The sequence below is a fragment of the Mustela putorius genome, unplaced genomic scaffold (assembly GCF_011764305.1).
Source record: "Mustela putorius furo isolate JIRA1106 unplaced genomic scaffold, ASM1176430v1.1 tig00000450_pilon_pilon_pilon, whole genome shotgun sequence".
Taxonomy (NCBI): domain Eukaryota; kingdom Metazoa; phylum Chordata; class Mammalia; order Carnivora; family Mustelidae; genus Mustela; species Mustela putorius.
In genome coordinates this window covers 16,847,422-16,991,600 of record NW_025421385.1, presented here as the reverse complement: position 1 = coordinate 16,991,600, position 144,179 = coordinate 16,847,422, and the positions used below count along the sequence as shown (strand labels likewise).

At 39.6% G+C, this 144,179-nt stretch overlaps 1 protein-coding gene across 1 annotated transcript; it reads right to left on the bottom strand.

The window, feature by feature from the left end:
- Positions 1–32,649: 32,649 nt before the first annotated feature.
- Positions 32,650–138,490, bottom strand: FRK (fyn related Src family tyrosine kinase). The gene is made up of 8 exons (XM_004753545.3): positions 137,528–138,490; positions 82,780–82,901; positions 55,025–55,188; positions 52,944–53,112; positions 48,333–48,491; positions 39,050–39,231; positions 37,763–37,928; positions 32,650–37,374 (listed from the first exon to the last, which is right to left on the bottom strand). Exons 1-8 carry the CDS (start codon positions 137,899–137,901, stop codon positions 37,163–37,165), a joined length of 1,548 nt encoding a protein of 515 aa, XP_004753602.1. The 5' UTR covers positions 137,902–138,490; the 3' UTR covers positions 32,650–37,162.
- Positions 138,491–144,179: the final 5,689 nt, after the last annotated feature.

Sequence of the window (144,179 nt, the reverse complement as noted above, 5' to 3'; positions counted from 1 at the left end):
TGTAATGACAGTATTTGAGAAAGGGAAGCAACCTAAGTGCTCGTCAGTATATGAATGGATAAAGGTGTGGGAGTGGGTGTGTGTGTGTACGTATCTGTGTGTAATGAAATATTACTCAGCCATAAAAAAGAATGAAATCTTGTCATTCCCAGTGACATGGATAGACCTAGAGAATATTATGCTAAGTGAAATAAGTCAGGCAGAAAAAAACACATACTATATGATTCCATTTACGTGTGGATTCTAAAACACAAATAAAAAACAGACTCATAGAACAAATTGGTGGTTGCCAGAAGGGAGGGGGTTGAGGGATGGGCCAAACAGGTGAAGGGGAGTGAGAGATACAAACTTCCAGTTATAAAATACAGTAAGTCATAGTAATGAAAAGCACAGCATAGGGAGTATAGTCAATAATATTTAATAACTTTGTTTAGTGACAAAGTATACTTATTGTTGTGAGCATTTCATAACATATATTCTTGTAGAATCACTATGTTGTACATCTGAAACTAATATGTCCATTATACTTCAATTAGGGCATTATACAAATTTTATTGAATAAATACCAAATTTTGTGTAAAATTATTATAATAAAAAATTGAAAAAGCATTGTAACTTGAGCTAAGTGCCTTAGAATACTGTTTAATATAACTAGTCATATTTGTAACTAATAAAATAATGCTGGTCACACTTCATGAGAACATGAGGAAAAATGGAAAATCCCCATTCCCTTAAAATGTTGACTTCAAGTGCATAAGTTTTTCATACTCACTCTTGCTTTTGAGTCACAATTCTCTAGGTCAGAGAGAGAATTTCAAAAATTGAAATTACAGTTATTAACCACACTTCTAATTTCAGGCATTTGTTTCAATTTCCTCATTAGCAAAAGTTTTTACAGAAGCTGTACTATGGGAAAAGACTGATAAATTTTATATTCTGCCTTCTTTTATTTTCCTTGGAGCTGGTAACCAGCAAAAAGCTGCGAGGATGTCAAAGGTATGAGAATCTCAAACTCTAGATAATCAAGCATAGTAAAAATCCAAGTAAAATTGAGTAATTGGAATGGGGGAAGGGGGGTCCAGTCAGAGAGCTGAGTGCAAATCCCTGCTCATTCTTCCATTAACTACACAACCTTAGGCAAGTGATTCAATTCATTTTAATCCCTACATCAGGGGAGATTGTGGAGAGATTAAACAGCAAGCAAATAAATACAAAGCAGTGGATACAAGCTAAGTGCTTGGTTGGTGCCTTCTACTGATTTTCAAGTGTTAATTATTTCTAGCCTGTTTGTACTTGCCTCAGTTAATGAGAATCTTCATGTCTATCAGTGCAGACCTTTAAAAATATTGCCCATACAACCAATATGACCGATGTTGCAATTTTACTTCCAAAAAGCACTTAGTTTGATCTAACCAGCATAGTTTAAAAAATGAAGTTTATTGCAAAAAAAATGAAAATATTATATTCACTTTGTGCAAAAATGGGGAACAAAGTGATAAAACTTGGCATGCCCAGGGTAGTAGGAATCACAGAATCAGTCCTTGAACTCCATGTAACAAAAGGAACAAGACTTTCGTAGAAGAAGGTGTTGCCTAACAAGGATGTCCTCTCAGATTGGTTCCCTCCTTGCTTGCGTTAAAACCAAGGTCGCAGATGCATCATCTGTGTTCTCACAACTTGACCGTCTCCCTTCAGACCTCTTCGCAGACACAATCTCAAGCAACTCAACGCAGCTAACTGCACCTTCAACTCTCACTTTGGTCTCAACACAGCAAGAATTTCTTCTCTGGAATGACAAGTAATGCTCACAAAGTTTATTGCACCAGATAAACTGCCCCAATTCTAACCCAACTCAGCATCTTGCCTAAGGGGTCACTCTTCTTGAAAGTCATACATTTTTCATCTCTGGGATGTCCCCTACCCAGTGCTCTGTACCTATCCCTGTGGAGAAGGAGATGGATTCCATTATGAAAAGTGGAGGCGATATAATAAAACCATGCAAAACTAGAATGCCAGAGCGAGATACATACCCGTCCAGAGTAAACCTCCCCCTCAAACAAGCAAAATAGAAAATCACATCGCTTGCCCCTTTCAAGCTTTGGTTACAACCCTCCTCCACGGAGGTTTTTTAAACACTCTCCTGCAGGCTTCTTTCCCAGATGTGTGCCCCCCCAACCCTGCCCTGACACCCCCCCATCCCCACCCCAGACCTCCCACCGTCCCACCCCCTCGCCACAGCAGCCTCTCGCTCCTGCAACAGTTAGCACTCACTCCGGCTACATCTGTGGTTGCTGGACTGTGTGTTTGCATATGGCAAGCTCTTGCAGGTGCTTTTGGGGACTGTCATTTCAAGAGTGTCTTTTCTATAGTGTTCTTACAGACCTTTCTGGACGATCCCCCATAATACAGGGGGAAAAATATTTTAAATTCTAGGGCTATAGATACCTCCTTTGTCTGTATCTAATACATTATAATTGCAGACTCCTAGAAAACCTGTACCTCTTATACCGGTTGTCAATGTGCCCAGATAAATGCTGGATGCCTGCCCTAAACTGATCATCGAAGGTGGTCAGATATATTATAAACAATAGGTAGCTGTCAACGAAGTCATTACATTTCAGTCATAAGTAGCATGTTCCCTTGATCGGAAATAAATCTCTAGAAAGCAACCTCCAAGGGACAGAACAAAGGAACATAATATTTCCCCATCTCGTAGTTTTGAAAGCCGGGCGCCGTCTTTCCTTTGGAATTGCCACCCCATCGTATTTGAGAAGAGTTGGCTGTTTGGCGCTTAGCTCCATTCATTTCCCTGACATCCTTTGATGCTGGGCCGGTTCCCCAGCCACCATCCTTCCTTGTCACGGAGGTTCTGCCAGTGCAGCTCATTCAGTAGCCATCATCACAGTGAACTATGTCCCAGCAGCTCCAGATGGAAGATGGGGGCAAACAGCTCCCCTAAGAGTGTTCCCCGACGCGGTGCCATCAATCAGCTCACAGCTGGGACCAAACCGCCGGTGACTGAGCCAGCGACTTCCTGCCAAACACATAGCACATTTCTTAGTGCCCAGCTTCCTTCAAGAGGGAGATGTCACAACTATGTTTTAGCACTCGAGAAGCCCTCCGTACCTAGTATTTATACCCCGTTGTATTTTTCTCTGAGTGCAGCCATTAATATTCTTCCTCTAGGTCTTATATTCTAAAGTGATAACAAGCTACCCAAATTGGTAACCGTATCCCTTCTGCTTCCCTCTGGGAAGGCCAAGCCTCTTGCTTGCCTGCCTTTAGTAAATTACAACATAGAATATGAAACAATGGGTTATTTTCCATTAGTTGAAAATGGAAATTACTTTTATGGCTGATGCCCAGTTCAAGACAGTGGCAACGTCTGTGGGCTGGTGACCTGTAGCCCTGGTAAGCGGTTCGCTGTTGTCTGCAAGTGGCAGACGGGGGGGTGGTCCTTTCTAGAGCCAAGATCAAAATTGAGAGAGAACAGTTGGAACACTGCAGCACAAGAGATTTGGCGTCCACATCCTGCAAGATAAACACCCCCGCGATGACTGCCAGGGCCGCTTCCCTCTCCACCGAAACGTGAGCGGGAGGGGGGTGCGGTGAGACACCAGCGTGGACTCGGGGGTGAACATTAACCATCAGTAAGATGTAAGAAATGCCGCTCGTAATCACGTATTTCCTTATTTAAAATGTTAAACACAAGCTATGGCACTTGCATCTACTTAGTAACGTTATTAAGGTAGAGCTGATAAAAGTCATTTCCTTAGAGTAAAGAATGATACTTACATCACTTACTTCTTAGAAGGACATCCTCCCCTGCCCCCCAACTCTAAACTGTTTCCCTATTCTCGGTACCTACCTCTCCAAGATACTGACTGTGGGTCTCCCAGGTCTCAGCTTCCTCATTTGCAGATGATAAGGGAGTTCTCCAGAGCTCCTCAAATCACCCTTTGCTGGTTCAATAAAGCCATTTCCTTTTCTTTGGTTAGATAAGAAAACTCTGTCCACTTGCACATAATGTCTGTTTTTACAAACATCTTTCCATTTCTGTACACGTACACATGCACGTGCGTGTGCGCACGCACACACACACACCCACACTCCTGCGTCTGCCTGATTTCTACTTCAAAGGTGCAAGGAAATTCTAGGGAATTTCCTTGCCTTTGAGATGTAATAGAATGAGAATGGCATAATTTCCCTATGATGGTGTGTGGGGTAGTGCACGTGAGAGAGTCAAGGTAGGAGTGATGGCATACAAATCAGGGACTGCCATTGGGCTGAGTGATGAGAAAGACAAAGGGATTCACTTTCGGTACTTTGAAAACTGTCCGTGTCAGCCTCTTCACTTTGCAGGTAGGAAATGGACACCTGCAGACGTGAAATCCCTCCCCTCATGAATGCACGATGAACAGGCTCAAGCATTTAGATTGCTTTAAGTCATGCCATCATAGCAGCTGAAAGGAAAATATTATGAAAATCTTTTAGGAAAAAAAAAATCATCCCGTCAAGACAGTACGCAGTACAGGTCCTTGTACATCTGTCTATGGAGCAACTCCTGTTCAAGCAGTTATGTGGCTTGTGAAAACATGATTGAGTCTCTTGCATCAATGGAGAGATAAGCCCAGAAAGAACCGTAACATCAGGCAGACTATAAACGTGAGATGTATGTAAGTTAAACCTCAGTACTTACCATCCCCACATCAAGGCAATAACCCATTAAGTAAGGGAGATAATAACCTGATAAGAAATAATACTGGGAATCTCAGACTCTGCTGTATACAAACCATTGAGGTTCGGGTCAATTAAACACGCCACAAGATTCGAGTTTTCGTGTTCAAGTTTATAGACGTGTTTCCATTATAGATACTTAGTGCCATATATAAAAATAATCTATATGCAAAGCAAAACTCCAAGGATGCATCTTCAAAGTGGAAAATACTCCCCTCTTCGTGGAGGCTAGATTTGTGTTTTATAAACTCCAAGCTTTAAATTCTGCACAGAAGGGAACCTGCCCTGGAAACCGATCCCTAAAGAAAAGCGTATACTCCTGTTTTAAAAATCTTTACCAAAGAGCTATAAGTTTAAGATTCTTCAAAAAAAGTGATGTGCCTTTTAATATCTCAGAGTGAGAGTTTAGAAAAAGGCGGCCAGGCTTTGGTGTCGGGCATTCTTTTATGGGAAGGAAACCAGCAGAAACGTTTTCTCTTACAGAATCCCCTTCATGCTCTCTGACAAAAAGTTGCAACAAACTGTGTCCGCCCTTGTTTGGGAGGTATTTTAACACTTCCGGGAGCCATGAAGTTGTGCTGCTTCCAATAGGCCCTGCCACTTGGACTTCTGCTCACTCAGAGCACAAAGGCCCAGAAAGGTGGTTGAGAGAGGCCCCGGATGTGTGATTCAAGAGTCCTTTATAAACTTGAGAGGATCTTCTGTTTATGAAACATTTACATACAGCATCTCGTTTTATCTTCACAGCTCCTGGAAGATGTCAGGCAAGTATTAGAGTTCTTGCCTCCCAGACGAGGAAACAGAGATCCTTGACTCTGATTCCAAAAAGGGTCAGGGACACAGCTAGAACTTGAGTTGGAGCCCCTGACCGCCAAGTTTCTCCTTCTATCACATTATATTTGAACCAAAGGCAAATTTTGCTTTATAATTTTTTTGTTAATTTATTTTTTATTATGTTCAATTAGTGATAACTTTTTTACAAGATTTTATTTATTTATTTGAGAAAGAGAGAGAGAGCATATGCACACACACAAACGGGGTGGGGGCCGGGGGGAGGCAGAGGCAGCAGACTCCCCGCCGAGCAGGGAGCGGGACGTGGGGCTCAATCCCGTGAACCTGAGCTCAACACCTGAGCCGAAGGCAGTTGCTTCACCCACAAGCCACCCAGGTGCCCCTCGTGGTAATATTTTTAAATCTTAAAAAATACATGAGGCTTTAATGTGTCAGATTTTATATGAAACTGTCAAACTGGCAGAGAAGAAGTATGCATTCTCTCTGGGCCAAGACATTTTCATCAACGTAAGAAACCAAGATACTTATGAATGGAATCCTTAATGGGCAAGTTAATATAAAATATGTTGCTTATTATGAAGTGCAGTGAATAAATCCAATAGGTGAAAACAAGTATGAAAGTTGAACCACAGAATCCACTTGAAGCATCGCCTCCAGTATGCAGACAGATTGATGGTTCCCACCAGCACTGGAAAACAGAAAAGGCTTGACTTTTTCATTTAAGAGGGGAAAAATAGGATTAGAAGTGGACAAAGCTCTAGAGACAGATACACTGCCTAGAAGCCCTATTGCCGTCTGGTTTTTCACCACTGAATCTTTACGGACACCGGGAAAAGTAGAGCAGAAAAGCAATGTAAATTATTGACATGGTCCTGCCATTTTCTGAAGCGGCTGGGGTCGTCTGTCCATAAAACATTAACATGACACTTCTGAGCTTTGGCAGGTCGTTTGGAAGGAAAGGGTAAAGAATACACAACTCCTTTGGTGAGAATGGAGACATTTGTTGAGACAAAAAACCAAACGGGCGCTGCGGCGGGTCTGCAGGCCAGCATCCGTGGGGAAACAAGAAGCAAACATGAAAATGTAGAGTCCAACGCTGACGTGGATTAAACTTGATTGGTTCACTGTCATACGAACAGGCAGGATCAGGAGCATCGAAGGCTTTTCTTTCCCCGCTTTACTTTTTTCAAGAAAGAAAGTTGTCCGGCCGCCTGAACTATGCTCAAGATTTAATTTATGCCTCTAGTAAATAACTGAACTGCGTGTCCTTTGTACACAGTGAATTAATGCATTTATCCATCGTGACCAGAGGGAGATAAAGAATAAAAAGTATTCGTTTCCTCCGCTGGCAAAAGGATCATTCTTTTTCTAGTACTGATTTTTCCACAGTACTGGCTTACACATAGGGCTTAACCTTATTCGCATGAAGGCTATGGGGAAAGATATTAGCAGGACCACCTCCCAGAGAAACGGCTGTCCTCAAACCAAAAAATCACCCCTAGAAACCAGAATGTGGGCACCCAGGTGCCACAAAATCCCCCCCTTTTTTTTTTAGATTTTAATTATTTATTTGACAGAGATCACAAGTAGGCAGAGAGGCAGGCAGAGGGTGAAGGGGAGACAGGCTTCTCACTGAGCAGAGAGCCCGATGTGGGACTCGATCCCAGAACCCTGGAATCATGACCCGAGCTGAAGGCAGAGGCTTTAACCCACCTAGCCACCCAGGCGCCCCCCAAAAAATCCCCATTTTTAATGATAACATATTTATTGTTGAAAACATACCAGTGCTCTGAGTATGAATTCATTGGTCCCTAGGCCTCTATACATAATCTATGCACATAAATACAAACCAATCATGTTACGGTTTCTCAAAGGAATGTTTTATTGATGCCAAAATAACTTCGTTTGGAGTGTGGCCTATAAGAAATGCCAAGTCAGGGCATTTATAGAAACAAACTTGAGGACATGCGGTGAGATAATTTTGCAGATAAGCGTTTTGCCACATTGGCCTTAAAATGGGCAATAAATAGGGCAATGTGATTCTTCAAATTCTTCTTATACAAATGTAAAAAGTAAGCCAAAGGAGAAGTCCAATTACAAACAAGTGCGCTAGTAATGGCTCTGATACGAAATAACACTCTATAGGGAAAAGTTTTTGTTGTTTTTTTTTTGTGTGTGTGGGTTTTTGTTTTTTTTTTTTATAAGCTCACTTAAAAACGCAAATTGATAAACTCAATTAGATTCTTGGTTTCTCCACTTGGGTATACTTTTCCAAGTGGGACACCAAAATAGGTTCGTGAGAGATGCGATTTTTCCACAGAGATTGGCTCCAATATGTCGCTGATACATTCCAGATCGTCCCCGCTCCCTTAAATTACTTATTAGGAATCCCAAATGAGTCGACTTATTTAGATTTTCTCTTGTCTTTGAAATGGTAAAGAACCAGAAGTGTTCACGAATTACAGACTCAGATGTAGGCCATGCCTTTCACTGAAGCTTGTTTTCTGCCATTTCATGCATTCTGTTCCCTGCTCCAATGGCACTTCAAGAACTCGACTTGGGGCCATCCACAGCACACCTATATGCTCAGCCTTGCTCAAGCCCTGGGAATAGTTAAAGCCCAAAGCAGGGATGATGACGTGGTCCGTGCTCTAACCCGCCCTGTTCTTGGAGAGCACATCCGAGGGGCAGTAGGAACTGGCCTCGTACCTCAGTTCCAGGGTCGGGTCTCCCTGCCTTCCTTCCCTATCTAGTTCTCCATTCTCTTGCATCACCCCTTCCCAGTTCTGTCCTGGCACTGGAGCCTTGTTTCTGATCTCTAGTTCTCTGCGCGTTCTCTGTCTCTCGTTTGCCAGTGGCCCCTGGGAGGTGAGCCCCCCCAACTACAGTCTCACCCAGTACATCCCGTTGGACTTTACCTTCACTTCTGTCCTAGCTGAGAGGAACCCTCTGTGTCCAAGCTCCAACCTTCTTTCCAGATTCAGTGCTGACCTACATATGCTAGTCAGGGCAATGAGTTCTGTGTGGACAGCACTGATATCTTTACGTTGTAACCTAACATTTATATGAAACGTCTCTCTATCACCTTAAAATGGACAACCCCTCATACTTGGAATTGGAATCTGAAGAATGATCCCTCTTCACGTCCTTTAAGTTTGGCTGACCAAACTAAACCATCCTAAGTCTTTCTAAGCCGACCCTTACACCTAGCCCTCTCTAGCCACCATTTTGTAGCCCCTATCCCATCCTCTTAGGCTTCCATGAGTTTTAATAACCAACATTGTCCATAAAATCCAAGGACAGATAGCCCACGTATACATGGAAGAGTAGGTTCTCTATTGCTTGCAATTTTATCAATAGGTGTTGCCAAGCACTTCACTGACCTTTTTGTAGGTAACAACAGCTCCATTCATCCAATGAATATTTCCTAACTAACTACTATGTGCCAGACCTTGTTCTAAGCACTCAGAATACCTCAGTGAAACAGGGGATCCCTGCCCTAGCGGAGCTGATATTTTGGCAAAGAGAGACAGACAATAAACATAATAGAAAAGAAATTTTAGAGCAGTGAAGAAGGGTTAAGTATACAGAAAACAAAGAAAAGACAGAGTAGTATAATATGACTGAGAATACTAAAGGATGGGGAAGAACTATTGAGGGAATTGATTGGATTGATTACATATAAATGATGTACGGGATAACATTTTATATATACACACAGATGCATACATGGGATAATGTTTCTGTTTCTGCGGTCACGGCAGATGAGGGCATCGGTATAGGGTTGGTGTGGAAGTTCGAGTGTGGAATCAATACGCGAGGCTCTTCTCTCTTTCTGCTCGCCATGTTCGTGGCCCCAAGTCTCAAAACCACCACAGATAGTCACTGTTCTCCACTTATCATGTCTACATTCCAAGTCAAAGTCAAAAGAAAGAAGCACAAGAAAGGCACCTACAGCTGAGTCAGCCCCGTGGGTAAAGACTTGGGCTTTTATCTCACTAATACCTATATCTAAAGGGAGACTGGGGAATATTTTTTAGCTGGGTTGATAGTGACTCATCGATAGTGAGGTTCTTCTAGTGAAAAAAAAAAAAAACAGAGAGCAAGTGGATATTGAGCAGGCAAGTAATAATTTCTGCCACAATAGTTTTAATATAAAGTCATAATTCATCTTAGCCTCCCCTAAGAGACTCTTAAACTAATAGTATAAATTTTAGTGTTAAGTACTTGGGTTTTTTTTTTCCCCCTTCTAATTATTGCCTTAAACATACACTCAAAGAACCTAACTAGTCATTTTCTCACTCACATAGCAGGTTGACTTCTTGTTGAAGTTTATTCTACTCATCTGGCATTTTGTTCCTGGTTTTTCATACTTGCTTAACTATCACAAATTTTTTATATTTTCCTTTAGTAAAACACATGGGAGGACCTGTCATATTACTACCTCTTGAATTTATAACAGATACTTAACCACAAATATCACTATGTATTGTGAACATTTTCCATACATTTTGACATAAAGTTTATTAAAACGGGGGCAATGTCCCAAGTTTAGTGACTACCAGATACCCAGATTTTTATAATTAAGGATCTCCTCAGATGGATTTTGTCTAATGGGAGCTAGACATCTTTCAGCCTCCCCAACCCAGAGGTTATACTTTCTGATTTTCTTATTAAATGTTAAGTTTTTTATGTCGATCTCCTATTTATAAGTGCCACGACATGACTCTCGTTTTACAGGAAAAATAAGAAAAAATTTATTTATTTAAAATTTAAAACCAAAAGAGAACTCATAGTTTTCTTTTTTCCATTTTTGGAGGAAGGAGAGAGAAAGTGTAAACAAATGAGCCAGAGAAGGAGAGAGAGAGAGATGGGATACACAGATCCACAGATGGAGACAGAGAAATAACAAGGAAGATGAAGGAGACACAGGTGCGAGTGGACAGAAGGACGGAGATACAGAGCTCTGTCTGCCTGCCCTCACTCTCGAAACAAGCCGTTGGTAAAAAGAGGAGGTCCTACTATTTGCGATCACTTGACAGGGACAAGCACGGCAGAACATTGCGGGGCCACTAATCTCTTGACTTCTTAAGTGTTTGTTAAACAAAGCCCAGGAGCCTTTGTTCCACCTGAGGCCAAGCACATCCTCTCTCCCAGCGCGCCTCGGGGACATTGACAAGAAATTGGAAAGGGCAGGAAATTCACAGACCCGGTGTGGGGAGAGAGACGGACACTGAGGAAAAGGCAAAAGAGAATGAGGCGTGGGGAAGAGAGCTAGTGGAAGGGAAGGTGGGAGGAGAGACCCAGGGGATTCTGGGGGATTCCAAAACGTTTTCTTGTCACACCCCCGCTTCATTTAGGAGGTGGGTTGCTTGAGGGGCTCCTGGGTGGCTCAGTGGGTTAAAGCCCCTGCCTTCAGCTCAGATCATGATCTCAGGGTCCTCCTCTCTCTCCGCCTGCCTCTCTGCCTCCTTGTGATCTCTGTCTGTTAAATAAATAAATAAAATCTTAAAAAAAAAAAAAATTATGGAGGTAGGTTGCTTGATCTTTCAGCTTCTCCTGATCCTTATATCTTCTAGAGCAACCAAAAAAGCCAACCCTCCGAGAAATGGTGCTTCCAACCTGAACAACAGTGAGCAGAAAATATTCCCGGGAGGTAGAAGAAATCAGTCCAGGCCCACCCCTGCCACATACTCCTCTATGCCCGTCCTCCTCTGGATGCTTCATTCCTCTTCTCCCCCTTGTTTTAAAGAGCTGTACAAGAGCCAGCTGGAAATAGGGAGGGAAATGGCCGGTGCCCGTGTTCCTAGTAACTGAGACAAATGTCTCCCCTCAGAAAAGGGAGATAGCGCCGTGAGTGAAGCTACAGACCAAAAAAAAAAAAAAATCAGAGACCAGTTTTCATCTACCACCTGCTAACCTGCAAGGCACTCAGCTTCCTGAGCAAAGACAAGAGCTATAAAATGAGACTAATTATTTTAATGAACAAATAACTTCTGTGTCAAAGCTCTTTTAAAAGTATATAATGTTATAGTCATTTGATGATTTAGAAAGAATGAAACATTGAGTCAAAGAGTGGTTTCCAAATGGGTGACATTTAATCCCTTAGCAGTTGTGACAAGGTCTTTAAGGTAGCAACACGAGACGAGATAAAACTGAACGTTATCATAATTACAATCTCAGAAAAACTAAAATAAGATTTCTTGAAAAGTCATTATTTTTAGACTTTATTTGTAGATGTAAGATATAGTGCAGCCACTTATAGTTATGTGGAGTGAAACCAACTTTGTGGGTTTTATATTTGCTTTTTCTGCTTATTTTTTTTGAGTTCAAGAAATTCAAGAAGTTCCAAAAATGACGGCTACAGTGTGACGTCGCTGCAGAATTTGCAAGCACTGTCACTCAGGTGAGTGGAGAGGAAAGGAACATACATCAGGGGAAAACACCAAAATTGCTTAAATTATATTCTTGGACCCTCATTAATACAGTCCTACGCATGCAGGGTATTGCCGATTCTCTTAGGAGGTAAAAAAAGCATTCACCTCAAGTGTTCAATTATAATGACACACATTCAAAAATGCTAGTAATTAGTATAATCACTTTTGCCAAAGAAGGAAACACATGCGAGATGGTTTCTAGTGTATTTGTGACTATTCACATCAAAGCAAGTGCTGGGCGAGTCCGCTGAGCGGTGTGAGAGACAGCTACCCGCTGAGAGGCGACAGGAGTTTGGATCCTTCCTTTTCAAGGATAGCTGTGCCCCAGTTGGTATCAGAAGGGTTCCTCATTGTTAGTGCTTGTCCCTGCCTCCAGGACAGCTCCTTCCACAGCCCCCCACTGTGGGGCCCTCCGTCCTGCAATGAGCCATCTGGAGAGGAAAGGCTGGCCCCAGCTCCCTCTGGAAGTTGTTAGCTCAGTCCCACAGTTGGCGCCCAGGGGCTCCAGGGAGTTGACCTCTTCCCAGGCTTTCTTCCCATGTCAGGAAGCTGATTGTCCCCTTTTCACTACACTGTCAGCTTCTACCGGTCCTCCAAATTACAGGACAAATCTCTAAAGCAGACATGGGCTGCCCATGGGAAATGCTCCTGCTACCCTGAGCGTCCTTCTTAACAAGCATGAGGACCTTGAGGTTTAATTTGAGGGGAGAGCATCCCACCTTGTTTCCTTTGTGTAGCTTTCGAAAATAATTAAAATCTGGGGGAAAAAAAAAAGGCATAGAAAGGGAATGAATCACAGAACAAGCCAAATAAATCTCTCATTACTGTAGTCTATGACCATGAGCTTGAGAGTTAGAAAGGCTTGTGTGTTTCACTCCTGACTGAGACTAGCTGTGTGATCTCAGCCAAGTTACCTCATCTCACAGCTCCTCAGCTTTTGCTTCGATAAAAGGTGCGTGTGTGTTAAAAGATTCATGGAACTGTGAGACATTAGTATAAACATAGTAGACATCGATCCTCGTCTACCACATGTATTTATTAAAAGAACTTTATAATGTCTCTGCTAGGTTGCAAGATCCTATGCTAAGTTCCGGGGAGCAAAGGCAAAGAAAAACCTTCCTTCCTCTCCAAGAGATTCTTTCTATAGGAGAGATATGAGGCTGTATCGTCCTAAGGCAGACTTTAACAGCAATCCTTCACGTGACTGAACTCAGGACTATAAAGGATCATAAATGGCCATCTGGCCCAACCCCTTAGAGCATACTTAGATTGTCTCTTTACTATCCTTACTGAACAACAAAAATCAGCCGCTTTGTAATAAGACAGAACTATATGACAGTCCTTAGGGAAAATTCGAGCTTCCACAAAATAATAACTATTCAGTGCTTCGCTGGCTACAAAGCCCTTTTCAAATGTGTGTTATTACCACTCTTTGCAAACAGCCATTTTCAGGTTTACTCACTTCAAGCCCCACCTTCTCCCCACTACTTGGTATCATGGCGACTCCTCCCTATCCCCTGGGTGTCATGGCGCCTCTCTTCCCCGGATAACCAGCAGGCAATGGGGGTGGTGATCTGAAGTTGCACTCGTAGAAAAGAAAATCTCCTATTTTGCTGTGTCAGGGAATTCAGGTGTAATGGTCCGACCCTCCTGTTTTCCTGCAATCCAGTTCTTTTAAAGTCAAGGTTCTATTTTAAATTTTGAGCCCCTGCTCTTTCATTTTCTCTAGCAGTAATAAGTAGTCCTGTCACTTTGCCTGGGGCAAACCTTCATCTAGGCGCATTCCCTCTTGGGCTGAGGCAGCCTGTTAGATGCATCTTTCTTCTACTGAATTCAGGGTGGGTGGCGTACCTTTCTCGTCACATATCCTGCCATTGCTGCCTGACATCCATGCTCCTACCAGGATGAAATGCTTGATGTTCCTCACAACACATTCCACTCTTCTCTGCCCCGAGGCCCTGCTCCGGCCATTCCTCTCCTTCTCATTATCCCTCCTTTCTCCCCTTCCTCCCCCCCTTCATTTTAAGATTGAGCTCAGGCCCACCCTTCTCCAGGAAGCTAACTCTGGCTTCCCTGGACCCACACATACACCTCCTGGTGGGTTCAGCCCTGTCCAAACTTCCCGTCTGTCCCCAGCGTTGTGACCATTTGCTTATCACTGTCATGATTTTTGTACCTAACACCTTGATTCTCAATGGTGAATCTCATGAAAACTTAAGCCATTTCTTATTCCATTTGATAATCCCAGTCCCTGCTACGGAACGGCCTCTCCAAAATGCATCTTGAAAGAACAAACTGGTTTGTTTGCCTTCCTGTGACATCATTCATTCTTTTTACTTTGATCATGTAGAACTGAAACCAGAGCTAATTCCTCTTTGAAACAAGAGTCACTCATACATTTGAGGAAAGATATGATCTTGTGTCATATCTATTCACATCTTCATTCATTTCTTTGTTTGACCAGTAAATCTTTGATAGCCTTCTGCACGGCAAGTATTACTGAAGATACTTGTGGAAAAGAACAGAGAGAGTAAATGTGAACCTTATCGTTCGGAAGAAGATGATTTTGGATAGTGTCCTTGAACTTCTCCATGATAAATTTCAACCGTCCTCCCATGTAATTTTTAAAAATAATTTTAATTTGGCAATTTGTTCATGTGGTCCAAATAAAATGAAATGTAAAAGGTTACATGGAGCAACCTTTTTCCTCTCCTGCCCCTGCCTACTCCATTCCCACTCTGCCTACCAGGGGTAACCACGTTCTTTAATTTCTTTTTTATTATTTTGGAATTTTGTTTTGCAACCAAAAACAAACACGATTATATATTCTTATTTCCTCTATTTCATACATAAAGGATAGTATGCAATATATACAATTATACACCTTTTTTTTTCTTTGCTTAACAATACATCCTAACAATCTTTCCCAATTAACACACAGATAGCTTCTTTATTCTTTTTCATAACTGCAAAGTATTCCATTATGAGAATGTATCATCATTTATTTAATTAGTGCCCTAGTTATGGGCTGTTCTCTCTGTCTCAGTTTAACACATTGCACATACCAAATTACAGATTCTCCTGAGTTGGACCCTATACTCTTCCAATTCATTAAACTAGGTTGGTATTAGCATTAAAGCAATCATGTTACCCTTCTGGCATCATTAGTATGTAAGCTTTTCATCAAGCAAAATGCTAATCCTTTCCACATGAAGTGGTATTAAGTCCTTCTCCTCCCTTCTGTACTTTAAATGATTTACTTTAGTATAAAGGGAAAATTTTGCATTTATCACCACTAAACTTCATTTTGTTTGTTTCAATTCATCACTCCCACATTCCAATATGACTTCTTGAATCTTAACTCTATTATCAATCATGTTAGTGACTCCTCGCAGATTAGTAGCATGCACGAATTTGATAAGTGTGTTTTCTATTTTTATCCAAATAATTTGTCTTCTCACTCTACCACGATAAATCTCTTCCCCAAGGGATGAGATCTTCTTCCTTATTCCCACAACCACAATTTTCTCTTCTTCCTGGGCCCTTGGCTTCATTCTTTCCAAGTTCTCTGATTCCATTTTGCTTAGTTAGTCCTGCTTTCTACATCTTCACTGTTTCTTTTCTACTCACACTATTCATACTCTACCCTCGAAATCCTTCCTTTCCCCCCTTAAATCCACCTTAAAGAAAATCCACTGGACCTTGCAAACATCCTAATTTATTTTCTTCCTTTCCCAGGTAAATTTCTCAAATGCACAATCTGCACTCAGGGTCTTTAATTCCTCCCCTGTTCGGGCCACCACATGTCTAAAACTTGACTATCAATGGTATCAGTCACCTCTGAGCCATCAGACTCCCTTGCTTTCTCCACAAATTTTGAAATAGTAGTGATTTGACAGCATGGGGCTCAGAAGTGTCCCTGACAACATCTAGCTGTTGCTGAGTAGCAGCTGTCCGCTCTTGACGGGCTCGTCCTTAAACCCACCGCACTTCCTGTCGTCTTCTTCCTGCTTTGTGGAAACAAGACTGACTTCCGAACAGATACATCAAAACCACTCCCCAGGACCCCTTCAGAGCAGCCAGCTTGTCATACCACCCATTTATTTAACCAGTGATGTAGCTATTGCTTAAACTATTTTAGCAATCTGTCTATGGTGCATTCTTCCATGTATTATTAATGCTAATACATCTTTTTTTTTCCCCTTGGAGGGTATATTTAAATTCACCTTTTAACCAAAATTTATTTGAAAAGGAAATATTTTAATTTGGCTAATCATGCTTTTGGTCAAAAACAAAAAGCAAATAATTAACATTGGACCACATCAGGCTCCCTGCTCAGCGGGGAGCCTGCTTCTCCGGCTCCCAACTCCCGCTGCTTGTGTTCCCTCTCTCCCTGTGTCTGTCTCTGTCAAATAAATAAATAAAATCTCTTAAAAATAAATAAATAAATAAATAAATATTTTAAGACTCACAGAAAGGAAAAGAAAAACAGCATCATTCTTACTAAAATACACGTCGTTTTATATGGAGACTAGCTTGAAGATCAACAACGTTTTTAATGCATGTGGTTTGGTTTAAAATAAAATCTCTTAACTTACCTAACTGGAATAATGAAACTACCATCCTCAGCTTCTCTAACACCATATCTAATGGGGACTTATGGATTTAACACAACCCATGAAATGATGGCACTGGGCTTCACGCATTGTCACAAAGGACCTCATGCCATTGCTTTGCTTTATTTTGTTTTAAAACAGAACTGAGAGGGGAGGAGAGACAGAGACAGAGAGACAAAAGAGAGATTGAGAGGGAGAAAGAGGAATTGGCTTCTCCTACAATTGTGGAGACAAGCTGGAGACCAGAGGAACCAAGGGTGTAGTCTCAGTTCAAGTTTAAAGGCCTGAGAACCAGGAAGAGCTAATTTCTCAGCTTGAATTCTAAAGGCTTGGAAAGATTAATGTCCCAGCTCCATCGGGCGGGAAGAATTCCCTCTAACTCCGTATTCTTGTTCTGTTCATATTAGGGAGGGAAACCTGCTTTACTCAGTCTACTGATTCCAGTGTTCATCTCGTCCCTCTTAGTCACGCCCAGAACAATGTTTGACCAGAGATCTGGGCAGCCCTTAGCCCAGTCAGGCTGACACACAGTTAACCATCACAATACTTAAGATTCATTTATTTTCATTTTAAAAATATGGATTTCTGGCTCCTCAGACATAATTCCAGTGGTCTGACAACATTGGAGACTCATTCCCAGGTAGTAACAAAGATTGTGGTGTTTAGAGGTCGTCACAATCCTTATCTCTCCCTGTGACACTGTGCCCCCACACTCACTTGATTTTCCTGGCTGGCCTCAGGAATTTGAGACCCCCCTCGCTTAAACTGTATTATCTATGAGAACTGAGGCTGGTATTTGGGAGGGGTTGTGTGTTTTCCTATAGTTATTATTTTAGTCAATGAGAAAAACCTAAGATGCATATACACAACTCACATTAATGGAGAGACCACAAAAGAGAACAAAACTGGGGTGCCTCTGTCCATACCTATGACTTCTAAAAGATTTGAAATTCGAAGATCCCTTCTTCCCCTGACTATCCCGAGATACAGACACTGACAAAAGAAAACACAGACTGTCTTACTAGAATTCCGGGGGCATTCTTTTAGACTAAATTATGCAGACACAAGAACACGTCCTGTTGGGGCAAAGAGACTCTATCTTGAGGCAGGACTATCCATCCTAGAACTTTTGCATTGACTGAAATAGGAGTGATACTGAATGTGAGTGAATGCCCAGGAAACTGGCTACTAGGCACTTTTTTTAAAACATTGATTTCTCCATCCTTAATTTCAGACAAATATTGGCTGTTTCTTAATGCTAAGAGGCGTAAGTGAAGATTAAGCACTGAGCCAGAGAGCGGCTCTGAACTAACAAGAAAGAAACTTAAACTCCATTGCAAAGTGGTGAGTCTGAGTAAGTGAGGCAATAAGTGAGTGGTTTCTACCTACCCAGGTGCCTGGCTGGGTTCCTCTAACACTTCCTTCCACTCTTCCCCAGGAACCCTCCCGCTAACCTGGGATAAGCTTAATTTTGAACGCTGGTGGAGTCTAAGTTCCTTTAGGGGGAAAAGCATATCACATTTTTATATCACCTGTGACTCTGAAAATGGGATTTTCACATAATAGTGGTTCAATAAATATATATTAAATGAATGGAATGAATGTCCTTAAATATATTCTTTATAGTTGAATAAGACAATTCAACTGAGTGAAAGAGCTGCTGTAAAGAAAATGAAATTGTGACAGATAATCATGCATATGCACATGCACACGCACACGCACACACATGCACACACACGAGATCAGTTAAAATACTCTACCTAGTTATTTAATCAGCATGGTGGATGTGAGAAGAGGAAGTCAGTTCTCACATTTATAAACATGTTTCAGTCATGTGTGCACAATCCCTTTATAACATAAAGTAATTGAATCTTCTAAATAGAGATTCCTGAATTAACACATTTTACCCCATATCTAACATGTTCACCTAATGGAGATTTGAAGGCTGTGGTACACATGGAATTTCTGACTCCTCAATGTACAGAAAATAGTAGGGAAATCAGAATATCGGTTACAGAATATCCACGTGGAAAAAACAAACAAACAAACAAACAAACAAAAAACCCAGGAGATTAGGGATACAGAGCTCAGAGCTAGATTGTAAAGCACTCTAATGATTTGTCCCTTTGGTCAGAATTATAAGGATTGCAGTGGTTCTTTAAAAGGGGAAAAACATGGAGAATTGGTTTTTTAGGAAGAAGTAATCTAGCAGCTCCTTCAGACGCTCCCCTTTTAAGGCGGGGGGCAGTGGGAGGGTGCTGCCGCAGGTACTGATCTAAGCAGGAGGAAAGGGCTTGCAAGAGGACATCGCTGAGAATGGAAAGACAGTGACACACAGAAGAGATGTGTTGAAGGGATAATTGACACGGATTCCTGCCTGATAAAGGGAATGAGAGACACCGCGGCGGGTGGGGTGGGGGAGAATCAGTGCAAAATCAAAGTTTCTACCCCATAGGACTGACGTAATGAAAATTCCACTGATATAAATAAGACTGATAGAATTCGACATCATGGAATTGGTCCTGAATCCCAAGTCTGAGATGACCATAGGACGTATCTTTTCTGTGCCACAGCTTCCTCCTCTATAAAGTGGAGAAACTGCCATCTGTTTTTAAGATCTTCATGAAGATCAAATAAGATCACATAAAGCACGTACTACAGTGCCTGGTACAGGGCTACGATCCCAGTCTTAGTTCAATACATGAAAATATGTATCTGTTTCAGATGTAAGAGGAGAATTTAAATAGGAGGCCTTCTACTTAGATGGAGATTTAAGTATCACCAACATCTTTGCCAGCCTCAGGCCCTTTGTATGTGCTGTTTTCTCCTGTCCTTCAATTGGCTATTTTATTTGTCCTTCATTGGCTACCTCCACAGGAACAGATTTTCATACCTAAATTAGCACAGTCTCCAAAGCCCCACACCTGTCTGTCCTTGGAGTCACTCTCTTGCTATCATATATTTTACCACAAACAGTAATTTTCTTTTTACAAGTTAACCAGCTTACTGGCTAGGCCCACACGCTAGGATGTAAGCTCGGCAAAGACAAAAACATTACCTGTTTTGTTCGCCACTGCGCCTCTAACACTTACCATGATTCCTGGTACCCAGTGAGAAGCTGTCTCTGTTGGGGTTCCAAGTGTGCGCAAGATGAAGGGACTCGAAAGACCGAGTGCATCACACAAACCGGCAACAGAAGGAAGCCGCATTCATTCCAGATACGAAGGAGCAAGAGGAGGAAGTGATGGGCTACCTGAGCCCAGTGGGAACTGCCATGGCAGAGAAGGGGCCCGCCAGGCAGCGCGGAAGCCAGAATCACCATTGAGCAGTGAGAAGGGAAGAGGAGTAATTACCCAAATTCACTTTCCTCCAAGCCTCCCATTGTCTAATTCCAACCAGAGACCGGAGCGAGGAGTCGGGACGATGCGGTCCATGGCAACTGGCCTCCTGTGGCACAAAGCAGGGCACTGGAAAGCCTGCGGGCAAGCGGAGACTAACCGGACCCAGTACTCTAGCAGAAGTGCCTTTAGAGATGAGTAGAAAATCTAGGAGCATTTAGGGAGTAAGCAAAGAAAGGGAAGTTTAAAAGAAGGAATGTGACATTTGCTGACGGCCACCCTATTCTTTCACTGCTCTTTTGAATGTGCTGATTCCATCATGTTACTAATGAATATTTTCAATAGCCAACGCTCCTCTCCCACATTTCAGTTGAGACCAATTTCTCACCCATTTTGAGGCTTATGGTGTTCACTTGCCTGTATTAGAATGAAGAGCAGCTCCTGGGTGGCTCAGTCTGTCATTAAGCATCTGACTCTCGGTTTTGGCTCAGGTGTGGGATCGACCCCTGCATTAGGCTCCATGCTTAGCGGGGAGTCTGCTTGAGATTCTCCCTCTCTGCCTCCCCCTGCTTATGCATATGCACGCATACTATCTCTCTCTCTAAAATAAATAAATAAAATTTTTAAAATAATATAGAGAGTTCTGCTTTTGAGACCACTGGTAAGAAAACAAATGATAAATAGGAAAAAAGAGGGGAAAAGTCCACTGGCTGCAATCACCATCACGCTAAGCAAATCACTGTATTACTAAAGGCAAACTTGGAAAGGTGAAGTAAATTGATATCAACATATTCTGCTTTACTGCAGAAGTCAGAAAAGCAAGGGAGTGAAAAATCATGAAAGACATAATGGACAAAAGATGGATACCAATTTTAAGTCTGAAAATTTTAATGTGTTAATCTTAAAAAGAAAACTGTCCGTTATTTTACCAGGAAAAATGGGTGTATTCAGGATTAGCAGAGACTTGTAATCAGTCCAGGGACCAAAAGAGAGGACCCCTCTTTTATGGAGGAAAGGAGGGAGTTAGGAGGGGCTATTAGTAACTAAAAGTCTAATTATCAAATTATCTCTCTGATATGAGGCATTTGAGAGGCGGGGGGGGGGGTTGTGGTGGGTAGGGAAAGGAAAAATGAAACAAGATGGTATTGGGAGGGAGACAAACCATAAGAGACTCTTAATCTCACAAAACAAACTGAGGGTTGCTGGGGGGGAGGGGGGAATAGGGAGAGGGAGGTTGGGTTATGGACACTGAGGAGGGAATGTGTTACAGTGAGTGCTGTGAAGAGTGTAAGCCTGATGATTCACAGACCTGTACCCCTGGAGCAAATAATACATTTTATGTGAATAAAAATAATTTTTATAAAAAGAAGAAAAAAGAAAAGAAACTGAAAGTCCAATGGAGTAAACTAGAGCTGAAATAGAGTGGCTTTTCATTGGCTGAATGTGACTGTCTCTCACAGGCTGGACTGTGGCCCAGCCAACTTCCTTCCTCCTACTGAGATAAAAAGAAGTTAGTTCCTTTCATATAAAAACTTCTGATATAATTAAATGAAATGTATCCTAAGCTGACAGAAGGATTTCCTTCATGATGGGACAATTAGGAAGAGAGAGAGAGAGTGTGTGTGTGTGTGTGTGTGTGTTTGTGATCTTTAAAATTTTGCCTTCTTTTCCCTCACTGTGGGCATCCTTGGTCTATAACCATTAACAGTTGTAATCAGAAATGATATATGGCCATAGAATGATTGTATTACCCAATATGAAGTAAACTTCACATTAAAGAAAGAAAGAAAGAAAGAAAGAAAGAAAGAAAGAAAGAAAGAAAGAAAGAAAGAAAGAAAGAAAAAGTTAGTTTCCAGAGCAAGGTCCCTCTCTTCCCATTGCGCTGTAAACTGACGGGAGGTAGGGGATGAGAGCTCCCCCTACTGGCCTCCCGACTCCATTCTAAATGACGTTTCTTTTTCTTAATTTTCGCAAAGGAGATGCTTCTCAACTTGGAGATGGAGTAAGCTATACACGGAGTCATTGTAAGGGAATCATACCTCTGCAGTACAATTGCTATCTAGAGTACAATACTTACACAGAGTTAATTAGAATGTTTGCAAAGGTTTGAAGATCCACAACCCAAGGTAGGTTTGAAATTTCTTGGCAACAAGGAGTCTCATAAGGCTCTTCAAAGCTTTGCTCTACTGATCAGATGTTTAAAAGAACACAAGGATTTCGGGGCTGTTGCCGTTGTTTTTATAGCTACAGAAACGCTGCAACTGACAAAACTCAGATGGCTCTTCACAGCAGAACTGAGGGAAATGTTTGTCCAGACATCAACAGGATTTATATTTTCAATTTCTCTTTAAAACGATCTACCATTGCCAACAGTATCCTGTTGTCATTCCCCAAAGGTAAACCAAGATAACCTAAGCTTGAAACATTCCATATTTTTGCAAAAATATTTAAACATAAGCACTGAGATCATTTCATAGAAATTCTACCTAAAAAGGTTTCTAGAATTAAAAAAAAACAACAACAACAACAACCAAAAAAAACCCCTAGAAATTATTTAACTAAGAGATGGGACTGTTAATTCTGCTTTCCAGACATGGGACAGTTGAGATTGGTTTCAAAGAATCATCAAGCTTTCGGAATTTACTTTGAAAAAAAACCTTAACCATATGTAAGTGGACAACTGGAGTCTTCTGGAACTTTGGAGATTAACTACATGATTAGAAATATTTTAGCTCCACTTTGTCCTTATATTCCCATAATATTGCCTTTCTGGTTATGGAAACTGCAGGATTCAGGCAGGAATTCTGGGTCAGAATAAGGTTAAGGGTGAGGGGCGCCTGGGTGGCTCAGTGGGTTAAGCCTCTGCCTTCGGCCCAGGTCATGATCCCAGGGTCCTGGGATCGAATCTCGCATCGGGCTCTCTGCTCAGCAGGGAACCTGCTTCCCCTTTTTCTCTCTGCTTGCCTCTCTGCCTACTTGTGATCTCTGTCTGTCAAATAAATAAATAAAAATCTGTAAAAAAAAAAAAAAAAAAAGGTTAAGGGTGAAATCATACTTAGAATATGGGACAGAGACCTGTTCTGTTTTGTTCGCTCCATTAACCCCAGAGCCTGGGAAAATACCTGCCACATAAGTACTCAATAAATAGTTGCTGCATGAAAATGAGTAAGTGAACAGTCACTCTAACCTGATCTAAAACACCTGTCTCCAGGATGGAGAAAAGAACTCATAGTAAATCATTCAGGACCTTAAATGAGGACTTAGCCTGAGGGTAGCTCAATTAGACTATAATATTAGAATCTGTGTGACCTGAAAATTTCCTTTATGGTTCAGGAAGCTCTTCTTCTAGAACCAGCCCTTAGTGTGGAAACTTCTCAGTTCAAGATTTGCCAAAGCATTTTCTATGCTGACATTCAAGTTTCCTCAAATTATTAAGTCACAAGCCTGACAAACTGATACCAACCACAGCAGGCTTCCTGTGGACTTAACTTTTGTCTTAGCACAGATAAAATTGAGACAATAAAATTTCGTCTTTTATCTGGTTTATATCCACCTTCATACTAAATTTGGTCTTATTGATCCCAACCACAGGTGACGTCTTTGATTCTACACTGAGAGTAGAGAATGGAGATAAAGCATTCCTAAAAACTCAGTCCTGAAGGAAAATGAAAGTAATCCATTTGGTTTTGCTTATTCTGGAAGCAGGTATCCTAGTGAATCAATCGGGAACCCTATCCTGTGCTTCTCCTCAGAAAGCTTTCATGGAAAGTTTCAGCATCATGTCCGTTTTTGTAGAAACAGAATTGTGAGGAGATGACTTGTGGAGAATATCTTTGGACTTGGTTTCAGGCTCCTTCTTCCCATTTATTGTACGGCTCCCGCTGCATGATGGAACCAGGCGGTTGGACATCTTCATGTCTGCCTCCTAACCTGCCCCCTTGAACACTGGGCACCAGCCGATCTGGGTATAAGCAAAGCAGGCTGTCTTCAGTGCGCTCTTAGGAGAATATTTAACTTGCCACCTGCTGAGAAGCCAGAAGCTGTGATTTTAGTTGTGGAGGTTCTGGTTATCCCATTCTTTTATCTATTCATGCACATGATATATTTTAATTGCCAACTATGTACAAGTGCTATGCTAACATTAAGTATTTGTGATGTAGAAGCCCTCTCCCCCAGGACAAACAAATCCTTGTAAACCCCAGGGTGGGTTCTGTTCATGACCATGAACTAGATTTAGCTTAGATTGTTCAGAATACTCTGTACGCTATTTCCATATTCATTATTCCATGGGATACCCATATTTTAGAAAGTTTTTTAAATGAGTTTGAGTAATTAATTAGGCAGTTCAAGGTCACAGAGTGAAGGAACAGGACTCCTCCTCCACATACAGAGTTCGCTCTACCAAACCCCATTATGCATTGCCGTTACTACCCTGGAACCAGCTCTCCTAAAACCAGTGCTTTCTCTTCTGTAATACCTGCCAGACCTGAAGAAAAATGTGAGGCAAATAAACATATTTTATAAGGGCCAAGAATTCCAAAATTCTCTAAAGAAAGAGATTAAATTTTTAAAATAGGAATAAAATGCAAAGAGTAAGTAGTAATTTGAGGAATATGGTTAATGAATAAAAAATAGGTTAAACGTAAAGCTAATTTTTTTAAAAGATTTTGTTTATTTATTTGACAGACAGAGATCACAAGTAGGCAGAGAAGCTGGCAGAGAGAGAGGAGAAAGCAGGCTCCCCGCTGAGCAGAGAGCCCAATGTGGGGTTCGATCCCAGGACCCTGGGATCATGACCTGAGCTGAAGGCAGAGGCTTTAACCCACTGAGCCACCCAGGTGACCCAACAAAAAGCTAATTTTTAAAATTTTGACAACATAAAGAGATCCCTTAGAACAAAGCCTAATCTCTGATGGACACTTTTAAGAGTCAAAAGCTAAAGATATAAAACTAAGTTCACCCATGTCTTAAGAGAAGTGTCAATCCCAGGTTGAAAACCTTAATTAGAGTTTCCTGGACAAAGATCTCCTGAGTTTGAAGCTCAGATTAGAAGTCTATACACTGTTTACCCGTATTTCTTTTCAGACTACAGTACAGGGCCTTGGCTTAGCACGCAATTGTCTTCAAAACCTGGTGTTGAACTCCTTTTCCAACCTGGACCAACCCTCCAGACTGATTTCTGTGTGTCTCCTGCGCCCTCATAAAGGCCCATGCAGGTCTGGGTTACCATACTATGTTGTAGTGATTCATTCCTTACCCACAATGCCCCTTGATGACTGTCTTGGAGGACAGAGACCGGATCTTCACAGGTAACCTGCACTGAGTACACAGTCATGTGCTAGTATCTGGCTCTACTTGCTCTACTCACCTAATTTTTAAAACAAGTCTCTCACCTAGGTGACATCCCCATTTTGCATATAAGAAAACAGATGAAAGGGATTAAATAAATGCTCAAGGCTAGCCGCTAGTAACCCAAATCTAGAATTCAAATCCAGAAAGCCTAGCTTCAAAGCCTTATCACACGATGACACAAGCTTTCCTCTATTACTTGTATTTTTATTTGCAAACCCTAATTTGGTCTCGAGCGTGGAGCAGATGCCCAATGCTTGTTGAAATGATGATTGAATGAAAGCCCAAAGCAGTTCCTCGTCACCCCCCACCCCACCTCCTTCCATGTCAACCTTCACGGCAGAAGATTTAGTGTCCAGACTGAAATTAAATTAGATTGCTTTCCTTAACTACACACTGACAAACTTGTAAAAGGAGACAGCTCAGAAATATATTATGTGGCAAGAGGATTTCAGTCCAGAACTAAAGTTCTCCACATGTAACCCACTAAGTGGGATTTGAGAGTTGGCTGTCTTTGGTAACCATACTTAGATCCAAGTATCTCAAGAGCTTCATGAAATATTCATGGCTTTATGTTTCTGAAACCCCGGTTGCAATTCATAAACACTAACAATAATATCTTTAAAAGAGCAAAAAAGGAGGGGGGAGGGCTTCTGGAATTAAGTGATTTGATTTGGCAAAGATCTGTCAGTAAATCTCGGGCTAAGGCTAAGATAGAGACTATAAATCTGACTATGTAGTCTCAGGAGGGAAGAGCTCGTTTTCGCCCCCTGGCTCACCATCTTGATGCTTCACTACATTATTTCTTCTTTCAGTTCCCTTTCTTTTTCTCCTTTCCCTTAACTCATTTGTACCCTCCACCAAACATAGGAAGTATGAAGTAGAGAAAAAGAGGACAACCCCCGTGAAATGCATAAAGAAGAAAATCCCTTAATTTCTCAGAGAACATTCCCCCTTTTCACTTCCGCTCTCCCTGTCTTTTCCTGAAACCAGTTAGTATTTTATAAAGGTGTTACTGAAAACTTGCTCTGTAGGTAAATCAAGTGTTCTCTTAAATGGTCCCAGAGGCAAATTTTCTCTGAGCACAGCAGTCTCCCAGAACCATACTGGGATTCTAATATTCTCTGTTTTTCTCATCCATTTTACTGCAGAAACAATGAGACCAACCAGACATGAAGTCAACCTTCCAAATGGCATTCTTCCAGCAGTAATCAAGTAATGCCTTCCTTTCTTAAAACCTTCTCTTTGTGTAAGAGACCCAGAATTTAACCAAGTAATGTCAAAATGAAAAAGAAAATATAATTGTATCATCCACACAGAAAAAGTGCATGAATCTTTCTAAGTCTTCTTCACAGTATTAGAAATCTGATTATCATAATAGAATGAACCTGAAGGACATAATTCTTTTTTAGTCAACAAATGAACTTAAGATCATAATATCGAGCAGATAATAAAGTACGCATCAACTGGTTTTCAGATCCACCAAAAAGTATTGGTGTGATTTAGATAGCCTTAAAATGTTAACATAAAATCAATACTTGACATATTAATATATTCAAATTTTATGCTGAAAGTGCATTAAAGATTTAGTGGAAGAAAATAAAATTATTCTAAGGTTCCAAATTAAGTGGAGTTAATGCCACGAACAACATATCATTTTCACTGTTTCCTAAACTAAAAGTTCTAAAGCACAGTAGGGGGAAAAAATGTACAATTTTTCACCGGTATAAAAATAATTTAATTCTCCTATGATTGAAAAAAATGAACTATGATTAGTTGTCAGTTTTGCAAGGTCGTATTGAAAATGTTTTACTTTTTGTATTAATAACAATCAAAATGCCTATAATTTTTTTAAATTAATTTCACAGAAGTTTATTCATACCTCTTTTTTATAAGAGTGAATAAGCAAAGAAAGCAAGCAACACTATATAAAGGGTATGTCAGTGCATTTGGAATATAATTGGGCATGTGGGAAGATATTGAGGGCATATCATAAAAATACATATAAAAATGAAAGCTAAAATGTTAAAATCTATACATCAAAAAGGGAACATTCATGAAGGCTATGTGCCATTCACTCTACTTTGGTGAGGACTCAAAGTTACTTTGGTAATTAGAGTTTGGGGAGGAGTGAGCTACGTGTAATGTGCATTTCTCGAAACTGTGGGGCCCTGTGCTGTCATCCACAATCAATGTCTTCATGCAGGTCTGAGCATAGGGACTTAGGATCACGTGAGCTTACCTCTGCTATTTTTTATTACACAAACTAAATATGAGATGAGAATTTTAGCTTATTTTCAAGGTTCTTTTCTTCTCTTCCTCCCAGTCCTCAACTGGAGCTCTTCAGCTGCAATCTTGGCTCCCATCTGCTGGTGAGCTGGAGAACTTGTGGACTTCATTTATCCCGGGGGCTTGATTTCTGCTATTACTTGATGTTGGTACCCACTCCCATTTGCACAACGTTGCACGTCTTGCGCGCTTTCAAATACCTTTAATGTGCAGCCACAAAATCAAATCTCGAATTTTATCTTTGGTTTTCTCTAAATTAAGTACCATAAGTTTCTCTAACACACAAGAGAAAGATAATTAACTTGAGGCAATCTTATTTATGCTGAGTCTTTTCTTGAAGATTTGCAAATAATTCTACAAGGATTTAAAGAGTCTAGGAAGCATTTTCCTTTGAAGAAAACTCTCTCTCAAATAACTAAATACCCCTTGCTTTTTATTATTTTTGCTTCTGAGTTTTCATTTCAAAAGAAGAAAAGAACTCCTGCGAGACCAACTGTATGATCTCGAATGTGCCTACCAGCTCTCTAATTCTGCGGTTTTATGAAAATAGGTTGATGAAGATAATGCCCAAGAAAGATTTTATTGTGAAATCACATCTGTCTGACTCAAGTCCAAAAACCTAGGGTTTGAACTAAGGCTATTTTAAAGCGAAATAAGTACATTTCTGCATTATTCATAAGCCGATTAACACGATAAATGAAGAAATATTTCTCCTAAGATTTTGATGATATGTTTTCGTAAAATAGCCTTGCCTTTCTTTGTTGAATTTTCCTTTTGTTTTCCCTTTTATTCTTTATGATTATCTTCTTTGGGTGTGGTTCAAATGCCTTCCCCCTGAAATATTAACCCTCCAGCTTTGTATCACCTCCCTGACATCATTGTAACGTGCTCTTAAATGGATTTCATAATTCATCCGCAATGAGCCATAGTGTTTCATTTTGAACAATTAGACCAGACATTCAAGGAAAAAGACATTCAAGGAAAATGAATAGATATTTTACTTGGGATTACTTGAAAAAATTTTTTTCCTGTTTCTCTAATCCTGTTAAAAGTTATATTTCTAAAGAAAAGTCCATCTTGGAGAAACAATCAGTCTTGGAGAAACAGGTAAGAAAATTTCACCATGAAATTTTCACTCAAACAAAGTAAATGGTTCTGGAATAGGAGATACAGTCATTCAAAGATGTTTCTACTACATTCCAGACTTTATTTCCCTTAAGGCAAGGATATTTAGCTTAACTAAATTAAATATCCATATAAATATCCGTATTATAGAATCCATACAAATTTAGTGAGCAAGGCAGCAGTTATTCTTTAAGATTTATTTTAGTTGCAAAATGTTTCCAGACTACCTTCTCACTCTTGCTACAATAACCTCTAGAAGCCATCCTAACAGCACTCAAACAAGATCTAGTCTCTGATTTTTAGAACCCCCTCTGAGTCCCACATTCACTGTTCGATGCTACCTGTCATCTCCTGCGTGCACACTGCCCTATGGAGAAAGGCTGTCCAGGCCCTAAGTGTCCTCACCCATCTCGTGCTTGTGCCTCAGCTCCCTAAAATCTCACTTTTGATCCCACTTCTCTGGTGAACTTGCACTTTCAAAGGACTGCTGTGTTTCTAAGAGCTCAAGGAACCTTCCACTTCCCAGGTCTTTGACTCTCATTAAGGCTCAGTACAACTGGCACCCCTTAATTCTTGGCTTCCTGTAATAACACACTCTTGATTTCCCACCCATTTCTCTGGCTTTTTCTCTACCCACATTGAAAGGCCCATCTCCTCAGAATGAATCCTCTTTGTTTCTCCTTCTCTGCTCTTTCTCTGAGGGGTTTTCCGTTCCTGACATGGTTCCCTTATACCATAGTCCTCCTAAGTTTACATTTGGCTTCATACTTCACTTCTGGGCTCCAGGTCCAAATACTCAACTCTAATTAACATCTCAAGTTGGATGATTCTTCTCTCTCTCTCTCTCTCTCTCTCTCTTTTTTTTTTTAAGATCTTATTTATTTGAGGGAGAGAAATTTAGAGAGCAATGAGAGGGGAGAAGGTCAGAAGGAGAAGCAGACTCCCCGCTGGGCAGGAGCCCCATGCGGGACTTGATTGTGGGACTCCAGATTGCTGAAGGCGATCACTCAACCAGCTGCACCACACAGGCTCCCTCAAGTTAGATGTTTCACGACAGCTGATCAGCTAACCAACTCCTCTGGTTGTTGTTCTCCTGATCTGCTTCCTTTCCACTGTTTCACATCTAGCTGCTCCTAGAGGACATATAGGGTCATCCTTGATACGTAATTATTCCTTGCCCACATATCCAGTTATCAAGAGCTCCTTGCTTTACCTCCAAACATCTCACGTGTTTTCAGTTTTCTAGATCCCCTGCCATCCACTCCTCTGGCCCTCTATCATCTCCCTCCCAGAAAAAACGGACCTCCTAACTGTCTCCTCATAGCCATTCTCCATTCACTAGTGAAAACAGTATTTTTAAAAATCCCAAATAGGTCGTGCTACCAATTTAAAGATTGTAATCAATGTCTGCCCATTAGGATTAAAAATAAGATTACTAACCTGTGACTACACAGCCCCCATTACAGGGACGGAACTTGCCTGGCTGGTCTTAGCTTGTGAACCATTCCCCCTCACTCCACGCACTCCAGGCCAACTAGATTTCTTTTAGTTCTTCAGTTGTCCCACACTCTTTGTTTTGTTGTGCCTATTTCCTTCCAAGAGTCAATAAACACCTTCTTTTCCTTCAGACCACAGTAAAACATCATGTCTCCATTTCTCCCCAACTCTCCAGACCTAGTTATGGGGACATTTATTCATTGTCACAGCACCATACATTTCTCCTTCATGATCTCAGCACAACCATAGTCAAGTAGTTATTTATGTATTTTTTGTTTCTTTGTTTAATTTCCATGTGTGGCAGGATACTATTTTAAGATATTAATTGATGTTTTTTCCCAGGTATTTTTATTATGCTTTGGTCCTCCCATATCAGGCAACTAAACCATGAGATATCTATTATCAAAACAAAAACAAAAACAGCAGAAAACAAAAGTCAAATTCTTGTCTTTTAAAATTCAAGGCTTTTCAGCAGTCATCAGCCTTCTGGTCCACCCCACCCAACCCCACAACCCTAAAAGACTAAAGCTATCAAGGACAAGGGAAGAATGGGGCCAAAAGGATGCACACAAAGTTTGTAAGGCCCCATTCTGATATGTGAGGAGGGAAAATGGGAGGAACTTGGGGAATAGATGGCTTGGGGAATCTGAGAGCGGAATTCCCAAGTAGAGCATGCAAGGGAGGAAAGCACTGGAGTATTCCCAACACACGTCCTGGTGAAGGAGAGAACAGCTCCTGCTATTAGTGAGGGGGTCTGGACAGAAGGGTCAAAAGTTTCTGTTGGACCCAGGGAGAGCAGAAAAATAGAGGAGAAAGAGCTGAGACCAAGAGGTCCCTTCAGATGGGAGAAAAGATATATCAGGGGTTGGGCACATGGACAGCTTATGGCCTGATATCAGCCCTAAACAATTAAAACTCTTCCCAAATCTAACCATATCATGAACACCCAGTACTTGGACAAAAATCCTAGCAATATCTGAGAAGTTATTTTCCAATACCTGGTGGAAGGGAAGTTTTAAGTAGACAATGTGCCATTCAGAAATTGTTCCAAAATCTAGAAAGAGAAATTGGAAATAACGTCTGCTTGCATAATGTTCTCTCTTTCTCTCTATCCTCTCCCTCTCCTGTAGTAGAATTTCTGAGGTCAGCCATCCAAGGCAAGTATGGCAGCTGCCCTCTTGTCAAGAACCCAGACTCTACTGATAAGTGACTTCCGTCTATAATGCTTCTTTACAATCTAAGATGGTTATTGGATTTTAGGCTTAAAATAGTATGAGAGAGGAAAAGAAAGAAAAAGCCCATTCCTGTTCTCTGTCCACCTCTTATGGAGTCTTCCTAGAAATCCCTCGAGCAATTTTCTCTTATATCTCCTTGGTAACCCTGAGCTACGGAAAAGGCTGAGAAATGTGATCTTTTAGCTGGGTTCCAAGAAAAGAGGTTCTTCTATTTTAAGAAGCAAGGAAAGAATGGACATAAGATAGTAGCTTACCACAGGCTAGTAGCTTACAGACCTTAAGTTCATTCTTCAGGAGAATATGAGAAGATAAAATTGTGCACATAGATTTGTGAGTCACATACACCAATCCATCTCCCCGGATAGATTGTAACCTGAGAGAAAGCAGGGTCCATTTTTCCCTTGTTCACAACTTTATTCAATTATGTAGCCCAATGTCTGTTACTCATTAGCAATCTACATTTGTTTAATGAATAAATAAAATAATTAAGGGAAAGGAATGGGTAAATAAGTATAAGTGGCCTTCCAACACTCAGCTTCATGTAAAACTTTAGGTTCTAATGTAGTGTGATAGCGTTTAGTGCTGTTGCCTGAGTATTTCTGGTGTCCTCTCTCTGGGTACATGGTAAGATTATACACCCAGTGCTCCTTGTGTCTCGGTAAAGCCATGTGATTATGGTCAATGAGTTAGTTGTTAGTAGAAGCAATGTATGTATCTTCTGGGCCCAAGGATGCAGTTGTCAACGTGAGACCCACTAGGGCTCTCATTCCCACTGCTACAGCAACGGAAAATGTCAGAGCTGGGGTCTCTCCATCAGCTTGGGTCTCTGATAAAGGGGACACGAAGCAGGTGACCAGCAGTGAGTGTGTAGCAAGGTCTATTTCCTGTATTCACCAACTTACTTTGCCCATCACATAAATGTAAGCCCTTTTAATGTAGTCAACTGAGGAAACATTTTAAGTGCTATAAAATACATCAAATTTATGTCATAGGTCCACAACCAACTTGACCTCTGAAACAGTGAAGTCAACTTTTAAAAGTTAAGTTAAAAGTAATTAGTTTGATATAACTGGCATGATGAAAACATCCAGCATAAATAAAGATAGAACACTTAGAGTAAAATGTATTTTCAAGAAAAGCCTTTGCCTTGGTATTTTGAAGAACCCAGAAGTAGAAATTTTTCAAATATTGGTTGCATTTAAGCCAAGATAAGGAATAGCACTGTAACAAGTGGTACAATTAAAAGAAGTCTTTTCTTTTTCTTTTATTTTAAGTAGGCTCCACACCCAATGTGGGGTGTGAACTCACACCCCTGAAATACAGTCACATGTCCTACTGAGCCAGCCAGGTGCCCCAGAAAGAAGTCTTTTTTATCTTTTTTTGATACATATATTAATCACGTGTAAATACATTTGCATGTAATCATACAATGTATTATTAAAGCATATAACATAGAAATAATCATTTTTTAGAGACTATGGTACCTCTAAAGTATAGAATCTGGCTAATTTGCTTTCTTTCCCACTTTCTGAATCTATAATTAAATGTAGATTCTGGAAAATGATTAAAAGCTCTAATATCCTTGACCCTGAAATTGTGTGGACTATAAACATTAAAGCAATTTGGTTAATATCAAGCAGACTTATCTTTCACATAAAGTACAATCAAACCTCTATTCTAAAATCCCAGAGAATTATTACAAGACAATGTTTAGCTTTTTTCAAACCAAGCAATTTTAGTTGCTTTTAGCATTTTCCCCTAACATATGATTTCAGGGTTATTATGTTCTATGACTTGAATCCCCTGCACAGAAATATATATAACTAGATACTTAACACAGGTTTGAGATTTGTTACCCTTTTCTGGAAGAGCTGATTATATTCCAAGAGGATGAAAAAGATGTTACAATGAAGTCTGTTACTTCAGATGACTAATGGATCAACTACTCAGGCAAGAAAAGTAAATGGAAATAATTGGGTGTTTCTGTCCTTATAAGTGAATCTTCTAACTTCAATATAGATAGTGTCATCCGGGTGCAGATCGAAGCTTAAGTTGTAACAGGGTCTGAAATTCAGGGTTTGCATGCTATTTTTATTCTCCAGTTTATGTCTAAATGAAATAAATAATTTAAGATATTTACCATCACTTCCTTCATAAAAAAAAAAAAGGAAAAATCTGAAGGAGTTTAATGGTGTAGTGTAGGCAGTAAAAAGATGACACTATGAAAATTAAAATATTACTGGAGCCATGGATTTAAAAGACTTATAAGTTTTTCCCATTCCACCAAACTACCCAGCCTTTTCTCTTTTTTTTTTTTTTTTTAATGTTACAACATTAAATTTTTCGATCATATTGGAGACTAGAGACCAAAACTTCTCCATAACAATGCCAAGTAAATTCCAGAGAACTGAACATTTCCAGAGGAGCCCACAGGCAATTCCGGTACCCAGGCATTCAACCCTCATTTACCATTTATTTTGAGAGTAGGTGTTTTTAATGGGAGAAAACGGTAACACAAGGTGAATAACTACCCATGTTCTCACCATTCTGGTTTGCACAATGTATCATTGCAGGGTCCTTACAAATCACCACAGACACACTATCAGACAGGCTTTTTGGTCCAGAAACCATATGCTCAACTAGACCTTATTGCAGATAGGGCATGTGCTTGGCAAAGGCATGGATCACCAGCAGGGTGCTGCTTCCTCAAGAAAGCTCCAGCTGGGGGACACGATGGCCTCGTTCCAAGGGCAATGGTTCCCTTTGGGCCATCAAAGAGAGAATCAAGAGCTTTGGCCCCTTACGATTGAGTTGATCCATGCAGCCACCATGCAGACATGTATTATGAGAGGATGGGAATGGGCTCAGCCTGATATTTCTCCATGCCTGGTCTTTGGTGTCCTTTGAGACACCCCCGCCCACCATGGCCCAGTTAGCAGATTGCCGGTCACTTCCATTTTACTTAGTTTTCAATGATACAATGTTCAGGTTCCACAGCTATTAGGAATCCACTCTGTGCCTCTTTTGACCTTAGGTAATATATACCTACTTCCTTCCTAACCTTCTTAAAAGAGGCTTAATGGAATTTTGAATTTTCCCTATTGCAAAAATTCTTAGGTTTTTGTCAAAAGAGATTTGAAATACCACATGGAATGATGTACTTATATCCTTCACCACTACCTCCAAATAACTGAATTACATAAATAAAACATTACCTAGAAAAGAGCTTTGCTACACTTTATGGGAGGTAAATTTAACAAGAACTGGCTCATTGTAGGAAAATTCAACTTATCTTTTCCCGATCCTTTTATTCTATACAGGGAAAGAAATTTATGTCATCTTAAAAAAAAATCTATTACTGCTTCTCATAACTGAATCCATTATTTTTCTCTATGATCCATCAGGCAAAAACAAGAATAATAGATTGCTTTGACAGAACCTTGAACATAAACGTCTCCAAGAATCAAACATAGTAAGTTAAACCAGTTTCAGGTGTTATTAAAACAAGAAAGGATAGCCTTCTCTATACATTTCAAAATCAGATCTTACTAAGCAAGTTATTATTATCAGCTTCTACAAAAAAATTATACAGTAGTTGAATTTTCACAATTAGACTCTGACTTTACACAAATAAAGTTGTCCTATACATAGGCAACTGATTTAAACAATTTATGTGGACCTTATCTTGGAAGTCTTTCCCGTTTATAAAAAGAAAGTCAAGGCGCTCTATGATCAATAGCTCCACATGACCCATTTCAGTTTCAGAGAAGTCTGAATGTATGTACACACACCGACCTACATCTGGGATTTTCTCCTTAATGGATACCTCTCCAGCATCTAATTTCATTCCGATAAGCCGACCTTCCAACTGTCTCCGGGAAGAATCGCCACATTTCCGGCTTCAGTGGCAGAACTTATTCTAAGCCAATCGGCACACAACATTATAGTAAGTCTATTATGTGTCAGCATATGCCCCAATTTGCCTACAGAGATAAAAAGAATGATGTTCTTTTAAGATAGATAGATTTATTTATTTATTTATTTATTTACCTGAGGGAGAGAGGCAGGCGGAGAAGAGCAGACAGAGAGGGAAAGGGCATCTTAGGCAGACTCCGCGCTGAGCACGGAGCCCGACGTGGGGGTTGATCTCATGGCCCTGAAATCACAACATGATCGGAAACCAAGAGTCGGAGGCTTAACGGACTGCATCACCCAGGTGCCCCCCAAAAGAGTGTCTTTTATGCCAGCTGAAAATGCAGAGTGAGAGGTTTCCCATTTTCTGCTACGAGATGAGGAGAAAAGAACAGGGAGCCCCAGCTGCTCCTGAGCCGTCTGTGACTTTGAGAATGAGGACAATGCTGGTGAAAGAGAAGACAGACGGAAGGAACGCAGGTCCCCATGACTACCGCTGAAGTGGTGATGGTGTGGAACCAGCCTTCCAGGTAGAGTTCAAACACTTTCTTCTTAGCCCTCGCTCTACTTTGGATTTCGGTTTCCAAAACTGTTCAGATATGTTCCTCTTCTCCTTTAAAGATGAGAGAATGTACTCAGAATCTTATGCTTCCTTGTGGCTTGTTTCATTCGTATTGCTTTACAGCAGAGACCTCTGAATATATACTTGATTCTGAAACTGCCTCTGAGAACCCTCCCTAATCCCCTAATGGGGCACAAAATTTGATCTACCCATTGCTTAAGAAGACAGTAACATTCTTACAAAGGTTAATGCACATATAAGATGAGTAAAAACCCCTTTTATCCTACCAGACAGAAAAATACAGCTTCATAACCCAAGTCAGACATTATTCCTAGCCAGCCTCTAGATCTAAACTGAGCTTGACCTGTACAGTGATCAATTTAAAACTCCAGCCTATACACCAAAGGTCCATCTTCTTAAAATTATTCAGAAATCCAAGCCATGGCAATCCTACTGCTCTCATTTTCCTGAACTATTTTATACTTATTTCTCAGATTTTGCAGGCTATTAGATGTTTCTCACATATTTCCAGAGATAATAACTCATCCGCTTTGCAATCTGATTCTTAACATTAGGAGATTAAAACTAATGTAGATGATTCTCAGATGACACATACCGAGGTACAGAAAAGCCCCATCATTTCCTTCTACAAAATGAGAGAAATTTTAATTCTTTTTCTCAACAGCTGCTTCATTTTTTTATGCATAGGAAAAAAATATGTGCAATTACTCCAAGTACAATCAAGTCATTTCACATGGCTTTACCATCATTGTAGTTACAGGATATTTTAAAAGAGAAAAAAAAAATCTCAAAGCACAGGTCCTGCTGTGCAGCAAAGCAATCAGATTCCTTCATAAGAACAGCCTGATGGGATTCAGCAATCCGAGGAATAATGAATAACCACTTTAATCAGTAAACAGGAAAATGCTACAACAGTCACTGAGTAAAAATTGACTATCATCTGTTGATCCTCTTGATCAGTATTTCAAACAATAAATAGAAATGTAAGTATTTTTTTAAAAAAGAAAAGTAACTGTGTTTATGTGTTTGATTTTTTCCAGACAGTGATAAAATATCATCTTAGACTGTCCTGCAGTGTTGCCTAGTCAATGAAGTGTACATACAATCTTCTTCATAATACACGGCCAAGTTGACCTTCTCACTTGAATATGTCGAGGTAAGCTCTTCTGGCAGTCGATTAATAAGGTTGTTATTTCTGGACTGATTATTGAACTCTTTTGTTACTTCATTATTGAATGTTCTTCTTCAGTGTTCATCTTACAAAGTTGTTTGTATCCGAAAATGAAAAGTCTGTTTCAAAATAGTCTTCAAGTTTCCAATGCAGTTTCTCAAATGTTGGCCTTTCCTTAGGGTCTGCATTCCAACACTCCCACATGATGTTGTAGAACTGTGGTGGACAGTTAGGTGGTTGAGGGAGTCTATAGTTTTGACCCAATATCTGGATTACCTGAGCACCTGTCATGCCTAAATAGCATAGAACAGAACCAACAAAAAATAAGTTAAAGATCAGGGTCTTAAATTCATCGATAATTATATTCAAGATTATAAAGCAAACTGATTTCTTTGGTGAAGATCTGAGGTCTACCATCCCCTTCCCCGGCTGCAGATATTAAACTAAATCTTGCAGCAAGTAATGTCTATAAGACCGCAATTCAAGAGCAAAGGAGAAAGAGGCAATAAACTACCTCATTAATGCAAATCATCATCATCAAATTTTATCTATTATGCTCCCACAGGCACATGGTGTGGTTAGCCCCATAACTCTGCCCTCTAAGTCTGGGCGAAGCAGTTAAAGTCACACCTAAGTAAGTGACCTGAAGCAGAAAGGCCCACTTCAGAATTAATTACTCACCAGTATAAGGCATTTTGCCATAAGTAATGATTTCATAAAGAAGGATTCCAAATGACCACACATCGGACTTAATGCTGAATTTATTAGCACGAATGGCTTCGGGCGCAGTCCACTTCACTGGCAGCTTTATTTCATGTTTGGATTCATAGATGTCTTCATTACCTACCTGTTAATGCATTGAGGAATCAAGCCAAGTTCAAGTGAGATATATATATATATATATATATATATATATATATATATATATATTGCTATCCTCGTTCATCTGTAACCTGCTTCATATTAAAATTTAGAGGGAAAGCATTCAAAATGATCTTAGTTCAATAGATAATTAGTAGCAAATTCCAAATCTGGCTTATAAGACTGAGAAATCTATGAGAAAACATTAATAAAATATTATTTAAGAGCCTACTATGTGCTAAAAATAGCACTGACAAGAGCACGCTACTACACATGGGAGAACTCACATGTGATGGTCTTTGGCATTTGGTCTTCAGCAAATTAAAAAAAGAAAAAGTGAAGGCAAAGTCTGTTTCCAGACTTACTGCTGTTATTGGAGAACCACTGACTTTAATAATTACCATGTTTCACTTTCTAACATTGAAAAGTAGGATCCAAATGATTTAAATTAATATATCAAGTCACTGGGGTTCTAATTAACTTATTTAAAAAAGAGATAATGAATTCATGAAGATCAAAAGAGAATCACTTATACGTTGTGTTTCATGTTCCACACCCTATTTGTAGGGCACGATGTAGAAAGTAAAAATTAAATTCAGAGAAAAACACTTAATAGTATGTCACTTATGTCAGTGTCTTTTGGCCTGATGTCATGACACAGGATGAGGGCCAGGAATTAAAAAGTCAGTGATTGCGAAGAATTCTGGCAACATGAATATTAATTTGGCAGAAAGTGAGCAAAGGTGGATGGAGTAACTATACAAAATGTATTGCTTTTTGTAAGGAAAATCGAGGCAAATCAAGAGAGGCTACTGCATGAAAGGCAGATCATTAATCCAACCACAAACTTAATCACGTACTTTCCCATCTGGTTAGGAATCATTTCCTCTGTTTCTCCTTGGTGAAGAAAGAAAAACAGGAGGTGGTTTATCTGCAAGGCCTTGGGCTACTAAAGTGTTCTACGGACCACCGAACTTGGAGAAACATTATTTTTTGGATAAACTTGGAGAAACATTATTTTGAGGAACAACAGTAAATCTATCAGTTTGCTGGTATGTTAGACTTTTGACCTGTGACAAAACCTAATTAAAACAAAACACAATTCACCTTAAAAACTCTTGCAAGTCCAAAATCTGCAACTTTGTAGATATTATGTTCACCAACCAGGACGTTTCTGGCAGCTAGATCTCTATGAATGTAGTTCTGGGACTCCAGATAAGCCATCCCAGAGGCAACCTGCGCGGCCATGTCCACCTGCTGAGGCAGATGGATTTTTGTTCCAGCATCATCTGAGCAGTAAGAGAAAGTAAAACGTTGACTTTGGAAATCAGGTGTATTATTGAAGTGAATTTTGAGAATTGTGATGAATGAGCTATCGGTGGTATTAAGTGTCATAGCACTGATCTGTTGAGCAAAGAAACATAATTAATACAGACCATTCATTTACTTTAAAGGGTTAATGAGGCAACACTTTTCAGAGTCCAGACACAGCTGTGGCCCTCACTCCCCTGAAGGAACATGCCACAGAGAAGGAAACAACAGCATCACATAATTTGAACACAACTCCAAAGCTCTGAAGAGCCCAGGTATTACCATATTTCCACAGCACGCAGCCCTGACTCATCTCTTTGTGGAGATTGTTTACTTAGTTGCCTCTAGATTTCCTTCAAACATTTCATTGTTTGTTCTAGTCTTTAGGGCTATAAGATGATACCAATTTGCATGGTGGAGCTGATGAAAAGTTCTCATTCTTCCATCATATTGGTATTTTTTTCCTATCATATTGTTCTTAGAAACTAGCTCACTAACAAAAATGAAAGGTCTAGTAGTTGTTATAAAATAAGTATGTCACATTTGTACTCCATTACGCTGGATACTTTTTTTTTTTTACTTCCCTTTTTAAGCCCGTTATTCTTAGAAATAGTTCACACATCTCTCCAGGCATGGACAAGAGTTTAACAGACATAGTTTCGGGTGCCTGGGTGGCTCAGTCATTAAGCGGCTGCCTTCGGCTCACATCATGATCCCAGGGTCCTGGGATTGAGGTTCACGTCGGGCTCCCAGCTCGGCAGTAACCCTACTTCTCCCTTTTCTACTCCCCCTGTTGTGTTCCCTCTCTCTGTGTGTCTCTCTCTGTCAAATAAATAAATAAAATCTTAAAAAAAAAAAAACTTTAGTAGACATAGTTTTTACCACCACTACTCATCCTATATAACTAAGTACAGGAAAGTTAGGCAGTAGACTCAGTTTGATCATTAGTAGAGAGGTTAGTGTTATTCTGGGCTGACTCTGTGAGGAGGGGTCAGCTATCCCTGGATACTTGTTAGCTGCCATATTGTTAGTAGATGTCTTCAGATTTCTGGAGAATTAAAAAGGTCTCCTGTAAATCCAAACTACCAGCACCCCTGACTCAATAAGCCAAATATTACCAAAAGTGTATTGAATTCACAGTCAAGAGTCTTAGATACAACTTGATTTGAAAGAACCAAGATGCCCTTCAATGGCTGAATGGATAAGGAAGATGAGGTCCATATACACTATGGAGTATTATGCCTCCATCAGAAAGGTTGAATACCCAACTTTTGTATCAACATGGATGGGACTGGAGGAGATTATGCTGAGTGAAATAAGTCAAGCAGAGAGAGTCAATTATCATATGGTTTCACTTACTTGTGGAGCATAAGGAGTAACACGGAGGACATGGGGAGATGGAGAGAAGTGAGATGGGGAAAGCAGAGGGGGAGATGAACCATGAGAGACTGTGGACTCTGAGAAACAAACTGAGGGTTTTAGAGGGGAGGGGGAGGAGGTTGGGTGAGCCAGGTGGTGGGTATTATGGAAGGCACGTATTGCATGGAGCACTGGGTATGGTGCATAAACAATGAATTTTGGAACACTTTAAATAAAATAAAATAAAATTTAAAAAAAGAAAAGAAAAGAAAGACAACTATTGCTCAGGGGTTAGAAAGCTTTGTCTCACGTTTCTTCCTGACCTTAGGCAAGCTGCTTAACACTCCTGTGCCCCCGTTTCGTCATCTATACAGTGGTCATCGTAATATCCTTATGGTATCAGTTGTTAAAATGAGTTAATTCATGTAAAGCACTTAAAGCAGAGCCTGGCACCTAGAAAGAACTGAGTAAATCTGTTTTGTTATCTGACTACCTGCTTTTATCATTGCAGAACTAAACAGTTTAAGAATTGTTAAGGTTGAGATGCATATGGATTGCCTAAATGGAAATGCCTAAATGAAGACAGACATACGGGTCTGGAGCACACATGCAGCGGAAGATATCAACTTAACAGTCATTGTTTGTGGGTAAGAGTTAAACATTAAAAGTGAGTGAGACTGTTAGGAAGTGACAGAATCATGACAAACACCAACATTTAGGATGGACAGAGGAAGATAAACCTATGAGAAGACCGAGAAGAATCAGCCAGAAGAATGAAACAAAAACCAGAAGACAGCATCCTAACAAAGGTTTTGAGAAAGTCACCACCATTGTCAAATTCCACAAGTCCAGCAAGATAAGGTTTAAAAGGTATTTATTAAATATTACTAGGGAGTCATTGGTGACCTCGGTGGCAGGAGGAGCATTTTCACTGCAGATGTGGGATAGAGGCCAGAACGGGAGCTGAGGATATGGAGACAGCAAGAGGAGATGTCAATTTCCAAACCCTAGTGAAGAAGGGAAGGCAACAGGGAGTTGGCAGAGGGGAGTGGAAGTCAAGGGAAAGCAGTTAGCAGGAAATTCACGATTGTGAGGGGCTATCAATGATACGGTACTCAGGGAGTCTCTGGAGTGACAGCCACATTTGCATTGTTGATTTGTATGGTGGCTGTCCCATTGTTCACTTGCTCACTCTGAATTAACGATAAATTATACTAAATGATGTATGTTATTTATGTATGCCATCTTTTCAATAAAAAATGAAATAAATAAGGGCGCCTGGGTGGCTCAGTCGGTGAAGCATCTGCCTTTGGCTCAGGTCATGATCTCAGGGTCCTGGGATCGAGTCCCGCATCGAGCTCCCCACTCAGTGCTTCTCCTCTGCCTGAGGAGCCTTTGGCTTGTGCTCTCTGTCAAATAAATAAAAATCTTAACAAGAAATGAAATAAATAGAGTTGAGTCCATTTTTTAAAATGGTATAGATCTAAGCACTGTGTCTGTGTGTGTGTGTGTGTGTGTGTGTGTGTGCGCGCACTCATGTGTGTACATACATATATATTTGCTTTTTTAACACAAGCAGCACATTTAAGTACAATGTGTGGTGAAACTAAGTACTCATAGACCTATCTGTCCTTTTCTTCCTGGGCAAACACTATGTTCCCCATCCCTAGAAGTTAAATTGGGCCATGTCACTAATTCTGTGCCCTGCAACGTGTGCAAGAGAGGACGTTCATCACTTTAAAATCTGTTTTTGTAGCTAGAAGAAATACATTTTGAAATGGCAGAGCCACATGATGAAAAGAGTCTAAATCCCTATGTCACCATTTAAAGAGAGTCTTGTAGAAGGGTAGGTCTGTTGCATATAAAAAATGCATATATTTGTTATGTCACTAAAATATTTGAATTGTACATTATAGCAGCTAACATCAATCATTCGGTTTAAAATGAGATGTAAGCAAAAAGACAAAACATAACTTTTTTTTAAAGACTTTATTTATTGGGGCACATGGGTGGCTCAGTCAGTTAAGTCTCTGCCTTCTGCTTGGGTCATGATCTCAGGGTCCTGGGACCAAGTCCCAAGTCGGGCTCCCTGCTCAGTTGGGAGTCTGTGTCCCCCTCTCCCTCTGTCCCTCTTCTCTGCTTGTGCTCTCTCTCTCAAGTAAATAAAAAGATTTTACTTATTTATTTATTTACTTATTTATTGAGAGAGAAAAAGAGAGAGTGCACAGCGGGAGAGGTAGAGGGAGAGAGAAAATCTCAAGCAGACCACCCAAACATGGAGCCCATTACAGGCTCCATCTCATACCTGAGATCATGACCTGAGCCAAAATCAAGAGTCAGATGCTTTACTGACTGAGCCACCCAGGCACCCCAAAGACAAAGCATAACTTAGTGTGCAGCATAATGAGAAAGCATTGCTACTGTGTTAGCCAAAATAGCTATGCCTTTCCATACCAGATTAACTCAATATGGAAAGAAACATAAAAAAGTCAAGATACACTGGTGACCAGTCCTACATCAAGTGACAGTTTCTAAAATGGTTTCTCCTATTCTCTATCTCCTGGTATTTGAGCTCGTATGAAATCCCCTTCCATTAAATATGGTTTGGAACACCAACTCACTTTTAACAGATAAAATACGGCAAGAGCCATGGGGTATCTCTTCCGAGATAAGTGATCAAAGACAGTGTCTTCATCTTGCAGGACTCTCCTCTCCTGTTCTCTCACTTGCTCACTCTGATGAAGCCAACCGCCATGTTGTAAGTTGCCCCGTGGAAGGGCCATGTACCAAGGATCATAGGGAAGCTCTGGGCCAATGCCCAGCAAGGAACAGGCTTCCTCGGTCCAATAGCCTCGGAGAAACCAATTTCTGCCAACAATCACACAGGTGAGCTTGGGAATAGATCAGCCTCCCCCAGAGCTTTCAGTAAACTGAAGAACCTGCCAACACCTCTTTGCAGCCTTGGGAGAAACCGGACGTAGAAGACCCAGCTCTGGGGCTCCTGGGTGGCTCAGTGGGTTAAAGCCTCTGCCTTCAGCTTGGGTCATGATCCCAGGGTCCTGGGATCAAGCCCCACATCGGGTTCTTTGCTCAGCAAGGAGCCTATTTCCCTCTCTCTGCCTGCCTCTCTGCCTACTTGTGATTTTTGTCTATCAAATAAATGAATAGAATCTTAAAAAAAAAAAAAAAAAAAAAAAGACCCAGATCAGCTGTACCTGGATTCCTGACCACAGAAACTGAGGTAATAAGTGCTGCTGTTTTAAGCCACTAATTTGTAGCACAGCAATAGACCGTGAATACAGGTTCACAATAAGAAAATAATGCCAGTGCTATGCGTATGGTTAAAAGCATAGGGTATGGAGCCAGACTTCTAGGTTTAAATTCTGGCTCAACCACCTCAGGTAAGTTATTCACCTCTCCATCCTTCAGTTTCTTCTACCATAAGGAGGAAATGATGATAATAATAATAATTCTCATTTCATCAGGTTTTTAGAAGAATGAACTAAGTTAATATTTGTACACCACTTAGAAAAATGCCTGGCAGAGGTGCCTACGTGGTTAAATAGGCAATTAACCTCCATCAATCAGTTAAGCATCCGATTCTTGGTATCAGCTCAGGTCATGATCGCAGGGTTGTGGGATGGAGCCCCGCATCTGGCCTCGTGCTCAGTGCAGAGTCTGCTTGTGCCTCCCTCTCCCCGGGTTCCTCCTCTCCTTCCCCTGCCACTCACATGCTCTCTCTCTCTATCTCTCTCTGAAATCGATCAATCAATCAGTCAAGGAAGGAAGGAAGGAAGATGCATGGCACATCGTAAATACCATATAGTGTTTTTTAAAAAAAAATGAATATATATGCACCTCTCTTACCACTATTCCATATGGTTGATTTTCACCACATCACCTCATTTTATATTTAGAACTATATGAAGTAGTATTTTTATTATTTGCTCCTTTTCATAGCAGTTTCTGCCACTTAGAAGAATAGGTAATAAGTTGTAGAGTGGAAAGTCAAGTTCAGGTATGTCTGAGGTAGAAATTTCGTGCTCTTAAAAACTACTCCATCCTCCTCCCTAAGATCAACCTTACCCATGATTCCTGAGCACCTGAATGCTGGGGCTACAATTAGGGTCAGCTAAAGAGTATCTCAGTGAAAACACTTCTGTCTACTTCAGTGGACCTAAGTGAACTCCCCAAGAGATCCGATGAACAACATGTATGACTTTATTTATTTTAAAAAATATGTATGTATATAAAAAATGCAGATATATTTATTCTCTTTAAATTTCAGTAAGAGATACCCGATATCACTTACCCTCAATGCTTAAGTTTTTTGACAAGCCTCTTCCATTCTGGAGAAATTTATTACAAAAAAAAAATATTTAGCCAAGCTTAGGGACTACAAAGATGGTTCTATGGAAGAATATGTATGTCATTCCCACTATCAAATACGACATCTAATCCTATTATAGTGGATATAAAAAGTTTTCACTAACAGGCACAACAGAGAAGAAAATTGAGTAATAACACATTTTCTACCCTGAAAGACTGCAGTGGTCTAGGAACTGCCTAAGTAAACCTTGGAACACACTTCTGATACAACAGCCAGTTGTCAAAACTGATATAAAGGTTCACAGGCCTGTGACAATTTATATCTGCAACAAGAAAATATTTTCAATTACGTTCCATTACTCAAGAGTCTTAGATCTTACAACAGTTACTGTGATGGGCTGTTTAAGAGCGGCAGATTCATTTTAACATCACTTTGTTGAATGTAAGCCCTCTTCATTGGGAAGGGATTGTCTGTAAGGAGCATCTCTTCATTTCTCCTCATGGATACTAAGGATCTTGGCAAATGAAGGTCTTGGTAAACTTGACCCTGAAGACCCAACTCAGCATATGACAGGGTTTGTGCTCACCTCTGAATAAAACACATCAACACACCACGAAAAAAACTCATTGTCGAAGGAGTTTGTAATTAATAAGCGGATCTTGTCAAGCTGACACCAAGGGTCTCAAAACAAACTCAACCCCAAGTCTTGATATTAGGTTCAGAATATCAATTTCTGAATTATCAATTTCTCAATTTCCCTATTCATTTTCTCATTCAGTCAGTCAATGCAGAATTAGCACATACTTTCTATGTGCCTGACACTGTTCTATCACTAAAACAAAAATCTCCATCCTCGTGGAGCTGTATTCTAAAAGATACTTATAAGAAGCCACATAACAAAGTCACACATTATAGGATGACCAGCAGCTAAGAAAACAAAAAAGCATACAAAGATACAGAAGAAGGAGAATAAATTTAGAATTCAGAGGGTGACCAGAGAAGGACTCACCATTGCGGGAATGTCTGAGGAGAGACTTGGCAGAAGTGAGGAAGTGAGCTACTTACGTGGATATTAATGGGGCGGGGGGCGGGGGGTAGGAATTCAGATAGAGGAAGGAGCAAGTGCAAAGGGCCTGAATGAAGATCCAGCAAAGGACAGTGAGACCGACACAGAGTCAAGGGAGACAAGGGAGATGTTGGGGGAGATGTGGTCAGTAAGGTAATGGAGAGCTGTGCCACGTAGGATTTTAGAGATTGTACACCCGTGGGAGTCCGTGAGGCTTTGAGCTGAGGAGAGACATGATCTGACTGACATTTTAACAGGAGATCTCCAACTCCTGCGTTAAGAAGAGACTGCGAGGAACAAGAATTAAAAGAGGGAGACCACTTAGGAAGCTCCTGTACCATCCAGGAGAGAGCTGATGATGGCTTGGACCAGGGTGGGCGGGCAGAGAGGGGGCAACATCCTGGGTATACTTTGAAAAAAGTCAATTGGATTTGCTGATTGGTTAGCTGGAAGCTGTGAGAAGAAGTAGAGGTGATCCAAGAGATTAGGCTGAGTGTTGACATCGTCTAAGAAAGAACAACCACAAGTGTAGCAGATTACTGAGGATAACATACGATCAGTTTTGGACACGTTGTTTTGAGATTTTTTTTTTTTAATGGACATATGAAGTAGAAATTCTTGCTGTTCACAAACATTTATTTTTTTCTCCTTTCAGCCAGGTTAGTGGATTGTACTTCACTATTCCCTCTGACTTGATTTGACCAAATGAAAAGGCACAGGAGTTCTCTCTACATCTCCCAGTTGGAGCTCTAAGAGCCAGAACGAGATTAGTCCCATCACCTTCCCCTGCCAAGGTGATCAAAACACCTGAGGCGTCAACCAATCTATTTTGCACACATGCTTGAGCAAGAAATAAAGGTCTCTGGGATTTGGGAGAGGGGGTGTTGCTGCATCACACCAAGGTTATCCAGAGAAGCACTGAAGTAGAGCAGTCAAGAAGGCAGCTGGATTTATGATTCTGAAGTAATGAAGGGACGTAGTTTGAGAAATCTTTGATACATAAATGTTATTTAACCCTGAGGCTGACTGAGATTAGCAAGGGAACTAGTGATGTTGCAAAATTCCAAGATATTGAGAGGTCTGAGAGATGAGGGAAATCACATCGATGGGAGAAGGGACCAACGAAAAAGACAGGAGGAAAAGCCACTGACTGAAGTGTCTTGGAAGCCAAATGAAGGAAGTGTTTCCATTCATCCAAGTCCACTGAAATAAAAGCTCTGAATAGGTCTGAGGATTGAGAATTGACTACTAGATTTACCACCATGAATATTACAAGTAACCATTTTTGTTAAACCTGGCCCAAGATGGCTACCGTACTTTTGTCCCTGGGAATAAGGCAAAAAGGGTCAATGGCTGAGGTCAGTCTTACGCTGATGGCTAATATATTCTGATACGGTTAAATCTGCTCTCTTTATGCAAAGGAGCTAAGCATATTTTTTTAACAGCATTTAACAGGCCCACGTTCTTTTTTCCTTTTCTCCACTTTTGCCATTTAATACCAACAGCTTCACAAGTCACCCTGAAATCAGAGAACACTCTTATCTTTCTAATATCTTTGTTCTATTATTCTCACCTCCCTTTACCTGTACGCGTCCCATCAATACCACTCTGTCATTTCAGGAAAGCATAGAAAAAAGTCTCTTTTTTAGGCATGAATTATTCTTTCAGTACTTGATCTCCACTACTTTGAACGTCTCATTTTAATACTCATTATATTGTTGTGTATTAAATTATTCATTTGCAATAAACACCAAAATTTCACAATGCCCTTAAGTCTTCTCTGACTATAGGAAGCAGATGTAGAAATAAAGCAATAATATATTTCTTCTTTTTAGTCTAAAAATTCTAATGTTGCCTAGCAGTGGACGTATTTTAAACACCAACAAGTACGATGCTGTCAAACACTGGCATAGGAAAAAGAATGAGGGTACCTCTCCCTCTATTGCCCCAAAAGTACTCCACGCCCCCTAATTCTGGGCCATAGAACAAATTGGTCCATGACTGATAATGCTCCATTAGTTATTATAGCAAACAATGCATCATGTAAAACATCTATTCCTCAGTTTTCTACATTACTTTACATACTCCACTATGTCTATTGTGAACAATTTGTTCTTTGCTACATAAATATTTTTCCTCCTTTTGGCACACAGTATATCTCCTATTAAAATGTAGTGGAGCCTTTCAATGTTGAGACATTCATTCTCACAGATATACACATTGTAAATATCCTTTGGGTTACAGAAGGCTTGCTAAATTGACATTTATAGGACTAGCTAAACTAAATTCCTCTTTTTCTTCCTTTTATTAAGTCTTTAGCTTACTTTGGAGATATTCTTGCAGACTTCCATGTCTCATCAACTCTGTAATAATATAAATTGGATCTTCCAAAGTGCAAACAGCATAAAGCTGGATAAGCTTTGGATGTCTTAGGTTCTTCATTATCTGTGCCTCCCTCAGGAAGTCATTTGGATCCATTGAACCTGAAACAAGAAAAGGAGGAAATCACTTTCTGTTATTGAGGCATTCCTGTCCTCACAGCAGTCTGGTGGGAATCACCAAGATTGCTTCCTGCTTCTCCGTAAAGTAAGAGCACTGGTGTCACAAATCTTCAGATTTATCAAAGAAAAGAATCAGTCCAGCCAGGGCAACCTAATAACTAATGTGTGGGTACACCAAGGGGGTGTAATTTATGGGTTATGACCTGTAGGTGAAAAGAGGTGGACACAGGTCCATATGAAAAATGAAGGGAAAAGGAGTGACTGACAGTCTAATTGATAAAACAAGGCCAGCAAATTAAGAACACAGAGCGAAGACATTCTGTTACCATGAATGCTGGAGGACACTGAATGTTTAATTACTGCAGCCAGACCTTTTTGGTCCAGGATCCAGAGAAGACAGATAGCTGCCCTGTCCTTGGTACCCACTGTGGGAACAGCTGGGTAACAACCCTGAAGCAATGACATTCTGCCATATTTATGTTCTTAATTCTGTAGGGATATATGGTATCGGCCAAGCAGAAAACATTTAAGGGCTACACCCAAAACTTAGAGGTTGTTTTTTTTTTTTTCCACCAGTCTTCTATGTCTAACTTCAAATTGGTCTTCAACATTTTCTCTCATATTAATACATCTGTAGTCAGACTCTTAAGAGCTTAACAGAATAATAAGGGAGACAGTATTGGGAGCTATTTGAAAGAGGCACCTACAATTAAATTGTATTTTAATGGCTCAACTGTTACCATGTAAAGTGCCCATAATTAACAAATAAAATCTAAGAGGAGGAAGGACACCCAGAGCTTACATTTCATCGGTAATTTTTTAAAATCTTTCATATTTTTTTAGGATATGATGTTTCAGAGACATTACTGTAACTGAAGGAATCCTGTCACCTCACATCTCAGTATTCCCTGTGGACAGTGCAAATAAGATTTCCATTGAAGCTCAAAGGGATGGTTCCATTCATCTAACTCATGATGAAGACTTCACAACTAATATTGGAACCCAAGCATGGGGAAGCTTGGACATTCTAAGACCACACTCCAACTGGTTTATTAACATCACGTTAAGAAGAGTTAGATGTGACTTGCAGATCATTTCACATAAAGCATTTAGGCAGTCTGTCCTTTGGTATTCCCTTGAGTGTAGAAGTTTAGAACACAGGCTTGGTCAAACTCGGATTCTGATCAAATCTTAGCTCACTTGTGTGATCTTTAGTAAGTTACCAAATGTCTCTGAACTTCAATTTCTTCATCTTAAAACATGGCTAATAACCTTACTGATATCATAATATCATCACCAGGAAATAGCAATATCTGGCATAAATATACATATATGTATATATATTTTTTTCAATGACTATTGGTTATGATTTATGTTATTATTAATATGTATACTTCACAAAAAAGCCAAACACATCAACTCTAAGTATTTTCTCACAGACTGAGGAGGGAAATGGGCAAGGACTTGAAACAGGACGAATAGAGAAAAAGGACCTATACCCATTTCCATCATGATTTTCTCTGTTCCTCCATTTCATCCCTACCACTGGTTTGCTCCACATAATCAAATAGTGGCGAAATGGAGCTCAGAAGAAAAGAGGCACTTGAAACATGATAAAGGACTTTCTTCTTGTTACAATTAGTTTGGTCTATGGTCAAATATGGATACACTTGGATTCTCCCCACCCCACCTTAAAATAATCTGACTCATGAAGCTTCCAGTGATAAAAGCAATTATGATCACCGTTCAGGCAATTTATGTATACAGTATGCTTCTACACAAATGCTTTGGTCGCCGTCAGATCCGTGGAATGCAGGACACTCAAATCATCGCCAAATCAGACTATGCACAAGAGCTGGACCCATGGGGGACTTCAGGAGCCTCTGCAGGTGACGTCTGCTCAGAACATTCCATGGCTGCACTGGTTACAGCTGACCAGCTGCACAGCAGAGACCCAATTTCAACTCAGCTAGTAATGCAACATTAAATATTAATTTTTGCCTGTCATAGCTACTGTGGGAGTTGATTTCAGGCTCGTCTTTATTGCGTGGTAGTCTGCTAAGCAATAAATAGCTGTTGAGATTGATTAATGGCCCCGGTGAAGTGAAGACATTTAACCAATCACCAAAGCTGTTTGCTGCTATTACACTGTAAATCAATAATAATTATTCCTGTTGGAGAGAAAACTATCGTGGCTTTTTTTTTTTAATATAAGAAATGCAATTTTTTTTTGTTCTCTTTTGACCTCCAGAAGGCCTTCCTTAAAGAACAATGTTAGGATGAATAGCTAGCAGCTTCGTTTTGGGGAAAGAATGATTAGATTGGGAAATAAAGCTGAGGCTCAACTGTCAACAAGATTAGAATTCAAAATAACATATATGCAGTGATTGGGAACGTCTCAGGTGCTGGAATAGATTGTCCTCACCTGGAGTGCTCAACATGACATCTGGCCACTCAGAAGTGCTTCTCCATCACTTGAGAAGGCCAGTATAGATGCTGAGACAGAAGGGCTGTACTAGCAAATCGCACGTCAGTGGACATCTGCCAGCAGCCCCACTGAAGCTAACATTTAGTAATAAGAACTCACTGCCTGTATTTTATACACATTGACTCAATTTGTCCTCATAAAACCCTGTGAAGTAGGAACTATTATAATTCCCACTTCCAGATGAGGAGATTCAAAAGATTAATAAATCATCTGATGTCACAGAAGCCAGAGCCAAGGCTGAAATCAGGTCTAACTTAGACCAAACTTTATGCTCCTACTATCACACCAGACAGGCCTAACTTTCTCACTTCATGGCACCTTCACTGTCTCAAGAACCTTTTTCATGTTGCCCCTAAGCCAATATCTAATGGTTCTATTGATTCCTTGGTTAAATCAAAGCAACTTTAAAAGTATTTGTGTTGCAATAAGTTAATACCCATTTTGAAAAGTAATACAGATAAATCAAAAGAAAAAATAATTTTTATTTCATTCTTCACCACAATTACTTACTAAAGAGATACTTACATTTATGGGACACAACACGATTTTTCAAGTCTTGGAAGCAGAGAAAATGTGGCTCTGCTCATTTCCTGCCCCACATTGATTTCTGCTTGGATCTTGCTTGTGATCCCAGTCCCCACCAAAAACCCATTTTCACAAAGATATGATGTCAGGAAAAGAGTGTAACATGGTCTAATACTGAACTGTGTGGTATTCAAGCTTAGCTCAAAACTTTTAAATATCCTGTGACAGCCCTGTGAATTCACTGTGGTGCCCCCAATGTGCCCTGGCACACAGTTTGGGAACCATGGTGTTATACCAGACTGTTACCCAGCGGCACCCAGAGGCTCCAGTTCTGCCACCGGGCAGTTTACTAAACCCTTAAGTATTCTGGGTTCGGTAAAGAAGGAAGGTCCCCCAGAGAACCATATTCTAGCTTCTGGTTATTATTCCTGCTTATGTTATTAGAAGTAGTTGTGAGGCAACTATAGTAAAGTCACACTGTCATAGAATGTCACTTCCCTAGGGAGACGCAGCAGCGATAGATGTGGGTTTGAATTCCAGTTCTGCCACTGAATGACCTTACAGTAACAATAACAATAATAATAATAATTAAAATAAGAACAGCTTTTCCTGGTCACTTATTGTGAACCAGACTTTATTCAAAGTATTTGCATTAATGATGCTCTTCATTTTTTTTATTTTAAATTTTTTATTTTTATTAACATATAATGTATTATTAGCCCCAGGGGTCCAGGTCTGTGAATCACCAGGTTTATACACTTCACAGCACTCACCATAGCACACACGACCTTCTTTTTTGTAAATGATAAAACTGAGACTTTGTTTTATATGACTAGTAAGTTTTAGGAAAGTTACTTAATCTTTCTAAATTTTCTTATCCTGCTTTTAAAATGGAGGGGATAATGGCTGCCTGAATAAATACGATTTTAGTGTACTTCTAATTTCTATGATAGGAAAAAGGAAGACGGAAGAAAAAAATAGTTCTTACATTTCCAAATATGAGCGCTTTTAGATGGACCCTTTTACCTTCTAACCATAAATAATTAGTGTTGAATAAAACTGTTTCTCCCTTCAGATCCCTGAAGATCTCCAAGGTTCCACTGATTTCGGTATTTTCAGTGTTTGTAATGGAGGCTAGGAAAAAATGGGAAGAGGGATAATCGGAATTCTAGAGAAGAGATACTTTGTTGAAATCTTGCCCTGGGGATATCTTAAGCATTAGCTGATGACAGGCACCCGCTCTTGCCTTTATAATCTAAATCATGTTATCCTTTATTGTCATCTGCTCCAGAGAAAGTGATCACAACACTTGCTTGGTGCCTTCATTGGTTGTCCTGTGACCTCTTGGACGTTGACAGGAGCAAGTTGAGCTTCTAAAAATCAACATCTGACATTTAACCTTTGACATTCTCTGTCCATACCTGGTTTTAATGTTTTCACTGCTACTGAAGTGGTGTTGTTCCACAGTCCTTCCCACACTTCACCAAACTGCCCAGATCCTAATCGCTTCAGAAGCTGGATGGACTTGCGGTCTATCTCCCACTGGTCCGCGGTTTTATACGACAAATCAAAAGGCACTGGCACTTGTATCTGTTTCACAGAATAATTAGAATAAGTATAAGAAAAAGATTTGACAATTCTTTTGGTTGAAAATAATAGTCTAGGCACTTTTTTAAAAAGACACCATTTTTAAGAGTCTCATGCTCTACCGACTGAGCTAGCCGGGCAAAAAGACACCATTTTTAAAACCAAAACATTGTACATTTTATTCTCATTGCTTTAAAATGAAAAGGCAATCATGGCAGAACTTGTATCTTTGCTATTTGAGCTGATCCCCCCCTAATTCTTGCTACATCAGGCACCCTGCTGTCCATCTGACCCATCCCACATCCAATGCCACTTCTACATGGGTCTGGCGTGACTTTCCTCTGACTTTTTGCTTAGCTAAATCCTCCCAATTTTAAGGCCCATTTGAAGTTCCACCTGTTTTGCAATTAATTCCCAAATTCTTTGGCCTATAACATTTACCATATGTATCAGATATTTTTGCATAATTAAAATGTCCATTTTCTTTCAAAATCATTTATTTATTTGTTCATTCACTCATGTACTTGTTCATTTAGTAAATACATATTTTTCAAACACCAACAAGGTCCCACTCAGTAAACAAAACAGACAAGACCCCTGCCCTCCTAAAGTCCATCGTCTAGTTCATAATCTACCATCAGAAATTATCTTAGCGGGGCGCCTGGGTGGCTTAGTGGGCTAAGTCTCTGTCTTCAGCTCAGGTCATGGTCTCAGGGTCCTGGGATCAAGCCTTGCTTCGGGCTCTCTGCTCAGCGGGGAGCCTGCTTCCCTTCCTCTCTCTTTCTGCCTCTCTGCCAACTTGTGATCTCTCTCTCTGTCAAATAAATAAATAAAATCTTAAAAAAAAATTATCTTAGCTCCTCTGTCAAATCATCAGCACATTGAATACACAGAAGGTATATGCTTCTTTGTGAACATTTGTCCCCAGAAGAATCCAACAATATTGGTTAAATTGAGTATTTTTTAAGCCACATCTTTCATCAGGTAAGCTATTCTTAGCATGAGCTTACATATTCTTGTGGGTCATGCCTACACTGTCTAAGATGCATGTACTTATACCAAAATTGCACATTCACTTGGCAAGATTTAAGTCAATGAATTCCCTACACATACACACTGAACAAAATTCTTCAGCTTCTACCTGTCCATAAAATTCTGGTCAGGTGTTACCAGGAGCCTTTCATTCATCATCCAGACATAAACCACAGGGCTGGCTGTCCCTTGACAGGACACAAGACCTGAACTCTGATGAGGAGCTGAGGTTTTGTCCCACACCAGTGCCTGACCACTCTACAACTTTAAATAAGTCTAGGTTAGACATGCCACAACTAATAGATGTAGATAAATTCTATCAATGTTTGGCCCGGCCAAACTGTTAGAACAGTTAGTTAAATGACATCTCTATGCAGACCAGCTAGTATTTTCATATTAATACTCTTGAGTACAGATCTAAATAAGATCGGGCACTTTTTCCCCCGTCCAGAGATATCATTAAGTGCTCTAGTGGCAGGACACCAGATTAATTTCCTAGTGAAAGAATGAATACTTTCTGTCTTGAGTGAGTGCCTTAGGTCAGGGGTTGGCAAACTTTTTCTAAGAAGAATGAGATAGTAAGTATTTCAGTCTTTGCGGGCCATGAAGTTTCTGTTGCAAGTATTAAATGCTGCTAGTACAGAGAAAAGCCAAAGACAATTTGTAAATGAAGAAACATGCCCAGGCTCCAATAAATATTTAGTATTTAAAAAATAAGTGTGGGACAATATGGGTTTGTAGGCCATAGTTTTTCTATCCATGCCTCAGGTAATCAAATGACCTTTTTCCCCCTGCTCCTGAACACACAGATCACATGAGAGATACTCCAATATCTGAAGGCAAAAGGTTAACTTCAAAATGAACCATCTTGAAAGCATTTCACCTTTAAACATGGTTTTCCCAGCTGGACACACAGGCCATCACTTGTCTTGGTGTAGTAGCTCACAAATTCATTCAGTGTTGAAAAGGTTCTTCTCTGGGTAAGGAAAAACGCCCCTTCATCCAGCCTTCTGATTCTGTAGTGTTTCACAGCCCTCTCATCTAAAACTGGAACACAAAGTAAGTCCTATTAATACACTTCTTGCCAAAGCCAAGCAGATTTACTCATTTTGTGGTGATAGTTTCAATACATGGAATAAAATTTTCATAAGTTCTATTTATTTCACAACTTGGTTTCAGAAAAGACTTCAGGAAGTTTACAAAAAATATATAGCCGAAGAAAAAGGACAAAGAACTGGGAAATCCACATTTTAAAGGAAATATAAAATAAAAATAAAAAAGAGTGAGGTAACCACTAAAAACGCTAGGTTTAGAGATCTATTGGACTTGATTCAAACAAGCCATAAAACTAACTCTATCATTCTAGGGGCACCTGGTTGGCTCGGTCAGTAGAGTATGTAAATCTTGATCTTGGGGTCATGAATTCAAGCCCCACACTGGGTGTAGAGCTCAGTTTTTAAAAAATTGACTCTCATACTAGCAATGCAAGGAAGGAACATTATCAGTTTCAGAAATACCACAAGATAAAATCTTAAAAGTTGTTTAGAAATAGTTCAACTCCAGGCGCCTGGGTGGCTCAGTGGGTTAAAGCCTCTGCCTTCAGCTGGGTCATGATCCCAGGGTCCTGGGATCAAGCCCCACATCAGGCTCTCTGCTCAGCAGAAGCCTGCTTCCTCCTCTCTCTGCCTGCTTCTCTACCTACTTGTGATCTTTGTCTGTCAAACAAATAAATAAAATCTTTTAAAAAAAGAAACAGTTCAACTTTTCCTGGTACAGAGGCCACGGAGAATATTCTCCCATGAAATCTTATGAACTGGAGAGTAAAACAGTGTCCTCAGTACTACCTGACAGGAATATAAGGAAATCTGCAGGGCAGCTCATTATACTGTCTCTAAATGCAGGCCGAGAACAGAATGTCCAAGTACAGTTCAATAAAAGCAATTCCACGGGGCCCCAAATAATGCAATCCATGTATACAACCTTCCAACACGATCACTTGATCCAAGGGCAACTTCTGCATTAGCTAAAGGAATAAACAGACCGCACACCTTTTTGCAAATCATCTGACTCAGAGAGGATGTTGATTTTGCCTGCCACCAATCATCCTCCCGCCTCTGGTATCAGAACCCCACCTTCTCCAGAGAATCACTGTTCCTTTAAGAGCATGTTGTCCTGGGGTACAGATGCCAACCCTGAGCCAAGGAATGAACAAGAGCCAAGAAGACTCAGTTGTAGGACGTGGGTTATAGAGCTCGAGGAAAACAGGAAGAAGTCTATCGTTATAGTTGTTGTTTTGGTTTTGTTTCTGTTTAACTGCTGGGAGTTTAGAGCTCCTGGCAAAATCTTGTCCCCATTCAGGGAGAGAGCTTGCCTGAGAAGCTCTTTCCGGGATGTGGAAAGCAAAGCTTAGCCCCTAGAGCCCCCCAAGCTTGGATTCTCAGCCAGAAGAGTCAACCACGTTTTTCACTTAAACTAGTTTGAATTGGTGGCTTTATTAAAGCACTTGCATTCAGAATACTGACTAATGCACTTCATAAACTCACCTTTCATTTTAGCATAATTAATTGTAAGTACTGAGCGCATTTACCAGAAATACCGATATTCTGAATTGCCTGCAAGATATAGAAACTCGTGCTCCGGTAATCAGTCAAGCTGGAGCAACACTCTCACTAAAGGAAAGAAGACCAAGTAGAAAACAGCTCAGTCCCAGCACGGAGGTTTACTGAGGGCACGCTGATGGCGAGGACAATGTTTTCCTCACAGAATAATCAATACACCTCACAATGGCTAAAATAAAAAACAGATAATAGCAAGGGGTGACAAAGAAGCAGAGTAACTAGAATTCTCCTGGACAGATGATGGTGGTGTAATTTTCACAATCACTTTAGAAAACAGTCATGATCTACTAAAGTTGAACATAATCCTACCTAGTGTATAGTGATTCCACACCAATGTATTTAATCAACAAAAGGCACAATATAGGTGCCAAAACACATGTACAAGAATGCTTTTAGCAGCATTGCAAGAGTCTAACCCTGGAAACAATCCAAATGTCCATCACCTGTAGAAGAGACTAAGAAATTATTGTATGTTCGTCCAGGGAATACTGTACAGACATGTAATAAACAAACCAAATACACACGTGAACATGAATGAATCTCACAAAAATTATTTAAAACCATTAGTTAAAAACTAGCAAATCTACTGATATTTGGAGTCAGACTGGTGAATTGATAAGATTCTCTTTCTTGACTGGGTGCTGGTTTACATGGGAGTATTCACCTTCTGAATGCTCATCAAATCAAACTCTTACAAACTGTACTTTAGTGACATACGTCACACATCAATTTAAAAGAATTTTCTTAGCGGTGCTTGGGTGGCTCAGTCGGTTAAGTGTCTGCCTTTGGCTCAGGTCATGATCCCAGGGTCCTGGGATCGAGTCCCACATCAGGCTCCCTGCTCAGCGAGGAGTCTGCTTCTCACTCTGCCTCCTATTCCCCCCTGCTTATGCACACATGCTCTCTCTCTCTCTCAAACTAATAAATAAAATCTTTGGGGGGGGGGAACTTCAATGTTCTTTTACGAAATAAAGGTAAATATGTGAGGTGATGAATGTATTAATTAACTCAGTGGGAGTCATCCTTTCACAAAGTATATGTATATCAAATCATCACATGTACACTTTAAATATTTTATAATTTTCTCAATTTTTCCTCAATAACTGAAAAAAAGGATCACATCATCTGCATACAGAAAAATATTTTAGTTTCTTATAATACAGAGGGTAGGAGTACACTTAGATACTCCAAAAGTCATATAAGTTTATTTAATTACAATTTCTGAAGTATCTGTAACATATTCTTCTACTCTCTGATCTGTCAGGTTACCATTGCCCCTTGACTGTGACTCTTGGGACAATGTTAGTTGCCCTATATAATCATCACCAAATGGAAGGGTTTTACCATGATGTAGAGCTAAGCTCATAACAATTCCTATATATGGATTAAAAGGCTAACAGAAAAATCAAGGAGAGCTGTCAACTGTATTAGCCCAATTCATTTCTCCACAGAGTAACAGAAATATTAGAAGCAGAAAGGTAGCTAAATAGAAAGCATACCAGCAATTTATATAAATGATTGGCTTGAAAATTCAAGCTTTGCCATTTATCAAACAGGAAAGTACATAAATTATAGAGATGTCTAGCAAGCCAATAGGGATATAATCGGAAATGATTGGAAGCAATAAAAACACCCCCCTCTTTTAAACAAGATGGACAATATCTACTTTCAAACTGAAGTGGACTGTGTGGAAATTAAACAGAAACAGGAATTCCTTTTTTTTTTTTTAAGATTTTATTTATTTCTTTGACAGAGAGAGAGATCACAAGTAGGCAGAGAGTCAGAAGGAGAGAGAGAGGGGGAAGCAGGCTCCTAGCTGAGCAGAAAGCCGGATACAGGGCTGATCCCAGGACCTGAGGTCATGACCTGAGCCTAAGGCAGTGGCTTAATCCACTGAGCCACCCACATGCTCCCAGGAATTCCTTTTTGATGCACCACAAAAGAGCTAAAGATTTCCAAGCTAGAGACTAAAATCAATAAATGACTGAAGGGTTAAAGTACTTCCTGTGATTTTCTTAATAAAGGATGCAAATCCCAATGATTGATATGGCTTTGGCAATTGTTATTGATTATGAAAAAAAAGCCTAAATAAATGTTTACCAACTCTGTAAAGGTTTCAACTCTCAACTGTAAAAACCAAATACTTTGCAATACATTTAGAGTTCTTAATCACAATAAAAGTACTTTCGATTAATAGAAAAAACAATAGATCTGGAAATGGGAGACCTGAGTGACAATTTAACTTGTATATGACCAAAAACTCATCAATCTCACCTGGCCTCTGTTTCCCCATCATTAAAATAAAAGAGCAGGCTTTGAGAAATCTCCAAATTTCCAATTGTTTCCCTCTTAGTAATCAAACATTTCTGATGGCTGTTGCTTTCTCTCCCTGAATTCCCATTTTTTTGGTTGTAGTCCTTTTAAAAACAAATAATGGGATGCCTGAGTGGCTCAGCTGGTTGAGCGTCTGCCTTTGGCTCAGGTCACGATCCCAGTATCCTGGGATGGAGTCTCACCTCTGGCTCCTTGCTTGGCAGAGAGCCTGCTTCTCCCTCTATTTGCTGTTCCCCCTGCTTGTACTCTCTCTCACAAATAAATAAACAAAATCTCAAGAAACAAAAGAAAACAAAAAGAAAAAAAAGCCAACTTCAATAATTCTCACCTCAGAGCCTCGAACACCACTTGGATGCTTTTCCTAGGAATCTGAGTCTTCTCCTCGAACCCGGTCCCTTCCTTCCCATCTCAGTTTAAATCCTCTGAGCCGTCCTTCTCCGCCCACCCTATCGAATGCTCCTCCCCCATCTCTCTCCAATCACCCAGTTTAACTCTGAAACTATTTATCTCCATAGAGGTAGCTCCCTGATAGCACCTGCTCTGCCATTCCCACCCTGTATCAACTCAGAGCTTGGCACAGAGTAAGGACTAACATAAACATCTGCTCGATGAATGGAAGGCGATGCACCAACTCTTAAATCTGAAGTGAAATCCAAGCTTCTGAAATGCCTGATGCAAATTAAAAAGGTAAGTATACAAATATTTCAAGACACACGTCCCTGGAACTTTATTTTTAAAGGGAGGAAAGCACACTTAGCCCCAGAATACAGATACTTTTAGAGGACATTCAAATTTATACTTTTTTTTTTTTTTTAATTCTGCAGCATAACACAGAAATAACTACTCTATCTCTAACTGGAAGCATGGATATTTCTATTTGGTTAAATCAAGTTTTCAACCTAAATAAGACTGAAAGACTATCTATCCATCTCTCCATATATATATATATATATATATATATATATATATATATATATATGATGTACAAATTAGACCACAGAAGCTACATCAGGGAAATTCAATACATTGTAGTCAGGATGAAGGCCCTTTCAGTATTGAGTAATCAATATTGAATAATCAAATCCAAAATATATGGTTGTTTTTTAAAAGTGGTTTTAATTTGTTAGTAGTGAGCCCAGATGTTTGCAAGTTGTTATTCCTAACAAAGATTGAACTGTGGGGGGGGGGCGTCTCAGAACTAGGGAGAAATGAATTTTCTATTCCTTTTCTGGCTCATTGTGATCTTTATTATTGGACCAAACCTATCCCAAACTCTACAGACAATAAGTGAATGATAATGTTTGTGCTGTTCTTATTGTGAATGACTGAGTTCAGACTAATTAAGCATTCTAGTAGTTCATCAGCAAAAACCATACGGCTAACTATAAAATATAATGGAACACAACTCAGCAGCATCACGATTGAATGAATTTAGCTAAAAGGCCAGGCATCCTGAGTTTATATCTTGACTCTCATTTATGCTATTTGACCTACGGGAAAATGTTTCACCTGTCAACAGATTAATCTACTAGAACATGCCTAAGAATTAGGATATATTTCAAAGATGTAGGTCAGCATGTAGGAGGAGTACAATAAAAGTTTGCTGAATGTTGAAAGAATTCAACTATTTCTCCCCCATGAACTTCTGTAAGGGCTGTGACACAGGTCACACGATTATCTGGTCCCCTTCACTTCCAGAGTCACTAATTCTGGGGGGAAACTGTGTGATCGGGATGGAATCTTAGGACTGCAGTCCTATTTGCCAGACTCAAATGCTTTTCTAAGTGGTAGATAGCGCATACAGAAGTCTCACCTAAAGGTGAGATCTTACTTTATATAGTCTCTGTTGGTGGGAGTGTTTGTGCAGGAAGTAGTGCTGTGAGCCTCCCAGGAGTCCGGTCCCCACTCTACCACATCACTAATACAGTATTCAGTATATATTAAAGCATTAGGAATTACAAGATATTCCAAAGTCAGATTTTTAAAAGACAGAACCTCCAGAAATGAGCTTCAGAATACAATATGAACGTAAAGTTGGAGACTATGTCTACAAGACAAGAAGGCAAGCTAATAATAGCTCAGTGAAAAATACCAGTGAAATGAGTAGCTTGGCACTTTACAGATAAACGAATGGTTGATTGAGCAGATTTCCATTTTTCAGCTGGTCTCCTGGCATCATCTGGGCACAGCCTTATTCCTCTTGACGATAATAATCTGTTCCCATACTGAGTAAAACACTCTCACTTAGATGATTGAACAAAGGACTGAAAATCAAGAACTCACGGCCCTAATCTTATTCCGCCAGTGATTTGTTCTTTGACCTTAGGCAAGGAATTTCATTTCAGTTTCCTTATCTAGAAAATGAGAATAATGATCTTATCTATATAACCCCCCAGGGATAGTTTGAGTGTCATTTATTCACAAAGGATGATAGATATATCTAAATGTGCCAAGTGTGAGTACTATATTAGAATATCAGTAGTATCAAAAAGCTTTGTCAACAAAAGAGAACCACTTTCAAAGTAAAATTTTCCACTCTTTGCACAATAATGGCTACACAACATAGTGGTCACCACATGTATTAAATAAGGAAATTGCTATTAATTCAGTGTGACAGAGCTCCTGCACTTGTAAATTCCCATTTATTTGTACTTTTCAAAACTATTACAAAGATAGCCATGATAACTCCTCCCAATGGCGATTACTCCGCCACTGCCTCAGAAATCCTGCTCAGATGGGTCTACACCAGCAAGTAAGTAACACTTCATTGAATTATTATACTGTATCCCCATTAAAACAGAATTCAAGATACACACTCATTTTATACTCTATTTTGTTCTAGAGTAGATAGAGTAGGATCCCAGTATGAATAGTTTCGAAAGGATAAAGTACAGCCTTCTTAAAATATTAAGGCAGGATCATGCAGAAGAATTGTTAACTCCTTTTCAGGGGAAAGAACACACACAATACAACCGAAGGGAACAAACAGAACTACTTTCCTGCGTACACCTCAGCTAGTGGGCCCCCAAGGACATCTGCCTTCCAGCCAGGCATATTTGAGAGTGCTGTGGACCTTGGTCAGTAATTCTATTAAACTGGTGGGCTAAGTGAAGCCCGATTAAGAGAAGGTTTTCATTAGTTGACTCAAAAAAACATACTGAAAATACTACTTGAGGGCACATCCAATTACTAGGTACCTTTTTAAGTCAAAGATGACATCATCAGTTTACACATAAGTTGACGCTCCTGTATTATATAGCGAGAAATCAGGAGCCTGACCTATATACTGTACAAATACTTATGACATTTTTGAGAAAAATGTCAGTCTTATCCTCAAGACCCCTACGGTCTAACTCTTTCTAAAAGTCAGTCAACTCCTTATCAAAGCTGACTCTTAAATTTTCAGAACAGAATGTCAATTTTGCTGTTTATACTTATGTTATCTTAAGAAGATGAATTACCTCAGGGCACCTAACTGGCTCAGTAGGTGGAGCACCCGACTCTCGTTCTCAGGGTTGTGAGTTCAAGCCCTATGTTGGGTGGAGAGCCTACTTTAAGACACACACACACACTGAAATTTAAAAAAAAAAAAAAAGAAAAAAAAGAAAAGAAAATGAATATCTCTTTAATTAATAGTACATAATTGTAATGTTGAATATTTTGCTAGATAACTGGGAGTTTCTCCCATAGTTTCATATGAAAACAGCATTTGCTGTGTTGAATATTGCAGAGAAAGTCTCCATGAAACAAGTTGACTCTATTCCTCTGGGGACTCTAACAACTCACTTAGTATTATATCTGCAATAAATCACCCAGAATTTACACGCTTGTATTATATTATCTCAGTTTCCTACAGAAAATTTTTCACTGGGCTAAGATTTAATGTGACATGAGAGCCAGTGCTTCCACTTTTCAAAACTTACCCTAAGGAAGTAATCCAAATATTGACATGCATTTATTTAGCTCTATCCCTGCTTTGTTCCAGAAAGACTCAAAGGCTTGCACAAATTATCAAAATAAAAGAAATTAGAGTAAGTAGGTAAAGGAAAGAGGACAGAAGGTAAAAATGGAGGAGGACACTCTGGGAACAAGGCTGGTATCCTTTATGTAAGGTGTTCTTTACAGTCCGGTCCAGGTTTGCTAGAAGCAGGCCAAAGATGTGACTCTACATTTCTGGCAGCTCATAGCCCTGAAGGAAACACATCCAGTTACCTGATTCCCTGAAGAACACAGTAACATTAAATGAACATAGTAACATTAACACTACTCAAAACCAAAACCAAAACAAAACAAAACAAAAAAACCCAAAACCAAAACAAAAAAACAACTATTCCTGGAATTGAAATGAGAGGAATTTCTCAGATGCGTCATCATAAAGAAAACACAGAACATGAGAAAGGAAGGAAGAAGAAAGAAAGAAAGAAAGAAAGAGAGAGAAAAGAAAACACAGAAAATGTAATAAGTAATATAAGCAGCAGCATTCTTGATATAAATACACAGACACACTGCAAAGAGGTGGCTCTTATCACGTCCATTAGCGTGGGTCCACTTCCAACATGAAATTCAATAAAAGCGTTTATATGGGAAACTAAATGCAGTTCATCATCCAGAATAGGAAAAGCGAGATGTATAAGGATGTTCACTGCAGCGTTTTTATAGCGCTAAATGACTGTTAAATTGCAGTAAATCTGAAAATTGAGAGTTAAAAATATAATCATAAAAATTATGTAGTAACAAGAAAAAACATAATGTGTTAAGGAAATAAGTGGGACACAAAATTAAGAGAATAGTATAATTGCAAACACGAGGCTGTATCTGGCGGTTCCCATATCCCCGGGGCCTTTTACCGCTTAGGGAACCCAGCTGAGGTTCCCTGTGAAAACCATAATTGCATAAGGGCAAAGATGATTACATTTGCCAACATGAAAAGATTGGCAGATTTGTATTTTACTCCCTCTGTTTTCCTAACCAACAGTAATAAAGGTACCGTGACTTTAAAATAAGAACAAATACATAATGCTTCCTGTTTTTTTAGAGAAGCCATATAAGAATGGACTCTGTGAGACAAGGTGTACACAGTCAACTCAACACTGTCCAATCTGATACTTGGTATTCTTTATATAAAGACCCCCACGAACTCATTTCTCTTCGAACTTAATGCTTAAAACCAGAACGCATCTCCTCCTACAGAAGCCAGTGGGCAGCACAACGTGCTTTCCTTTTTGCCTTATCTGCCAGGGAATCCTTAGCTGAACTGACTTCTAAACTGTGATAATTATCTCCCATTAGAGGCTCAGCAAAATCTATTTCTCTGTTCTTTTTCATTGATTTTGTCTTTTTTATGTTTAGCTGTATTTTCCGCTGTTTCCGCACCGTAAGCCAACTTAAAAACATTTTGTAGAAGTAAGCAAACACATGCACATACGAAACGGTAATCAAAGAAAGGTGCATCTGCTCAACATAAGAAGGAATTGCTAACGGAATGAGCTGGCCAAGGACGGAAGAGGCTAGTTCTCTGGGGTTTCTGCCCACCAGAGGTTTGCAGTTCCTTTTCAAATTATAAAAGAGTCCTCAGAAAGAACAATATTAGACTAGACAGTCCTGGCAAATTCTACTAGGCTTATCAACAAAGAGAATGTGATATGTGAACAAGAAGAAATTTTAAAGGTGCTTTAGTCCCAATCCCTCCTTTACTGATGGGAAAAACAAAGGCCCAAGTTCAGAAACAAACTGCTGGCTGTGTGCAGGGCTGAAAGCCAAATCGAGTCATCTGGGGTGTCAGCAAATGACAGTAGGAACAGCAAAACTTTCAACCTCTTATTTCCCGATTCCTGATTTTGTTTGTTTTAATCAAGTAATAATTTACTAAGTCCTCAGGAGACTGTTTTAGATCTCAACGCTTTCTGAATGGCATCTTTCTGCACCTCCTTGTCAAAACTCTCGGGAGGGGCACCTGGGTGGCTCAGTGGGTTAAGCCTCTGCCTTCGGCTCGGTCATGATCCCGGAGTCTGGGGATCAAGCCCGGAGTCTGGGGATCGAGCCCTGAGTCGGGCTCTCTGCTCAGCGGGGAGCCTGCCTCCTCCTCTCTCTCTCTCTCTCTCTCTCTGTCTGCCTCTTTGCCTACTTGTGGTCTCTGTCTGTCAAATAAATAAAATCTTAAAAAAAAAAAACAAAAAACAACTCTTGGGAAACTTTCCCCATGCTGGAGAACTTGGGTTCTGAAGTCCTCTTGCCCCCACCCACTTTCAGTAACTACCAGACATATTAAACACAGTGACCATGAAAGTCACTGTGTAATGTAATGAATGATAATCAAAATACCTTGAAATCAATTTTTATCTTCTTGCGAAAATACAAAGGACCTTCTTGTGTATTAGCTAATTTATTTTCACAGCATACTGTCTTCTTCCACTTTTTTTTCACTGTTTTTACATACTCATGACAACTATTGATAATGTGCTCTTTATTCATAGACATTTCCAAAAGGTAATAGCTCTCATTCTTGGAAATTTCTTTATATTGAATGAGGACCCATGATATATAAGATAGGTTCCTGCTGTTTATTTTAGATAAGGATTTAATGATGGTTACACGAGGCTCTGTCTGTCTGGTTACATTTCCTTTGTCATGGCTTGGTGCTCACATAGCTCAGGTCACATTCAGGTAAACCTTTCACATAAAGACAACCCATCCCCTAGTGACAGGCTGCACTGGGAAGGCTGGCCAACCATCCTCCTGATGACTCACGAGCTCAGGGGTGACACAGGTGAACAACTGCTAATACTCAGCATAAGCCGTCACTACTCCCAGAAAAAGTTCAAAGCACACTTTCCAGTGCAAGGGGGGCTGACGCCTCCATCCTTCTGTGCAAAAGGCAGCGCTCTTTATGCATAAGAACAAAATGCAATTGCATTATTATTGAGCAGATGCCTCAAGCACACAGTGTGCTCCGCGCTTTTTTATGTAATATTTTATTTAATCCTGATAACAACCCTGTGGGATATGGATATTATTTTCCTCACATTACAGAGGAGAAACTGAAGTGTATAGAGAGATTAAGTAATTTGCCCCTGGATACAAAGCAGATAAGTATTAGTGCTATGATTCAAAAGCAGGTGATAAAACTCTGCATCCCACACTCTTATACCAACCGATCCCTACTCCAGCTGTCTCCCTCGACTGCCAAACATTAAGTATTTTCAGGCAGCTCCCAAACGGCAGTGCTGCTCACAGCTCTGGAAGCTACTCTTGAATCATGAGATGATGGTAACACCGCAGATAAAGCCTGTTTCTGCAACTGACATCTTTTAAAGGGAAACGGAGGTTGAACGTTTCCTCCTTGAAACATTGTACTCCTTCCATTACCACGATTCTACTCTCTCTTTCTCATTGTGTCTCAGGCTGCTCTACCTGCATCTGCTCCTTCAACATTGGTTCTGACCCGGGACTTCACATAATCTGCCCCACCCAGTGTTTTGAGCTACTGCAGACGTCCAGCTTCTGATGATATAATGCACATCGGCGACTCCCTCTGTAATGCTGTCCTTACTCTTGCCTTCTAGATCCCTCAGGCAGCTCCAATGTACCAAATCGAAACTCACTCCTCAAGTTTCCTTCCAGATGGAATATTCTCTCAGTGAAATGGCACTGCCGTCCTGAAACCCCAAGAGTTAAACTAGAGATCTGGGGGTCAACTTGGCTTCCTCTCTCCTTGACTACTGCAGTCAGCTCAGATGCTGGATTCCCTGCCTTCATCATCACTGTCCTTCTGCCACAGTCACCCAAGCAGTCTTCTAAAACCTAAGTCTGAACCTGTCATTCTCCTTTTGAAAGCTTTCCAAGTGTTTCCTGTTGCCTAAGTTCAGATGCCCCGAGACAATTCTCTGCTGTACCCTATCTTCAAGGTTTAAACACTTATCTGTAGTTTTGCAAATCACTATGCTGCTTCCTGTTTTTGTGCATTTGTACAAACCGCTAACTCCAATTAGAATGCCATTCTATTCATGTATTAGAAACAGATTCATTTTTCAAGGCCCCGCCCAGGCATCTCCTCCTCTGTTAAGCCTCTTGGTCTAAGCAAGCAGACTGGCTCACTTGGTCCTTCAGATCTCACTCTATATTGACTCCTGCTATTGAATTTATTCCAAAGTGTTGCTCCAGTATATTGTTGGGGATCAGGAATTCCTATACCGTCGAAGGTCCTTCCACCTGGACTAAGAATCAAATTGACATAAAATAGATTCACAGGAGAAAAACAGATTTAATATAAGCATACATATGGGGAATTCACACAGACATGGAAATTCCAAAGACAGCCGAGCTAACTGAGGTATATATGTCATTCTGAACTAAAGAGAAGGGGGTAGGGGTCTGAGATTTCAGAGGAAAGAAATGTACTTCACAGAGTGATAAAAAGAGCAGATGCTTCATAATTAGTTTGCCTTGTCATACAGATGAGTCACCCAGATAAAATGTATCTTTGTTAATGACCCGTATTCTGGAAAGGCCCCAATTTAGATTCTTCTATGTGCTCAAGTGAGGGACAAAACAATTTCTCTTGAACCCACAGGGTCTCAAGTGCCTTCAGCTCAAAATAATCCACATGCCAAAGTGGCACATTGTGGGGGTGGGGGGAGGGCAGGACCTGTCCTGAACCCCTTCAGTATGTACAGTGTGCCTCTTCTCTTGGATCCTGAGCCTTCAATTGCATTTATTACAAAAGGCATGTCAATGAAATATTCTTTCTTGGCCTTTGATGTGGCTTCCAATAGGTGTAACATCTTTTCCCATCTCACTGACTTAGGATGTGGCTGTGTGATTCCTTTGGTGTGGGGGCAAACACAATATATGGCACATCCTCACAGGAGCTTTAAGTCATCTGAATAGTTTGCTCTGCCCCCACCTTCTGCTCTGCACCCTGAGAGTGCTGCATCCCACACAGCCACTGCTGCTCCCCTGCCCGGAGTCCCAGCATGAAAGCTGCGTGGACCTGAACCCAAGGCTGGTACCACGGACAGAGCCTCGCCAAGCACAAACAACTAACAGTGCTCATGCAAATGAGCAAACCACTGAATTTTAGGGGCACCAGTGGCACAAACTAGCTAACAGAGGGCATTTTAAAGAAAGTGGCATGATTTCTCAGTAATATTTAAAAGATGTCAAAAGATCCCATTTTGAAGGTGGTTACACCTTGCTCACACCAACTTGTGTTACGTTGGCCAAGTAACTTACACTCTCTGACCTTCAAATCCTTCCATTATAAGATGAGTGTTATGACTAGATGATCTGAAGGTCCTTTTCTGTTCAAATTCTCTAATTCTACTGTTCTAGCAGGAAGTTTTACAGTTATAAATATAGTCATTGCAACGTTTGAATGTGGTGGAGAAAAATTTTAATTTCTACTTTCTGGAGGGAAAAACATGAAAATCCTGGGCATTCGGCGTTGTGACAAAGGCCCACTCAGGAAAACGTGGTGGGTTATACATATTTATATATGATGATAAACATGCTTGATACTTGAGATTCCACCCCATTTGCTGGGCATCCCTCCCACTCCTGATAGCTCCATTATTGTACCTAATCCTTATTTTTTACAACCTAAATTACCAAAACTAAAAAAAAAAAAAAAAATGCTGAAACTACATCACAAATTTCAAATAGAAAAGAACAAAACCACTATCTTCTTAGGTCCATCCTACGCAGCAATTAACATAGTTTCACGGTCCCTTTGTTATGTCTTGACAGCAAGCTGCCAGGATGGGTCAAATAGTCTGAGAGCTCATTATTGCTCAGGCTTGACTGCTAATGACAATGGCAAATATATTGCTTGCTCTGTGCCAGGCAATGTCCTAAGTACCTTTCTTGTACTATATTAGCTCATCTAATCCAAAGAACAGCACCAAGAGGTAAATACTATATATATTTTTTAAAGATTTTATTTATTTATTTAAGAGAGAGGGAACATGAGCCATGGGACTGGGGGGTGGCACAGGAAGCAGACTCCCCACTCCCCCACTGCCCACTGAGCAGGGAGCCAGATTTGGGGCTGGATCGCAGGACTCCAAGATCATGGCCTGAGCCAAAGGCCGACGCTTAACTGACTGAGCCACCCAAGTGCCCTGGTAGATACTATTTTCAATCCTCATTTTGCTAAAGAGGGAACTGAGGCACAGGAAAGCTGAGTGATTTGCCAAAAACCACCCCGTATAAAAGGAAGAATCCAAACCCAAACAACCAGGCTCCGGAGCTCATAATCACAAATTGTAAAACCTTGAATGGGAGAATCCAACTGAAGCTCTGATTGACCTCATCTTTCCAGCCTACATATTCTCAGCATAAAATTCTGCTTCCAGATTTCTTTCCAATTGCCAATGTAAAAAAGCGATTCTCATTTTTGCTTCAACCCATCATTATTATGTATAGTAAAACAAAGTGTTTTCCTTGATTTTAATGATTTGCTTACTCTTGTAGAAACCAGAGTAACACAGCAAATATATAAATATCTTTTCTATATGAGCGTGTCTTTTATATTTAGTCGGCACTTGTCTCCCACTGTCTAGAGTGTACAGTTCATGAGAGCAGAGACTGTTGGCCATTGTAGCTCAGCCCTCTGAAAACTAACTGCACATAGTGGGCATTATATAAGGATTGATTAAATGAATGAAGGAATGAATGAATCACAAGTTCCTGAAGGCCTCGGTTATCATTTTGTTCAGGATTATACACATAATAGATAAACAGAAAATGATGCTTACTAAAATTATATAAAAATATGAATATAACTTGTTTATCTCCTTTTATACTTTTGCCTCCTCCATGTTTTACTCCGAGCAAAACATTTTTTAAACATCTGAAGGTGATAAGGAGCTAACTCTGTAGAGAGAAGGAATTTAAAGAAAGTTCCTGTCCTGCTAACACAAGTAGGAAAATAAATTTAGTACCTGCCACACATAGGCTTTTAAGACAACAGAACACTTTCTCAGATTGTAGCTTCTGTGCCAAAGTTTCTAACAACTTAATGCAAAGCACGTTTCTAAAATGCATTAGAAATCACTTTGTGATTGATGCGATGCTGATAGTTATAAAGTAGCTAATATGCATATTTCATTTTAAATACATAGTTTAAAATTAGAGCTGCTAATTTATTAAATTGGATTGTACTTATTTCATTCACTTATTACATCATGAACACATTTTGGGTAACTATCACCCCATAGTAACTAGGTATCTGAATCATTAAGAAAATATAAACCTTGGTCAATTTTTTGACATGATTAAAGTAAGATTACTGCCAGTCAGATGTGTTTCCATTTATAGCACAGGCTGCTGAATATATTTAAAAATTGTAAACTTGTTTTGAACTGGAATCAGATATTCTTCTCCTTCCTATAGATTAATGGGTCACAAAACCTAAAAACAAAAACAAAAATATCTCGTACTCTTTCTGTAATGGGACGTTATCTCATGACGTGCCACAAGAGGGAGCAAATCCCCAAAGCAAGGGTCTGATTGAAAGCCCTCCAATGGCCCATGGTTGTAAAGAATGCAAGCAGAAAATAGACGACAGCATAGTGTTTTGGTTTTAAAAGGAAGAGAGACATAAAGCATTCAGCACTATAGACAGTGTCTCTGTATAAACACCATATGAAATATGCTGATTTCGCTTCTACAGGATTCTTTCAAAAAAAAAAATTTTTTTTTACCACTTTGGAATAACTAAAAGAAATTGATTAGATGCTTAATATAAGAATCAGGCAGCCTTGAAATGCAATCATTTAGTTATTCCCTGAAGTATACACTGGACGAGAATGCTCAAGACCAGTGGAAAAGAGGAAGAATTAGAAGGCCTGTGGGTCACTGACTCATTTCCAGAGCCAGGATTAATTTCCTATTCAATCCAAAACTCAACATCATGCCTTCTCAAATGTTCTTCTCTCTGCCTCCTGCTGTCTTTCACTGCTCAGCTTTTCTTTTATTCTTTTCCCTTTACCTCAGTTTGTGATCATTAAGTTTATATGTTATTTGGGCCCAAGATCCAAAGAGACCCGGGTTCAAATCTCAGTTCTGGCATTGTCTTGCTATTCAAAAATAAAACTCATGTTGAATTGATCATGATCACATTTATAATAAATACAGTTTATTACCTTGATAGTTACCTAAGCATACGGTAGTAATGAATGAATTATTTACAGATCTCTACTTTGTCAAAGTGTTCAAAATAATTCCCATTTTCATCTAAGGCATCATTTGATTTTCTTCAAAGTAAGAAAGATTCTGAATAATGGCCATTATCTGAACAAAAAAACTAATTTTGTGTGCACTATTTTCCATTTACTTCTACTCACTATTAGGTAGTGTTGACTGTTGTCTGATTCCCCGTAATGCCCTCCCTTCTTAGTCCAGGAAATAATTGTTCTCTTCTCTGGGTTCTAAATGCAATTTGCATATAAGTGCTTTATATGCATAATAATCAAATGCTTGTTATAGTCTGAGCTGTTTGTTTATACAGTTATGCCACACAACATACACAAAAGAAAGGTTCATGATGAATGGGTTAATGAATGAATCAATGAATAAATGATTTAAAATAGTTCAAAATAAATATTCCTCCCAATATTTTCTTTAAAGATTTTATTTATTTATTTGACAGACAGAGATCACAAGTAGGCAGAGCAGCAGTCAGAGAGTGGGGGCGGCGGGGGGGGGGCAGGCGGGGGGTGGGGAGCAGGCTCCCTGCTGAGCAGAGAGCCCAGGCTCAATCCCAGGACCCTGAGACCATGACCTAAGCCTAAGGCAGAGGCTTAACCCACTGAGCCACCCAGGTGCTCCCCTGGTAAAAAAGCAATATTTTTTAAAATTGCTTTTCTATATAAAGAAAAGCGAAGGGCATCTGAATAGCTCAGTAGGTTGAGTGTCCAACTCTTAATTTTGGCTCAGGTCATGATCTCAGGGTCCTAGGATAAAGATTCTTAGCAGGGAATCTTCTTTCTTCCTCTCCCTTTGCTCCATGCCCCCCACCCCAGGCTCTTTCTCTTTCACTCTCTTTCTCGAACAAATAAATAAATCTTTTTTTAAAAGAAGAAGAAAGCAAGGCAAAAAAAAAAAAAATTAGTAGCAAACTATTAAAATGATTCCACCTTTAGTAAACAAACATTTATCAAGAAGATTTTCTACATGCAACACACTGCTAAGTCTTAAAGTACCTTGCTCATTTCAGAAAGTTAAAAAAAAAAAAACAATAGGAAGGGGGGGAGTGCAAGGAATGGTCATTGTAATAGCTGGTATTCACCTTGCAGGAAGCACTGTTTGACTACAGAGACTAGGAAAGATTAGGCTGGGAGTTGGCTTTGAGCAGTTCTATGAAGGGCTGAAATGTCAAGGTAGATAAAAATTTATGGGGTATGCAAAGGAGAGTTATCAAAGGCTTTGACTCTTCAAGATAAAAGAGACTAATGAGATACAATAACCAAATACAATGTATGATCATTTATTGCATCAAAACACAAATAAATAAACAAAGGGCACTAGGAGAGATTTAAGTACATACTCTGTAATAGATAATATTGTTCTATCAGTGTGAAAGTTTTTGAGTTTAATAATGGTATTGTGGTAATATAAAAGTGTGTCCTTATTCCTAGGACATGCATCCTAATACTCAAGGATTTAAAGGTGAAATAACATGATATCTGCAACTTCTATATAAATGTCTATATAAAGAGACCTATATCAATATATGAATGATGGCAAGAAAGTAAATGTCACAAAGTATTACAACGGGTGGATTAGAGTGAAGGTACACAGTTACCTTTTTAACTTCATCAACAAGATTAGGGGGAAGACTTCATATTGTGGGTCTTTATTTATTTGTCCTTGATCAGTGGTAAATTTTTTTTGTTTGTTTTAAATGTTTATATTGAGTTTTGGTGTGGGAAAAGAATGGTGTGGAAAAGAATTCTGAAACCAACTTGATCTTCATTCCTTTGAAATTATTTTTTTCCTAGATGCTCACAGAATTCTTGGTTTACACTGATACTAAATTATTTTGAACAGATACACTAGTTAAGGATCTTTTACATGCAACATTGTAAGTTCTTTTAATTGATAAGTACAGATTTTTTTTTCTTTAATTCAGGAAAGTTTTCTTCTACTGCATATTTAACTGTTGCTTGCATTTAATTATTCTTATAAATTTCAAGAAAAGTCTCCTGTTTGTGCATTATTTTCCCTCACAAATTTTCACGTGTTTTTTTCTGTCTCTGAGAGCATCTCAAGTATCCCTTTACATCCTGAAAGTGACAGTTTTGCTGTTTGGTATCTCCATCTTTTGCCTGTTTGTGCTGCTTCTGATGCCTAATTTCTTGGAATTCGTATTTTCTTGACTTTTATAATTGCAAATCAAATGCTTTCAAGAATTGTCTTCTGTTCCTTTTAGTGAATATGTCTCCAAAAGATGACTTTTCTCTACATCTTCAGATTGTCATTTGTCATCTCTTATACTATTATTTTTTCCCAAACCACATTTTACAGAAAAAGAAATGGTTCTCTATAATCAAGTGGTTTGGGAAACTCTGGGTTGAAAAGTTAGGCTTCTTTGCTATAGGGCTTCTAAGACTTGAATGTGCTTTGTCGAGTCAGGGCACAGACAATGTAATATGAGGTGCTCTTCAAATGCATTTTAACCCCTAAGCCTGTTCTATGGGCCACTTTCGGCTTATCAAAGACCTCACCTGCTGGAATAGAAGTTGGGAAAATTTGTTACTGGGTATACAGACTCTCATTACTTCTAATCCCCACCCCCCCCCCCATTATACGCAATGAAAAGAAACTTGGCATTTCAAAAAAAAAAAAAAAAAGTGAGCACTGGTCCTCCTCTCCATCCAGTTGAAGGTGTGTATGTTTTCTTCTCAGGGCACACACGTCAGGGCTGCTAATGCACCAAGCCTCAGAGCAGATTGCCAGTGTTCAGTAGTTGTTTAGCCCTTGTGGCTTTGCTGGAAGAAAGGTGGATCCTCTGTACCCCCAGTATACCTGCTGACTGTAAGGAACAGAATGCAGTCCTTGATGGATGCTTGTCTGCCCCTTGAATTCACCTGCTGAAGCCCTAATCCCCAGTATGATGGTATTAGGAAGTAGGTTTGGGGAGGTGCTTAAATATAAATGAGGCCGTGAAGGTGGAATCGCCATGAAGGGACAGGGCCTTCAGAAGGAGGGGACGAGACCAGAGCTCACATGCCATCTCTCTCTTCTGCCATGCGAGGATACAGCGAGAAGGCAGCCGGCTACAAACCAGGAACACCCCTCATCAGATATTCAATCTGCCGGCACCTTGATCTTAGACTTCCCAGACTCCAGAACTGTGCGAAACAAATGGTACTCTGTTTAACCAGAAGAATGGGTGACATACACCATCACAAGAGAGAAGAGTTCTCATTTCTTTCTTTCTGTAAGGTCAAATTCACCCAATTTGCAACACATTGTCATTGCCTGTCAATTTCCATCTTTATAACATTTACTGTGTGGCAAGTGGCTGTCCCCTATGGATGCAGAAAAGGTGGGGGCAACCAGTGGATGCCAAGGGAAGACCCAAACCAGTAAGTCATTCCACTCAGGAGAGCAGCGGCTGCTTGGTTTCCTGGTCGCCGCATGTCCTGCCTCTCGAAGACAGAAATACACCCTGAGCACAGGTCAGAGCCTCCCCACTCCTTTGTGGAGCCCTGACCTGCTGTGAAAGTCGGAATCTGCTCTAGCCACTTCAAGACATTTCAGCATTCAGCGACATTCACACTGAAGGCAGGAGAGTATCCATCCAGAGTCTAACAAGTCAGGCTCAGTTTACAGAGCTGCTCTGAGCTGTATCTCGTATGTATGTTGCTTTGTTTTTTTTTTTTTTTAAAGATTTATTTATTTGAGAGACAGAGACAGAGGGAGTGTACAAGCACGAGTTGGGGAGGGGCGGAGGGAGAGGGAGAAGCGGTCTCCCTGCTGAGCAGGGAGCACAAAGCAGGGGTCCATTCCAGGACCCTGAGGTCATGACCTGAGCCAAAGTCAGCTGCTTAACCAACTGAGCCATCCAGGTGCCCTCTTACATATACTCTTAAATAGAAAACAAGAGGATGCTAACTCAAATCATTCGTAGCTAGCTACTATGTCCACCTAGAAGTATAAAATGGGACAAAATGTAAATAAAGAATCCGTTTAATTTGGCAACTATTAAAATGGAAAAAATAACAGAATGTCATACACCTTGAATTACAAAAAGGTAGCAATTTCGCCAACCTCCACATGACTTAGCAACTTCCCACTGATTTATTTAATATCTGGAATTCATTATTATAACATTACATTCAAAAAGCAGTAATAATATGCATTATTTTTGTGTTTTCCTCTATATAGCTCAAAATAGTCACACAGAAAGGTCTTTTTTCTTTTTAAATAAATGAACTAAGGTAAGCAAAACCAGAATCTAAAATTTAGATGAATTAGTATGTGGTGTTCAGAGACAAGTGGAAAGAAGAAGAAAAAAAAATAGAATGCAAGCGCCCTAAAGAATACTGTGGCTTCTAGAAATGTTAGTCATAGATTTTCAATAAGACAGAAGATTTCTCCATGAGCCAGGGCCCTAGAGAAAAGGTTCTCTGCCTGTGCATCTCTGTGTGTACGTATACGTACAGACATAAACACAAATATATATACTAGATAATAAAATGTTAATTTAACTTTATAGAGTATTTAAAACATTTGAAATATAATTTATCAGTAGTAATGTTAAGAAAAGGAAATGTTAAGAAATGCCATAACTCACCAAAAAAAGCCACTTGCTATTATAGGCAATGATATTTGCAATTAAGCTGAATACAACTAAATTATGACTTTAATTAAAAGGCATTTTCTAAGATGGCACCAACATGTTTAAAATTTAATACATTTTATATGAGATACTGAAATTATTAACATAAAAATTTCTTTCTGCAGCATGTGCACTTTTTGAAAAGCAAAACATCTTTAACCAATATCAAAATGCTCCCAGAATCCATAGAAGTTTCATTGCATAATAAATTCAAGGAGCAATTTTTTCCAACCTTTAATCCTGACTCCTACTTGGGATATATAATTGTATTTACATTCATGGCTAATAGTAAAAGGGCTGTTGACGCACTCTTGTGGCCACTATGTCCACATTAATTTTAAATGAAGAATGAATGGATGGCTCAGGGGACCGGTATGAAACACACGCCCTCTTGCCACTGGGCCAGCAACAGATGAGCAGAGCCAGCAGATCTCAAGATGTCTGGGCGTAATAACAGCTCTTCCATCAGTGGAAGTGAGTTTGGGTCTGAACCCTGGGCCAGGCAGAGACAGAGGCCACACTACAAGTGTTATCCTTTTCCAATTTTGTCTCTGTCTACAAAAGTCTTATTACCTGGAAACAACTAACCTGTCAAGGTGAGAAATAGTCTGTCGAAAATAAGCCTGAAGCAGAGCAAATAGGATAATTTGTGATCGTGCATGGTCCAGCCTTCAGAGGTGGAAGAAAGCGACAATGGCCTTGCTTATCTCTGCTCCTAGTGGGCTATAGGGTAAAGAGGGGAGTGTTTGAGCCTCTGCTGGCTTTGCAAATGATACAGCAACTGTGGAGATAGGAAGAACGTAACAGAAGCAAAAAAACGTGTGTGTCTTCTGCTCAAGGGGTTTACCATCTGGCTTGAAAAGCACATGTCTACCTACAGTGAAAGAGGTGTTCATAAACACAAATGCATCTTGGAATATGAAAGTTCAGTGTGAAGGGCAGACACAAGGTCAACACAAAAGGGTGAGCATCTTTCCCTGGCGAAGCTGCTTTTGAGTTACCGACTCATTATTAGCCTTTGAGTTACCCTCAAAATTAATTTATAAGACATGCAGAAATATTTACAAAGTTGTATCACTTTGCACCCACAGTATCACTCAGGCTAACGGTCCATGTTATTCAGAAAGTAGCAACAGATAACTCCGGCCACTTTCCAGCGTCAACGCTACTCTCAATGCGCAAACACACAGTCGCCCTGGCTAAGGGCATCTAACAAAAGTGATATCCCTTCTATAAGACACGTCTACCTTTTGTGCAATACTTTAGTCAAGGTCAATCTATTACTCTGAAGGGCAAAAACATTGATTTGGTTCCAATTATATCAGTATATTTACTTAAAAATTAAAATATGTCGCTATGGAGGCTTAACTTATGTTCTTTTTTTAAATTGACATAATATGGGGCGCCTGGGTGGCTCAGTGGGTTAAGCTGCTGCCTTCGGCTCAGGTCATGATCTCAGGGTCCTGGGATCGAGTCCCACATCGGGCTCTCTGCTGAGCAGAGAGCCTGCTTCCTCCTCTCTCTCTCTCTGCCTGCCTCTCTGCCTACTTGTGATCTCTCTCTGTCAAATAAATAAATAAAATCTTTTAAAAAAAAAAAAATAAATAAATAAATAAATTGACATAATGTATTACTTGTTTGGGGGGTACAGGTCTGTTATCTTATATTCTTAAGAAGGGACCTCATAAAGTATCGTGCAAGTTGTGCATATTCCATGAGACAGATATGTTCCCTGTAATGGAAATTTGTCACAGTAAGTACTCTGCTCAAATTCAACAGAAACAAGTCAGAAATGAGATAATGGCTACTTGTATGTCTGCCATATGTCTATTGCCTCAAACATCTCAAAGCGTTCTTGCCTTGGTCTTTTCTCCTCTCTCTCTGTAAGCCATCTCCTACGTATCTTATCTTGATACTAACCCCCCTCACTCAAGTCAGAGACCCAAGAGTCAGCCTGGATTCTACGTCCGATGGTACCTAATTCTGATCAGCCACACACTCCTGTCAGTTCCACCTTCTTAATATTTCTCACCTCTCTTTCCTACTCTCTATTTGCCATACCTCTGCTCTGCTTCAGGCTGTCATCTGTGGAGATAAGCAGGATTCTCTAGAGAAGAGCCCTACGAGCTTATTCTTGATCGTGTGGGAGGGACCCACTGGGTCTGTTTCACTGTCACCCTCGATCAGAAGGATGATCTCCACTTTCAAGAGATCCCACGGTTTCCTTGGATGAAAAAAGGAGCTGCAGTTTCCCACTGTGCCCAAAGCCCATAGGTGCTGAGATTTCCAAATAACCTGGCAAATAGCTGATAAAAAAGCCAGACTCCTCAACACCAAGGCAAAGACCGCTGTCGTGGGTCCTCAGGTGATTCCCATACTTGCCCCATAAGGAAAGCGCAGCAATAGACAGGCCGTGTGGCTTCTGGGCATGCCTGTGCCAGAGCACAGCCTCAGTTGGAATGCCCTGAGCTTGGGTCCCGTTGCCCCCCGGTGTGGGATGATGAGGAACTCTGACGCCTTGCACACACCTAGGATTTCAAACAGGGATGAGAGATGCCACTATTGTTTGCCCTGTCACTCCTCTGAAGACTATCATCTGTAAACCTTGTCCCTTTTCCACATGCTCTCGAAGGTCAGACCAGGTCACTTTCTGCCTAAACCTTCCCCTGTAGAACAAGGTCCAAATCCCTCACATGGTATACAAGGCCCTGAATGGTGTAGCTCCAACTTTCTTTTCCAGGCTCATTTTCTACCATTCCTCCTCTCCTCTCCTCTTCTCCATCCCCACTACACACACACACACACACACACACACACACACCCCACAGACATAAAACCCTGTGCCCTTGCCTTCCTACACTGCTACCTGGCAACAGAAATTGGGCCAGAACACAAATGCTTCCTCCTCTGTGAAATCTCCTTGCCCCCTCGTTAGAGATGGGTCCCTGTCCCCACCGCTCTCACTAGGTAGCTCTGTTAGAATCTTCCCGAAGACTGGGTCCTGGGACTGTGCCTTGTTGTCTTTGCTGCCCTTCACTGAGCCAAGGCCTGGCCCGCGGTAAGCACTTGAATGTTGGTTGGAGAAATAAGCAAAAGTATAAATAAATGATGCCAACTCCTGAAGGCATCTCCCGGAATCCCGCCGATGGGCTTTTTTGCTTTGTGTCCGCGACGCCGTCACTTGTCAACTATTTCAATCTGTTGTCGCTTGCTCTTAAAAGGGTTTCACGGATGATGAATCTGGAGTCCCCTCTACTATTCCGGAGGCTTCTATATGCAGCGTTGCCCAAAGTAAAATGACAATGTGTAATGCAGAGTCTCTTCTGAAAAACCTACCTACAGCTCAGTTTTAGCCCTCTAAGTGTGTTTTCTTCAAACTGTATTTTAAACAATAGTATAAATGTGTATAGAACTCCAAACATCAACTTAATATTAATGGTGGTAACAATAATGATTGCCTTAAAAAGAATTCGACTGAAGTAAAAAAATAACCAAGCAAGTTGAGGCGCAATCGAAATTTTATATTTTTCATCAGAAAAACAATTCACTATCAGTGACAAACAACAGTAAGGCTACTAAAACTACCTGTCATGCATCTAATGAAGACAGATTCTCTGGCAACCACATATAATATGTAATATCCAAAAGTGCTGCTGTAATTCACAGCTAATTAGTGTCATGCCATTATGAGAAGTGTCACGGCCCTAACTCTCTTTCCAGATCTACTCAGACCTCATAAGAGCCGACAGCCATGCAAGGATCACAACAAGCCAATTAGCTCCCACCCCAACCCTGGGCTGCTGCTTCTCCAGCCCGCCCCAGCGTCCATAAATCACGCTCCGTCATGAAGCTCTTCTGACAGCTGTAAGCCGTTGCTGCCCAAGGAATAAAGACAATACTTCCAAGGAAAACATGTGTGGGAAACACAGAGCTAGAAGGGGGGTATTATTTGCCTTCCTGTGGCAGCAGAGCAGTCAGCAAAATGGAAGACCATCAATTCAGGCTGATTAAGGGGACAACTGCACTAAGAAATCAATCCATGGTCTATCTGACGATTCTCAGTGGTAATCAACGGTCAGCAGTGGGGTCGGTTGTTTGTGTGTTTGTTTTAATGTAGACATATTGAAGACCTTTTTCGTTCCATTTTTCTCTTGGATAGCCCTCCTTCTGGCTAATAAGAAAATGTTCCTTTCAGTAGAATATAATGGTCCGCATTTACTTTGTCCCCCAGTGAATACACAGCAATCAGATAATTTGTTTGAAAGACTCTAAATTGTTTGACTTCATTCAAAAAGAATCTATAATGATATCCTGGTTTCCAAGCAAGGCCTACAAAGCTTCCTAAATCCATAAGCAAGCGCTAGAGTATTCTCAGCACATAAAAGCCAATATCCTTGTAATTTTGTTCTAAGCCTGTAAAGCTGTTTTGTTCCATAATATTCTACTTAGAAAGTGTTCAGAATAGTCACTGCAGCCTGGGCATTATTCAAAGATATGACTCAAGTCGTTCTACTTTTAGTTTGTTTTCCTCATGGAAATCTTCTTCTATATGTTTAATGCTAATCCAAAACATTTAATCTAGCTTTTAGCTAAATAATGATTACCTAAATTTGCATATAAATATTGGGAAAGCCAAATAAACAAACGGATAGATTTAAATTGGCAATTCTCTTCTATCTCTTATCGTGAAGCATAGAGATTTCCAAAAGACTTGTTTTTTCTCCCTCGTGGTATAACATTCTCATGGAAATCTTCCAATATTTATCTATAAGGATGTTCATGGCATCATACTTTGTAACAGCAAAATAGCTAAAAAATACATAAAACATGAAATAGGTTAAATGATGCAATTCCCATCCAATGGAAGGTTATGTGGTTTCTAAACATAAAGATGTAGAAGGATATGAAAGGACACGCAAAATCGTTCACAGGACACTGGGAGACAAATAAGAAAAATGCGGCCTAGGTCCACTGTGTGTGTGTGTGTGTGTGTGTGCACACACAAATATGTGTGTATGTATTTATAAATACAGATAGCATATATACACACTCATATCTATATTTATTTTTTTTTCTTTACAAGATGATCTCCATTTATTTACTGAGTACAAGTGTGTGTTTGTTTAAATATACTTACAGGTGAAGTACAGAAAAAAGCTTGCCAGGAAAGGTATTTAGATATGAAAAATGTATCTTCAGAAGGTGATATTTTTTATTCTTCTTTGAGCTTCTCTATTTATATAACAAGGCTGATATTACTTTCATGATCAGAAAAAAGTGATTAGATCTAACAAAATATTCACGCATGTCCCCGAGGTGTGGATAGGTGTGCTCTAGTATGAAGTCACGGGCTAATGGGGCATCACTGTCAGTCATGATACTGTTTCATTATCACCTTGGTCATAAGTAAGATTAGAAAGGTCAGTGGTACATTCCAGAAATGGTAATCAGAACAGCATCCCCTAAGCAGGGTAGACATGAAGCCAAACAATCTGAGAACACCATATGAACTTGGAGCAGGAAGAGGCAGGGGCTGAAGGATGGAGCCTCTGAAAAAAGGTGCTTCAACACCACTGCCCTTACTGCTTTCCAGCTCCTACCCATCTGCCCCGATATTTGGGACTGCCTGGTGTGAGTAAGAAAAATGGGTCCCAAACACACACAGTCTGGCCTGAGTTCAGATCCAATCAAAGTTCCTAGGACATGCTGAGCTCAGGGCTTGCTTCCCTGGTGCACCATGAAGGCTGGCCTGACCTCAGCTCAGTGAGCTAGGCGGACACAATAAAGGTACGTAGGCATTGTGTTCAATAAACATTTACTGCAGGGCAATAAGAATAAAGAAAGGCAAAATCCTTTCCCCCAAAAGGTTTATATCTAGACATAGTGCACACTTTAAAGAGGATCATAGCACAAGATGGGCCCAGGCAAAACAGAAGTCAGAGCAGAGCAAGGAGAGAAAAAGTGTCACATGACAGATGGTCTGGTTGGTCTTTAAGAAAGGACGTTCTGTAGCCTTGCAACATACACCAAGAAACAAATTCTTCAAACATTTATTCATTTATTTTAGAGAGAGAGCATGAGCAGGAGGAGGGGCAGAGGGAGAGAGAGAGAGAATCCCAAGCAGACTCCCCGCGGAGTATGGAGTCTGACCCAGGAAGGGGGTTCAGGGGCTCCATCTCATGAACCCCAAAATCAAGACTTGAGCCAAATCCAAGAGTCAGACTTTTAACCGACTGAGCCACCCACGTGCCCCAAGAAACATAGATTCTTGAAGGCAGAGACATGCATGTAAGCACCTGTAACTATTAAAGGCCATTCCCAGGTCTTTCTTCCTTCCTAAGAAAATGTAAAGTAAACATGTATTTTACTCTTAATTAGAAAACTACATTTGGCTAAACTGTACACGTCATGGAGTTAACTAAATGCAACTGCATCCAGCATTTCAATTCTTTCACTGGGCAAAGACAAATGAAACACAAAGTCAAACTGTATTGGGGAAAGATCAATTTTTGACAAGAGCGTAGTTTTCGCTTTGGGCTTATCATTTCCCTAGAAGGACAGACCCCTAGATGATGCAAAAGTGAGAAATGCAGCCGGATCTATATGATTGTCATTTCATATCCAGAGCGCATGTATTTGCTTACAGAGAGTCCTATCCGCAGACAGAAACTGCTTGCTAATTTCTGCATTACTCTTGGGCAGTTCAGATTTCATTTGGCACTTATTATGAACATAAGAAATAAGGCAAATTTCAAATTAACCTGTCCATGCTCACACAGCAGATTCATTACTACAGACTCTCCAACCCACACTTAAATCACACAGAACAATGGCCCATACCTGAAAGGGCGAAATCTCCTTTCTGGCTTTCACTCTCTCTGATTAGAAAGGCACCAGTCTGATTTTCTGAATATAATAGTTGTTTTTCTGCATCTGTTCTCTTGATTGCTCCAAAAAACCACCTAAAAAAGAGACAGATGTAAACTTTAATTAACCAATCAACAGTCATTTTTTAAGGAGCAGGAAGTCTGGCAAGAAAGTATTCTAACATCAGAAATGTTTGCTATTCTTTACTGAAACTATACCAGGTATAAATGGCACCTTTTGATACTTGAGATGATTTTTCTGGATGTCTGTAATCCTTACCAGGAGTCTTTTAAAAATTACAGAATAGGGATTTGGCTGATGCCTGATACTACCTCCCTTCTCACATCTGAGTTCTGTTCTGTCTGAGAGGTAATGTGCCCTCCTTCTGTCAAGTTCAAAGCCTCCGGGGTGGGCCCACCACATTAGCCTGCTGGGTTCCAAGCTCTATAATTATTCACCATCACCATCAAACTTTCACCGCCTCACCTAACACCTTCTAGGTGCTAGGAGGCAAACACTCCAATCAAAGGAGTCCCACATTTCACATTAAAGTGTGAACAATTAAAAATGTAGTTCTCTGGGCATTAATTCCCCCCCACCACCACCACCCCACTCCATCCGTTACTGCCCAATGGCACCATAATATGAGATGATCTTTGCATGCTTAGGAGGAACTTCTCAAATATAAAGGAAATTGCCCTTGGTGGAGAGATGATGTGAAAAGATGTCTCCACTTGGGAAGTATCTTTTTCTCTCTCTCAAAATAAATAAATATTGAACACATATTTGTGAATGTGTTTAATCCCGACAAAGAATTACGGATTTTATTTTATTTTTGAGATTTTATTTATTTATTTGACAGAAAGAGAACACAAGCAAGGGGAGTGGCAGGTAGAGGGAGAAGCAGGCTCTCTGCTGAGCATGGAGCCCTCTGCTGATGCGAGGCTCAATCCCAGGAACCTGAGATCATGATCTGAGCTGAAATCAAGAGTTGGGTGCTTCACTGACTGAGCCACCCAGGCACCCAAGAATTATGGACCTTAACATTGGAGCCAGTCTAAGATGTAGATAAAGTCTGTAGACACTAATGTGATCATATGAGGAAGTTGAGAAAGTTGAGAAGTTGAGAAAACTTCATGACGCCTCACTCTAGAGTCACAAAGTTGATCTTTCTCATTTAAGATTTTAGGTAAAACATTTTATCTTTCCAGGTATCATCTTTAAAAATGCAGACACTCAAAGAGGGGAAACATATAAGGCTTGGGGGGAGACATATAGGCCATGTGAGGAGCTGCAGGCTGAGGGGAGGAAATTCAGGCCACCAAAAACTGGCTCCAGTTGGTGTGACAGGTCATGGACTGGCTTGATGGGTCATGGATATTGGGGGGTATGAGTCTACTGAGGGGGATACAATCGGAAGAAAGAGGGGAAGGAAGTAGAAAGAGAGGCACTAAAACATAATCATTACCCTCTAACAAAGGCAAGGTGTTTGTTTACCATTTTGCCAATCATCAAGTTGGAAATACACAATATTAACTATATCAGTTAGGATATGCCAGGTTATATATATGCACAATGTTAAAAATCTCCCTGGTTTAAGACAACAGAGATCTGTTTTTCCCTTAGCTGCATGTCCTTGGAAGGTCACGTGGGCTCTGCTCTAGGTCTGTCTCTCCACTCCCCCCTCACTGAGCCACCCAGGTGCCCTTCTAGGTCTGTCTCTAGCTCTACCAGGGCATTTCCATCAGCAAATGTGGAAGCAAACGTGAAATATGTGGCCAACCACAGGCTGGTTCCTGCAGCTTCTAGTTAAAGTTTCTATACAAGAATGAAACCATTGCAAATAAGTCTTATGTTTGTGCCTAAATACAAAGAGAGTAGGAAACACAATCACACCGTTCTCCAGAAGGCAGAGAACTGGCATTGTTTGGTAGACTGCACTAAAGACCAGCCCGCTGATTCAGTATCGGGGGCCAAATCGATGTCACAGACGATTGCTTATCTCATGGAAACTATGGCAGGCATGGTGATAATCCGAGGGGCTATTTAATGAATTCAAAGAGAAAGAAAAATGCATGTTCTCTATGAGTACAGAAATAAGTCAACAGAACAATGGAAAACAACAACAACAACAACAACCTCAAACAGACCCAAACACACAAATTAGAGATGAAAGTACAGACTATTCAATAACCAATGTTAGTACCATTAAAAATCCATATGGAAAAAATTAATTGATGCTACTTACAATATACATCATAGTTTTACGTGGCTTAATGACCTAAAGCAAGCTTTAAAACTTTCTGAGGATGGGACGCCTGGGTGGCTCAGTCGGTTAAGCCGCTGCCTTCGGCTCAGGTCATGATTCCAAGGTCCTGGGATCGAGTCCGCATCAGGCTCCTTGCTCGGCGGGGAGCCTGCTTCTCTCGTCGCTGCCTCTGCCTGCCTCTCTGCCTGCTTGTGTGTACTCTCTCTCTCTATCTCTGGCAAATAAATAAAAAAAATCTTTAAAAAAAAAAAAAACTTTCTGAGGATACCAGACTAGGGAAGGTTTCTTAGATAAGACAAAAAGAAAAGGACATTAAAAACCTTAAGGGAAAAGATTAATAATATTTCTTATACCACAATGAAAAGATTATCACGAAATAAAATTAAAATACAAGCCAGAGGGGCGACTGGGTGGCTCAGTCGGTTAAGCGTCTGCCTTAGGCTCAGGTCCTGTTCTCAGGGTCCTGGAATTGAGCCCCACATTGGGCTCCTTGCTCAGCAGGGATCCTGCTTCTCCCTCTCCCACTACCCCAGCTTTTTCCTCTCTCTTACTGCATGTCTCTCTGTCAAATAAATAAAAATAAAATCTTAAAAAAAAAAATACAAGCCACAGACCTGGAGAAAATATTTGCAAAGTATATAATCAAGAAAGAAGAGTGTTCGAATTACATAGAGACCTGTAATCAATTAAAAAAAAAAAAAAAGACAGGGGCGCCTGAGTGGCTCCATTGGTTAGGCGCCCTACTCTTGATTTTGGCTCCTCATGCTTGGTCTCAGGGGTCATGGGGTCAAGCCCTGCCTTGGGCTCTGTGCTCAGAGGGGGGCTCTGCTTGGAATTCTGTCCCTCTCCCTCTACTCTACCTCTACACCAGCGTGCTCTTTCTCTCTCTCTCAAAATAAATAAATAAATCTTTACATACTTCTTAAAGGCTTTATTTATTTCTTTGACAGAGAGAGAGACAGAGAACACAGGCAAGGGGAGCAGCAGAGGGAGAAGTAGGCTCTCTGCTGAGAGGGCAGGGCACGCAGTGTGGGGCTCAATCCCAGAACCCTGGGATCAGGCCCTGAGCTGGAGACAGATGCTTAACCAACTGAGCCATCCAAGCACTCCTAAAAGGAATTTTTAAAAAAGAGACAACACAGTAGAAAAATTGGCATAGTATATAATTGTACAGTTTATAGAAAAAGAAAATCCAGTAACCAAGAAAAATAAGAAAAGAAGCACAGTCTCTGTAGCAATACTACGATCTATACCAATAAATATTAAATCAATGAAATTTCACACTTTTCAGGTTGGACAAAATTTAAAACTTTCACATTCGGCCATTGGGAAAAATGTGAAACAATAATTTTCCTACAATACTAGAGGCAATATCCTGTGGTACAACTATTTCAGAGAGCAATCTAGCAATATCTAATAATGGTATTTGTATACCATTCAACTTCACTTCTAGATTATATGCCATATGTGCTCAAGGACACGAATCACAAGAACATTCACTGAAGAATTCTAGCACTGAAACATTGGAAACAACCTAAAAGTCCATTGTAGGGAAAGAGATAAACTTAGTTACAGATATAAGGTAGAATAATACACAGCAGATAAAACAAACTGTTGAGGGACTAAAGGGAGTTGAAGACTGATACATACTACTGTGACGTCATTGAAGTGAACACATAAAAAAATTATATATTTTCATGGACAGTTGCATGCTTAATGAAAGCCAATAGTTAATAGCTAATAGTATTTTTTTATTTTCCTGAAATGGCAAAATTTCTTTGCACCAACATTGCAAGCCAATAGTTAATAGCTAATAGTATTTTTTATTTTCCTGAAATGGCAAAATTTCTTTGCACCAACATTGCAAGCACATTAGCAGCATGGATCAAATATACTGATCAACCCCATGCGTTTCCTTGCTTCTGAGTATATTGATTATGCATCAGCATTAACATGTTTGCTCAAAATATAAATATTTAAACCTTTACAAGAATTACAATTTATCTGTCAGATTAAATTCTTAGAAGTATGATTATATCTCATATATCTCATCATTCTCAAGAATAAATTCCATTATATATTTTCAATACATACATTACATTTATATTTTGTATACTCAAATCTGTAAATGATGTATTTTCTCTGCCCAATATACGTATAAACAAGCAGTTTCTGTAAATCAAAGACAGAGTAATTTTACAACATCTGTAGAGAGAAACTCCGTGGTAATTTTTTAAAAATCCTTTTTGTCTCACCAATTTTAGATTCTTGCACATACTCACTTTACAAGGCAAATCACACCAGTATTAACTCCACAGTAACAATGAAATGGATATAAATATTTGACTGGATGCATCAGCTCGCTTAATACACCAGGAACTGAATAAAAAAGTTGTTTTCTGGATGTAGTGTCATTACAATGCCATCTTTCATACTCAGTAATGACGCAACCACGGAGAAAGATAATTCTTTCCTCCCTCCACATATGGGAAAAACATGCCTTAATCTGTGGTCTGAGCCTGTGGCAAAACGGTCATTCTTCTCCATTCTGCCTGCTAGAGCCCCTGTTGGCACCATTCCGGAGGGTCACGCACACCCCAGGCCTGTGTGCCCACCACAGCCACTTTCAATGCCCTCTTTCTGCTTTACTTCTTGTGTGCAGTAAACAGTAAGTGCTGAGAAGTAATCAGGGTATCCCAGGATGGATCCAGGGAGAGTCTTACAGGGAAACACCCAGGAAGAGTCTTACAGATCAGTGACCCTTCAAGTGTGGTGCCTGGACCAGAAGCATCCGCATCACGTGCAAACTTGATAGAAAAGGAAATTGGCAGGTTATCTCCCATACCTCTAAATCAGAGACTGTGCGGTGGTGCTCAACAATCTGGGTTTCACTAAGTCACCAGATGCATCTGATCCACAGTAAAATCTGAGAACTACTGAGTTATAGAAATAGTAAAACAAAAAAAAAGTTAAACAATTTTATGAAACAGCTGAGAATAAAAAGAGTTTGGTGTTTACCTGTGGAAAATTATCCAATAAAATGACCCTACACACACATTTTATTGATCTTTAATGAAACTAATCTTTATTGCTATGCCAGACTCGCCATGAATGAGATCTTGATTAAGAATAACCAAAAAGGGGGCACCTGGGTGGCTCAGTGGGTTAAGCCTCTGCCTTCGGCTCAAATCATGATCTCAGGGTTCTGGGATCGAGCCCCACATCAGGCTCTCTGCTCAGCAGGGACACTGCTTCTTTCTCTCTCTGCCTCTCTGCCTACTGGTGATCTCTCTGTCAAATAAATAAGTAAAATCTTAAAAAAAAAAAGATAGCCAAAAAGGAGAGGGGACTCATAATAACCTAGGAGAGGGAAGTGCTTCAAATAGATGAAAATGAAGCAAAAAGCATAATGTTGGTTTTGAACGTGACTGGTCTAAGGTTTATTTTGCAAACATTTATCCAGTGTCTACTGTGTATAAATTCTGACCCAGACCCAGAAAGATCTGCAAGATATATTCCTGAACGAAAAGGAGTAAACTGTAGAGTAATCAAAATATTAGTTTTATTTATATTTTAAAAACCAACAAACCAAAACTGATATGTGCTTACTTCTCGATTAGTAAGCGATAACAAAAACATTGGCAAACAAAAACAAAAACAAAAACCTTTCACTTTTTACTCTGCATGCTTCCCCATAATGTGGATATATTTATAGTAAGGGGTAGTTTTATATTACTTTGCAATCTACTTAAACAGAAAAAACATCTAAGGAAGCCAATTCAGAAATATGCTATAAAAATCCGCATGCTATATGAGAGTTGAAGTAGAAACTTTGGCAGTTAGAATTGATAGAGACAAGGAAAATCTCAAAGGAGCATGGGAAGGTGCTGATGGATGAGGAGGGAAACACAAACATAACCCCAGGGTTTCAAGTCTGGACAACTGAAGAACAATAGACCCAGCAACACATTAAAGGCAGAGCACCATAATGATTATGAGCTACAGCATCTCGCTGGGAAACTCAACCTCTCTATGCCTGGAATGGACTTTGTCGTCTGTTAGCGAAAATAATAATAACTGCCAGGTAGGTTTGTTTTGAGAGTTTAAAAAAAAAAAAAAAAATGATGTGTATCAAGGGCCAGGTACCCGGCCACATTTATGATCAATAAATAGCACCTACTTTCAGAAAACTAATTTAAGGGAGAAATTATATATTTGGTTTTAGATGTGTTAGGTGGGAGGTCATGATGAAACATGAATGAATATGTGGATGTGATCTCACTTCTCTAGATGTGTTTGGACGGCAAGTTTCCTCCCCAGTGGGTCCTGCCGGCTCGGTCTTGACTAGGACATGCCACCACCAGGGGGCAGTAGGCCATTTTACTAATTCAGAAAGGCTGAAGCTGTAGTGTGGTAACTGGAAGTACTTTATTTGACAAAAAAGACAAAATTAGTCCTAAACAAAACCAGAATGTATGCATTGTTACTGAATATCAACATTTAAATAATATAGATATCAATCAAAATTTAGGGAAATCAACAAGTAAATAGATGTGGTACCTCCAGGGGCACCTGGCTCACTCAGTTGGTAGAGCATAGAATTCTCAATCTCAGCATCCCAAGTTCAAGCCCCACATCGGGCGCGGAGCCTACTTAATTAAAAGAAAATTGTTTTTAAATAAATATGCGGTACCTCCCCAAATATGTCCTCATCTCCTCCTAATACTTTTACTCTGTCCGCTCTGCTGACTGGCAAAAGTAGATGTCTAGTACTCTCATAATTCTGATCTAATGGTGTTAGCTTCCTCCCACATTTTTTTAAAGTAAGCTCTATGTCCAGTGTGGGGCCTGAACTCACAATTCCAAGATCAGCAGCGGCATGCCCTACTGACTCAGCCGGCCAGGCACCGCTCATCCTACATTTTTTTTTTTTAAAGATTTTATTTATTTATCAGAGAGAGAGAAGGGGAGAGAGCGAGCACAGGCAGACAGAATGGCAGGCAGAGGCAGAGGGAGAAGCAGGCTCCCCGCTGAGCAAGGAGCCCGATGTGGGACTCGATCCCAGGACGCTGGGATCATGACCTGAGCCGAAGGCAGCTGCTTAACCAACTGAGCCACCCAGGCGTCCCTCATCCTACATTTTTAAAAAGAGAACACCTATTCCTAATAACTGCTAGCTAACATTCACAAAGTTTAACATATCATTTCTTTTCCCCATGCCTCCCTCACAACCAAGACAGCTGACCTTCAACCACAGTAGACAGACCTTGAAGAAAAATAAGTTTCTAAAACCAGCCCCAGAAGAATGCTGGTGCCCTCCCAGAAACTGCGGAAAGGAAAATGGGCAGATCCGCGTGGCACAGCCACCCATGAGGGAGGTAACCTGCGGTGCCTGCCCAGGTGGGAACTCGGGGTCAGCTCTGTCTTTATTGTTGCCATCGCAGACACAAGTTACAGTGCATAAAACCACCCATCATCCTCACCGGCGTGGCTTGCGGGCATCAGACACTAACGTTTGAAAACACCTAGAGTCTGCAGGGTACGCTCACCATCGCAGTTAGTCCCTTATCATAACTAAATCATTCGCATGGTCCCCGGAGCCGTGGCAGTCCTCCGCGACCGCCCTGCATCTATCTGCATCTGGGCGACACGGCCAGGACAGCCGCTGCGGGAGAGCCCCTTCCTGTCCGGGTACGCACGGCCCTGCCCTCTACTAAACGTCCCGAGGCTCAGCGGCCCCTTTAGCTCACAGAAAATGCACCTTTTTCCCACTTACAGAGCATAAGGACAAAGAAAAGGCAATTAATGCTCACATGTATTTTGTTATTCATTCCCTCCTTTTCATTTCCCTCGTCGCGAACTTTGTCCCCTTCATCATCATTATTAGATTATGGCAACGTTCCACTCTCCGTGCTCCCTAACGTTAACAGCTTCTGCGGTTACTGACCAGGCCCTAGGAGGCAGGGTCTGCTGTTAACAGCGTCACATGCGCTCCCGTGGACTCCCCAGCCTGGCTCACGCCGCGGCCACTAGATGAATCATTTGATCCTACGACCAGATACAGCTCCCCGATGCAAACACATTAGTAAGTTTTAAGGGTTCCCTTTGCTTAGGGAATAAAATCCTTATTGACCTGGAATTTCAAGCCCTCTGCATTTCTGGACACCAGCCATTTCCTGAGCAGTGTCTTCCCTACCATCCACTCTTCGGCTCCAGCTAAACTCATTCTCTTACGGCTGTTTGCCCTGGCATGGCTTAAATCCGCCTCCCCAGAATTCCCCAGAACAGTGACCATCCTCTGGGTTTCTCATGTATACGAAAGTTAGAGCTGCCTTTTTTTTTTTTTTTTTTTAGTTATTCCATGTTCACTTGAGGCTACAGACCTCCCCGGTACAAAGCCTAACTTTGCCTAATATGACTTTTTTTTTTTTTTTTTAAGATTTTATTATTTGGCAGGCAGAGAGAGAGGGAGGGAGATGCAGGTTCCCCGCTGAGCAGAGAGCCTGATGTGGGGCTCAGTCCCAGGACCCTGAGATCATGACCTGAGCTGAAGGCAGAGGCTTAACCTACTGAGCCACCCAGGCGCCCCCCACCCCCATTTGCCTTTCGGAAGAGTTAAATAAATACTTGTTGATGAAACAATAGATTGTACCCAGTGTGGGCATTTATAGGTCTTTCAGTTTATCCTGAATGTTGAACTCGATAAAGCCTGTGTTTTCATGTAATCTTTTATTTGCTCTTGCCACATACTTGGGAGTGTTAAGCGCTTTTGGGAGAAGCCTTATCTGCTCTGGGCCAGTTGCAACACAGATTCACATGTTAATTGGCCGCAGACCACTGGTTCCAATCTGACCACTCTCTTCCCCCAAAAAAGAGCATTTGCCTATGAACGTAAAGATAAAAAATGAAGCCGATTTTCCTGTCCTCCCAAACACAAGCGGATCAGGGCTGCACACATGTAAAAAATGTGTGATAATGTGACAATGTCGCCTTCGATATCTGAGGTATGACTTGCAGTCACAAAGAAACCAGGAAGCTCCTTGCTGGGTTCATTTGCTAAAGCTTTTTTGGTAGTGGTTCACCTCTACGGTCATCATAAAAGGGGAATTTGGAAGGAACTTCTTTAGAAAGGAAGTACGATGAACTAATTGGTATTTTCACCCCTGGGGAAGGTGTGGTGCTATATGTTTGTAAGGATATGATTGTAACCTGAACCCTCCTGCCAGTGTGAAGTATTGTCAATACCTCACAAAAAACTGAAGAGTGGAACAAAGTTCAGATAGCGATCCAACCTCAAGGCACTGCTTTGGTCTCACAACCATCTCCTATTTGTATAAAAGGAAATGGAAGCTAATATTGATTTCTCTTTTTTTTTTTTAAGATTTTTTTTTTTTTTAATTTACTGACAGAGATCACAAGCAGGCAGAGAGGCAGGCAGAGAGAGAAGTTCTGGCTCCCCACCAAGCAGAGAGCCCGAATGCAGGGCTCGATTCCAGGACGCTGGGATCATGACCTGAGCTGAAGGCAAAGGCTTTAACGCACTGAGCCCACCCAGGAGCCACTGATTTCTCTTTTAAGATAAAAAACAAGAGTGCCTGCTGGCTCAGTTGATGGAGCATGCGACTCTTGATCTCCGGGTCATGAGTTCAAGCCCCACAATGGGCTTGGAGCCTACTTAAAACAAACACACACACAAACAAAGTGTGTGAATATATAATGGCATTTCCAATCATCAAGCCTGAAATATAAATGTAAACTCTGACCTGTCTGCTTTGTTTTTATATGTTTTTGATAATGTTTGTCCTAGAAACAAGAGAAATATGGATTAGAGTTGAAAGCATTAATCATGGAGTTTCCATCTTTGTCACATCCAAAAAAAGTAAATGCAATTGATTTTTATAATGTCTAAGAAAATGCCCTATTTCACAGAACACCACACAAATGTTCACTCCAATTCTTTATTTGACTAAGCTTTTGGGTACCAGTATAGCTTTTTAATAGTTATAGGGAGCACTAATTTAAGAGGTGACAGCCCCAGGACACCTGGGTGGCTCAGTGGGTTAAAGCCTCTGCCTTCGGCTGAGATCATGATCCCAGGATCGTGGGATCGAGCCCTGCATCAGGCTCTCTGCTCCGCAGGAAGCCTGCTTCTTTCTCTCTCTCTGCCTGACTCTCTGCCTACGTGTGATCTCTGTCTGTCAAATAAAAATGTAAAATTAAAAAAATAAAATAAAATAAAATAAAAGAGGTGACAGCCCCAATTAGTTTCCTATCCAAAAACAAACAAAAAAACCCCCCACAATAGTTATCTTCTCTCATGAATCATTTCCTTGCTCACTTCCAAGAAGGAAAAAAATGAAAGGAACTTTTTAATTCACTTAATTTTAAAGAATCTTAATTCCTAGTACCATGAATGACACTTTATTTAAAGCACTGAGTATTCTTCTTGAAAGATCTTTAAATATGGGGCACCTGGCTGGCTCAGTCACTAGACCATGCAACTCTTGATCTGGAGGTAGTGAGTTCAAGCCCCACCCTGGGCACAGAGTTTACTTTAAAAAAAAAAATAAAGATCTACAAAATAACTTGTTCTTTGGGAATGTTCACTGAATCAACAAGACCAAATGTTGAGTGTAGTGAGCCAGTAGTCCTTGCGTGTACCCTCTTCAAGATGGGTTAATAATGTAACACTCTGTATCACTTATTTCCATTAAATCTTGTATCCCAAATCACATAGTACACAACATGAAGTATCCTAACCTTCTTCTTACCCTACATGGTCATACTGATATCGTTTTCTGTGTGCTTCATTTGCTAAAATATATCAGTAACATTCATTTCATACTAACTATATAGAAAACAGATGAAGAAGCTTAGGAGCAAAAAAAGGGTCTATTTCTTGTCCTTTGAGAATTTTAGATTATCCAGGGAGGGCTAAGAGATCGTTTTAACTGAGTAATCAAAAAGAAAGTACCAAAAACAAGAGGAGTATTTCATTTCTTAAGGGAACTGCAATCCAAGAAACAAATAACCCAACAGTGTGTCAACAAGGGAAGGCATCTTAGAGAAAAGACCCTTGGAATAAGGATTTGGAAGAGATAAGAAATCCAAAGAAATGAAGGACAAGGGCATGTCACAGGTGAAGAACCAGCGGCCTGTCTGTGAGCAGACTGGTTTGATGGGCAATGGTGGGGGAAGAGGGCCGATTAAATGTAAAAGAAGAAACAAAACCAGTTCTTTGATGTTTTCAGGCACTCCCATGTAGGAACAACTAACTCCACAGTAGAAGTAGCTCTTCGACAAACAGTCAAAAAGTACATCAGGAAGAGGATAAGATAGTTCATTGAAGATTTAACACGGTAAAGAATTTTGAGTTCTGGGCACACCTGCAAAAATGATGGGAAAATCTGACTTGTTTTTTTAAAAATCAGTGAACAAATATAAGAAGTCCAAGTGTGGAAGGCAGGAGCAAGGGAGAATTATTCTACGGGAGGCACACAGGAGAGGAGACCCGCATTTTAGAAATAGCAAGAAATTTTTATGAGGATCCATGGGGACAGTTCTGAAACTTATTGTTGAAAGACCCTTCCCCCCAGTTGTTAACTAATTAATTGCTCTTTTGCCCTTCTGTAACTGCTTGGCTTATAGAAATAATAGAAGACGCCATGATGGCATTCCTACCTTCCCCCTTCTTGTTCCCCCTTCCCGCCTCTCTCTTCGCGCGCGCGCGCGCGCGCGCGTGCGCGGGTCCCCAAAGCCAATCAGCAAACTCCACGTATGCCTTTTTCAAAAGTTCTAACTGTCAACCAATCAGTTGCGCCCCACCCAAAACTTGTTTGTACCTGTCTATAAAAACCCGGCACCACCCCAGCCGGGTGTGCTCAGCTAGCAGGAGCTGCTGACCACCCGCAGGCGCGCGCTGACCACCCGCAGGCGCCTGCGTAACAATAAAGAACCTCTTGCTGATTGCATCCAGTGGCAGTGTTGGATTCTTGGGTAAGGGGATCCGTGGGTCTTTCAATTGTAAATGCGTTTTAATGAGTACATGCATTCTTGGGAAGAGAATCCAGTGTTTCATTAAATTCTCAATGACGCCTGTGACAGAAACTACACATCTCCTTCAATAAGGCTAAGTGGCTTTTTTTTTCCAGGTTCACGCAAGAACTGGTACCAAGACTATATCCACAGCCTACCACCATAAAACTCCTTCACTCATTCATTTTTCATTCAACAATTATTTATTGAGCGCTTACTATGTGTCAGGCTCAGTTCCAGTTGGTAGAAATAGAGCAGTGAATGGAACAAACCGGAAGTCCTGACTTTCTTGAACACCCATACCAATGGGGAAAGATAGACAATAAGTAAAATAGATGAATATACAGTATGTTTGAAGGTGATAAGTGCAAAAGAGAAAAAAAAAATGAAGTAACATAAGAAGGAGAGTGGGCAGCAACAGGTGGCAGACAGAATTCCAGAGGGTTTGCCTCTGTGTTCCTGAACTGAAAGGGATCAAAATAAATTCAGCCATGGAGAAAAACTGGATAGAATCTTTGGAAGGAGTAGACAAATAAGGACCTAATCCATTCTAGGATTGAGACAATATCCAGATTTCTCAACTGTAGCTTGGCCAATATCTATTTGCATTTTTTTAAGGTAAGAAATAAATGATACCCATCAATTTCATTGTTATCACCAATATTTATGGAAATGCAAAACACCAGAAGCTTTAAGTATCCTCCAAGGGTCTCCTTGGGTGCTATGGCTCTTTAGTCAAAGAAAAATGAGCCATCTGTTGAGGAGGAAGAGTACCCTTTAATTTAAAAACAAAAACAAAACAAAACAAAACTATACATAGAATAGAAATAATATTTCTGATTATAAAGGAATTGTGGAGGCAAGATTTCTTTCCAGATAGCTCTTAAATCCATATAAAAATCAAAATGTTTAAGTGAAATCTTAAAATTTTCCATTTGGCAAATATACAATGAAAAATCAAAATCAAAATCTCTATTCTCTTAACCTACACATGGCACAAAGACATATATATGTGGATGTGGTTTTGGATGTACGGGGGTACGTGTGTAGTGTGTGTGTGTGTGTAGGTGTGTACCTACTGCTACCAACACAGATGTGTACTAGATTCACTGACTTTTAGAGGCTGAAATGAAGCAGGTGTCCCAAGCCAGACAAGAGGTGAGAGAGAGTCCACAAAGGTCCCAACGGACACACACATTCTCTTTTTCTTTTCCTTTCATTTTAATAATCTGCTCCTGCTCACCCACCTACCACCTAACTAAACATTACTATCATTAATACTTACCAATAACCACACAAGTATTAATAACTGAAGGATTTATAACCTGCATAAATGCCCCCACTGGACTCCGAAATGGAAGACGCTGAACCACTCCACAAAGCAGCTGGTTCTTGTCAAAAGGAAAGCCAGAAACAGTGCCAGAAAATACACCTTTTGTTTTCAGTGTCAACAAGCTGTTTGTCAGGAAACAAAAGGAAAGTCTGCCACGCTGGTGGATTTTTCTAAAACCTGAAAATTAGCTCTCGGCTTGTTTTTGCTGAGAGTTACAGGAAAGGGCAGTCGCACAAGAGTATCAGGGCCCCACTCCTCCAAACTGCTCTGGGGAAAGCCTGCCTCACGTGTGAGAGGGAACAGGGTCCCTCCCCACCGACCCCGCCATACTTCTTAACCTCCTCGAGGGCCTCAGTTCTCAAACTCCAGTTTGCTAGGAAGTTTGCCAGGCAGAGTGTGGACAAGGCAAATGCTCCCAGCTCAGAGGTGGGGCTCCCGATGCTACAGCTTCCCAAGTGCCCCAGAGAATTAATTCTGAGGCTGGGAACCCAGGAGTGAGTTTGGAAAAGCACAGCTGTTCTCTGAAGGGAAAGAATTTCTCTCATGTCTGCCATCGCCCACACCAAACCCTGGTTCTCTCGGGTCCAGTCTGCCCCACACCAGACCCCACTCTTATTTTCATCCCAACCAAAAGATATACATTCAGCCCAAACTTTGTGTAAAATTGGTGGAGAGCCAAGTGCAGTCTAGAGTTACAAGTTCAAATACGTTAGAAATCTCTTTCCTCGAAACTTGGTTATCAAGTGCCCTGAAGAAGGAATTTCCCAAACTGCTCTTTTCCCTCTGGTCCAGAGCCCCCTGCCAGGTTGCTAAGGCCCCTCTCCTCTTCCCCTCTCCTCTGGATCATGTTTTTACAACAAAATACCCCAGATTTTATATGCAAAGCAATTTAGTTCTGAATCCCACGGGCACTCCAAAGGAGCATTCTGGGCCTCCTTCTGTATTCTCCAACAGACATTCCATTGTTCTGCTCCATAAAGACCCATCCACTCTAGGTCTTGTTTCTCAACAGCACAAACAACCAGAGCTTTGAAAATAGAATTTTTTTAAAGCAAGATAAATCCTTAGGCAGAGCACCTCTCACACCATCCTCCACAGCAGCGGGTAGCAAAAGAATTACACATACTCTTGCTGTCAAAAACTAGTCCACGTCTGAAGATAAGGGTGAATGAGCAGAGTTGGGTTTTTTTTTTTTCCAGTTACATTTATGTTTTAAAGAATGTAGTTTATTAAAATTATGAACTTCTTAAACTAGGTTAAAATATTTGTTCTCTCAAAGTGTCTTCAGAAGAGGATAAACTCAGGGGCAGCTGGGTAGCTTACCTGCTTAAGTGTCTACCTTTGGCTCAGGTCATAATCCTGAGGTCTTGGGATGAGCGCCCCCAGTGGGGAGTCTGCTTCTCCCTTTGCCCCTCCCCCAGCTCTTGCTCTCTTTCTCTCAAATAAATAAATAAAATCTTTTTTTTTAAAGAGGACAAACTCTAATGATACACAAAGTAAATATTAATCGTAAGTAGCACATGAACTATTTGCGTGCAAGTTTGTGTTCAGAGAAACTGAGCTATACCCTGCCTCAATGGCCACCTTACTAATCATCAAATTGCAATTACATAAGGTTTATTCCATAACTTTGGTGATACAAATAATGATCTAGGTACAAAAACACTACCTTCTTTGTCTGGGATTAACTGAAGAAAGAATTCAGTGAAACACATGGAGTATAGTAAATTCTGACTTGTCAAGTTGCAACCCAGAGAAGGGATTTTTTAAATCTTAGAGATTTGAAAAGACTGCTGCTGGGATGAGAGCACAGGACAGGAACACCCTAAAGCCTTGGAATTGGGAACCCTCCCTCCCCCAGTAAGCCTGAGAAGCAGGTCTTCCTAAAACTTTTCCTTCACACCCCTTTCCTTGGGTTCCTCTTTCTGGTATTATTCGATTAGTTCTTACTTCCCAAGTACACTTATAAGCTCCAAGAGCAAAACCCTATCTTTTTGCTTATTACTGCAATTTTCAGAGTCTAGCACAGCACCAGATATTAAACATGCCCTCAACAAATATCTTTGAATGAATACATGAATGAATGAACAAATGATTGCTTGGGGGCATGAGTCTCACTGTTAAATGTTAAAGCTGACCGAACAACTCTAAACAAAATAAGACAAGAATATAGAATCATCTGAAGATGTGGAACAGAGGGCGAAAGAAGAAGCCAGATTTTATCCGTCGTGAATATCCTCAGAGCTAATCAAGTGATCATAGTCCGAAGAGGAAGGTGACAATAAAAGCAATCACAGTAAGACTAACATTTGGATTCCACTTTACAACTCCCAGTGTCATCACTGACATTACGGCATTTGTTCCATGGCAAATCTTGGGGCCACTAGAGCGGGCGCTTCAGTAGCTCTACTTTGGAGCTGGAGTTAGGAACTAGAGCTGAGGGGAGAGCATAAGCAAGGCCAGTGTCTTAGCGAATATGCCAGGACTGTGCCCACTGTGCACAGTGAGACATATGGAGTTGTCCTAACCTCATAATCCCACTCTACAGAGTAGGTCAGAAATATAAAGAAACCATGGCAGAAAGAGGAACACCAGGTTGAAAACGTTATAAATAGGTATCAACATAGTTTCACCTAAATTCATAGAAAACTACCCCACAATGTGACCATAATTTTAAAAAAGGGGGGTCTTGGGGGCACACCCCTTTCACTGGGAGTTAATAAGATCTTTTATAATATCTCTCAGGTGGAATGCTGAACAGAGTACACCATTGGTATGCACAAGTGTAACAAGTCACATATTTTCATTTCTCATTTTTAAAATTTCTCTTTAACTTCACTGATTTTCCAGGAAAAAAAAGAAAACCATGAGATTTACCCTTTATTCTCTTTAACATTTTGCCTGAAAATATATGGACAGCACAAAGGATGGATAACTTTCAATAGGCAGGAAGCACCAAATTTGTTTCTAAAAATGTTCCCATAGAATAACAAAATATACTTTTATGAAGTTAAACACTAATTCCTGTTTGTTATTTAGAGGTAGGCTTGGTTGCACAAGGATCAAAATTTGAAAATGAAAAGCACAAACTAGGATTCAAATAAATATATAAATAAGCAAAGCAATCCCAAAATTTAGATGATTTTACAAATAATGAATTATGAAGCTTAATACTTTAATTAAGCTTTTCCTAAACTGTCAACCAAAAAATGATCAAACATTTCAAAAGTAAGATCAAATTGTCATTTATTCTTTTTTTTTAATTTATTTATTTTCTGCATAACAGTATTCATTATTTTTGCACCACACCCAGTGCTCCATGCAATCCGTGCCTTCTATAATACCCACCACCTGGTACCCCACTCCCCACCCCTTCAAAACCCTCAGATTGTTTTTCAGAGTCCATAGTCTCTCATGGTTCACCTCCCCTTTTAATTTCCCTCAGCTCCCTTCTCCTCTCTAATTCCCCATGTCCTCGATGCTATTTGTTATGCTCCACAAATAAGTGAAACCATATGATAATTGAGTCTCTCTGCTTGACTTATTTCACTCAGCATAATCTCTTCCAGTCCCGTCCATGTTGCTACAAAAGTTGGGTATTCGTCCTTTCTGATGGAGGCATAATACTCCATAGTGTATATGGACCACATCTTCCTTATCCATTAGTCCGTTGAAGGGCATCTTGGTTCTTTCCACAATTTGGTGACCGTGGCCATTGCTGCTCTAAACATTGGAGTACAGATGGCCCTTCTTTTCACTACATCTGTATCTTTGGAGTAAATACCCAGAAGTGCAATGGCAGGGTCATAGGGAAGCTCTATTTTTAATTTCTTGAGGAATCTCCACACTGTTCTCCAAAGTGGCTGCACCAACTTGCATTCCCACCAACAGTGGAAGAGGGTTCCCCTTTCTCCACATCCCCTCCAACACATATTGTTTCCTGTCTTGCTAATTTTGGCCATTCTAAATGGTGTAAGGTGATATCTCAATGTGGTTTTAATTTGAATCATTTATTCTTTCTATGGAAAATGGTATTACAAAATCATTATCATTTCAAGAGTCAATCAAAGAAAATGAGTCAAAAATAAAGGGGAAAATTTATATAGAAGGCAGTTCATTAATATTTCACTATGGTTAGGTTTATTATTTGTCAGCTTCTTTAAGTAGTTTGTAGTGATTTCTGTTCTAAATATTCCCCTTTTTAAAAAAAATATTTTATTTATTTATTTGTCAGAAAGAGCCAGGGCACAGGCAGGGGGAGGGGCAGGCAGAGGGAGAAGCAGGCTCCTCTCTGACCAAGGAGCCCAGTGCCGGACTCCATCCCAGGACATAGGATCATGACCTGAGCATAAGGAAGATGCTTACTGACTGAGCCACCCGGGCATTCCTAAATATTCCCTTTCTTTCCAAATTCTGTTCACGCAGTTTTGTACTTATTTTCTTAAAGAGAACCTTCCCCTCCAAACCATATTAGCGGTAGGCCCATGAAACCAAGTGAAAATACTATCTTAGATAGGAAATCTCAATGACAAGACACTATTTTCCCATCTCCTTGAGTTTCCATACATGCATTCATAATAGATATTCTTAAACTTTCCATTCATATTCCAAAGTGGAGATAATAGTATAATGACCCCTTTTATTCAACAATTCAATCCAACTTCAATAATTATTAACATTCTTCTGATCTTATTTCTTCCTATATATTTAATTGATCTGCATTCACGTGGTTTCCAAATCTTAGTTGGAAAACTGGAGTGAAAAAAAGAACTACTAAATGGTTTCATGTTCATTTTTTTAAATGATATCTTACACTCAATTAATTTTTAAAATCAGATTCTCATTCTTTAGAAACTAAAAGGATAGTTTTTTAAATGTTTCAAATACTGAGAAACATCGCATCTAAAAGAAAAAACACTACAATAAACATTTATTGAATCTACAATAAGCTACAGGAATAATAAAAAAAGAAAATATGTCTGCTTACAAGTTTACATTGCAACTGGAAAAACACACATGTAGACCAGCATAAAAAGAAAACACAAAAGTCAAAAACATATAAACTACCTAACCACACCATACATCATTTTGATGTCAGATAATTGAAGAAATGTATTTTAAAAGAAATGCATTGTGAGGAAATGTTTCATAATTGACATGAATGTGATCAATATGTCAATGGTGCAGACAAAATTTCACACATAATAGCTAATAAGGCAGAGGCTATGAAAAAAAGACCTATGCAGTGTAATTGATTGAAAAATATAACTATGCTTCTACCTCCACATTAAAGTACTATTTTTAGGAGTTTGGTTTGACAAGGATTTTCCACCTCACAATTTCTCTATGTGCCTCAAATGCCCTTTACATACAATTAATTGAGATTAAATTTAAAACAACATTTAAATTTTTTTTTTAAATCCCTTGTTAGGGGCACCTTGATGGCTCAGTCATCAAGTGTCTGCCTTTGGCTCAGGACATGATTCAGGGGTCCTGGGATTGAGCCCCGCATCCGGCTCCGTGTTTGGTGGGAAGCCTGCATCTCCCTCTCCCACTGCTTGTATTCCCTCTCTCACTGTCTCTCTCTCCGTGTATCAAATAAATAAATAAAATCTTTTAAAGAAAGAAAAAATACAAAGAATCCACAAGGACAAAAACTGATTTTTCAAAAGATTAATAAGAGGTGTAAGCAAGCCTCTAGCAACATCATTCAAGAAAAAAATCAAAAACACATCGTCAATATCTGCAGTTGAAGAGAGGACCATCACAGATTCACACCAATATTAACATAACAATAAAGGAATATTGTTAACAACTATATGCCAATAATTTTGACAACTTGGATGAAATAGACATGTCCTTTGATAAATACATCTTACACAAACTACCACAAAGAGAAAGAGAAAACCTTAATAACCATGAAGAAGGTTTGTTGAAGAAATTGTATTCATAATTTAAAACCTTCCCACAAAGAACACTCCATGTCTCTAGTGCTTCACAGGAGAATGCTACCAAAATTTAAGAAAGAAATAGTATCAATCTTATACCCAAGCGCTCTCAGAAAATTCAAGAAAAAGAATATATTCCAATTTACTTTATGAGGCCAGAATTACCCTGATATCAACAATCAAAGACATTTCAAGAAAATCACAGATAAATATCTCTCGTGAACACAGATGCAAAAATCCTTAAAATATATAATAAATCAAATCCAAGAATGTATAAAATAAAAAATGCATATCATAACCAAATGGAGTTTGTCCCAGGAAAAAGTTGATTGATATTTAAATATCAATGTAATTGACCATGTTAATAGACAAAAAATATAAACTACAGAATCAAATCAAAAGACACAGAATACTTTTGAAAAACGCAACACCTATTCATGATTAAAAGCAAAAACACTTAGCAAATTGGCAACAGAAGAAAACTTCTTCCATCTTAAAAAGGGCAACGATGACAGACCTTCACCCAATGTCACACTTAGAGCAAGATAAAAATAAAACCAAGATAGGAGCAATTACATATCTTAAAGGAAACAAAGTTTGCACATAGATTCCAGGGTACTATCTACTAAACTATCTACAAAAACAGAAAGCCAGTGATTCTCAGAAGAATGTGATAGAATCTAGAGTAGCTCCAACAAAATTGGCCAGGATGCATGGGGGAAAGGTGCTGAATATCATTAGTCATTAAGGAAATGCAAATTAAGGGGTGCCTGGGTGGCTCAGTGGGATTAGCCTCTGCTCTCAGCTCAGGTCATGATCTCAAGAGTCCCACTTCCGGCTCTCTGCTCAGCAGGGAGTCTGCTTCTCCCTCTCATTCTGCCCGCTGCTTTGCCTACTTGTGATGTCACCCTCTCTGTCAAATAAATAAAATCTTAAAAAAAATTAGGAAATGAAAATTAAAATAAAGTAAGAGGAAACCAGAGAGGGAGACAAATCAGAAGAGACTCTTAACTCTAGGAAACAACTGAGAGTTGCAGGAGGGGAGGGGGTGGAGAAGGCATGGGTAACTGGGGGATGGGCATTAGGGAGGGTATTGATGGTATGAGCACTGGGTGTTATCAGCAACTGATGAATCACTGACCTCTACCTCTGAAACCCTTAATTACTTGGATTTTAAAAATGAAATAAATTCACAGTGAGATATATCATACCTAGGAGAATGGCTAAAATAAAAAAAAGACTAAGATTATCCAGCACTGACAAGCTATGAAGCCTCTCTCATATGTTGTTGCAAGAGTGTAAAATAGTGCAAACCCTTTGGAGAACTATGTGACCATTCTTTATACACTTAAAAACACATTAATCCTAAGGCAGAGCAGTTCCACTCTCGGGTATTTACTTAAGAAAAGTGAAAACGTATGTCCACAAATAGACCATCACAAAAATGTTGAGAGTCGTTTTAGTCATCATGGGCAAAAACAGGAAATGACCCAAATGCCTATCAAGAGGATGAAAAACAAATTGTGGTATAGTCACACAATAAACCAGTACGCAGCACTGAAAGTCAACCCAATGACACACCCAACAACATGGCTGAATCCCAACACTATTACAATGAGCAAAAACAGACACAACAAAGTAAGTGTTGTAAGACTGCATTTATATGAAGTACCAGTTTAGGCACAACTATTGTCCAGGGGCAGGGACGGGGGGAGGGGCGGTGTCTGGAAAGGGACGATGAGGAAATTCTGAGGTGTTGGAATGTTCTACATCTTAACTGCTGTGTTCTTCATATGGCCATATATATTTATCAAACTTTATCAAAATGTAAGCTCAAGATCTGAGCATTGTACTGCAAATAAACTGTACTTCATGAAATTTATTTTTTAAAAACTATACTATGTGGCTTTTATAACCCCACTATTTCCCTAGTTAGAATTGCAAATAACTAGTTTGGCATTTGCAAAAATAATTCAACCGGAAGTCTGGACCTCAGACATGTTCCTTTCATAAAGTCTGTGTCTGTGCTGCCATGGGCACCTGAAAATGTCCCCCATTCCTTCCCCACCTTATTTGACAGCCTCACTTGACTATAACTGTTCTGGCTTCTGCTTCCTTAGGGCCCTACTCTCACCTAAGGGTGGGTGTAGAAATGTGAGTCACTTGAGAACATTTTGCTTCCTTCATTAAGATACTTACCTCTTTAAAACAGATCTACTAGATGGAGGACTTTAACTTAAAGAACAGCAAAAGTTTTAGGTTCGGGCACCTGGGTGGCTCAGTGAGTTAAGCCTCTGCCTTTGGCTCAGGTCATGATCTCAGGGTTCTGGGATAGAGTCCTGCATCGGGCTCTCTGCTCAGTAGGGAGCCTGTTTCCCTTCCTCTCTCTCTGCTTGCCTCTCTGACTACGTGTGATCTCTGTCTGTCAAACAAATAAATAAAATCTTTAAAAAAAAAAAAGTTTTAGGTTCCAGGAACAGGAGAAATTGGGATTAGTGAGGCCCTGAAACATCTGCCAAATGATACCACATAGACTACCACGGCTTCTTTTTTTTTCTAAAGGTATAGACTGGCACAATTTTCAGAGGACTAGCTAAGGCTCCAAGACTGGCGTAAAGAATGCAGATATCTAATCTGCAATTGTTATGCAAGCCTATGCTTCTGACTAGCTAGCTTCTTGAGAAAAGAAGTATGAAGACAGGAACATAAGAAAAATGCATTTTTTTTTATTTTAGTAGAGAAAAATTGACTAAAAACATCTTTAAAATATACATATAGAATCTACACTATTTAACTGTAAAAAGTTCTCTTAAATTTCAGAGGTTTTAAAAAGATTTCATTTATTTATTTATTTGAGAGCGCACGAGCACACACAAGCTGGGGGGTAGGGGGGTGGGGAAGGGAAAGGAGCTGGTGGAGGGAGAGAGAGACTCTCAAGGAGAATCCACACTGAGCGCGGAGCCTGATGGGGGACCTAATCTCACGACCTCAATCTCAGGATCATGACCCAATCCAAAATCAAGAGTCAGATGCTGAACCGACTAAGCCACCCAGGTGCCCTAAATCTCATTTCCAAAAAGAAACTCCTACCACTACTTGTTAAATCATCACGAACTTATGCATGGATCATAAACGTTCAAAGTAAGCAAGGCTTTTCTAGAAATAATAAAGCTTGAAGCCACACCCTTAAAATTTGACCTTTATTTTAATTTGGACCTTTAAAAAGACAAGACTTATTAAAAGACCCAAATACCTAAGGTATGTGGTTATATCTTTCTTAGTTATCTATTTCTCAACAATGTCCTTACCTATTACTGACATTTTGTGTGTTATAATCCTTTGTTGATATTATGAGTCATCTACCATTGGTTCTGTAATCCAGGGAGGTAAATAATGAAAACAACCTACAGTTCTCTATCCTTAACTCCAAAGTAGGCCATTTATTCACTGCACGAGTATGTTTCACATGTTGCATGACCTCTAGCCTCAGTTTCCTCCGGACATTTCTATTGGATGGCCCTCATTCTAGGAACTGGCTAATAACTCTATAAGGCACCTAGAACAGGAGTCCTATGTTTCCATGCTCTCCTTATTTCATACAGTACCTACAGAAGTGTTTCTTTATAATGCTGGAGCCATCAAAAATACCTTTTAAAGATCCGGCTACATACTCTATGGCTAATTCACCCATGTATTCACTTACATAGTTTTAAACTTTGGCATCAAGACTTCTGATTTCAGCCTAGAAGAGTGCAGCAAGCAATTCTCTAAGTAAAATGCATGGTTGTAAAAAAAAAAAAAAAAAAAAAAAAAAAAAAACAAGGAGCAAATCTTCAGGATCTACAGCTAGGCAAAGAGACCTAAACTTTTCACCAAAAGTACGATTCATCATCAGAAAACATGATAAATTGAACATCCGCAAAATTAAAAACTTGTGCTCTGTGAAAGATCCTATTAAGAGGATAAAAAAGCAATCTCCAGGCTGGGGGAAAATATGTGAAGTATCTGGAAATCACATATGTGGGACTGGTGTCTAGAATAAATAGAGAACTCTCAAGACTCAGCAGGAGAAAAACAAATCCATTGCACTCCTAGACATTCATCCCAGAGAAATGAAAACTTATACTGATACAAAAACCTGTATAAGAAAGTTCATAGAAGCTTTATTTGTAATAGCAAAAATATGGAAATCATTCAGATGCCATTCAATGGGTAAATGGGTAAACTCCATACCATGGAACACTATTCCATGCAATAAATACATAGCTGTAGCAATAAAAAGGAACAAACTCATCCACACACAACTTGAACAAATTGCCAGGGAATTATACTGAATGGGGTAAAGGCCAGTCTCAAAATGTCTGATTCCAGTTATACAACATTCCATTTATACAACATTTCCATTTAATTGAAAAATAATTAAAGAAATGGAGATCAGTAGTTGTCAGGGTTCAGGACCAGGACTGGGGGGAGGGTCAGGGTGCTGGGGTGGTGGGAAGCAGGGTGATGGTTGACTATTTATTAAAGAGTAAGAAGAGAAAAAAAGTAAAAAGCGAGAGCCTCATGGTAATAGAACTACCTGTATCTCAACCATCAATACCTCAGCTCCATATTGCAGTACAGTTTGAAAAGATGTTATCATTAGGCAAAAGGGAGTAAAGGGCATCCCAAATCTTTCTATATTATTTCTATCAAAATACCCATGAATCTTCCATTATCTCATAATTAAAAGTTTAATTTTTTAAAAAGGCACTAATGTCTACCAATCACTCACCCGTCTAAAACTCGGAGCAGAATCAGTTATCCCACTTGATTATGTTTCAGCGTGCTTTCTTGTTTGAGAAATAAAAGAGCTAGAAAAAAGAAATTAGGTCTATTTTATCTAGGCTGCAGGCGTTAATGGTTGTAGCAATTACAAATTACCATGGCACCAGATGTCAAAATGTCAATTGTGCCATATTTAAAAGTAATCAAATTATTAGTTGTAACTGAGTTCCTGCTAACCTCAAGGAACAGAATTTGAATAGCAAGCAAAAATAACACATGGTAAAGTAAAAAAAAAAAAAAAAAAGAAGAAGAACAGGGAGGACATAAATATCCACTTCTAGAAAGATGGCAGAGAAAAAGTCACAGGGCACCAATCCCTGGGCTCCGGTTTTCCAGTAAAAGATTTAAATTCAAGGAGATGATAAACAAGACATACTAATTATAAGGAAATTCTAAGTGACCAAAGAAGAAATGAGCCTAGAGTAATTCTTAAGTTATAGTGCTCAGAAATTTGTTGTTGTTTTTATTTTTTTAAGATTTTATTTATTTATAAGATAGAGATCACAAGTAGTCAGAGAGGCAGGCAGAGACAAAGGAGGAAGCAGGCTCCTTGCTGAGCAGAGAGCTGGATGCAGGGCTCGATCCCAGGACCCCGAGACCCAGAGACCATGAGACCATGAGACCATGACCTGAGCCGAAAGCAGAGGCTTTAACCCACTGAGCCACCCAGGTGCCCCAGTTGTTGTTGACTGAAACATAACAGGAACAATCAGAAGGGCCAAAGTAGATCAAACAACAGGTACTATAAGAATGCGACAGATAGATAGATAGATAGATAGATAGACAGATAGATAGAAGATAGATACAGTAGACAGACTGATTATCAGATTTGCTTTTATTGATGAACTGTCAGGAATATAAATAAGGTGTCCTTCAACAAGCTAAGTTCTTTGGGATTCAAGTTAAAGAGAGCTGGCTGCTCTTCCTACAAGAGTAACCAGGAAAGAAAAGCTTCTAAGAAGGTATTATTAGAGAGGTAACTGTCACAAATGATTTGCCAGAAGAAAGGAAATGCTGCATAAAAGTGAAGGATGGTGACATGACTTGGGACCTAGAGAAACCAGAGAAAAATGTGTCAAAATGGAGCAAGAAATAGAGTATGGAGTAGGAAAGAGATGGTAAGAAGTTGGTAATAAATGGCAGAAAGTGTCGAGCATTGTCCATGATGTTTGCATTAGGCAGAATCATGTGCTCCTACAGGGATAGAATCAGGCCTTCGAAGAGATAACCATGGACCATCGGGCTGTCAGATGTGTTGAAGGTGAACTACTTCTCATGGGGACTGTGACCACAGAGGGAACATACTGAAGTCATCTAGCAGCGTTCAAACACACTTAAACTTTAAGATGAAAGAGTATCCTTCCATCATACTAGTAAAGTGAAAAACAAAAAGAGTCCCAAATAAAGACCCTCAATAGAAAAGAGACAAGGAGGTATAATTTTTAACATGTCATATAGGATGATAGATAATAATACCTAAATAATAAAGATTATATAAGCAAATGAATATTATATAATGAATCTAAGCAGCCTAAATGGTCCGTCAGGTCATAAAATTTAAGACTGGTTTAAAAAAAATAAACCTGTCTGTTTACTATTTGAGGCACCAAAGGTTGAAAGACACAAAAATGAAAACAGTAAAATGTTAGATAAAAACATATCAATTTAATTTATTTAATCTAGAAAAAAAACTTAGAAAAGAAAAAGTTCATTCTAATTGAGAAGTCATCATTAAAACCTTAAAAAAGTTAATATATAAAAAAAGGATAAATCAGAGTAACATAAAGAAAGAACTATTTGAAATGAGAAGGGAAAATGGGAGGTTTTTAATCCAGTACTACAGGTCTACAATAGACTCAGTTATAAAAATTTTCAATGGCTTAAAGAAGAAAAAAAATATTATTAAAAAGATTCAGGTTAAAGACAGTAGGAGACAACTTGAAGATGGAGCTAGAACCTTGAAGGTTTTTTTAAATGCTAACGTTCATGAGTGCTGGGACAGGACTGTAACAGACACTGGCAGAAAGGGCTGTTGAGAGAGACAATCAGGGCTCAAGGGAGGAGCCAGCCAGCCCAGAAAGGGAACACTGAAAATCATTCTGATATTCATAAGAAGTGCTGAAGGCAGGAAGGTTGCAATAGATCATAAGAAGATGGTCGGCTCAGGCACAGAGCCATTCCAGCCTCGAGTTGCTTGAAGGGAAATGAATGACACAGGTATTCTGAATGAGCAGAATCCACAGACAACACCACCTGGGAAAGTCAGCAGTCCCAGAGAGGCTGGGCTTACCACACCAAAAGAAACAGCATTTTGTGGGACACCTGAGGGATCATTCTTCCATCTGTCCTTCCCCACTTTGGCATTTAAGAGAAATTCTTTGAAAGAGGCTGTACTGTGGAGTGGCTGGCTCATTATCGTTTCATACTCTGCACCACGATGAGGCAGGGAGAACCAATTCTATATCCCACACATCTGTATTAAATCTTCTTAGGGAAGGTGTGTGGCTCGCAGGTGAAAACAGATCATGGTAAGCCACTAAGAAATTCAATAAAGGAAAGAGTAGGAATTGACATATTACTTTTTGAGCTGGTCGGAAATTATGGCCTGAAATTAATGAGCTAAGCTAAAACAAACAACAAAAATTTAAAATAACTGGAAAATAAAGTTTTCCTAAGAGAAGTCAGGTTAAAGAAGACATTAAGAATATAACAGCAGAGGATTATCTCTAGGAGAATCATGCCCAATAGAAGACTCCACATAGAGTGAAAGGGGTGACTAACACATCTGGATTTGCCTCCCAGTCCTTAGACTTGCTACTTCTCAACTTCTTTCTCTACAAAGTGAGGACAAGAGAGCCTCCCCCATACAGTTGTTCTGCAGAACTGCTGAATAATTAATGTAAATAACTCAGGCAGTGCCTGAATCTTCCCTAATGCAATAGAACATTGGGTACTTTCCCAGGTCCCTAAAAGCAATACTCAGAGGCAAATTCGTGACGTAGGAGAGTTATTCTTAAGGGAAAGAGAGAATTAAAAACCACAAAAACAACTGCAGTAGGTATTGGTCATGACTACACATGTACTATCTAAAGAGGTGCTCAATAAATAGTTACAAAATAAGTAGTCAACTCAAAACGTTAACTATGATGCTATCACTTTCCTTCGTGCTCCAGAAAATGAAATACCTCAGTATAAATCTAACAAAATATGTACAAGATCTACATAAAGAAAACTGCAAAACTCTGATGAATGAAATCAAAGAAGAACCAAATAAATGGAGAAATATTCCATGTTAATGGAAAGACCCAACATTGTGAAGATGTCACTTTTTCCCAGCTTAACCCACAGATGCAATGCAGACCCAATCAAAGTCACAGAATGTTATTTTTTGCACAGCAACGACTGCATTCTAAAGTTTATGTAGAGAGGCAAAAAACTCAGGGAGCTGACATAATTCTGGAGAACAAAGTTGTGGGACTGACACGGTCCAACTTCAAGGCTTACTATAAAGCTAAAGTGTAGTACTGGACAAAGAACAGACAAATAGCTCAATGGAACAGAACAGAGACCCAGAAATAAACCCTCACAAATACAGTCAGGTGATCTTTGGCAAAGGAGCAAAAACAATACAATGGAGCAAAGGTAGGACAACTTGACATCCACATTCATAAAAATGAATATACACACAGACCTTGTACCCTTCACAAAAATTAACTTAAAACTGATCAGACTTAAACTTAAAACACAAAACTGTAAAAACAGCTAGAAGAAAACACGGCGGTGGGGGGGACCTATATGACTTTGGATTTGGTGATGACTTTTAAGATATAATACCGAATACACGTACCATGAAAAAAACAACTGATAAACTGATGTTCATTAAAATTAAAAAATTCCCTGTGAATTTTTTTTGTGAAGAGAAAGAGAAGACAAACCACACAAGACGGGGGGGGGGGGTGGATTGAGCAAGATACATCTGCTAAAGCACTGCTACCTAAAAGGTATTTCGAAATACTCTTGAAACTCAAAAATAAGAAAACAAAAAGTGGTGGGGCGCCTGCGTGGCTCAGTGGGTTAAAGCCTCTGCCTTCAGCTCAGGTCATGATCCTGGGGGCCTGGGATCCGGCCACGCATCAGGCTTTCTGCTCTGTGAGGGACCCGCTTCTCCCACCCCTCTGCCTGCTTGTGATCTCTCTCTGTCAAATAAATAAATAAAATCTTTTTAAAAAATTAAAATAAAAAAAAAGAAAACAAAAAGTGGTGCCAAGATCTTAGCAGATACCTCACCAAAGATAATGTACAAATGGCAAATAATCATATGAAAAGAACTCTTCACGTCAAATGTCATCAGGGAAATGCAATCTAAATAATGAGATACCACTACACACCTATTAGAATGACCAAAATCTGGAACACCAGTAATACTAAAATGCTGACAAGGACCTGGAGCAGCAGAAACTCTCCCTCATTGATGGTGGGAATGCACAATGGTACAGCCACTTTGGGAGACAGCTTGGCAGTATGTTACCAAACTAAACAAACCCTTATCATACAATCCAGCAATCACACTATTTGAGGTTGAAAATTTATGTCTAAAACCTGCACATGAATGCTTATTAGCAGCTTTGTTCATAACTGTCAAAACGTGTAAGCAACTGAAGTATCCTTCAGTAGCTGGTTAACCAGTGCTGTATCCAGACAATGGAATATTATTCAGTGCTAGAAAGAAGAAAGAGGGTAGGGGGGAGAAGGAAGGTGGGGGGGGGCGGGAGGAAGGAAGGAGCCATAAAGCTATAAAAAGACATGGAAGAAACCTAAATGCATATTGTAATGAAACAAGCCAATCTGAAAAGGCTTGATACCATATGATTCCAATTCTATGACATTCTGGAAAAGGCAAACATACAGAGAATAGGACAAGATCAAGGGTTGACTGATGGGGTGGGAAGGTGGAGAAAGGGATAAACAGGTGGAGAACAGAGATATATTAGGCAATGAAAACACTCAGCATATCATAATGATGAGCACGTGCCATTATACATTTATCCATACCCGTAAAATGTGCAACACAAGAACTAAACATTAACGTGAACTACGGACTTTGGGTGATCACGATGTGTTGATATAGGTTCATCAGTTCTAACAAAAGTAGCACTGTAATGGGGAATGTTGATAACAGAGAAGGCTATGCATGTTGTGTAGGGACAGGGAATATACGTGAATCTCTGTACCTACCCTTTAATTTTGCTGTGAATCTAAAACTGTTCAAAAAAGTAAAGTCTTAATAATAAAAATGCAATCAAATAGTAAAAGCTTAACACTGTAGTACCTTCTGATCCACTGGATCATAATTCTCTCTTCATTCATTCATTGCATATTGACTGAACATGGTCCTTAGAATACAGTAGTGAATAAAACAGACAAAAATCCTGTCTTTCATATCAGATAAAGGACTAGTGTCCAAAATCTATAAAGAACTTAGCAAACTCAACACCCAAAGAACAAATAATCCAATCAAGAAATGGGCAGAAGACATGAACAGACATTTCTGCAAAGAAGACATCCAGATGGCCAACAGACACATGAAAAAGTGCTCCACATCACTCAGCATCAGGGAAATACAAATCAAAACCACAATGAGATATCACCTCACACCAGTCAGAATGGCTAAAATTAACAAGTCAGGAAATGACAGATGCTGGCGAGGATGTGGAGAAAGGGGAACCCTCCTACACTGTTGGTGGGAATGCAAGCTGCTGCAACCACTCTGGAAAACAGCATGGAGGTTCCTCAAAATGTTGAAAATAGAACTGCCCTTGACCCAGCAATTGCACTACTGGGTATTTACCCTAAAGATACAAAAGTAGTGATCTGAAGGGGCACGTGCACCCGAATGTTTATAGCAGCAATGTCCACAATAGCCAAACTATGGAAAGAACTTAGATGTCCATCAACAGATGAATGGATAAAGAAGATGTGGTATATATACACAATGGAATACTATGCAGCCATCAAAAGAAATGAAATCTTGCCATTTGCGACAACGTGGATGGAACTAGAGCGTATCATGCTTAGCGAAATAAGTCAAGCAGAGAAAGACAACTATCATATGATCTCCCTGATATGAGGAAGTGGTGATGCAACATGGGGGCTTAAGTGGGTAGGAGAAGAATAAATGAAACAAGATGGGATTGGGAGGGGGACAAACCATAAGTGACTCTTAATCTCAAAAAACAAACTGAGGGTTGCTGGGGGGAGGGGGTTTAGGAGAAGGGGGTGGGATTATGGACATTGGGGAGGGTATATGTGCTTTGGTGAGTGCTGTGAAGTGTGTAAACCTGGCGATTCACAGACCTGTACCCCTGGGGATAAAAATATATTATATGTTTATAAAAAATTAAAAATTTAAAAAAAAAAAAAATGTAACTTTTGAAGTCAAATTAAAATTCCCATTAAAATCAGGGTGATATAGGAAAAAATAGATGGAAAATTTAAAAAAAAATCCCTATCTTTAAGCCATTTGTTTTCCAGTGGAAAGGCAAACAATAAACTAAATAAATAAGTAAATTGTAGAGCACAATCTTGGAAGGTGATGAGAAACTTTAAGAAGGTAAATGCAGGAAAGAGAAATAGGCCATGTGAGATGCACAGTATCACCACTTCAAATTGGACAGTCAGAGAAGGCCCCACACAGCTGATGACATTCGAGCAGAGAATTGAAGGAGGGAAAAAAGCAGGCCCCACAACATCCAGTGGAAGAATATTTCAGGCAGAGGACAGAGAAAGTGCAAAGTCCCTGAGGAAGGCACGTGCCCAATGTGTTGTGAAACACGGAGACCACTCTCCTGGAGCAGGGTCAGTAACACATAGAGGTAGGGTCCACATCGAAACTTCCAGCAGTTCCATGAGGACAGGAACTGCGTCTTTCATCTTATTTCCAGTGATTAGCATGAGGCTTAACATTGCAGGAATCACTGTATAAATGTTCTTGCCTAAATTTCCAATCAATAGATCGATAAGTGAATTACTGAATGTTATGAGTTGAATTATGCCCCCCTCAATTTCATATGTTGAAGTCCTACTTGCCTGTACCACAGAATATGACCTACTTGCAGATGTAGTTAGTTAAATGAGGTCATATGGAGAAGAATGGGCTCATAATCCAACATGACTCTTGTTTTTCTAAAAAGCAACAATTTGGAGACTCAGATACACACACATGCTATGTGAATATGAAGGCAGAGATGGAGAGGAGGAGTCTCCGGGTCAAGCCGACGATCACCAGCAAGCCAGCAGAAGCTAGGAGAGGGGCATAAAACATGGCTCTCAGAATGAACCAACCTGCCAACATCTTGATCTCAGACTTACAACCTCGAGAACTGGGAGACAGTACACTTCTGTTGCCTAAGTCACCTGCATGGAGGCACTTTGTTCTAGCAGCTCTAGTTGAATATACTGAACCAATGTTTCCTTCTGACACAGCCCAAACACGACGCTAAGGAAAACAAAAGAGATCCGATATTTAAGTGGTCATAGGACTAAAAATTCATGAGGAAAACAGAATTAGTAAAAGAACACACAGGAAAAAGTTCAAAAGTCACTCTGCCTACTGGGTTGAGCATAGACTATATTTAGGGCAAAAGTTAGTGTAGAAAAAAAAATTTTTTTTTAATTGTGATTTCCGGTCACTAGAAAAAATAATGATGATACTGTGTAATGACTATGGTTCTTTGAGAATGTAAGCATTTCCTTCTGTGTCAGTGGAATCCTTTCGAATCCTTTTGAATGAAATTTGGCAGTAAGCATTAAGAGCCACAGAACTGTTCATTACCTTTGGCTCTGTAATTTAGATTCTGGGAATCTGTCCTAGAGAAATGATACAAAACATGGTAATATCTTTACGTAGAAAAATATTTATTGCTATGCTATTCAAAACACTATGAAACTTAAAAATGGGGGGCACCTGGGCGACTCAGTAAGTTAACCATCTGTCTTTGGCTCGGGTCATGATTCCAGGGTCCTGGGATCCAGTCCCAGCATCCGGACTCCCTGATGAGCAGAGAGCTTGCTTCCCCCTCTCCGTCTGCCCTTCCCGCGTCCCCCCAACTCTCATTTGTGCTCTCTCTCAAATAGATAAATAAAAATCTTAAAAAAAATAATAATAAAACTGGAAGAAGACCAAAGTGATAACTATTAAGAGAAGGGTTAAACAAATTATGGTACATTCACTGACAAGAATATCATGGAAATTTAAAAAATTAATGTAAAGACTCTATAGTACCCTAAAATGCAGTCAAGTAAAAAATCAGAATATATACACTGATTACTTTTATATAGAACACAATGCATAAGAAAACTTAGAAAACATTTATTTTTTATTTTTTATTTTTTTTATTAATTTTTTATTTTTTATAAACATATATTTTTATCCCCAGGGGTACAGGTCTGTGAATCACCAGGTTTACACACTTCACAGCACTCACCAAAGCACATACCCTCCCCAATGTCCATAATCCCACCCCCTTCTCCCAAACCCCCTCCCCCCAGAAAACATTTTTTATATTTTTGTATTTGTTATATATATGTATCACTTGGCAAATGTTTTTAAAAATATTCAAGATTAGCAGCATAAGACAACATATGATTAGGTGCCAAAAATACTTAAGTGAATTTCTGAGAAGAGGAAAATCACATTTAGCTGTATTGGTTAAGGGGACATGTAATGTAGCAAGTGGGTTTATTTAGAGATATACAGATACATATATAGAGATATGGAGAAAGGAAGGGAGAGAGAATTCCTAAAAGACTGATATGGAACAAAGGAAGAATTTCTAAAAGATGATACACATCAAAAATGTGGACAGTTACTATGTCTTGATGTTCAGAGGAGAGGAAATTTTTCTTCACATTTTTCAGTGTTATCTGAAACATTTTATAGTAAGCCTTTATTAGTTTCCACAATCAGAAAAAAAGTAAACTTCTGTCCATTTTCGAAAAAAGAAAAAAAAAAACTAACATAACCAAACCAAAGCCAGAGGGCAGCTTTACTTCTCCCAGAACCATACCTAAAATCAGCTTCTCCCTCTCTAGCAGTACCTGTCTCAATCCTGCTAATTCAGACCATGGAACTTATTCCTAACACCCCCATTTCTGAAGGAAGAAGTAATATCTACAGGTGAATAGAAGAGAAAACTCGAAATTCATAATGACAGATATAATAAACTTGTTTAATAAAAGAAACCATTAATAGGCATGAGGTTTATTGATGAATATACGTAATTTACTCAGCATTGTTATTATGTTCCCTGTTTAAGCATGTTACATTGTTAATTAATACTGGTTAATATTAGAAATCCTGTTAATTACAACTTAAATTCTAAGTAGCATTACAGCAAACATATATTCATTTATACTTAATGTCTTTGTTTAATTTCTTGGGGGGGGGAACATATTTGAGGAGCAGAGGGTAATTTTCAACACAGAACTGACTCATAACTTTTTTGTGTTTGGAATCATTTTGAGATGTACATATATTGCATTGAATTCATTAAGAAAAAATTCTTCATTAAAGACATAAATAAGAGAAAAATTAAATTGTCCAGGATTTTTGAAATGCCTAGAACTGAAATCTAGATATATGTCCATTAATAATACAGACTTCTGTTGATGTCTTTAGAGGTACAAGACACTACTTCGGTTCAACTCCCAGATTTTCCTTTCCTTTATTTAATATCCTTGAACAAGAAAGATTGTGTTCTCATGGCCATGCAATGGAACACGGGCTACCACTTACTAATAAGAATGAGTTTGAAATGCCTAATGCAGATGAGATATCAGCACTAGCTAATTAAAGCCTACTTTTCAACTCCAAGGTCTAAGTGAAAATACTAAAAAAGTCCTGTGGCAGCAATAGAAGAAGCCAGGGAGGGATTGAGGAGGAATGGAGTCAGAAAGAAAGGTTAATAGTGGAAACAGGGGATCCCTCTCAACGATATAGGAAGCTGCTGGAGAATTTTGAGCAGAGAAGTAATTTTAATATTTTGTCATTTAAACAGAGTCACTCTGCCTGTTGGGTTGAGCATAGACTACATTAGGGCAACAGTCACAAACTATAGAAATGATCCCTGCAACTAGAGGCTTTTAGGGCAACAGTCAAATCAGAAAGGCTAGTTAGGAGAGTATCCCACAAAGCCAGATTGAACGATGAAGGTGGATTGGACTCCATGGTAGCCAGACCTGTCAGAGATGGTTGACTTGTGGACATATATCCCTAGTAAAGGCAAATGATGTGCTGATTGACCGGAAGTAAAGTATGAAGAAAAAATGGGAGTCAGGGTGAGTAGAAGATATTTGGCCTAAGCAAATGGAGCGCCTAGTTGCTACTGACAGAGCAGGGGAAGGCTTTATTTGGTAGCTTCAGGAGCTCAGTCTTAGAAGAGATAGAAATAGCTGGAATCTGGAGAGTTCCACATAGCTACAGAGATGTCAAGTAGATCATTGAACACATGTGTCTCAAATTGAAGGAGATGACCAAGAAAGTGAGGGGACTCTGGGCACTCTGACATCAGTGGTCAGGGAGAAGAGAAGGAACCAAGCAAAAATGTCTCAGTTGGAGGTATAGGAGGAAACCAGATGAGTGGCTGCCCTGGAGATCGATTAAAGGAAGTTTATTAAGGCTAGCAGAGTTATCATGTATGTAAAATAGTGTTAATAAAATAATTAAAAAGAAGACTAAGAACTGACCAATGGATTTTACAATGTGGAGTTTTCTGGGTGACCTTTGATCACCAAAGTCAAACCAGCAGGTTCCCAGAGTGATAAGAGTAAAAGTCTAATAGCAAGCAGCTCAAGAGATAATCAGCCAGCAAAATTCAGATTGTGGGGAAGTCTACAGGCAAAGGGAATACATTTCAAGGAACTAAACCTAGAGGAGGGATCCATGTTAAAAGAGATTTAAATGAGACAGATTTAACAATTGTAATGTATGGACATCATTTCGATTCACACACAAACCATAAAATAAATCCACCAAATCTACGTTCAAACAAAGTATCAAAAAAGGTTTATAAAAGGTTTTATAAACCTATAAACTATGGGAAGTTTCTTAGTGACTGAATATTTGATGATACTAGGAATTTTAAAAAAAAAATTTTAAGAGTAATCATAATAATTATGTTTAAGAGTACTTCAGTTTGGGGCACCTGGGTGGCTCAGTGGGTTAAAGCCGCAGCCCTTCGGATCAGGTTATGATCCCAGGGTTCTGGGATCGAGCCCTGCATCAGGCTCTCCGCTCAGCAGGAAGCCTGCTTCCTCTTTCTCTCTCTGCCTGCCTCTCTGCCTACTTGTGATCTCTGTCTGTCAAATAAATAAATAAAATCTTAAAAATAAAAAAAGAGTGTTTCAGTTTGTTTACATATGCCTACAAAACAATTTACAAGAAGAATTATAGGATCTCTAGGATTTGCTTCAAAACAACCCAGGGGTGGAGTGGGAGTAAGGGCTGGAAGAAGGAATATGAGGATTAAATAAAAGTGCCATGTGTTGGTAACTGTTAAAGCTGAGTGAGGAGACATGGGGGAAGGAGGGGGCGGATACTGTTTTCTATATTTAGGTAAAAAAAAAAAAAAAAAGTAAAAATGAGAGAGAGACAAAAGAAAGAAAGAAACCCAAGTATAGGCAACTTTTTCAAAGCTGTGCTGTACAGGAGAGATTAAGTGCAATAGCCCAAGGGGAAGAGGAGTTAAGACTGGTTTTTAAGAGTTAAGAATGTTGATCTCATTTGCTGCTACCTAGCTTTCCAAGAAGAAACTAGGTCTGAAAAATCATTTAATTCTTTACTAACTAGAATTTAAATTGTAGTGATGAATTTAAATAATTTTTACAAGAAATCAATACCCATTATTCAACTTCAGCTGAACCCCCAGCAAGCTTAAGAATCAGGGCCATTCTAAACCTGCTAAAGCTTTGATTCTTTTCTAATATGACCACAGTTATTACTCACTCTTACACATCCATCAAAAACATACTTTCAGAAACCGTTTCCTAATCATACTGATTGAAAAACCTGCTTCAGAGTTATTATCCAATAGCATGTTTGATTAGCAAACTACCGTGCATGATGGCTAATAAATTTGGATTAAATGTAACAATCGCCTGAACCAAAGAAAGAAAGAAATAAGGAAAATTATCATACAATTCATGTAGCTATCCTTAAAATCAAACTTTCCAACTCATTAACCTTTTAGTAGAATTATTATTAAATGTCTTCCTTAATTCTCCTCTATACTGATTATTGTTTCCAATACCTGTGGCCAAGCTAACAAGTACTGAGTTTTTGTGTTGCAACAACTACTCATGAATAAAGAGTGAGCAGGTGAGTGTCTGTTTCTATGGTTTCTATTTACAGTAGAGAAGAACACTCACAGTGATCTTTGGCATTTGTTACTGTCCTTTGTAATAGAAATTTAAGTATTGTTTTCTCCTCCCTCATTCCTATCCTTAGTCTCCTTCATCTTGTCCTTATTTTGTCAACAATTTTCTTTTCTTTTTTCTGGCTTTCTTTCTCAAGGATCCTTACTTCTAAGTTTCATTAAACATGATACCATTTCAATTTTCCATTCTTGGAAAAGTGTCTGGATAGAAAAGGGACATGCAGTAGATTTATCTGCTCTTTTTTAATAAGTTTGTCTGAACAAATACTTGGTTTCTGAAAATAGATCAGAGAGTTACGAAGAAATAACAAAGTTTCCATCTGTGCTTGGACAAAGCCTCCTTCCATGACAAATCCTCCAGTAACAGGAATGGTTTCCCAGCTCTTTCAGCAGTGGCTGAGATCCCATTAGATAAGGTGAGCTCCAGGAATGCAGTGAACCTTGCCAATTCCTTGGGTTGCCCTCAGCAAAAAGACTTAACCTTCTGTGGATCAAACTATTATTCACTACTTATACTCTTATTTCTTTACAATGGTACGAAATTATAGCAACCGAAAGTTGCTAAAATATGTTTAAATGCATAAAACCATAGGTTTGAAAAACAAGTTGGGATCATTTTTCTCATAATACCTACTGTACTAAACTAAATCACTCGGTGTGCATAGTAATTTCCTTCAGGTATGACAATGTACTTAGAATGTTAAACCAAAATGCTTGTTGAGGTATTTTATATCCCCAGAATTGCTGAGCAAAGATGCCTGGGAGATATTCCTTCTTTGCATTTGAAGAAGATCAACTTTGTTAAATTACTCAAAATTCAAATAAACTGAAAATACTCCCTTGAAAAAGATTTTTTTCCATTGCATTTTGTCCATTTAATAAATGAAATAGCTGTACAAGATAACTATCAGTCTACTTAACTGTAAATATAAATGTATGAATAAGATGAGCAAAATAATTGTGCTCTGTCTTAGGAAAAGTCACCACTGGAATCATGCAGAAGCTTATGGAAGGCTTCCTCGGCATCCGTTCACCTATCTTTTTCTTTTAACTCCTCAAAAAGTAATTTCATATTCTGTATGTGAACATGTCATCAGAAAACAAAAGTTGTCACTATTATTATTAACATGGAATTTTTTTAAACTACACACCAACAAAGAACAAAGTCTTCAGGTTTCCCTAAGGGAGAATGCAACACACCCAAATGTGTCAGTACTTTGTGAGACTTTCTTAATCACTGGGAGCTAAGCAAGGCTAATAACTTCCTCTAATTCCCCACAAAAGTCTTCTATTTTACCGCCTTGCCTGTACAGTCCATTTCCCATTGGCTAATGTTAAAGATTTCTTATACCACTATTAAGTTGCTTTAACCCAATTTGCACACAGTATAGGAGGTCAATTTATTTTCAGGTCCCAGAAGTTACTTATTTGGTGTCACTTTCTGTATGATGTGTGTATTTTTGTGGGTTGTTTTCTTTTTACTTTGTGAAAGACAATGTACACTAAAGTGTAATACATCACCGGATGGTAAAAGAAAGTAGAAAGAAGAAAAGGATTTAACTCACTTTGGTCTATAATAATGAGCACTTTCTTTTTTTCAGTGTAGCCCCAAAAGGAAAGCCTGAGATGAAGAACCTGACCTTGTGAGAGTCTCCTTAGTATAAATGTTATGTAACACAAATGTAAAAGCCCCTGGGCTTAATTTTTTAAACAATTAACATAAGCCTAGAATCACGAATTTTCCTATATGCTCGTAGTTGTCCAACTTCTGTCCGTTCTAGCAAGACATCCTTATCTAGGCTTCCCTCAACTGTATTATCTACTTGCTCAAACTCTCTCTTATCCTACTTTCTCACACAGTTTCACTTCCTTTAATTTCCTTAAACACCATTATATTTTTTTACTTTTGCTTATGGGATCTTCTGTTTGTTCCTTACGTCTTCTTTTCTGATGCTTATTAAAGACTCATCTGCCCTTTTATCCACACTTTATTTTATTTTTTTTTAAGATTTTATTTATTTATTTATTTGACAGAGAGAGACACAGCGAGAGAGGGAACACAAGCAGAGGGAGTGGGAGAGGGAGGGGCAGGCTTCCCGCTGACCAGGGAGCCCGATGAGGGGCTCGATCCCAGAGTCCTGGGATCATGACCTGAGCCAAAGGCAGATGTTTAACAACTGAGCCACCCAGGAGGTCCTTATCCACATTTTAAACCTCTGACTTCCCTCTTTCCCTTTGTTTCTATCCTTCTCTTCATGCCTTGTAGTCTTTCTCCTCAAATGCACGTGGGTCTCACACGGGGCTGAAGACCCTCCTGGCGGCACATTCCTGCCTCACTCTGCAGAATGAATCTGACTCCGGTACAAACGCACACTGCCTGCAAGCGCAGGAGCAAGGAGAAAGGGCCCGGGAGGTTGTGTCAAATTCTCCAGCAAACAAAGATATATGCCTGATTGAAACTTAGAAGGGAACAGATGAGGTAAGAGGCAGGGAGATAGCACCAACCAATGTTGGAACCTCAAAAAAAAAAAAAAAAAATGGGGAGAAATGAAATGGAGTGGTGAAGTTGGGTTTTGGCCAGCAATCATTAATTGTATTCCATCCAACAACTTGTCATGTTTGCCTTAGAATTAGTCTCTCAATCAAGCTCACAAAGCTGATTTAAAAATGTATTCTTTCATTAGTATATAGATTAAGATATAAAATTACTTTTTTCTTTCTAATTAAGGTTTTAAAATGCAAAAGATGTCTAGAATGATAATTATTATTTATGTATTAAAGTAGGTTATATAACAGACCCCTATTAAACTCAATATGTGTTCTATAAAATAAGAACCAAAAAAGGATTCAAAAAAAAGAAGAGAGAAGGTAGAAAATAAGCCAGACTTAAGGTCAAAAATGGTTATCGTGACCAAGCATTCAACAGGACTCTGAGCTTTCCAGTACCTAAGAATTTTAAAAAAAAAAAAAAAGCAATGTGTAATAAAATTCTTATTAACTGCTATAAGGAAATAGATAATTTTTCAGGAGAAACAAGCACATTTTGTCTGTGCTAATTTTGTAACACAGGTTCCTACACATTTTTTTTTCAGCATGGTTCCCTTTAGAATATCATAAAACCTATAAGCCCTTATCCTAAAAAATGCACAAATCTACATCACACAGATTTGAGAGTTTCAGAGGATTCATGGACTGTCTCAAGCCTATCTCTGGAGCCTCTAGGAGTCCATGGTCTACAGGTTTAAGGATTCTTGTCACTGAAATTTGGGGAAAGGACATCTTAAAAGTCATAGTGGATAATGACAACAAAAATTACAAAAGCTGTATGTTTTTATATCTTTCTTATGTAAGTTAGGAGGTAATATTAAAGGATAATTCTGTGAAAGTAATTTTATAAGGAAAGTAATTTTATAATTTTATAAAATTTTATAATTTTATAAGGAAGGATAATTCTGTGAAAGTAATTTTATAAGGAAGGTAAAATCATGAACTATGTATGTTCAATCACAATATTTGTATGTGACCTTTTGTCCAGTACATTGGCTACCCTTTATTTCTCATGATGCAGGTAACTTCTAATCATTTAAGTGTTCTATAGAAGTACAGAATTTACAATATTCAGATGAGTAAGTCAGATAGCTACTGCTTATCATTCCCTTACTTTATTTTATAGTTTATTAACATCTGTGCCTACCCAAACAATATGTTATTTGGTTTCCCTTACTTGTAGACTTTATCAGATAAAATCGTATTATATGCAATCTCTTGAAATTACTTGACATTATGCTTCCAAAATTCATCCATGCTGTTGCATACCACTCAATTCATCATTTTCACTATTGTATAATATTCCACTGAGTAAACAAACCACAAATTGTCCCTTCTTATTAATCGACATTTGGAGCAATCCTAGTCTTTTGCTATTAGAAACTGAGTTGCAATTAACATTTTCTAGGAAAAAGATTTTACTCTGGGGATGGGGCAGGGGAGGAATTCAAAGGCCCAACAGTAGTTGTCTAGTTCATGGACTAGCTGGTTATATGGATGTTTATTAATCATTATACTTTAAAATTTACCATAAACTTGCACATATTATTTTTTAGTTCTGAAACATGTTTTCAAAAAAATAAGTTTTTGTTAAGCCATTGATAAACTAGTATATTTTATAATATTAAAATCTTGGGAAAATGGGCAATTATGCTTTAAAAAGTATCAGGAATTTCATTAAGCACCAAAATGATCATATGTGAAAAATCACCCTGTTGGGATTCTTCAATCCTCACTAATTACCATGAAGCTATTTTGCTTTCTACCACTTTACCAGGACCTACTAAGTCAACAGCATGACTTTCTATTTTGTTAAACTATTACTTCCTTAAGTTAAGCTCTTGATAAGAGCAGAGTTCAAAGTGATTCAGCAGCAAAACCAGTATCTGCCTGTTTCCTATAAACTATTGCATAATACAGATACAAGATACTGAGTCACTTTTGTATTGCTTTTTTCTGAAATATCACTGTACTCACTGTATTATGACAGCCTAAAATGACACAGAGGAATATTCTATAACTGCAGTTTATGACAGAAGACAGATAAGGCTTGCCTGACCCACGACTCCTCATCTGCTTCTAAGAGAAGACAAAGAGGACCATATATTGTGTTTTGTATATAAAACATTACTGGAGGAGATGGATCTGAGTGCATTCTTTTTTATTTTGTAAAATAGTACTATTACTATACCCCAGAAAATAAGTACTAAATGTGTAGATGCAAAAAAAATTAAAATAAATAAAAATAAAAATGTAGATGCAAGATATATAATTAAGTATTGAAGTATTCTTAAGGAGCTATTAAATGACTGAGTTCAATCTTCCCACATGACCCCAAAACTTGGAAGTATAGCACCAAAGAGAAAAATTCATTAATTTTCCTGAGAATTTTTGGGAAGGCCAAAGTGACCATGCTAAAAATGAACCCTCAACCCACTCTCACTCTACCCTAACTACCAAATGCTAAATATCCCAAAATAACCCACAAGAGGATACTGAAAAACTACCAACTTTGACACCCTACAGAGGGTGAAAGCTGAAACCAAATAAACAAAGTCCTTAGGACAATGCACACTCTGTTCAGCTGGGTTCCAACTCTCTCTTGATTTTGCTTTCCCTTAGCTGAGTGTCAGGATGGACCCAAGTCCCATGCGTAGAGCCCTACCATACAGTATCCTTTCCTATGGCTCAGCCCAGCCTAACCTTCCCAGTGCGAAGTCCTAGATGAAGCATGAAGTTCCTCATTAAACTCTCTTCACCTAATGACGTCACCCATAATTACTTTATGAAACTTCTTTTTAGTGTTATCAGCAATCTCCAAGAAATTCAAATAGTTTTTACCTCTTTTTCATTACTCTGATCATTCTTTAGCATCTCCTTCTTGACATTCTATTTTCTTATTTTGAAAAATATTCTATTTGTTTTTGCTCTACTTTCATGAATTCTTCGCTGTTTCTTTCAGTGGCTCTTCTTCTTCCTTGTATTAGTTAGTTTTGCTTCAAAACAACTATTCTGTTAACTCACAAATCTAGAGGTGAGTGATTTGGGATGGGCTCTGTTGATCTTAGCTGGGCTTGACCATGAGTCTGCAGTCAGCTAGGAAATCAGCTGGAACAAATAAGGCCTCTCTTCACACAGTCTCTTCCTTTGCTTGGGTTATTCTCATGGTACTTGCAGAACTCCAAGAACAATAAGAAAGCAAGTCCCAAGGCGGAAGTGCTTTACGATCTCTGTTTTTGTCACATGTACCATTTTTCCATTGGCCAAAACAAGTCAGTTGATCAAACTGAGAGTCTGTGTGGGAGGAAGCTTCCAAAGTGTGTGGATGCAAGGAGATGTGAACCAATGGGGCCATTACCGGGATCTACACACTGCCCTTACTCACCCAAAATATGGTCAGTTCTAAAGAGTTGATCTTTGGCCCCTTCTACTTCTTAGATTCACACTGTACATTTCTTATAATCCTTCTGAAGTCTACAGTATTCTGCAATTCTTATTCTTGTGACATCTATAACACCTCTGTGTGAATGCCTTCAAAATTCAAAATTCCATCTTTATATCCATCACTCTATTAACAAGAAATACAAAATCATAAGAAGTTACAAATTCTTCCTATGAAGGTTAGACAAACCTTCTTAGAAAAGGTTCTTAAGAGCCTGAACCCTGAAAGAAAGGTGTGATTTTTCCCAAACCAGAACTGATCAATGTGTTTGTTTCCTCATTCATTCACTAAATAGCAATTTTTTAAGGGCATGCCACATGACAATTTGTACTACTCTTATTGTATTTATCAGCATCTGTCTTCTGCTAGTTGAGAAAACCAGCCCCTGACATCCAAGGGCTGGCCTTTCGCTATAAGTAGGCCTTGGTGTTCTTCTGTTGAACATAACCTCACAGAACATCAACATCAGATGAGGCCACTCTGTGACTACGATGAGGAAGTCCAACACAAGATCAGATCACTCTTAATCACATCTGAATACCAAAAAAGACACGGACATGGTCTAACCACAAAAATGACCAAACATCCACTTATCTTGGCTACCCCGAGTGACTGTTGTTTCTTTACCAATCACAGCCTTAATCTTGGAACTAGTCTTCCCTCCTTCTCAACAAAATTTATTGAAATACCCAATCGTACAGTTATCCCTACTTCCTGACAGTAGTCAATCCGGAGTGAGGCCTTGCTTCTTTCAACCCTCCCCAAAATTATACCCCCAGATTCTATAATGCATCCTTTCTAACATGCTCTTACTGAGATGGCCCTGTGGTCCATGCTGTGTTCTCCTACCTCTCACTGAGTAATAAACCAGCACAGGAGTATTCCTGATGGTCTTTGGCTGACAAGCACTGACATATCTTCTTGGTTTATTTGTCTTACCTCCAGAGATTATTAAAATTCCCTGAGAAGAATCACTGTATTGTTCATTGGTATCTGGTACCTCCCACTACCCCCAAAACGGTGCCTTTAACCATGTAAATATACACCAAATGCTTACTGAATGGATATATGAATCCCATAGAAGCTATCTTTCTCAATGACTAGAAATGTTGAGGAGATATTGGAGAAAGTGTCCTGAATCCTACTTTATAGGAATAACACAGGCACCCTCCAGAGATGACTTCCTAGAAAGGACTTTGCCAGCAGCAAAATTCTGGGGCTTACATGATGATGCCCCTCCTGTGATGAGAAGCTTGGTATGTCATAATTGATTAATACTCAGATGTGGAAGAAAAGATATATGTGAGATTGGGATAGCATCAGAGGGACTTTAAATCCACCAGCAATACTGGCCTTTCACAGGAACCATACGGCATTCTTCTGAGTCATGCTGCCAATGGGATATACAATATTTGTGTTAATAGAAATATTTATTTTGGTTTAAGATTCTAAATGCCTTTCAAAACAGATAACTAATATAAATTTTAAAATTTCTCAGTAATAGTATTTCTTGGGTTACAAATGTTCTTAGTTACAGCAGTCTTTGAATTGCATCCTCATTTTACCCTTCAAAAGGCACAAAATTCATCAAAAAACCTCTGAGAAATTAGTCTGAATTTAAAGGCACTACAAAATATGCATATCAATAAAAAAAGACACGTAAACATAAAAGAATCTAACACTAAAATTAATTCAATTTTTAAATAGGAAGAAATCTAATTGAAAAGCTTTGTGGAAAAAAATGACATCAGGACAAAAATGTCATACACAAGGGACAGTCTATATGGCATCTCAGATTAGTTAAATAAGTACAAAGATGTATAATACAGATCACATGATCTACATCTGCATCTATATGGTTTAGCAAAATTCTTGTTTCGTTAAACTTCAAAAAGATCCACATAAACTAATACTAAAGTTGCAGGCTTCAGGAAAACAGCCATAAGGAGGTCTAAAATATCATCAATCTGCATAACTGCCTTCCCCCAGAAACACTGGTCCAACCTTTCCAATGACAGTAAGTGTTAAGAATTCCCATTAGAAATGGGAGTCAGCAAATGCTGCAGAGAAATTAGCAGCTCATTAGTAAGAAAACTAGTAAAAAGGACACATAATTATTGTGTTTGGTAATGTTTTAGGATGTGACAGTGAAAATCTATTAATATTCAGTAAAGGCATCAAACTTTCAGCGTGCACAATCTGAAAAATATTTCATATACATAATAATTTGAAATTATGTCTGTTAAGCATAAAAACTGAAATTACAAGTCTGGCCCCATGACATTAATTTTGTAAATTGGGTTTTGGTTTTCTGTCCATTTAAAAGCTCAGGCTAATAATTCCTTTACTCTAAATATAACCACAATATGGTTTAATTTGTATATATGTGATTTTTAAATACCATTTCAATAAGATTCATAATCTATTTCTGGCTTGATATTCATTCTACATTATAGATAATATTCAAATCGATCTGTGACCCCTCAGTATTTTGTCCCAAGGAGTGGATTAGAGCCACTAATTTCTGGGACCTGGAAGTTATGCCATTCTGACTATGAGTCTAACCAAAAATTAAGACATGAACAATTCATTGAGAAAAGAATGCAAAATGCCCTGTGCCTCTAGAAACTCATTAGCTTTTTCTGGTAGGTAAAACAACAAGGAAGAGTTATTTTGAATGGCATACTACAATTGAAACTTTCAAAGTATTGGGGCGCCCAGATGGCTCAGTCGTTAAGTGTCTGCCTTCTGCTCAGGTCATGATCCCAGGGTCCCTCATGGTGTCCCACATGGAGCCCGGCTTCAGGCTCCCTGCTCAGCGGAAAGCCTGCTTCTCCCTCTCCCACACCCCCTGCTTGTGTTCCCTCTCTTGCTGTGTCTCTCTCTGTCAGATAAACAAATAAAATCTTTAAAAGAAAAGAAACCTTCAAAGTATTATCAATTTAATCAATTTTCTTAGAAAAGATTAAGAATTACTCCTAGCTCATTTTAATGACTCTGTACCATGTCACTTTACTGCTTCTCAAAGATATCATGCCACTTCATGGCTTCTCAAAGATATTGTCATTTCATTGCTTCTCAAAGATATCTGGAGATACATGTAATCAAATTCTACTATTCAGCAAGTACTCTAAACTGTTATTAATTACACTTACACTTTAACTGTGATTTTTTTTTTTAGAGAGGGGGAGGGTAGGGAAGGGGTAGAGGGAGTGGGGGAGAGAGAGAATCTTAAGCAGGCTCCACACCCAGCAAGAGCACAACAGTACCCTGAGCTTATGACCTGAGCCAAAATCAAGAGTCAGATGCTGAACCAACAGAGCCACCCAGGAGCCCCTCAGCTGTGATTTTAGTTCAGTTCAGTTGGTTCTTCTTCTCCTCACTTCTATGACTTTGCCATTGTTCTCATAAAATTTATTTTAATTTAGCAGTCAATTATCATTTTTCTTGAAAATAGTGACAATTTACATAAAATTCATTATATAACAAATTAAGAGAAACACAATTATGCTGACATAGGCATAACAGTTATATTAATATGACCAACCAACAATATAATATTATATCTGAGATGTAATGTTTTATAAATTAATCATTTTAGCACCATATTTGTTATTTTACCTCAAAGGATTAGGAGAAAATACATCATAATTCTCTAGGTAATACAGTCATTCAATAATAAATTTTTCTAATTAAATTATTTGTCCTAAAATTCTTATATTGGATTTATCTGAAACATTTATTTTAATAACAGTTATGTTATTCTTACAATATACTTTACTTATATATGGAAATCTCTTTTTTACTTAGTTTCTAAAACAATGATATTTATACTTTGTCTTAGGAGGAGAAATTAAAAATGCATTATTTTCACTTTCCATATATATACACTTAGTCTCCTTAAAAACTATCACAAAGGGAAAGAAATAAATGATTTGGAAAAAGAACAATTATAGGATGACTTGCCTATAGGTGATTTTCTAGTGATTTAAACTACTCAAAGTAGATATGTCAGATTGGTTTGTGAATATACTGATGCCTTTGGTATAGCCACTGTGGAAAATAGTATGAAAGTTCCTCAAAAAATTAAAAACAGAAATATTATATGATCAAAAAACTCTTCTAATAAGTATTTACCCCCCAAAAATGAAAACCCTAATTTGAAAAGACATATGTACTCCTATATTTATTATAGCATAATTTACAATAACCAAAATATGGAAGTAACCTAAGTGTCCACCAATAAATGAACAGATAAGGAAGATGCAAGGTATCTGAAATATTATGAACTCATCAAAAAGATGAGATCATGCCATTTGAGACAACATGGATTGACCTTGAGGGTATCATGCAAAGTGAAGTAAGTCAGGTTAAGAAAGACAAATAGCATATGATTTCACCCACAAAAAAATAAAACAAAATGAAAAATAAATGAATAAACAAAAAGCAGAATCAGACCTATAAATACAGAGAACACCTGATGGCTGCCAGAGGGGAGGTGGATGGTGGTTGGACAAAATGTGTGCGGGAGAGTGGGAGAAATAGGCTTCTAGTTATGAAATGAATAAGATATAGGGATAAGGGCAAGGCATCAGAAATACAGTCAATGGTATTGTAATAGCAATATATGTGGACAGAGCATAGCTATACTTGTAGTCAACAGAGCATAATGTATAAACTTTGTCAAATTACTATGATGTACACCTGCAACTGATGTTACACTGTATGTCAATTATACTCAAATAATATACATATATTCTCATGTCTTCATTTATTTATATATTAATAATAATTTTAATTTTTAAACTACATCATTTACTAAAAAGATTCAAAAGTTGGCTTCATTTCCCAGCTGAGAAAGAAGTCTACTGACATCTAGTTCGAAAATAACTAGGAACATTACATACAGCTTGTATTGGATAGTTATCAAATTCAGCAGTATTCAAATCACCAAATAGTGAAGCTCCCATTGTATTTTAAATGGTGGGGCAAAAGAATTCTCTTCCTGAGACTACACTACTTTATTTTTCAATGCTACTTTCTTCAAGCCAGACAACGGCAACTATCTTAAATTGGATAAAATTTTGATGGAACTCTAGTTTGACACATTAAAGAGCAGCACAATTAAGAAAATATGCCCTAAACAGATGGGGAGAAATTCCATTACCTTTATACTTCATAAAATTCTAACACTTTTATTTCATATCATAAACTACCAACAAAGTTACAAGGTACAATTTTTTTTTTTCAAAGCTGCTCCTAAAACGGTGACTAGGAGAGGAACTGGGAAAAAATCTGCCTTTATGTAGCAATTGAAAGGAGAAAAAGCTTTCCACTGAATACTTTCATAGTTTAATTTGGTATAAAGTATGTGAGTACCACGTAAAGCACACTTAGACAATTAGGCAAAAAAAATTTTAAGCCCTTTGTAGATAAATGACTTCCTATGTGTAAATTGTACAGCCACTGACCATTTTGCTTTCCATCACTATACTGCATTAGCTAAAAATTTTTATGGTAAAAACATGGGATTTAAACCCATTGTTCTTGGCACCAAGATTTATATGTAATTTCCATGCCATTATTTTCTGGGTGAACTTTATCTCTAAAAACACTATGAATAAAAATTGTAAATGAATGGAATACTACTCGGCCATCAAAAAAATGAAATCTTGCCATTTGCAACAACGTGGATGGACCTAGAGGGTGTTATGCTAAATGAAATATGTCAGAGAAAGACTATTATCGTATGATCTCGCTGATTTGTGGAATTTAAGAAACAAAACAGAGGGTCATAGGGGAAGAGAGGGGGAAAAGTAAAACAACATGAGAGGGAGACAAACCATAAAATAAGAGATTCTTAATCACAGGAAACAAACTGAGGGTTGCTAGAGGGGAGGGGGGCAGAGGGATGGGGTAACTGGGTGATGGACATGAAGGAAGTCACGTGATATAATGAGCACTGGGTACCACACGAGACTGATGAATCACTGACCTCTACCTCTGAAACCAGTAACATATTATATGTTAATTGAATTTATATAAAAATAAGTACATTTTTTCAAAAAAGAAAAACATGTAAATGGAGTTCTCAGTAATCAGGCTCTAAGAGCAAGGGTTTTGAGAATTTCCATGTTGAAAATGTTGAAGAATAGCTCTCATCTATGAAAGGACCTAGGAGTTCAAATTGAACTTAGGAGTGTCAAACTGAAGTTAAGCTAAATATAATAATTTTTCCTACAGGCAAAATAAGTCATTAAGAATGGGTTTATTATATTACTTAAAGCAAGAGATTCAGAAAAGGTATTTCAAGAAGGAATACCAATCAAGTATTAAATTGTTTTATCTTTTAACAATAGTATAGTTCTTTTTTTAACATCTCTACTTCTCAGTATTAAAAAAAACAAACAAAAATGCTAAAGTCTTCAACTGATTTGCCCTGACCCTGATTAATTCCCTAAGTATTTGCATTGTTTTCTTATTTCTGCAAGTCAAGAAATAAAGATGCAAAGGATAAATACTAGTATGAATGCATTAAGCTAATCTATTTAGGAATGAGATGACGCAGTCTTCACTGGTCTCCCCTTGCCTCCCATCTCACACATGTAAATAAAAACAACAATCTTTACTTAGTGCTATATACTGAGCTCCTTATAAAATAAACCACATTAACGTCCACGGTATTTGAAAGGAAAACAAGACAGACTCAATGAAGAAAGCTATTAAAAGACATCTTTGAGTAATTCCCTGGGTATTAAGGCACTGTGAGGGCCACTTGGACACCCTCACTCAGAAGACTGTTAACTGCTTCACTGTTAAGTTTCAATCACTGCCAGTTGAAATGGACTGTAAGTCTCGAGGCGGCAGCTACCCGCACTGAGAGTACTGAAGGAGTTTAGCCATTTGATGGCAAGAACCCTCATTACTCATCTCTGTTCCTAGATGAAGGCCATGGTGTACACTTAAATGAAAAGAAATGGCCCACGCTGACCGAGACGCACAGTGGCAACATCTTTTGGCCACCAAGCTTTTATTCCAGTGGATGTGAAGATCCCAAGGGGAGCCCACTATAGGTCAGTAGTGACACACAGGAATACTGCTGAGAACCAATTCCAAGAGGGAAAATGTTCTGTAGGAAAGAAAAAGTATTCTTGGTTACAGATAGCCCATGAGAATAAAAAAAAAAAAAAAAAAATAGCCACGATATTTTAGTCATCTTATTTTGTGTTTGTTAGGCAAAGATAACCTAAATAAGCAACAGACACTGTACTCGAGCCTGTTACCCAGAATGTTATCACTTTTGAATTGTCTTATTTCAGTTTACTTGTTTACTTCAGCATTTATGGTTTTATCAAGTAGGAATGCAGCTTAACCACTACATATGAAACATTAAGAGTTCATTTTCCCAGACCATCAGGGAACCCAGAGATCTATGTTACCCCAGGGACTCTAGAGATGAGCAAACAAAGGTCCTAAGCAATTATATATATTGAATACATTTAAAATTAGTAGATTATGGTTTTCAGAGTACAGGTCTTTCACTTCTTTGGTTAAGTTTATTCCTAGATATTTTATTGTTTTGGGTGAAATTATAAATGGGATTGTTTCCTTAATTTCATTTTCTGCTGCTTCATTATTAGTGTATAGGAATTCTACAGATTTCCGCACATTGATTTTGTATCCTGAGACTTACTGAATTCATTTATCAGTTCTAGTAGTTTTTGGTTTTTTTGGTTCTTTAGTTTTTCTGGTGGAGACTTTAGGGTTTTCTATATATAGTATCATGTCATCTGCAAATATAAAACTATATAAAACACTGATGAAAGAAATTCAAGATGACATAAAGAAATGGAAAGACATTCCATGCTCATGGGTTAGAAGAACATATATTGTTAAAATGTCTATACTATCCAAAGCAATCTACACATTCAATGCAATCTGTATCAAAATACCAACAGCATTTTCACAGAGCTAGAACAAGGAATCCTAAAATTTGTATGGAGCCAAAAAAGACCTCAAATAGCCACAGCAATCTTGAAAAAGAAAAACAAAACTAGAGGTATCACAATTTCAGATTTCAAATCTAGTACAAAGTAATTAAAACAGTATGGTACTGATGTATAAACAGACACATAAATCAATGGAATAGAACAGAAAACCCAAAATAAACCCACATTTATATGGTCAGTTAATCTTCAAAAACAGAGGAATGAATATACAGTGGTAAAAGATAGTCTCTTCAATAAACGGTGTTGGGAAAACTGGACAGCAACATGCAAAAGAATGAAACCGGACCACTTTCTTTCACCATACACAAATATTAACTCAAAATGGGTTAAAGACCTAAATGTGAGACCCGAAACCATAAAAATCCTAGAAGAGAGTATAGGTAGTAATCTCTCTAACATTTGCTCTAGCAACATTTTTCTAGCTATGTCTCCTGAAGCAAAGGAAATAAAAGCAAAACCTATGGGGACTGCAACAAAATAACAAGTTCTGGGGGCGCCTAGGTGGCTCAGTGGGTTAAAGACTCTGCCTTCAGCTCAGGTCATGACCTCAGGGTTCTGGGATTGAGCCCCACATTGGGCTCTCTGCTCAGCAGGGAACCTGCTTCCTCCTTTCTCTCTGCCTGCCTCTCTGTCTACTTGTGATCTCCGGCAAGTAAACAAATAAAATCTTTTTAAAAAAAATAACAAGTTTCTGCATAGCGAAGGAAATAATCAACAAAATTAAAAGACAGCTGACAGAAGGAGAGAAGATATTTGCAAATGACACATCAGATAAAGGGCTAGTATACAAAATCTACAAAGAACTTATCAAACTCAACACCCAAAGAAGAAATAATCCAGTCAAGAAATGGGCAGAAGATATGAACAGGCATTTCTACAAAGAAGACAAACAAACAGCCAATAGACATATGAAAAGATGCTCAACATCACTTATCATCAGGAAAATGTATATCAAAACTACAACGAGATATCACTGCACATCTGTCAGAACGGCTAAAACCAAAAACACAAGAAACAACAAGTGTTGGTGAGAATATGGAGAAAAAGGAACCCTCCTGCACTGTTGGTGAAAATACAGACTAGTGAAAAACACCTGTGGAAAACTATATGGAGCTTCCTCAATTAAAAATAAAACTATTTTATAATCCAGTAATCATACCACTGTGTATTTACCAAAAAAATATACAAAAACACTAATTCATTACATCCCTATATTTGTTGCAGCATTATTTATAATAGCCAAACTATGGAGGAAGCCCAAGTGTCCACTGGTAGATGAATAAATAAAGATGAGATAAATAGATAGATACAGATATTTACATAGATATCCAGAGAGAGAGGGAGAGAGAGAGATGATAGATAGAATATTATATACCTATAAAAAGAATGAAATCTTGCCATTTGCAACATGGATAGAGCAAAAGAATATAAAGCTAAGGGAAATCAGTAAGTCAGAAAGACAAATACCATATCATCTCACTCATAGGTGAAATTTAAGAAACAAAACAAATGAGCAAAGGGGAAAAGAGAGAGAAGGCAAAATCAACAAAGAGATTCTTAACTAGAGAGAACAAACCGGTGGTTACTAGAGGGGATGTGGATGGGCGGATGAGGGAAATATGCGGTGCGGGTTAGAGACGACACTTATCATGATGAATAAAAAATAGAATGATAAAAATATTAGATTATGAGTTCAAGACTCTAATATAAATATTCTAGTATTCATTCATACAGTATGTGTATCTTATGCTGAATATAAAATATAATAGCATACTACCACATCATACCATAATACCATATCATGTCTATAAATCATATAGTAGTGAAAACATAAATACACATAAGTAAGCATTCAATGAATAAGGTATTTCCTATAGATTAACACAGAAAACAAATGTTTATGCAGATGACTTTCTCATGTGAGAACAATCCCATTCATCAAAAGTCTAGGTTTCAGTTCATTTCTAGGCATAAAATTTAGGCATAAATAAGAGCCTCGTTAACATGTATATAAGTTCCTGGTGTTGGAAAGAATCTCAAAAATAACCAAACCTCCTTCTGTATTTGTATTTGAGTTTAGCAAGCAGCAGTACTACCCTAAGAGCAATTTCTTGCCATTTCATTCCCTGGGCTAGTAAAGGACGCTGCAGCTCTCATAGAAAAGGAGAACCATATGAGAGACTGAGTGAATTCCCAGTGGTTTGTTCCTCTACTAAGGATCCATTCTATAAAATGAGTCCTGGGACACATTCCCAGTCTTGGGTTCCATGGAAACAAGGCAGGAACAAAGTTAGGGCCAGTAACAGTCCCCACTGGCTTCTCAACCCACCAAACCTCAAATATCCACTATCAAGACTGTGTTTTACCTCCTTTATATTCAACCACCACTAGCATAACCTCCCTCCTCCCCCACTCATCATGCCACTAATGTGCCTGGCACTTGCCTGGATGCATGGATGGATGGATGGATGGGTGGATGGATGGATGCATGGACAGGTGGATGGATGGGTGGATGGATGGATGCATGGACGGGTGGGGTGGATGGTGGATGGATGCATGGATGGATGGATGGATGGGTGGATGGATGGATGCATGGATGGATGGATGGATGGATGGATGGATGGATGGATGGATGGATGGATGGATGGATGCATGGATGCATGGATGGATGGATGGATGCATGCATGGACAGGTGGATGGATGGATGGATGGATGGATGGATGGATGGATGAATGGATGGATGGATGCATGGATGCATGGATGCATGGATGGATGGATGGATGAATGGATGGATGCATGCATGGACAGGTGGATGGATGGATGGATGGATGGATGCATGCATGGACAGGTGGATGGATGGATGGATGCATGGATGGGATGCATGGATGGATGGATGGATGAATGGATGGATGCATGCATGGACAGGTGATGGATGGATGGATGGATGGATGCATGGATGGACATGGATGGATGGATGGATGCATGGATGGATGGATGCATGGATGGATGGATGGATGGATGGATGGTGGCATGGACAGGTGGATGCATGGATGGATGGATGGATGCATGGATGGATGCATGCATGGACAGGTGGATGGATGGATGGATGCATGGATGGACAGATGAATGGAAAAGTATATATAATTGTCCTCTGTGGGTTCATCATAATTCATCGGATTTTTTTCAAATATCAGAGTAGTCTTTATCACCTCCTCTCTACCATTACTAAATACCTGTAGCTGGCCAGTTTCTAATCATAACAAAAGCTCCAAACGATCACAATTTGGGTAGTATAAGTACATATCTGGTACTCAAAGAAAAAAGTCTAGTCATGATTTCAGTGGGATAAAGTAGTGAAAAATTAGCATCTTCTAAATGTTAATCCCTGTATGTTAGCTGTCCCTGTGTGTGTGCGTAACAGAATGAAAAAGGATTAAAATTAGAGTTAGGGTTGGGGGTTGATCCTTCAAAAGTTTTAAAAGCAAGAGGGCTGGACTTCAGATTTGAAAGGGCGATGTAAGGAAGATCTATGACCTACCTGCCAATGAAATGCAGTTCTGTTACACAAGTGAGGCATGATTTATTTTACAGCCAAAGTAAAGGTAGGGCCTTAACTGCACCATTTGTTTACATTGATGAAGATGCACCCGGGGGCCCCCTGGGTTTACATATTGTAATAGAAGTCATTTCCACAACAATTACCCGCCAGTTTCACTCTCACTGAGCAGGAGAGGTGTGTTTCAATGAGGAGGTTCCTGCCAGGACTTCCTCATACTTTCTGGGTGGCTCTTTGGAAATTAGGGGGTTGCAGATAGGTAAGAAGGAAAGCTCATCCGCCCACAGAGAGTTGAGAAACAAAGTGTGGGTTTGTACTACTCACGGCTCTGCCTGCAGGCTTCTGTCCTCAGCCACATAGTTAGAAGGAATATAGCCCTGCAGCGGCTGGCCAGAGCCATCTCCCCTTTTCTCCAAGTGCCTGGCGAACCACCAGCCCTCCCGGGAAGTATCCAGGACTTGGAGCTTGTCGCCCGTGCGGAAGCTAAGGTCCTCTGCGGTCCGAGCCTGGTAGTCAAACAGAGCCACAAAGTAGTGGCCGTGGCTTCTCCCGGGCTCCTGACTCTGCAGCTGGGGAGGACCGGGGGAGCAGCGGGCCATGGGGTTCTCAATCACCACTCCCGGCTTGTCGGCCTCCTGGAACAAGCAGGGGAGACAGGGCCGCAAGTATGCCCAGAACCTCAGACAAACGTTGCCCATGGTGCTGTGGTAAGGGGGAGGGGAAGAGGGGCTTCTCCCTCTCCCCTCAGGGTCTGCAGATCAACTTTCTCTTCTTCCACCAGGCAGCTTGGAAGTCAGCACCAATTCCTTAGGCTTCAGAAAGTGTTCAAAGCCCCGTTTCACAACGAGGGGCAGATCTGCCTGCAGTGACCCCCCCCCTGGGGACACTCACCGGGTTGCTTTCTGTGGCTGGAGCTGCTGCCCCAGTACCAAACTGAACGGGAGCTGGGAGGCTGCTCAGGGGAAGATGTCTTATCTTCTTCTCTGCTTAGGAATCCCAGAGCAAAAATGAAATCAAGAGGGCTTCATTTAGACAAACGTCTAAGATCAGAAGAGTCATCTTGCTTTATGTCCCGAGGTAAAGTCAGTAAAAGAAAGAGATGAACTGCAGGTAAGATCACTTCTTGGCCTCTGCCAGGAGCTCACTCCCTGCTTGAGTTGGTCTCTGTGGTCTGGCCGGTCCTGACCCCCACAGAGCTTTCCTTTTTGCTAATGATTAACTAACCAGGGGAGCCTATTGCCTTTAACATCCTGAGCTATGAGCAGTAATTTCTCCTGACTTCCTGGTTTCCTTTTGTCTGTGATTTAAAAGAGATTCCTGTCCTCTCTACCTCTCCCTTCCCACACCAGCGCCCTCACCAGGGAGCTGCCAAAGTCCTTATCACTGGATAAACAGGCTAGCCCAGGGAGATTTTTGTCTTGCTATGTCCCCAGCACAGACTTTTTGCTCCCTCATGAAGATGAGTAGGATCATTCTGCCACCTCTAAGGGAAATTAAAAGGATAATTAAAGTGTTTAGATATTTGTTTTTGGATAAATGGCAAATGGGAAAGAACTATTGAATTCCTACCTTTTTTCATCACGATGAATAGATTTTTAATAGCTTCAGAATATATTTACAGTCTGGAAAAATACGAGAGCAGCTGACTAAAATGCTGAGAACCTGAAACACTGCTTTTTCCCACAGAGACATTTAATTTCCCATCTCTCATGTACTATTTCTGAAATGCACACACACACACACACACACACACACACACACACACACACTGGCAGATCAGTAGAGAGAAGGAGTAGAAGGACTGCATGTGAGCTGCTGTGGGTCTACAGGAATTCTAACTTTATTGGTGGGACCTCAGGAGCTAATGACACTGAGATCAGACAGCCATCCTGAGGGGCAGGGGTTTTTCTCTATGTCCTCTTGTTTGCGACAGCTGACTCCCAACAGTCAGGCAGAGACTGTGGACAGAACTACACACTGCCATTTTCACTAGTAGAGACCAACTCTCAACTTGCTTACCATGTGTCACTTGTTTTTGTATACGATATTTATTAAAATTTTCCACTCTAAAACACAATCTCTATATATATTACTGGAGACTTGACCTGGCTAACCGAGCCTCAGCACTCTCCAAATTCCTGTTCTCTGACAAACAGCAGGGCATTTTTAGTAATCAGAATAATCAAACTCAAGGGAAAAAAAAGAAAACCCAGAGAATGATGGCCATGGCTTCAGCCCCATCTGCTCTTCCCTGGTACTAAAACCAGTCATTCATGGTGGACAGATGACCTGGCTAGAACAAGTCCTCATGTCAAATTCCCAGGTTTTTCCAAATGTCTTCTGAGTTAGAGGGGAAGCACCAATTAGCCAGAAAAGAAAAGCCAAAAGATGAGCCAGTTTTGGTTGTCTGTCTGTGACATAGGACCAAAAATACAATTCCATATATGAGAGAAATATAATATTGAGAAGCCATAAAAATATCTTGTTTTCAGACACAATATTAATTGTAAAAGTATGGGATCCTATGAATCCCCCCACGTAGAGGCATAGGATGCTCGTCTTTCCAAAGACATCTACAGGATCTACAAATGAAATGAGGTTTGGAAGGAGTTAGAGAGAGGTATTCAAAACCAATTTGTAAGTAGAGTCTGAGACTTCAAAAAGTTGAAGTTTTTAAAGTCAGATATGCCTCCATTATGGTTATGACAAGGCATTCTGGAAAAAGACAAAGTGGCAGACACGCACGGCACAATCACTGAGCGAATAAATGAAATTGGAAAAGTGGGTGACCACAGGAAGGTGTCAGACGAACAATGGTCTGAGAAAGCTGAGCCACGGGATGGGGAGAGAAAGGGTTTCTCTGTGTTAACAGCTCCCGAACTCTGCAGTCACCCAACCTTGAAGCCTTAAAGTCTTCTTTTACTCCTCCACTGGTTTATCTGAGCTAATCAATCAGTAAATTCTGCTCAGTCTTCCTTTTAATTGAGTCCACAAGCTTTTTTTATTCCTTCTGAACGACAGCTGTGTACTGGGAAGAAAAGAAAGAAGGAAGGAAGGAAGGAAATAAAGAAAAGTAAGAAAGTGAGTTAGTTTTTCCCTGGATTCTTCCAGAAGCATTCTAAGCAATCTTCCTTCCTCCAGCTTACCCCCTACCTCTGCCACACCTTGCATACCACTCCCGGATCAATTTTTACAATCATAATAATGATATGAGTGCTGGTAGAGAGTAGCCATCAGGATTGGAGGGCTTTCTATGTGCCCGGCCCTGTGCTAAGAATGTTACAAATGGTATTCATTTAATCCTCTTGGCAAATAAAAACAATAGTACCTATGAGGAAGTTGGGTTTGTCTGTTTTCGATTTTAAAGAAGAAACCTAGGCTTCACGCGATTAAGTAAATTGTCCAAGCTCACACAGCCACCAAGTGGCTGAACCAAGAGTAACACTCTGGTCTCAATCTGTCTTCAAAGCCTGAGTTTTGATGACTCTAAAAAGAAGTTAATGTCATTCTTCTGTGTAAAATCCACCAGGACCACCCAGCGTGTTAGGAATAAAACCCAAATTCTTTATCAGGACACATAAAGCCCTCTCTGACCTCATGGCTCTTCCCTATCTCTCTCTCTCTCTCTCTCTCACATACACACACACACACACACACACACACACACACACACACACACACACACCCTGGGATGCAGTTTCCCCAGGCAACCAAGGCTCCTGAAGCCCTCCCTGCTACCCTACCCCACCCGGTGACCTCCTCCTGGTTTTTCCAGGCTGAGTTCAATTGATACTTTCTCTGGATTAGAGCCCCCCCTACTCTGTGTACCCGTAAAACCTGACACACACTTGGTCACCTGCTAAATGTCACTTGGTTCTCTTGTTTGCTAAGGAATCAGATTTCCTTCTCTGAGTCTTTAGTGCCTTATACAACATCCAGTATGTAAGCAGTAAATACTCTGTAAGTATTGAGGGAAGAGGGAAGGAAGGAAAGAAGGAAAGAAGCTGGGGGAGGGCAGGGAGGAATGGGGAGGGAGGAAGGAAGAGGGGCTCCTGGGTGTCTCAGTTGGTTAATGACTCTAGATTTCAGCTCATGTCTTGATCTCAGGGTTGTGAGATCAAGCCCCACGTCAGGCTCCTCACTGATCTGATCATGGAGCCTGCTTAAGAGTCTCTCTCCTTCTCGGGCACATGCACCCAAATGTCTATAGCAGCAATGTCCACAATAGCCAAATTATGGAAAGAACCTAGATGTCCATCAACAGATGAATGGATAAAGATGTGGTATATATCCACAATGGAATACTGTGCAGCCATCAAAAGAAAGGAAATCTTGCCATTTGCAACAATGTGGATGGAACAAGAGGGTATTATGCTAAGCGAAATGTCAATCAGAGAAAGACAATTATCACATAACCTCTCTGGTATGAAGAATTTGAGAGGTAGGGCAGGGGCTCATGGAGGGTAGGGAGGGAAAAAATGAAACAAGATGGGATTAGGAGGGAGACCAACCATAAGAGACTCTTAATCTCACAAAACAAACTGAGGGTTGCTGGGGGGTAGGGGATAGGGCTAGGGTGGCTGCGTGATGGACATCAGGGAGGGAATGTGCTACGGTGAGTGCCGTGACATGCGTAAGCCTGATGACTCACAGACCTGTACCCCTGGGGCTAATAATACATTATATCCTAATGAAAAAAAGTGTCTCTCTCCTTCTCTCTCTGCACACCGCTCCCCCCACCCCTACTGTGCACATGCGCTCGCTCACTCGCAAGCGCGCGCTCGCTCTCTCTCTCTTTCCCTCTCTGGAAAGGAGAAAGGAAGAACACAGAACGGAGAAAGGGAAGGAAGACGGGAGGAAGGGAAGGAGGAAAGAAGGAAGATGAAGGAGCGGAGAGAAGAGGAAAGGAAAGAAGGAGAAAGAGAAAGAAAAAAAGAAGGGAAAGCAACAGAGGAGGGAGGAATCTCATGGGGTGAGAGAAACTGTGCAAGTCACTCACATTTGAGAACGAGTTCCGTCGTGTGAGAAGTACAGGGGGCGGAGTGAGGGCAACTTTTTGTCCTTTGCCTCTAACCCTCTTTGCTCTCTTGCTGTTTCCTGGATGTCAGATTCCTTTGCCAGCCTCCTAGACCAGGTTTCCTGCCTCCAGCCAATCTCCCTCCCAACTCTGGATGCAGCAGACTGCCACCACGTTAATCGTCTTAAATCATTCTCCTGCCCAATAACCTTCCTCAGATCCCCACTGCCTGGAGGCTATGGCGTGGACCTGGAGGCTGAGAGTCTGTACTTGACCTGATCTTTGTCAGATGGGCCCTTTTCACACGCTCCTTCCATGCTGGCCTTCCTGTAGGCCTCCCGCTCGGCCAGATTGCCTTACTGCGTCTTCTAACATGCCCGATCCATTCCCACCTCTGATCCCACCTCCTGTGTCATTCCTCTGCTTACTATACTCCTTTCCCTCCCAACAGACTCCCGCCTGCAATTTGTTATCTGAACAAAAATCCCACACATTCTCTAGGCTTGCTTTGTCAAAATAATATTTCCTTCCATTGAGTTTTTCTAGCTTATGCAACCCTCACACCCGGCACATACATCATGTGAAATGAATTTAACCATGCTCCTGTATTCTATTTGCTGAATACTGCAACAGAAAATCCCACAGCTACTCGGTTTTATACCCGGACAAATTAATGATCTCCAACTCCTGCTAAGCCCTTAGCGCGGCTCAACGTTCTTTTATATGCTAGTCTGGTCAGCGGCTGTTCCCTTCATTTTCTTGTAACACTGTAGCAAATTTGTCCACCATTCTTCTCAGCGTCTCTGTGGATATCCTCTTTCTCCAGTGATGACCTTGCTGCCGACATTCACAGACATTCCCAGTCTATTCAACATTAACAAATTCAATTTCCTTTTCTTGCATCAAAAAAAACCATAAGTGACTCTTAATCTCACAACAAACTGAGGGTTGCCGGGGGGGGGAGGGGGTTTGGGAGAAGGGGATGGGATTATGGACATTGGGGAGGGTATGTGATTTGGTGAGTGCTGTGAAGTGTGTAAACCTGGTGATTCACAGACCTGTACCCCTGGGGATAAAAATATATGTTTATAAAAAATAAAAAATTAAAATAAATAAATAAATAAATAAATAAATAAAAAAATACATCTAAATCTATAAATCCTTGTACGTTCTTTCCTTTGGGGACAGAAACTTCTACTTCTCTACCCTATATCCAGTTTCTTCTTCCTTACTAATAGAACCTTACTTTTATAGAAACAAAATCTAAAGATACATTTCGCAACCCTCCTTACAGCTAGAAGTGGCCAGTAAATAAGTAAGCAGAAATCCTTAGGTAGGGTTTCAGGACAGTGGCCCAAAAGAGCTGGACTTAGCTGGGAAGTCAATTCCTTTTTTCCTTTCCTCTTTTTTTCTTTCTGTCTCCTTGGAACTCAGGTGAGATGGCTGGGCCTCCAGCAGTCATCTTGGACCATAAGGTGATCTTAAAAATGTAAAGAGTAAAAGAAAAAAGAAAAAAAAATGTAAAGAGTAAAAGAAAAAAGTGTCTTAGAAGTACCTACCTTCAGGCTTGTTTGCAATATGGGAGACAAATTATCTGCTATCTGTGTAAGGTGTAATTATTTTGACTTTTTATTAAAGGCACCTAAGACTAATTCTGTTATGTTTTCAGTGAAGGAAAAGGAGATTAAAGTTCATGTCTTGTGCTCTTGATATTAGTCCTTTGTATGATTGGTCAATTCCATCTCCTCTTGCCTTTCTTGGTAGGTACCCTCCCCCAAATCTATAATCAAGCTGAAGTCTCTCAAGCATTAAAAAGAAAAGAATAGAAGAAGAAAAAAAAGAAAGGGAAAAAAGGAGAAAAATAGAAAACAACTGTTAAATCCTTTATCCCATTGTAGGTAACACCTCTCTTTTTTATTCTTCAGCCACATTTCTCAGAGCAATAGTGAATGCTTCCTC

Coding starts and splice junctions, on each gene's coding strand:
- FRK (XM_004753545.3), bottom strand. CDS start 137,901: ATGGGCAACGTTTGTCTGAGGTTCTGGGCATACTTGCGGCCCTGTCTC. Junction 55,189..82,779: donor AGGAGATTTCGCCCTTTCAG/GTATGGGCCATT, acceptor TTTGTGTTCCAG/TTTTAGATGAGAGGGCTGTG. Junction 39,232..48,332: donor TCTGCAAGAATATCTCCAAA/GTAAGCTAAAGA, acceptor CTTACTGCTCAG/ATGATGCTGGAACAAAAATC.